Source organism: Pan paniscus, chromosome 7 (genome assembly GCF_029289425.2).
Source record: "Pan paniscus chromosome 7, NHGRI_mPanPan1-v2.0_pri, whole genome shotgun sequence".
Classification (NCBI taxonomy): domain Eukaryota; kingdom Metazoa; phylum Chordata; class Mammalia; order Primates; family Hominidae; genus Pan; species Pan paniscus.
In genome coordinates this window covers 142,866,166-143,010,344 of record NC_073256.2, presented here as the reverse complement: position 1 = coordinate 143,010,344, position 144,179 = coordinate 142,866,166, and the positions used below count along the sequence as shown (strand labels likewise).

The following is a 144,179-nucleotide window of genomic DNA, read 5'->3' as shown; positions in this document are numbered from 1 at the left end:
TGCTGCCCCTTCCTTCCCAAACACTGAGAGTGGCCTATTCCCAGGAAAGGGAGGGCGCCTGCCTCACCTGGGGGAAAGATCTGTAGAACCACTCCAGAAAAAATCTAAATCAACCCAAATGCTTTGGGACACCCATCTTGCCCCAAGTCAACTGTAGTGGGGTGGTAGTAGAGTCAGACAGACGTGGATTCAAATCCTGGCACCACCAAATTGCCGTGTGACTTTGGGGGCCTTCACCTCTCTGGGCCTCAGTTTTCTCCCCTGTAAAACGATTTGGTTATTATGAATGTTGACACAATAATATCTCTTAGGATTGCATGTAAACTGAAGAAAACAGTATGTGAGAAAATGCCTTGTACTGTGTAATCCCCACTCTCCATTCACCGCTACCACTTTCAATTCTGTGATCCTACAGTCTCCTACAAGCCCCACGTCCAGGCTCAGCAGCCCCAGTGGTCCATGACTCCCACCTGGTACTATGGACACAGGCCTTTCCAACCTTCCATTGTTGGCAATTTACTGCTCTCCTGCTTGGGACAAATTCCTTTCTCCACTACATCCAATCCCTTTTCAGGATCATAAGCCTCAGAGAAAGAATTTCAGCTGATGTGTCAAAGTCAGCAAGGCTTGGGGAGGCTCTCTGGCCCGTACAGAGTCACACAGCAAGCGAGCAGCAAGTCCAACCTGGACCCAGGCCTCACAACATGGGCTCCTTCTGCATTGCTGACCCCTAGACCTATACAGAGTCTGCCTTTCAACAACTGGAGATTTCTAGGTCCCTGATTCAGAAAGAAGGCCTGGCTGGCACCCCAGTCTGCACAGAGGTCCCTTAGGGGTCTATCAGATGCCAGCTGGAACTGTAAACAGTTATGAACTTTCATTTCCATCTCTAATTCTTTGTAAACTTGAGAAATTCTAGCAAAGACAAGCAACACCTCACTACCCCCTTGACTGATGGTCATGGAGTCCACAGAGCTCTTCTTCCTCCTGCCTCTGGTCTGCAAACGTAAAATGTGGAGAATGCCTGCGGAACAAAGTGGCCAGATGAAGTGCAGAGAAGGTGGCCAGCTTACTTGTGTCACGGGGGTAGTGTGAAGGAGGCCAGGGTGAACTTCCTCTCCGTTCCATCTGCTTCGATGGGCAAGGCTGGACATGCAGAGATGAGATAAGAAGAGAAAATGCTTTGAGCTCTTGGACCCTCCAAGCATCCTCCCTAGAAGAGATCACTTTACCAAGCAGCCTTTTCTGTCCCTTCACTGAACCCTAGAAACCAGAGAAATCAAGGACTTACGTTCTACCTTACATTCAATCATATGTTTGATTTCACAAACACTGAGACCCTCCAACATCAGAATAACCAGAGGACCCTTTTTAACAGGCAGATCCTGGCCCCAGCCCAGATCCACAGGCTCAGAATTTCCCAGGGGTGGAGTTCCAAGTATGTCTATTCCTGAGAAGGGCGGTTCTAATGCCGAGCCAGGGCTGGAAACCACCAAATCTAAAATTAATCATAGGAAATGAATACCAAACACATTCTAGGTGCCAAGCAATGCCACCATGGTTAGCCTTGCCACACCCAGCAAAGTGGGTTTTCTCAGCTCCATTTTATCATGAGGAAGGGGGAAAGGAGCATATGCTCAAGGAGGCTAAGGGGTTTCCTGAGCCACAGTGGAACCCTGTGTGGTCAGAGGCAGAACCCGCGTATGAATCTGGGTCTTTCTGACTTCAAAGCCCAGCCTTTCCTGTACCTCTCTCTGCCCACCTTTACTACGTGAGACATCCTGTGCTAACAGACCCTAAAGATATGAGACAAGTTAGACTCATGCCTGGTCCAGGAACTGACATCCAAATGGGGGCATCTGACACATAGACAGTTAACTCTGCCACAAAGCTGCCTGAGAGGCTCCACGGGTTATGAGTCCAGTAGTGGTATGTTAGTAGTCCACTGGAACGGCCAGGGAAAGCTTCTCAAAGAGGTGATCTTTGAACTGGGTCTTGAAAGATACCATGGCATGTCCACCTGTCACCTGACCAACCTTGTATCTGACCTATGTACCTATGCCATGTCATGCACTGGGCTTCGTCCTAAGGATAGGAAGGCAAACAGGACATGGCCCTGCCCTCAGCATGCTCAGAGTCTAGTGTTCTGAGTCCTCCAGACCTTTCATCCCTCCCCCTCCCTCAGGTCCTTCCTCCTCCACCTCCTCCTCTCTTCACCACCCCCACCCAGCCCCTCTGCTTCCCGTGGTGTGGCTAGCTCCCATAGACCCGTATGTCAGAGCACCCTTTATAGTGAGCCAGGCCTTCTTGGTCACCCATGAAATGGGGGTGCTCCAGGCGCAGTGCTCAAGGAGGAGAGAGTCACATGGGCCCCACCCAGGCTGGACAAAGGGATGAGCTCCAGAGGCGCCGTGTGAGTCACAGCACATAGGCACCTGAGAAATGGGGATAATCAGACTGACTTCCCTGGGAAGTCAGAAAGAGAGATGAGATAAGAATAGAAAGTGCTTTGAGCTCCTCAGAAGAAAGACGCTATCAACAGATCCAGGGTATTATTACCACCGCCATTACCTGCCTCCATTAAAGGGACACACATCTGACTACATGAGAAATCATTAACTTGTCCTGCAACCCACACATTGTTGTATTTTTCATATAATTTCCTTTTTACTATTAACAGATAAGCCTGTGAAACACTCCTCGAGCCATTCGAGCATGTTAATACCCCTCTTCAGGCTGGGTGGGGTCTCCGCCTTCCCATACACTTAGGAAAGAGTGCAGCTCAGGGAAAAGAGGCTGGGCCTCCCATGACTCCCCCAGCTCCCTGGTCCAGCTTCCCCCTCAGAGCTCTGGAACCACATCTCGACCCCTGATTTCATTGTCCAAATTCTCCCTCTCCTGGGTCCTTCGTACCTTTCCTTGCTTCACCTACTTGCATACATCTGCCTTATCTATCCTTCGATTACGTGCATGAATAATTTAGTGAACGCCTACTGGGTGCCAGACATTGGGGAAACAAAGATTAAGTTGGACACAGTCCTCGCCTTCAAGCAGACAAGTACACAGGCTATTCATTCATTCACCCAACAAGCTCTGAGAATTTTACGACGTGTGAGACTCCATGCTGAGAATGCAGACCAGTGAGATAAACACACGTTCCTGCCCCCAGGAAACTCACACCTATGTGTGGAGACTGACCCCAAAAACAACCACAGAAACACACACTGAGGTGTACTATAATAAAGGAACACCCCTGAGTCCTGGGGAAACGTGACAGAAGAGGAATAATTCCTTAGCCTTAGAGTGGGGATGGCAGGTCATCATGACTGGCTAGAGGAGGTCTCACAGAGAAAATAGGACATAAGCCAGGTCTTAAGGTGCTAGGGAAGAAAGGGCATTGCAGGCAGAGGGAAGAGCATGAGCAAATGTGGAGGAAAGAAAAAATAGGTATGCTCAGGTCGTGGGGAGGAGTCCAATATGGCTGGGGAGTTCAGGGAATTGGGAAGAGGCACAGACATAAGGCTGAGTACAGAGTGAGCAGCAGATTGTGTAGAGCCTCGTATTCCATGGCTATAATTACAGGCCGCATCTATGGAACTAACCACAAGCAGCCAGGTGTAAGATGTTTTCTTTGTAGTAACATGTAAATCTCACCACAGCCCTAGGAGGCAGCACAGTTATGATCCTCTTTATATATGGAGATGCTGAGATATAGAGCCTTCAGATGCCCAGCTAGTAAGAGGAGCAGCAGGCTCAGAGGAGTCTTGGCTCTCAATGCCAAAATCAGGGGTTTGTTTGCAAACGGAAGTAGAGGGTTTTAGGCAGAGGAGGATGTAGAGCAGGTTTCTCCAGGTAAATAGAGGGATTGGAGGTGGGGACGTGATGAGGGTAGGGGGCACTTCAAGTGGGAGTAAGAAGGTGCAATTCCTGAGCGGAGGCTAGAAAAGCAGGAAGGCTCCCAGAGGAGGCCTCAACCTCCTCCACAAACATCAGGGGTCAGCACAGAGTGCAGCTGCAAAGGAAAGAGCTGGAAACAACCTTACAGAAAGTCCTCTGGTGGGTACCACATCTCTTACTTAGACATTCATCCCTTCATCTGATAAAAGCACGGTGGTTCTCCATTGAAGAGCACCATCCCCTTCTACCCCATTCTAATCCAGAGTTTGAAAGGGCTGACCCTGCCGGCTCTCCCACCCTTCATAACCCCTGGCCACTATGGGCACATGACCAAAGCCTGGCCAATCAAAACCTTCCACCCACCTGTGGGCACACAACCAAGGCCTGACCAATCAGAACCTTCCACCCACCTGTGGGCACATGACCAAGGCCTGGCCAATTAGAAACTTCCACCTATCTGAAGCCTGCCAGACTCAATTCTGGGACTTTAGCTAGGAGAGGGAAGACACTTGAAATCCCTGGATCCAACGAGAACTGAAGCTGTCTTATCCCGGAACTTCACAGTTAACAAGAACCAATAACGCCCCTTTCCTGAAGAAGCTTATTTGTGTTTCTGACACTAGCAACCAATATAATCCTCTTTGTTTCCCACGTGGGCTGACTGGAACCCATGAATGATTGGAACATGAATGGTTTGCTCAGACCACACAGCGGGTCCTCTTGATACAGTGCTTTCTCCACTAATGCAATGAGTCATCTAGGGCGACTGAGAGTGAAAGACAGTCCCCACTTCAATCTGGGACCTTGGATCTTTCCTGCTTTATCTGCAAACATGGTCTCCCACAAACTCCAATATTCTGGAGGGCCCTGTATTTTATTTGCCTTATCCAGCTACCACCCGTACCATCGTTTGCTAATGTCTTTAAATCAACCCAGTTTTTTAATGTAAATGGACTTTTTCAAATTAAATTTTGTATCACTATCAAATAGAAATGTAGTATCATTTGCCATGAAAATGCAGAGGCAATCAAAACACCCACAGTGTTAATTGAGTTAAGGCTAGATAGATTCCATTGTCTCAGACTTATCCTGTCTTTGTTAGAGAGAGAGATTTGTGAGTGTTTAAAGATGTGCTAGCATCAAAGTGTTGGGGCCTCACCCAAGATCTCTTTGCGGTCCCAGCCAACACAGCCACCCCCAAGCTGCTGTGAGCAATGCACCCTTCTCCAGAGTATTACCTCTGTGGATAGTCAGGAATCGTCTCACAGGGAAATGTCTAGGAGTCACAAACCCCCAACTAACTGGAAGTAGAATACCCAGCCCCTTAGCCACAAGGAGGGACCAGCTCTGTAGTGTCATTCATGCTTCAGACTGCCCATGGGATCAGACTGAGGCTGTTCTCCAGCTGAAACCATATCTCTGCTGAACCCCTTCCATTGCCCTCTCCAGCCTCCCACACTTCCATACAGGGTTCTCCTACATCCCTTACGTAATAAATCAATTACACAAGAAACTCCACTCAGATGGTATTTCTAGGGTGAAAGCAGACCCCAAAAAATAGCCCAGATCCAGGCCCATAATGACAGGGGCTTCAACCAGAGTGGTAGCAGTGCAGGGGGTGAGAAGTGGTGAGTAAGTCATGCTTCATAAGCACTACTCATTCAATCCTCAATATAGGCAGACATTGGAAATACTGTTATTAGTTCCAGAGGTACTATTATTCACTTTAGAAATAGAGAAACTAAACCTTAGGGAAGTTGATAACTTGCCCAAGGTCACAAATATCAGAGCCAGAATTTGAACCCAGAACTGTCTGACTCTAGAGCTAGAGTTCTTTCCTGTCAAACTCTCCTGCCCTGTCTATGTCATGTCACTTATGGAAAGATGTGTGCCAATAGGAGGCCTCATACAATGCGGACAGACACGTTAGTCTGGGACTCAGAACTGGGTTCCAACTCTGCCTCTGCTTCTAAACACTATGTCAACTCAGGGAAGTTTCTTCATTTCTCTGGGCCTCAGTTTCTGCTTAGGAAAAACATGAGGAAATGAGTTCAAATACCTTTTGACTCTTCTCCCAGGGTACTTTGTCTATGCTTCCAGAAAGTGTAAAATTTTATCTTGTATGACTGCCTCCCTAGTGGTCATGTTAACGCCATGAGCCTATGCAGGGTACAGGGCAGGCACACAGAAAATACTGGTTGAAGCTGGGCGTGGTGGCTCACGCCTGTAATCCCAACACTCTGGGAGGCCAAGGTGGGTGGATCATGAAGTCAAGAGATCGAGATCATCCTGGCCAACATGGTGAAACCCCGTCTCTACTTGAAATACAAAAATTAGCCTGGCATGGTGGCAGGTGCCTGTAGTCGCAGCTACTCAGGAGGCTGAGGCAGAAGAATCACTTGAACCCGGGAGGCAGAGGTTGCAGTGAGCTGAGATTGTGCCACGGCACTCCAGCCTGGAGACAGAGCAAGACTCCACCTCAAAAAAGAAAAAAGAAAGTACTGGTTGAGTTGAACAAAATGAATGGGATGAAATGGAATGGAATAATTTCTGTCATTCCAACAGTGAATGAACCTTCCAATGAACCTTCATACATTGGGAGTTGTGCTTACCTAGTGATATAGTTTGGATCTGTGTCCCCTTCAAATGTCATGTTGAAATGTGATCCCCAATGTTGGAGGTAGGGCCTAGTGGGAAGTGTTGGGGTCATAGTAGGGTGGATCTTTCATGAATGGCTTAGTGCCCTCCCTACAGTAATGGGTGAGTTCTGGAGCTGTTAATTTACAAGAGAGCTGGTTGTTTAAAGGAGCCTGGAACCTCTTCCTGTGTGTCTCTCTCTTGATCCATCTTTCACCATGACATGCTGGCTCCCCCTTCACCTTCTACCATGAGTAAAAGCTTCCTGAGGCCTCACTAGAAGTCAAGATGCTTGTGCCATGCTTGCACAGCCTGCAGAACCATGAGCCAAATAAACCTTCTTTCTTTATAAATTACACAGTCTCAGGTATTTCTTTATAGCAAAGAAAAATGGACAAATACACCTTGGAATAGACACTTGGCAGCTGCCCTCTCCTCTCACAGCCAACCAGGGCTAGTGACAATAAAAGATCGTTCATGGAACATATTCAAGAGACCAAGGCCCAGGAAAGGGAAAAGCAGAAAGAAAAAGAGGATATCTTCTCAGGGGTTCCAAATGAGATCTTCAATATCCATGCAGGAATCTCATAAACCCTCCAACCCACATTTGCAAAACTGTGTCATCCCCTAATACCTGTCCCCCACAAACCTGTCCCCTTCCTGTGCTCCTTACCTCAGTAAACAGAAGTCCCACCTGACCAGTTACTTAAGCAAGGAGCCCTAGACTCATCCTTGATGCTTCTCTCTCCCTTCACTCCCCACCCTAGAGATTCCTGCCTGGAATATTTCATGGGGCTGTTGCATCTTTACACTACTTGCACCCACTTTCAAGTCAATAGCGTTACTTGCTTGGCTTACCTTAGAAGAAGTCTAAAATCCTTATCATGGCCCAGAAGGTTCTGTGTGACCTCTGCCTGACCTTATCCACCCCCTACTCCTCACCTTCCCACCCCAACTTGTTCACTCACTCCTCCCTCCACCCCACTGCCCTTCCCTAGACTTCCTACACTCTGGCCACGCAGGACTTCAAGTGACTTTTGAGAGTCTAGCTCATTCCTGTCCCTGGAACTTCATGCTTGGAACACTTCTTGCTATTCCTCAACGCCTCGTGTCACATTTCCAGGCTGCCCCCCTTATCCTTCAGCCCTTGTTAGCCCTCCTTCTGCCCCTGCCTATTCAATGTCCTTAAGACACCCAGTGCTTTTCTAGCTAATGCTTTGCTCACTTGTAATATTTGTTTGTTATCTTTATAAACTTTAGGGACTAGAGGTGCCCACAGCTCTGTCCCTAAAGCTGGAACAGTGCCTGGCACACAGCAGGGCTCATTAAGTATTTTTGGATGGATGAATGAGTAAACAAGAGGAACAAAGAGCAAACGAATGTGTGCGCCTGGCACTGTCCCTTTCCTCGCGCCATTCCTTTGGCCTGAACCAGTCTCTTCTCTTCCTTCTCACAAGGCCACCCCTTAATCTCACTTGCTCCAAGGATGCCTCCCTCGTAGCTCCTCTTAATGGAGGAGATAAATACTCCTTTTACTGGCTGTCACAGGACCAACGTGTTGTCTAAACTTACAACGCTTCAGTGAATCCACTGTAGCCTGTGATCACACGCTGCTCTGTATGTGTAAATCTTGCCTCCCTGCTAGAAGACAGTTCACCGAAGCCTGACACTGTTCCCCATGGTAATGGGTGCTGGACAAAGGAGCAGAGGAGGTCACATGCCTGAAAGTGAGCTCAGCAACCAGAAGGGGCTAACTCACGGTAAAAGGTTTGAACATGACAGCATGTGATATAAATGTAGCCTAAGCTCCTTTCCTTTCAGGCATTTAGTGAACACTGTCTATGCATAAGGCTCTGAGTTAGAGTGGAACAGAAGAGGGAAAATAAGTAGGAGCCCTGATCCCTACCTGCTGAGAGTTTATGGTCTAGTTACAACATACGACTTGATTGTAAGTAATCACCATATAAGGCTATAGGCTCAGTGCCCAGGAGAACCCCACCTCCGGAAGTCCATTTCTTTATCTCTAAACAATCCCAAAGTCTGGCCTGATGCCCATGAGGCACCTGGTGTTGGGCTCCCCTTCTCTTACTGGGCGCCGTTCTCCTCCACGACATCATCTTCACTAGAGCTCCTATTTCCATCTTCCTGTTTTATCTTCTCCAGTGGGATATGTGTGTGCATGTATATATGTGTCTGTGTGGGTGCACGTAGTACAGGCAGCTTGCCCCAGATGAAGTGCATGTTGCTAAAACCATTCCTAAGCTGTCTGCAGAATTGGCTGTCCCCGCTCCCTGGGAATTGTTTACAAGCACTTGAACTTAACGACCTGCCTCTAGCAAATGCACCCAGTTCGGCAATGTGGCCAGTTGGGTAAATGCTAGACCCTGGAGTCCAACGGTCCCAATGAGAACTTGGAGTCTCTAAGCACGCTTTCGATATCCTTTCGTGGTAAAAGCAAAGGTGATTTAGATTTATTGAATGAGAGAAGTCCCTGATACCAAAGAAAATAGATGAGTTGGGAAAGGTGACTCTGTTGGCACTCTTCAGAGACTGAGACACGGGAGTTGCCAAAGTTTCTCAAATACCACCACCCGCACCTTGAGCCACTGGGATGATGAAATACTCTGAAGAGTTTGATTGCCTGTACTGATGAGCTTGACTGAAGCCCAGCAACCCGGCCTACCTCCTGGTGGCCACTAAGGACTCCAGGTTGGACTTGCCATGCCCCTGCAAACACTTTATGGACCAGAGCACAGCTCCCCATAAAGCACAGTTTCCATGTTGCCAGTAGCAAGATGAGTTACTTCACCTATTAGCTGGCAAATGAAATGCCAGGTGGAAGCAAAGTGTTGAAACACAGAAATAGATGCATCCCCACCCTGAGGGGTGATGAAAGACTTGGAAGAGGCCTTCACAGGCACTTGGCACATGCACGGGAGAGCTGGTAGGTGGGTGCTGGGGCTGGGGACGCCTGGCTGCAAGAGCTTGACTTGAACCTGAGCATGCCATGCCTGATGGTGGGGAGGGGACTCTGGGGATTATACAGTTGCATGCAGGAAAGAACCTAGGCAGAATTTGGCAAACAGATTCAGCTTTTGGTAGCCCTGGAGGGAGTCTTTACTTTCTGGTTGAAAATTCCAACATGAGTCTGATAGTCCTGATAATTCCCTAAGATTTCATGGCTAGGCCAGGCACGGTTGCTCATGCCTGTAATCCCAGCACTTTGGGAGGCCAAGGCGGGTGAATTCCTTTGAGCTCAGGAGTTCAAGACCAGCCTGAGCAACATGGTAAAACTCTGTCTCTACAAAAAAAATACAAAAAGGTAGCCGGGCATGGTGGTTCATACCTGTTTTCCCAGCTACTCAGGAGGCTGAGGCTGGAGGATCACCTGAGCACGGGAAGCAGAGGTTGCAGTGAGCCAAGATCACACCACTGTACTCCAACCTGGGCGAGAGAGTGAGACTCTGTCTTAAAAGAAAAACAAATGAAAAATTCTTGACTAGAAAAAGGAAGAGAAGTCTGGTTTCAAAATGGGGAGAGAAAGAAGAAAAAGGAGGAGGAAGGGAAGAGATGGGAGGGAGAAAGGAAGGAAGGAAAGGAAGGGGGAAGGAAGAGAGGGAAGAAGAGACAAAGGGAGGGAGGGAGCTACAGAGAATGAAATCTTTGAGATTGTGTCTGATAATATTGCTTATCTGAAATATGCCAAAAGTTTGAAAACAGTTTTCCCCAATAAATGGTATAGTGTGTATGAAAATGTGTGCAAGTGCACATGTGTTTGTGAATATGTGTTAGAATAGTGTATGTGGTATGCATCTGTGGGCATATTTGTGCATGTGTATGTGTGTGTGAGCATTAGTGTGTGTGTGAAAATGTGTGTGTTTGCACGATGTGTGTGTGCAGGTGACTGTGTGTGCTTATGCATGTGCATATGCAGGTGTGTGCATGAGTGTGGATGTGTTTGGGTGTACGTACTAGGTGTGCATATATGTGTGTCTATGTCTGTCCAGCACCTGGAATGAAAACAACCTTGGAATCAACCCCAGGAGAGGTGGGATTGTATGCAGATTGGCCACACAGCAGCTGTGTGACTTTGACCGAGTCCTATCACCACCTTGGACCTCAGTTTCTCATATGTTCTATTTCCTAGAACAATAGCTAGCACACAGTAATCACTCAACAAATATTTACTGAATGAGTAACTGTTATTTAGGGGTAATACTGGCTACTTCTTAGGATGGAGGAGATGACAAAATGAGAAAACATATGCAAAACTATTCTCTGTGTGCTTGGCACATAATCAAAGCCCCAAAACAGTCAGCCCCTCCCCTCTGCAACTTCAGTTTTTTTCCCTTTGGTAGGAGGTCAATGAAGGAAGTGACACACAAGGCCAAATATCCCTTGCAACCCCCTTCCTTAGGCAGAGTACCACGGGACCAATCTTCAGCCAATTTCCAGGGGCTTCTGAGTTCCCATTATGTTATATATTAGCCAGGCTTCTTCCTGCTCTCAGTCAAAGGTTGACAGCAATTCATTTGCAAAAATTAAATGCAAGATTGAATTTTAACAACTCGGAAATTTGCTTTTTAGTGACCTATGGGGCAGGAAGGCTGGTGAGTGAGCTGATTCTTGACCTGCCATCTGTATAGCATACTTGTGGGTCACAATCCTGCAAAGTAAGAATTAGTATCCTCATTACGCAGTTGAAGGAATTAAAGCTCAGAGAAATTGTGACTGGTCCAAGGTCACACTGCTTACTCCAGGCCACCAGAGCCGCCTCCAAGTCCGATAAGTGTTATTCAGAAGCTTTGAGGAGGTAAAATCTCCTCACCCAAGCAGACATTAATGAGGTTTCTATGTTTGAACCCACAAACATCTCAAAATCTCTGACCAGTCAGCCCCGGTTGAGTATTGGCAGATAGAGCCAGGGCCATGTGGCAATCAGAAAACTAGTCAGGTGGCACTGGAACAGTGCCTCTGAGGTATTTCACAAACATGGGGAACAAACACATTTGGTGTTGCAATCCTGGTCACCCGGAGCTGCCGCGTTGGCTGTTTTTTGAGAACGAACTGCGGATAAGGAGTTTGAGGCCTGATAGCGCTGGGATGCCCAGACGGGTGGCCATTTTGGAGACTGCGTCAGCACTCAGGAGACGGAGAGTTCTTTCAGCCCTGAAACCCCTTATGGTTACAGCCAGAGAGACCCACTCCTCCCAAGTGGCCAAAAGCTGTACCCTAAACCCCTTAGTGAGGCATTCAAGGTTTTCCATGGCCCAGAAGTCACCTACAGTTTCATCTCTTCCCACAACTCCCCTTGACAGTAACCTCTGACTGGATCCCGGACGTACCTCGTTCTTCACCACATCCCTGCCCAGGAAACAGACTATCTCCTCCCCTCAGAAGAACCATTCATCCTGTAATCCTCAAGACACAAGTTAATTAAGACCGGGATTTCACAATGCCCTCTGGGATGATTAGTATAACCAGTATGAACTGCTCCATAAACTCAGAGCACAAATACCATCACATTACACTTATTTTTCTGAAACATCTCTTAAGCAGTCACCTACATTAAAAGCAGGAAGTCCAGAATTTTCCTCTGAAAGTTTCCTCTGCTCCCAACAAATTGTCCCAAAACCCTGGGGAGGCCAAGTGAAAACAAAAATGAGTCCTCTTCAGACATCAGGCACAGAGGAACCGGTGTCTGTTCAATTTGCAAATGCCACGGACCTCTCACAGGTTCTCACTGCCATATAGTGTCACTGTGGAGGCTTACACCTACATAATTTCTTGGATACATGCAAATGGCAAGACCAAATCCCTGACCTGCAGCCAGGGGCCCCATGTCGAGCTCTAAAAGTATAATTCTAATTCCTTTTCTCATACTCAGCTATTTATCAGGATACAAGAGAACATCAAGAACACTAAATCAGAACTTGGTCTACTTTCCACCACTCACAAATCCCTTTTTACCCGCCCTATGACTACTGCAAGAAACACCTTCTCTTTTTGAAATCTCCAGTAAGGGAAATTTTTTTTTTTTTTTTTTTTTTTTTGCGACAGAGTCTCGCTCTGTCACCCAGGCTGGAATGCAGTGGCGCAATCTCAACTCACTGCAACCTCTGCCTCCCAGGTACAAACGATTCTCCTGCCTCAGTCTCCCAAGTAGCTGAGACTACAGACATGCACCACCACACCCGGCTAATTTTTGTGTTTTTAGTAGAGACAGGGTTTCGTCATGTTGGCCAGACAGGTCTCAAACTCCTGACCTCAAGTGATCCGCCCGCCTCGGCCTCCCAAAATACTGGGATTACAGGTGTGAGCCACTGCGCCAGGTCGGGAAACATCTTTTAATACCTTTCCCTCAAGAGAATGACTGCTGCCTGCACTGCACCTGCCCTTCTCATGGAAACTGGCCTTAGTGCCTTTCTTTTCCTGCCTGTACCTTGCTGTAACTGGCAACTTCCTCACTAAAGAAAATAACAAAAGCTCAAGTTAAATCTCCAACAGGGCACCTCCTATGAGGGCACCTGCAACAATTGCAATACATTTTAGGACCACAAAATTGCTCCCAGGCATAGCCAGAGGTGAGTGATTATATTTGGAAAAGGCCTACTGTCTACAGGCATTTTGACACAAATTATTCTGTTGAATCCCAACAATGACAGCAAAGTGGTGTGACCTGCATTTTACTAAGGAACATGAGGCTTAAGGTAGCAAGGGGCTGAAAGCTACACAACTGTGAGATGCTTGACCAAAGTCTGTCTCCTGCCCTGGAGAGAGTAACAGCTTGCTCCTCCCACCCCAGTAATTCACTGCTAGTGAGATCAAAGTAAAAGAAACATCCCAAGCAGCCTTAAAGAGATAAAGGCATCACAAAAGGGCAGCCTGAAGACTTAGCACATAGTAAGTGCTCTATTAACAGTTGTAAATGGCACAGTAGATACTTTTCTGTTTTGTGCCCAGACATGGGACAGATCAATGAGGCATAAGGGCTGATTCTAGCACAAAACCTCACCTCTGAGCTTACCATGAAGGAGAAGATTCACTTCTCAACTATTCTAAATCAACACTGGAAGGAAATACGCTATCAAAAAAACTAGAGAAAGGGTGAGAAGAAAGCCCGGGAGAAGAAAACGCTAACTTCCTTTTTTTTCTTTTTTTTTTTTTTTTTTTGGTAAAGAGACAGGGTCTCACTATGTTGCCCAAGCTGACCTCAAACACCTGGCCTCAAGCAGTTCTCCTGCCTCTGGAACCACCACACCCAGCTCCAAACTTCCAAACTTCCACCTGGAGGAGCTTGGGAGAATTCCCAGAGAAAGGGAGCATTTTAGCTGGGCCTTTGCATGTACATAACAATAACAACAACCATAATCTACTAACTATAGTTAACCACTTGCTCTGTGCCAGGCACAATATAAGCCCTTCCCATAAATATTGCCTCATTTGACTCTTCCAAGAAATCTCTAAGGTAGATGCTATTGCTATTCCCATCATACAGATGAGGACACCAAGATACAGTAACAACAAACCAGAAATTATTAAAGAAGGGATTCAATCTCGTGTGTATCTGGAATTCATCTGTCTAGTCAGAGGTGAGCCTGTGACAGGCAGAAAAAGGCATTTCCTCTTTTAATGGCACATTCCCCTTTGGTGGACTCCCCCAGGAAGGCAGGAAGAAGGCACAAGCCAGGTAAGGGGGATGGTGAAGTCTGCCCCTGCCTGAGGGTGACTCTCCCTGCCCACTAATAAACAGCAGCACAGTAAATCACATACTCTATCTAGCCAATTAGGTAAGATGCTCATTGCTTGCAGAAGAACAATTAAAGAGAGACTTTGGGGTTCTTTGCTCCAAAGTTCCCCAAGGGCAAGCATGGAAAGAGAGTAAATGGACAAAGGACCCATTTTCCTAACAAAAAGAGCCATCACTTACCATGGGCAAGACATGTACTAGGCTTTTGCAAGCATTATCTCATTTTAATTTTCATCAACACACTCTAATAAGTGTAGATAACGTCCACTGATTGTGAATCCTGTGCTAGGCATTGTTCTAGATGTTTCTACAAACCCATTGGATCCTCACAACTCTGTACACTATGATTATTGTGATATTATATGTTTATTAAATATTATATATTATATGTACATTATATAATACAATAATACAATATTATTGTTGTAATATTATTATATAATATTATTAGGTTGGTGCAAAAGTAATTGGGGTTTTTGTCATTACTTTCAATTTAGGTTGCACCAATCTAAATTACATTATTAGTATTATTATCTCCACTTTACAGAATCAGAAACTGATGCATAGGGTAATTAAGTATTTTTTCCAAGGTAATGCAGGTGATTGGTGGGAAAGCTAGGTTTTGAACTCAGGCAGTCTGGTTCTGGATCTCATACTATTCACCACGATCTATTTTGCCCTATAAAGAAGGTATGAGTATCCACATTAAATAAAGAAGGAGGTGGAATTCCATAAGATACTATGAATTGCCTAGTCTTTTTGGTGACAAAATCAACATTTGACCCCAACAGCCATGCTCTTAACCACTTGGCAATAGCAGCCCTGGTCCTGCACAGCCTCGCAGTGTGCTGTGCACATCACTTCTCTCCATGCCTTTTCCAGGTGTCATAACCTGGAAAAGAAGAATATGAAAGTTGATAGTTCCAAGTGGCCTGGTCAGCTCAGACTCCCCAGGACACACTGGAGGAGTTTAACACTCCACGTATCTATTACCTGAGTAGGACACCAGTTACTTTCTGGCAGGCAAACCACAGCCTAATCCTTAACAGCTCCTTGTTTGCCTGAGGATAATTTTGGGTTTCTGCCACCACTCCTCTTCTACCTTTGTGACAGAGAGTCTCCAATATTGCCACCAACACTTTCTCCCATCTTTCTACATATATCTGCTCCTCACAACAAGAGGTGAAGTCTGTCTTTCCCTCCCCTTGAATCTGGTAGGGCCTTGCGATTTACTTTGCCCACATGAATATGGTAGAAATAATGTCCTAGAGTTTCTAAGCCTGGCTTCAAGAGTTTGGGAAGCTTTCTCTTCTTGCCTCTTGGAATCTAGCTGTCGGACTGTAAAGAACCTTCAACTACACTACGAAGATGAGAGACCACATGAGGAAGAGAGGGCCCGAGGATGGGAAGCCATCTTGGATGTCCCAGCCCCAGGCGGCTCCCAGCTTAGTGCAGCTACTTGGCTAACATTGGCTACGCAACATAAGAGCAGAAAACTGCTCAACTGTTGGGAGAAAGAATAAATCTTTGTTGTTTTAAGACATTAGAGAGTGGTTTGTCACACAGTAATTGAAAGAACTCCATTTCCTCCACCTTATCTTTTTTTTTTTTTTTTTTTTTTTTTACCACAAAAGATTACTCCCTAGCTTACTGGTGTCAATGTCCATTGGATTACAGCATTTAAGTGTGCTCATGCCTTCCTGACTAACGACGACTTCTGACCTAAGACAAAGGGCAACGGTGTGGATTTATTCATTCAGTGTGAGCATCTTTCTGTGCCAGGAATATGCTGGAGCCCAGAGACCCAGAGATAAATAAGACACAGCCCACGCCTTCAGAAAGCGATGTTTGGGGAAGAGCTAGGTCAGTCTCATCACAACACGGAGTGATGGGATCAATCTGTTCATTCATTCAATAGCATCTATTGAGTGCCTACTATGTGTCAGGCAGTCCGCTAGTCATTTGGGCTATCATCAATGAACAGGCAAAGATCCACGTCTTCATCTGGCTTACATTTTTTAGGGTGCTTTCATTCCAATAGTGGCAGAAGTATAAGTGAAGCTCTGTCCAAGAAGCTCTGTACAATGTAAAAACGAGCTGACCTCCATTGATACAAGTGGAGTGGGAAAACGGAGGAACTAAATGCTGATGTGGCCAAGATAACAAGTTCTATCCTTATCTTACAGATAAGGATTCTGAGATCCAGAGAGACCTCAGACTTAATCCACAATTTATTAGCTGTGTTACCCTGGGCAAGTTACTTAACATTTCCGCCCTTCATTTTCCTCATCTATAAAATAGCTTTAATAATAATACCTATATCAGTGATTATTATAAAGGTTAAATGAGTTATTATTTGTAACGCACATGAAATAGTTCAAGACACTTATTTTAAAAGTATATTAATCTTTAGCTGGGCGCAGCGGCTCACGTCTGTAATCCCAGCACTTTGGGAGGCTGAAGCCGGAAGATCACCTGAGGTCAGGAGTTTAAGACCAGCCTGGCCAACATGGCAAAACCCCGTCTCTTCTAAAAACACACACACACACACACACACACACACACACACACAAAAATTAGCCGGGGGGGGGGAGTGGCACACATCTATAAATCCCAGCTACTCGCGAGGCTGAGGCACGAGAATCACTTGAACCCAGGAGGCAGAGGCTGCGGTGAGCCGAGATTGCGCCACTGCACTCCAGACTGGGTGACAGAGCGAGACTCTGTCTCAAAATGTATATTAATCTTTGCTAAATGAATTTTAGAAATAAAACACCAAATAAAATGACATGATTAGCTCAAGTTCACAGAACTGGGTGAGTATCAAAGTTGGAATTGACTCCTGATCCAGTGTTCTTTCCACACCTTTCTATTCTGCTTCTCAACTAAATTTGCACTTCCATTTTCAGTGAGAGATGTAAATCATCTGCGTGTTCCCTTTAGGCCATATATATCTCAGGGATACCCCTGCATGCCTCCTAGCCAAAAGATCCAGCAGGGAAGGACTCCCAAGGCCCAAATCCCAGGCTCCCTCTAAGATCACGTGCAGGGCGGAGTCTGTTGAGATGACTCAGGTTGAGGCTAATTTACAGATGTGCAAAAAGTCATGCTCACGCCCCAGGTGTGTTAAGTAGGACTTGAAGGGTTAAAATGCACCATCCTGCAAGTAGGGACTACCTAGGACTGGGACTTCACAGATATTTCCACCTTCTATTGTCTGGTCATCCTGGGGTTCACCTCCGTGACTCTCATCTGATGAAACTCAGTCCATTCAAGGCAGATAGTGCCCAGGCTCTCTGCAGCTGACATTGTCCTTCCCTTGGAGTAGAAAGCAAGGGCGATGGGAAGACTAGTCTCATTTGCAGCCTGGCTTCCATCCATGTACCAACAATGACACAACTCCCTCCTCCGATGAGCACTTTCCAATCTCCACTGAGATCTGTTGGATGAGAAGCCAGTTTCCATCACAGCCACGCACAGGCAGCTATGGGTGGGGGTGTGGATATAGCTCTCTTCACCCCAAGATCTGGGAAGAGAGAGCTCATCTGTTCACCAGCCAGAAACCCAGCCAAGCATAACAGGGCTGCTGTGAGGGTCTTTGAGGAACCAGAGGGGAAATGATCCAATGGCCAGGACTGTGAAAGCTACGGTCATAAGAGAAGCATGCTCCTCTAGCCCTGCTGATGGAATTGTCCCAAAGGGAAAGATTTAACTTGTTTTAGGAACTAGTCAGAGCCTGGCTTGGGCATGCCGCCAGTGTATTACGAGAACAATCTCTGGGAAATGAGGAATGAATGTATTGCCAAGCAGATTGTAGCCCTGGAGCCTAACAATCAGTGGCCCCTGACATTCAGCCAGCCCCCAATTCCTTGGGACCTCCCTGACCACTACCAGTGCCAGACAAGCTGATCCCTGATTCTCATTCACTCAACATATGCTGAGTCCCTGTTATGGTCAGGCACCGTGCTAGGAGCTGGGGAAAGAGGTGTGATGACACAGCCTCTGCCTCGAGGACTTCGTCTGGAGCCCACGGATAATTACAATACAATATGATTGGATGCCCCAGTGTGTACTGCTTCCGGAAGCCCAGAGGGAGGAGTGACTAGTCCCGTCTGGGCAATTCCAGAAGGATTCAGAAGAGGTGAAACATGAGCCTGGTCTTGAAGCATGATCCCTGTTCCACTGATGTTTGTGAAGCACCCTGGGTACCAGGCAGAAGACCAAGACTGGCCAGGGAGAGTTGGGTGTAGGGGGGTTCCAACACAGCTGCTCCCCAGCCTTCCTGCCAGCTAAAGCCCTTCCTGCCTTCCTTTTACATGCTAGTGCAAAAGTACCTCCCCTGCAGAAATCATTTTCCAGTTAATTCAATATCTCTCAAATAAATCATGGACTTTGTCAGCCTCTTCATGTACCAACCCAAAGACATTGTCAGAGTCCAGAAGAGTAGCTTAGAACCCTTAGAACTCTCCAGCTTGTGCTGGCCTTCAAGAAGAGAACCATCATTCCTGTCCTCAAGCAGTGAATAGTCAACCTGTGGAGGAAAACCAAAGATCAATTGGGTGCCAAACTGAAAAATCATATTTAGAAGTCCATAGAAAATTAGGAATAAAATTGGAAATGAAGAGAGCTTTTGCTCTCCTTGAGAGCACCGGTTGAAAGGTTCTTGGACCACTTCAGGTGGGAATAGATGTTTCAACCCCAAGAAGATGCAAGCCCGTTGAGAGCAGAGGTTTCTGTTTTCTTTGTCTCAGTAGTCATCTCTCTCCTTCCCCACCCTCGTACTTAACTTCTTAGCAGAGACACCTGTAGTCCCAGTGCAGAATGTATTCAAATAAGCCATCGTGAATGGGGAAGTAGACACCCTGACAGAGCTGAATCTCACCTTGCCAGTCAAGAAGGGTCCTCCTAGCTGGGTCTGAGGAAGAATCTGAGGGATTGAGATCAGGAGGCTAGATATGCCATCCTGATAGAAAGGGAGGAAGGGAGGGAGGCAAAGGAGGGAGGGAGGGAGGGAAGGAAGGAAGTTGTTATATTTCCTTTTGCATATTTCCTTTCCACTTCCAAACTACCCTGTGAGAGAGGTTTCATTGACCCTACTTTGCAGACAAGAAACTGAGGCTAAGGGAATTTAAGTAACTCGCTGAAGGTCAAAACTCTAGTAAACAGGGATTCAGTCCAAAATCTGAGGACTCTGAAGCCTGTGCTTTTTCTAGACAGCCTGGATAAAAATAACTGTCGTGTATCAAGAATCTGCCACTTGCCAAGACCTGGGAAGGCCCTTTACAAACACAGATTGCACGACTCTCACTGAGCAGATTCTCCTAGCAGGAGGCCCCCTGCCCAGCTGCTCCTCCTGCACAGATGGGATACCAAGGTGGCCACAGCATTTAGCACTGAAACAAGTATGGTTTGAAGGTGACCAGGGGGCACTTTTAATGATTGTGGTGAGTAGCAGGTACAAATAGGACTGTCCCATGTGGTCACCCTAGTTGTAGCCCACCTTCCAACCATCCATGCATCCCTTAAGCAAATATGTCACAAAAGGCTTGAATCCAACTCTCCTTGAGTCCCTCCTCACTTTTCCCAACAAGAGGCCATCCAGCCATCCCAGGACTTTGCAGACACTGGCCACACTAGTCCAATGTGGAATGTAAAAGAAATTAAAGCCACGTATTTTATTGTTTAGCTTTTCCATAAAGCTAAAACTTTTCCATTCAAAGAATTATCCTGTGTCTTGAGAGCACTTACTTTCTTAGGGTTAAAAGTCTCATTTCTTTGGATGGCATAATGGTTATGACAGATTGTAATTTGGTTTTTAATACCTTTAATGGACAGAACTAAAAGTTGGGAAAGTTATGATGTTAGTCTGCTTAATTTTTTCTTTTTACCATTTTAACCATTTTGAAGTGTATGGTTCAGTGGCATTAAGTACATTCACAGTGTTGTACAACTATCACCACCATTCACCTCCAGAACCTTTTTACCATCTCATCTGAAACTCTGTTCCCACTAAACAACAGTTCCTCATTCCCCCTCTCTTCCCAGTCCCTGGCAACCACAATTCTACTTTCTGATATTTGAATTGAAGGTACCTCTTATCAATGGACTCATACAGCATTTGTTCTTTTGTATCTGGCTTATTTCATTTAGCATAATGCCCTCAAGGTTTACCTACGTTGTGGCATATATCGGAATGTTCTTCCTTTTAAAGTCTGAATAATATTCCATTGTATGTGTATACCAAGTTTTGCTTATCCATTCATCCATCAATGGTGCCTCATTTAATTTTACAGGTCACCATGATCCAAAAGCCTGGGAACCACTGATCCAGCCTGTGCATATACTTCAGTGATGGGCGCTCACTCCTCTCCCCATGCGGGCATTCCTTTGTATTTTATATTTAATCCTAGAGGACAACAGAGTGTGGATCTAACTGAGGAGGAGCATGGTGGGAAGGTAGAGAATGATTTTCAGGTCTCAACAGCCTCCCTACACTTCAAGATTTGTTCCCTACCTTTGTGGATCTAGAAGCCCACTGTTCAACTTTCCTAGGAATGATCAGATCCTGGAAAAAAGGACACCAACCACCTACATTTCTAGCCACCTTTGCTTGTGAGGGAATATTATCAATGCATATCATTCCCTCATTTACTGAGATGTACCCTGAACTCAGATACTCAGGCCCAAAATTTTGGAGTCATTTCAACTCCTCTCTTTTCCTCACACCTCACATCCAAACCATCAGCAAATTTTGTCATCAGTAACTTCAGAATATAACCCAAATCCAACCCTTTTGCACTGCACCACCATCTCCTATTCCAAGCTATCAAATCTTGTGTCTGGACTATGGCAATACAGTCCTAAATGGTCTCCTGTTAGGAGATCATCCCCCTTGTAAATCCCCTCTCTTCCTACCACCTAAAATGACCCTCTAAAATGTAAATATGGCCGTGCAATTTTTATAAAATATATCAGAAACCCTCCCTGTTTAGCACAATAAAAATCATGAATAAAGTCTTTTTAAAACCATATTCCTTTATGAATGGCTGAGCTAGCAAAAGAGAAAGGGAATCCCTTAAATGCCAGCAACAATAAAAAAGCTTGAATCTGTAGGGTAGACCGACAGTGGAGCCAATGGGGTATGTGTTCTACAGGGGCAAAAAGACAACGTCTTCACAGACCTTGTCCACTGGGTGGTTGTTGGGAAGAGTAGAAAACAAGGCCTGAGGCCCTTGCAAGGTTGGAGGTCAGACTGAAAATTCTCATAATAAGTTAGAACTCCCAAGAATGACACACCTTAGTAAATAAATGAGGAACAAACATTCACTCCACAGATTGAAATGTGCCGGTCTGGGCTTTGGCTCTTGGTGGAGCAGAAACAAAGAAAAAAAATTTTTTTCCTTTAAGAATTTCTGACTACAAGCCCAAATTCACAGTGTGTTTGAGGCCACTATTCACATGTCCTGTGTGGCCCGAAGAATCTAAATAGACCTGGGTATTTAGCAGAAGCGAGCCATATATATTCCCTGAAGGTGTATACTTTAAAACTAAGCTTCAATGAATTACCACAGATATTGTTCATAGGAGCATAAGTCACAATCATAAAACACAAACACACAAATAAACAGATCCTTATAAGGGAGAGTCAGCAGAATCAACCAACGATAGTGCCCCCTCCACAAGGACTGCAGATGCTGGAATTAATAGATACAATCCATAAAGTAGTCAAACTTGATGTATTTAATGAAATCAAAGAGGGAATGAGCCAGGCATGGTGGCTAACGCCTGTAATCCCAGCACTTTGGGAGGCCGAGGCGTGTGGATCACTTGAGGCCAGGAGTTCAAGACCAGCCTGGCCAACATGGAGAAACCCCATCTCTACTAAAAATATAAAAATTAGCCAGGTGTGGTGGTGCAGGCTTGTAATCTCAGCTACTCGGGAGGCTGAGGCACAAGAATCGCTTGAGCCTGGGAGGCGGAGGTTGCAGTGAGCTGAGATCACACCACTGCACTCCAGCCTGGGCAACAGAGCGAAACCCTGTCTCAAAAATAAATAAATAAATAAATAAATAAGAAGAGGGAATGAGTGCATGATGAAGGAATAAGAAGTCAATCAGGCATGTTTGAAAAAGAACCAAAAATCTTTGGAAAATGAGATGGTATAATAATGAAAATTAGAAACCCAGTGTATTGCTTAAACAAAATATTAACACATCTGAAGGGAAAATTAGTGGAAACAAATTTAAAGAAATTATCCACACTGCACTACAGAGACAGAGAGAGAAAAAAACAGCAAATAGAATGACAGCATCTAACATATGTCTGAGTGATCAGAAAAAGAAAACAGAAGAGGGAGGCAGCTGAATTTCAACACAGCACCCCCCTGCTCAGTCTCTCATACCTTCCCCCTCATTCATAGTGCTCTAGGATGTATCCATAGGAGAATTATTGGGGGGAAATTTTAAAGTCTCTATAATCAAACATGATCTGGCTCCTGACTACTTCTCTTTGCTGGCCTTCTGTTTCTAGAATGTGCCAAGCCCACCTCCATAGCAGGGCCTCTGCCAGGAGCACTCTCCCGCTTTGAACCCGGCATACCTCACTCTCTTACTTCATTCCAGTTCTTGCTTCAACAGCATCTCCTCTGAAAGGCCACTCTTGACCACTCACTCTAACGTTGTCCCCCAAACCCTTTCCCTGCTTTATTTGGTGTCATAGCTTTTATTATTACCTAATATTATATTATACTTTTGTTTATTTTGCATTGTTTCTCTCCCTGATGTGAAGACATGTAACTTGCTCCAAGCAGATGCTCAGTAAATATTTTTTGAAAGAATGAATGAATGAATAATTGAAACATATATGTACCTACTATGTGGTCGGTGCTGCCAGGGATATAGAGATGAGTGAGGCAGAGACTGAGTTGCCTGCCATTGCCCACTCTCCCTTCCTCCCTTAATAACACAATCTTGATTTTGTAGAGGAAGCAATGAGACCAACTGAAAACACGTATTTCTCCAGGCACCCTTTTACAGAGATGTGACCATTTGGCTATGTTCTGGCCAACATGGTGTAGGCATTCTTTGTTGGGTGGAACTTCCAAAAAAGGAGAGGAATAGACTCAGCTTGGGGCCTTATAACTCTTTCTCCCACCTCCTTCTTGCTACCTGGAATGTGGACATAGGAGTTGGGACTGCCATTTTATACCCATAAGTCAACCTTGAGGATGGAAGCCATGAGCTAAGGATGGTAAAGAAAACAGGTCAAAGGAGTCTGTGACATCAAAGATGTCACACAGCTGTCACTCCAGGCCTGTCTTCTTACCCTAGACATCCTTTAGCAGAGAAAGAATAAATTCCTATCTTTTTTCAGCCACAGCCTGCTGAAGGTACTTCTCAACTGATACCATGAATAAGACTCAGTCTCTGACTTCAGAAACTTGCAACCAACAGTGGGGTTCAGAGGTACCCAGTGACACCCAGGGTGATGTGCTGGCCAGGAACTCAGCAAGGTCAAGTGTCTTGCCCAGCATGGGACTTGGTGGGCAGAAGGAGAGGGCTGATATCTCCCCAAGGAAGGATTGGGTCATTAGCTTGGCCTTTCACACTCCCAAATTGTTGGGTTAGGCAAGGACTGGCAGTGTGAGGGGTCAGACCACAGCAATTTCTCCTCCTTCTGAAGTGAACCAGTGGGGGAAATGTCATGTATGCTCATGAGGTGTCACTGGTCAATAGGCAAGCATTGACTCAGCACTGTCTCCGTGCCTAGCATTGTGCTAGGTGCTATGAGAAAGGCACAAGGAGGAGACATGGCTCCTGTCCTCCAGGAGCTTATACTCACAGGGACTCAGTAACTCTTATGTCTGAAAGGAACCTTGGGTGGGAACCTTGGTTTCCTGGCCTCCTGTTTCCATGAGGAGGGAACTTATCCAGGGTAACACTTCCTGTCTCTTCTATTTCCATGCAGAGGGACCTTATCCAGGGTAACACTTCCTGTCTTGCTTCCTCACTAGGCTCCCTCCTCATGAGAGGTGGATTCACTTATCTGATCAATGAGTTCAGGAGAAAAAAACAAATAAGTCTGCTCTTTTTAGGAGCTGCTTTAAGATATATCTATAAAAGCATGACCATAAGAAGGAACTCTGGGAATGTACAGAGTTGCCAATGATGGGATGGACAAGTCTGTCTAACTCCAGGGAGCAGTATTATGAAGGCCATTGTTGTGGCCACACCTCTGCACATTCTCCAACCCAAATTTTATCCGTAAAAACATCATTTATTTCTATCTTCATTTCTCAACCCAGGAGGAGAAGGAACGAGTGTTATTTTTGGCCCCTCAGGATGATTATTGCTGACAGCTGTTACAAACAACCCCAAAATCTTAGAGTCTTAACACTAGAAAAGTTGTATTTCTCATCTCATGCCTCTTGTTTCTGGTCAAGAGGATCTGCTATAAAAGGGTGACTCAGAGACCTACTTTGCTTGGTATTGTGTCTCCCATTATGTGACTTCAAAGTCAACCTGGAATCATCTAGCCATGAGAAATGGGGAAAGCCTGGAAGATTGTGCCAAGGGAACAAGAATCAGGGATATTTTATGGTGTACACAGCCAGGCCTGGAAATGTGGGAAATCACATTTACCCACACTCCACTGGGCAAAGGAAAACTATAGAAGGCATTGAACCCAGGTGAGGCATCTACTCTGCATCAGAGAGTAGTGAGTTCCCTGTCACTAGAAGAGGCAAACAGGGGCTGATCATTTGGTGGAGATATTAAGAATCAAGTCTTCCATCGGACAGCTGGACCACAGCAATGATTCCCACACTTTTTATTCTCCAGGGCCCTTTCATAATTTTTCCCTTTGGACCTCATGTTTTGAAAGATCATGTCTAACAAACAAATTGCACTTGTTGAGTAATAACAAATATATTTCCCCACTTCTTATTCACCAAGTCTGTGTGTGTGTGTGTATGTGTGTGTGTGTGTGTGTGTGTGTGTATGCGGTGTCTATAACTGGACATGCTCATTTTGGGCACCATTGCTGCCATGGTTTTGATTTGCTAATCATATTCCAGGAATGCCTAGGATGTCATCAACAGCCAGTCTAAGTTTCTGACCAGCATTTGATGATTTAATTCCAGCCAAAGCAAAGAAGCTAAGAGTTTAGTTAAAATAAGTTGTCCAGCTGGGCGCAGTGGCTCACATCTGCAATCCCAACATTTTGGGAGGCCGAGGCAGGAGAATCACTTGAGGTCAGGATTCTCAAGTTGAGGTTTGAGACCAGCCTGCCCAACAAGTTGAAACCCTATCTCTACTAAAAATACAAAATTAGCCAGGCGTAATCCCAGCTACTTGGGAGGCTGAGGCAGGAAAATCACTTGAACCCGGGGAGTGGAGGTTGCAGTGAGCCAAGATCGCGCCATTGCACTCCAGCCTGGGCAACAATCTGTCTCAAAAATAATAATAATAATAATAATAATTTGTCCCTTCATGGGGTAAATTAAAGCCCTTTTATCTTTGTAGCAGGACCTTGCTCATAGCAATCATCACACAACCCTCCAAATTTGGAATGGGGTTCAGATGCTGGCAGCTAAAATCCATGCGTCTTCTGCAGGGCAAATGAAAAATTCAGGAACGGAACTCAGGTATTGGCACTCAGTGCAATTCCTTTTCTGTATCCTTTTCCTCCTATTAATTTTGGAGCAGGGTCATTTTTTTTTTAACTCTTCCATTTCTAGGAATTTCTCCTAGAGATACTCAAATATGAAAGCAAAATGAAATACAGCAATGTTCACGGTAGCAGATGTTGTTAACAGTAAAAAGCAACAAAGAGGCCGGGCGTGGAGGCTCACACCAGCAATCCCAGCACTTTGGGAGGCCGAGGTAGGCAGATTGGATTGCTTGAATCCAGGAGTTTGAGATTAGCCTGGGCAACATGGTGAAAACCCATTTCTACAAAAAATTAGCTGGGCGTGGTGACGCCTGTCTGTAGTCCCAGCCACACAGAAGGCTGAGATGAGAGAAGCACCTGAGCCTTGAAGGTCGAGGCTGCAGTGAGCCATGATCGCACCACTGAACTCCAGCCTGGGCAACAGAGTGAGACCTTGTCTTAAAAAAAAAAAAAAAAAAAAAAAAAAAACCAACAAAGGAAGTTTAGAAACAAATGAAAAGCACATTCATGAGAGTCAACTAATCTAAAAATGGCACCGTTCCTACAATTGAGTACCATGTGACTACTTTTAAAAAGTACACCAGTTTTATTGATGTAGAAAGACATCCAAGACAGGTAAATGTAAAAGTTAGGGTGCAGAACAGTGTTACAGTATGCCGCCATTTGTGATAGTGTATGGATTATATACACGGGAAATTAGGCAAATGATACATAAAAAAACTATTGAAGGTAATTACCTGTGGGAAGTAGAATTGGGGTGTGAAATGGAAAAACATTACTCTTCATTGGCATGTCCTTTGCTTTTGAAGTTTTACCATGTGCATGTGTTCTTTCCATAATAAAAAATTAGGCTGGGCATGGTAGCTCAAACCTGTAATTCCAGCTCTTTGGGAGGCTGAGGCAGGAGAATCACTCAATGTCAGGAGCTCAAGACCAGCCTAGGTAACATAGCAATACCCCATCTCTACAAAAAAATTAAAAATAAAAAAATCAGCCCAGCATGGTGGGGCACAGGTATAGTCCTAGCAGCTTGGGAGGCTGAGGTAAGAGGATACCCTGAGCCCAGGAGTTTGAGGCTACATTGAGCTGTAATTGTACCACCGAACTCCAGCCTGGGCAACAGTGCAAGAACTTGCCTATTAAAAAATTAATTTACAGGTTTAGTCACCAATAAATTAGCTCTATCAATTAATTTTAATAAAATTTGTGTCATAAATGCTAAGTCCACTTATTAATAATTCAACTAACAATGAATAATGGTTTCTCATGCCCCAAGCAAGTGCCAGGTGTTGGGATTATGTATGTCCACAAAAGAAAATAAGACTGAGACTTACCTTCCAATAGCCCATCACCAAGTGGAAGAGTCAGCCAAATAAATGCTCAGAACAGCAAAAATTAGTGCCATGCAAGAGAATCACTTGAACCCAGGAGGTGGAGGTTGTAGTGAACCAAGATTGCACCACTGCACTCCAGCCTGGGTGACAGAGCAAGACTCCATCTCAGGGAAAAAAAAAATTAGTGCCATGATTGAGGAAAGCCCTGAAAACTGTGGAACCATGAAGGAGGGTACTTAATATAGATCATAGATTGAAGGAGGCTTTCGGACGGAAGTGTTATTTGCAGTGGGTTTTGAGGGATGAATAGAAGTTAATCACAAACAAGGAAGGAAGAGAGATTAGGTGGCATAAAGAACAAAACACATCAAGCACTTGGGACAATATGGAAAGGTAGGTAGTAGTTTAAGTATAAGGAAACACATACCTTGAATACTTATTATTTAATATGCTTTCCTAATGAAATACTACACAACCACTATAAAGGAAAAAGTGAATCTATCTGAACCAAGAGTCAGTTTGCCAAAGTGGTTAGGATTGTGAGTTTTGGAGCCAGATGTTGGATCTGGTTCAGATCCTGTCTTCACCACTAACTAGCTGCCTCATGTTCCTTAACTTTTCTATGCCTAATATCCTCCCCATAAAATGAGAATAATGAAAGTACATTCTTCATAGGGTTCTAGTGAGTATTGGAATGAAATGATGAATGCAAAGTCCGTATCCCAGTGTCTGCTACAAACGAAACATTCAGTGGTGATAGTTATACTTACATGGACTGATATCAAGGTATATTAAGAAAAGGAGGGGAAACTGCTTTTTATATTTATCATAGGATCTCATTCCAGCAAGCAGGGGCTTTGCTGTCTTGTTCTCCAATATGTACCCCTTAGTACATAGTTGGCATCCAATAAATAACTATTGAATAAAAGAATTCCTGTAAAAGAAAATTGCATATGTCATTTGCTAATTAGGATATACATAGGTAAAGAAACTGAAATGATATATACCAAGCTGTTAACAGGTAGTATCTCTGGAATGGCAAGATTATAAAGAATTCATCCTTCCTAAAGCATACTTTTCTCTAACAAACTTTTTACAGGAAGGCTGATTTTCTTAAAACCGGGAGAAAACAATAAAATTTGAATGTGAAACAAGAAAAAAGTAAACATTTTAATTGATTATTGTGACCATGATAGTCAATTCATGGATATTTTAAAGAATTTGTCTCCAGTCAACTGGTTGAGAAAATGTAGTCATTAACTACATAACTTGGTATTTTCTTAATTGAAAATCATGTCGTAGAATAACTTCAGTCATTGCCCTAATCTGTTCACCTCTCTTTGGTGGTACCTTCCCAGTACTCTCTGGGCTTGGCCCTGTGACTTGTTTTGGCCAATGGAAAAGCCACAAACAAGACCAAATTACAGGCTTGGAAAGCAATGACCACTGAGGGTCTCGGAACCCTGCCATCATGTGAACAGCCCAGGCTAGCCTGCTGGGTGATAAGAAACATGTGGTCTACTCCCACCAAGAGCCAACAGCCAGCCAATCCCCAGACATGTGAGTGAGGCCATCTGAGATCAGACACCCCTGAGCCAGCTGCAGACATATGAGCAGCCCCAGCCAAGATCATCCAAACCCAACATAGTCCAGAGAGCTGCCCGGCAAAATCAAGGAATAAAGAGGTAGCTGTTATTTCAGGCCACTAAGTTTTAGGTAGTTTATGGTTCATTACACAACAATAGTTAACAAATACAAATTTCATTAGTCACATGGCTCCTAAACAATGTGCTCAACTGTGATATGATTTTTCAAATGGAAAAATAAAAAGGTAAAAGTCCTGCAGAAAAATCACAACCAACGATTTGCAAAGGACCATTTTTTAAAATGAAAAGCAGATCAAAATTGAGGGCTGATTTTTGAGAAGGACAGCAGACACTAATAAGAACATTATAAGGGCTTTAGCTTTCTGACCACAGGAACGGCCAAAGCTCACCCCGGCACAATACATATTGGACTTCCTTATGAGATGATACAACATGTAGTAATAAGTGATTGATTAAATTTCTTGAAGCATTCATATATCTTGACAATGAAGCCACTCCTTAAAAATCACCCTGAACTTTTCTTTTTGGACATTCCTGAGGCATGAAGAGGCAGCATCAATGCACTACCAGAAACACTCCTCTCCCAGGTGGGCCCCCACATTCACCCACATCACCTCATTTGTCCTCACAGAAGTCCTGAAGGTAGTTGTGGTTATTCCAACTTAAAACAGAGGCAATGAAGCACAGAGAAGTTAAGGGACTTGCCTAAAGTCACACAGCTCATAAGTGGCAGAGCTGGACTATAAGCCCAGGTCTTCTGTATCCTTACCTCTCACTTGTATCTCTTCACTGCACAATCTCTGATAGACTTTTAAATTGGTGAAGTTAGATGGTTTTACAGTGAGTATTTACTCTCTCCTGCTCAGTCCTCTGATTTTAAGACCAAATAATCATAGCTAACATTCACATAGCATCTGCTGAACACCAGGTACTGTTCTAAGCAGTTTGTATATAGAAATTCACTTAATTCTTAACACAAGCCTATGAAGTAGATACTTTTATTATCCCCATTTGACTAATGAAGGAACTAAGGCATACAGAGATAAGTGAGGTGACCAAGATCGCAGACCAAGTGAGTGACAGAGCCACATGATTCAAACCTGGGAGAGGGAACTCCCAAATCAAGTCTCCTAAATAAATTAAGCTACACTGCATCAAGACCTATAACCTGATTGGCCCAGGATACAGGACTTTCAGTGCTAAAGCCAGGACAGTCCCAGACAAACTGAAACAGTTGGTCACCCTGGCTGGACAGACATTACAAACCAGCAAGTCTTGGGCCACATCCAGCTTTCTGTTTAGACCACACTGTATTTTGAAATACAATTGAGCCAACATTTTAAAATCAGAAGGCATCATGCTAACAGCTGTATTTTTGGCATTTCTTGAAAAGTTGGATGATCTGGGCCCTGGGTGTGCGTGCGTTCAGGCATGGGGGCAGTCAGTGGCAGCTCAGTAGCCACTGGTCTCTGTCGTCCTGGCAATAGTCCTCCATCCTCCCATCATACCACGTGTTCACATGCACTGACCCCAGCCTGTTTGGCTCATCTCTGCACCTGACCGGACACTGTGTGCATTTGAGTGTGGAACCCAGAACATCAGCATCATCCTGACTCACTAGGGCAAGCCCTCCCCACCTTTCCTGCACCTTTGAATCACCTAGGGAGCTTTGAATGTGCCCGGGACACACCTCAGCCCAGTGAAATCAGAATCTCTGGGAGTGGGTCTCAGACATCACAATGTTTTAAAACTCCCCAGATTACAATGTGCAGCCAAGTTTGCAGGGCTTCTCCAACTTCAGTGTGCACAGGAATCATCAGCAGATCTTGTTAGAATGCAGATTCTGATTCAGTGGGTCAGGGTGCAGCCCGAGATTCTGCATTTCTAACAAGCTCCAAGCTGATGCCTGTGCTGCCCTTCCCAGGACCACACATCGAGAGGCAAGGGGCCAAAAGACAGCTCCTCATCAGCATGCGCTCTTCCCAGCCTCACTGGCTGGCCTGGACAGCTCCTGTGTCCTTGGAAACTCGTCAACGCTTCTAGCAGCAGAGGCCCAGAGAGCAGCATAAGCAGCCCAAGGTCACACAGGCCAGGAAAGGCACCCACATCTCTATTTCTTTCCATTGCACAGCACTGCCTCGCCTCCCCTAATGAGCAATTTCACCCACCCATCCAAACCCCAGCACATCCTGGCTCTGATTGTGAGGAGAGGCCAGGATGAATTTCTCCGTGAAAAAGTCAGCCCTTGCAGAATCGGTGTCTGGACGTGGGTGGATGGTAGTGCTCTGTGGAAAGGGGTCCAGGGGAAGGTGGGGGAGGCAGCAAAGCACCCAGACCGTGAAGTGCAGAGGCTGAGGAGGAGGGGGAAGCCAAAGGAGGGGCACCGGGACAGCCCCCTCCCCTTCCCCCCCAAGGAGGACGCCCCACGGTGCCTGAGTCAGAGGCCTGTGAGCTCAGCCCCAGGGTGCTGGGTTGGGAGGTGAGTCAGAGGGTGTGTGATGGAGTGAATTTCTCCCCAGCCAAATATGGGGCTCTGCTCTGCTCGGTCTTGCCATGCGCACTGCCAGAGACTGAAAGTTATGTCTGCTCCACATGACAGCAAGGTCCCTGATGAAAAGGGGAAACTATTCCACCATCCGCTCGCCCCTCTCCCGCTCCCTGGCCAGTGGGTGGCACTTTGTGTTGCACTGAGTACCTTGTAAACTCCTCCACGTCCCATCTGTTCACTCCAAGTCATTCAACAGAGCACAAAATAGAGAAGTAATAAGAACGTATTTTGAAATGGAAGTTTGATCCTAACAGGGTCCTGCTGGGCTGCCCTGCACCCACAGCCCTGGGAAGGAAAGAGACAACATCCCACGCTTCTCTGGATCCCCCAGTGCCACACGCAAAGTGTGGGACATGGTAGACATGATTAGCTAATAACTGGGCTGGATGCAGTGGCTCATGCCTGTAATCCCAGCACTTTGAGAGGTTGAGGAGGGCAGATCACTTGAGGTCAGGAGTTCGAGCCCAGCCTGGCCAACACGGTGAAATCCAGTCTCTCTTTTATTTTTATTTTTATTTTTATTTTTTTCATGAAACCCTATCTCTACTAAAAATACAACAGAGCAAGACTGCGTCTTAAAAAAAAAAAAGTCTTTAAAAGATAGTAATAATAATAACTGTGTCATTGGGTGTGTGTTATGTCTTTGTCTGACAGTAGACTTAATTCCTTGAAGAAATAACAACTTACATAGCACATCCTATATGCCAGGCACTATTCTAAAAATCTTCTCATATTAGCTCTTTTACTATGAGTATTAACTTATTCATACTCACAACAGAACAGCCCTAAGAGGACAGTGCTATTATTATTCCCATTTTACAGATGAGGAAACTGAGTCACAGAGAGGTTAAGTCATTTGCCCAGGGTCATATAGGCAGTAAATGGTAGAATCAGGATTCTACCCCCAACAGCTCGGCCTCAAATCCTGTGCTCTTAACAGTATTTGATTCATGTCTGTGTCTCTGATCCCCAGCACACTGCCTGGCCTGCTAGGTAGTGATAACTATTTGTTGACTAAATGAGTAGAATTATTAACATGCTAGTTATTGTATGTGTTTATATGTGTTTGTCTCTCCCACTAGACCTTGAACTTCTTGAAGAAAGTATTGATCTTGCCAGTGCCTCCCAATGCACTTAATAAATGCTTTAAGAGTGAATATGTTAAAGAATGGATGTTTCCAAACCCCAGTTGTTTGCTGTGTGAACCAGACTACCTACACCGTTGAATGGGGTGTTTGGAGTTTATTCAGATGTCCAGAAAGAGATGGTGTGGCCAAGTGTAGGGCCAGCTTCTTGGCTTTGTGACCTGGTCAGTTGCACAGAGTCCCTGCTTAGAAAGGCCCCACACTTGGTTTAATGTTCTGCTATAATCATCTTGAATTTCTTAATAATTTTTTAACAAGAGGCCTCACGTTTTCATTTTGCACTGGGCCTCACAAAGGATGAAGCCTGTCCTGCCAAGGGTGAAGACAGCTCCTAAGGAAGGGATACCAGGAGCCCCATGTCTGTGGCCCCCGGGAGTGAAGCCTTGGCTGTGGGTAACATTCAGTGTGGCCCAGGCTCAGTGACCCCAGCCCAGATGTGGCTCCTGAGAGGTCATTTGGATCTCATCACTCCTGACCCAAGAGCTGTCCCTGAGGCACTGCTGGGCTTCCCAGACTCCAGTGGCTTCAGACTCTCGGCCAGCCCAGGCTCTACACAGATGACGCCTTCTGTGGTAGGGCTTGGACCATAGCTGAGCGCTTGGCTGAGCACTTTATTTTACTTGATGCTCGTAACGGCTACCCTCTGAGATAGGTTTTATTGGCCCGGTTTTAGGCACCTGGGGTTCCAAAAGGCCCAAGGTCACAAATGAATAAGAGGCAAGATGAAGTGCAAATAAATGATTCCAAGACCCTTGTTCCTCACCACGGGCCCCTACTGCCCCCTCACTGTTTTAGGCAGGCCCTCTTTCTCTCTGCTTAGAAAGTGCTTCACCCTCTTCTCAAATCCTGTCTTCCCCACTTACCTCTTTTCCAGCCATACAGCCGGGAGTGGGAAAATCAGGGTTCCAAGTCAGCCTTGGGTTATCTGCTCTTAACCATATTTATTTGCTATACTTGTTTGAGCATGGCTTGGATATCTCAACTCACAGAAAGATGGACCACAAAAGAACTTTAGCCTCCACTTCTTCATCTGTAAAATGGGATCAATAAAAAGAATCACAGCACAGACTTACCTGGATTAAATGTAGTAACAGATGTCGAAGTGCTTTTTAACCCTCCAGAGGTCTAAACACATTGGCCCGTCACGGATCAGCAGAGAATTGAACCAAGATGCATCCCTATGAATCACGGGGATTTCTCCTGCATTGTCTTCAGATCCTGAGTCTCTCACTTCTTAGCTGTGTGACTTTGGGCAAATCACTTACCTTTCTGAGCCTTAGATTTCTCGTCTGCAAATTGGGAAGTGGGGTTGATGACAATAGACGTTCGGCAGTGTGGTTATGGGGTACTTGGCAGAGTGGTCATGAACTGGTGAATGGTATTAGTCACAGAAAAACTCTAGTGCACACCAGATTTCCTTTAAAGCAGCAAGCCCCTAGTCAGCATCTTGCCCTTGAAGCACCTTTCCTGGATGTTTTCTCCCCAGTCAAGATGCACCACATTTCCAGAATATGACCGAGTACTGTACTAGTAAGTCCTAAGTTAGCCAATTCTCTAAATCAGCTTTGAAAATCTCTCAGCTTGAAATGCAAATTAAAACCACAATGTGATATCATCTTATACCATAAGAATAGCTGTTATTTAAAAGTGTAAAAATATCAGATGTTGGCAAGGATGCAGAAAAAAGGGGAATGCTTGTACACTATTGGTGAGAATGTAAATTAGTATAACCTTTATGGAAAACAGTATGAGATTTCTCAAAGAACTAAAAATAGAACTACCATTCCACCCAACAATCCCACTACTATCTACCCAAAGGGAAAGAAAGCAATATATCAAAAAGACACCTGCACCTGCATGTTTATCACAGCACTATTCACAATAGCAAAGATATGGAATCACCCTAAGTGTGCATCAGTGGAGAACTGGATAAAGAAAATGTGGTGTATATACACCATGGAATACTATTCAGCCACAAAAAAGAATGAGGTCAGCATGGATGGGAGACCATTATCCTACGTGAAATAACTCAGAAACAGAAAGTCAAATACCACATTGTTCTCACTTATGAGTGGGAGCTAAGCAATGGGTACACACGTGGACTTAGAGTAGAATAATAGACATTGGAGACTCCAAAAGGTAGGAGGGTAGAAGGGGGGCAAGGATTGAAAAAATGTCTATTGGGTACAATGTTCACTTTTCAGGTGATGGGTACAGTAAAAGCCCAGACTTCACCATTACTCAATATATGCATGTAAGAAACCTGCACTTGTACCTCCCAAATACATAAAAATAAAAACTAAAATAAAATCTCTCAGCTTGCCCGAACCCTGAAGTGCAGCTGTGCGATCTCATCTCACTGCAACCTCCACCTCCCGGGTTCAAGCAATTCTCCTGACTCAGCCTCCCAAGTAGCTGAGATTACAGGCGCGCGCCACCATGCCCGGCTAATTTTTTGTATTTTTAGTAGAGACGAGGTTCTATCATTTTGGCAAGGTTGGTCTCGAACTCCTGACCTCCAGTGATCCATCCGCCTCGGCCTCCCAAAGTGCTGGAATTACAGGTGTGAGCCACCATGCCCAGCCTCCAATGTCTTCTTCTCCCTTTGTCTTCCCTTCCCATCAGGCTGGCTGGCCTGTCATGGTTGTAACTCACTGGTGGTGGCCTTCTAACTCCACTTCTGCCCCCACTTCTTCTTTACCCCCATAACCAATCTGGAACTTTTTCTTCTCACTTTTTTAATCTTTGCAAAAGAAGGAGCAGATTGAGGGCCTAACAGAATGCAGTAGAGAGTCCATTTAGAGTTGCAAATTCCCCGTTCCCTGCTCAACTCTCTCCCTCAACCATTTTTCAAAGGAAGGAAAAGGTGAACCCATCCAAAACACACATACCAGCTCCACATGTGCTAACCCTGTGACCTTGGGCAAGATACAGAAGGTCTCTAAAGTACAGATGACTGGGAACAATCAAAGTGCCTATCTGGTAGGGCTAGAGTGAGGATTAAACGTGATAATCCAGGCCGGAGTCTAGTCCAGTTCCTGACACATAGTAAATAACAAATGTAACCATCTTGTTATATGAAATCAGTTCCAAATTGAGAAATGTACATCACTGTTTTATTTGATCCATGATGTTGTTAATCTACTTTTTCATCACTGTAACAAATAAAAACTATGAGCACATTGACATAAGTCAACTGATGATGACATTTCAACAGGCCTGGCTGCTGCCCACTAATTGTTCCACCGTATGTTTGGTTGTGGGGTTTTTCTGTTTTTTTTTTTTTTTCTTTGCTTTTTTTTATCTCTAGACGGAGTCTTGCTCTGTCACCCAGTCTGGAGTGCAGTGAGCGACCCAATCTCGGCTCACTGCAACCTCCACCTCCCAGGTTCAAGCAATTCTCCTGTCTCAGCCTCCCAAATAGCTGGGATTGCAGGTGCCTGCCACCATACCCGGCTAATTTTTGCATTTTTAGTAGAGACGAGGTTTTACCATGTTGGCCAGGCTGGTCTCGAACTCCTGACCTCATGATCCACCCGGCCTCCCAAAATGCTGGGATTAGAGGTGTGAGCGACCGTGCCTGGCCATACTTTTTTTTTTTTTTAATTCCTATCAGCACTTTGCCTCTTTCACTAAAATTTTTAAAAATTAAAAAACTCTCTATAGACTTTTGATGTCTTAAGTGTGTTAAACTCTGGTTTCTTTCATAACTTTAATTATTTAAAAGCCTGTGTAATCATTCTTCACAAAACATGCTGAGAGCTCACACATCAAGCCAAATGGTAGGACAGATAATGTTGGTATTAAATGACAGGAAACTTCATCACCACAGACAATACATGAGGGGACATCTGGGATCAATATGGAGACAGGATACAAGGCTATCTCAGCTTAAGACCCTGAACATGATTTGAAATTCAGAACATAAGAAATAGCTACACTGTATCAAACAAAATACACCTTCAAAGTACAGAAAGTTCAGGGCCAATTTACAAAGTGTAAAGATTCTGGATAACAGACTTTTGAAGGCTGGAGTTCAATAGCATTCTGTTTTCAGATTCATTGTGCTGCCAGGAAAACTGAGCAGTGGGAAAGAGGAATTTCTAATTCTATTAGGAAAAAAACCTGAAATTTTTCAGAAAATATGAGAGAAATAATATTGCAATTACAGATTTAGAAGTGATTTATAGTAAACTACCAGGGGGAAGTATCACCTACACAGCCAAATAAAATGAAGGAAATAGAAAATATTTTTTTAAAAAAAAGAGTAGTTTAAAACAGGGGCCAGGCTGGGCACAGTGGCTCTTACCTGTAATCCCAGCACTTTGGGAGGCCAAGGCAGAAGGATTGCTTGAGCCCAGGAGTTCAGGACTAGCCTGGGCAATATAGCAAGACCTAGACTCTACAAAATTATTTTTTAAAAAATAAACTAGTCAGTGGCACACACCTGTGCTGCCACTTACTCAGGAGGACAAGGTGGGAGGATCACTTGAACCCAGGAGGTGAGGCATCAGTGAGCCATGATTGTACCTGTGCACTCCAGCCTGGGCAACAGAACAAGATCCTGTCCCAGAAAATAATAAAAAATTAAAATAAAACAAGAGACAAATTTTGACCCACAGGCCACATTGGCCAACTACTTGTTTTTGTAAATAAAGTTTTATTGTCACACAACCATGCTCACTCATTTATATATTGTCTCTGACTGCTTTTGCATTACTTTTGATGGTAGAGGTGTACTTATGACAGAGACTTTGTGGCCCACAAAAGCTAAAATATTTACTATCTGGTACTTTACAGAAAACTGTTGTGAGCCCTTGGTTTAATACATGAATCTGTTTTCTGGAAACCAAAACAATATTTAGAAGTATGTTTAAAATTAGAGTGGACAACGAAAGAAGAGAAAAACTTCATTTGTTCATTCCACAAATAGTTAATGAGAACCTACTGTGTGCCAGGGACTGTATAGCTGTGCAAAAGTAAACAGACAAAAGTATGGGCCCTCACAGAACCTACCCAGACTGAGGAGTTTACTAGTTGATCACTATAAAAGAACACATATTTTAAAAGTGAAATCTGGCTGGGCGCGGTGGCTCATGCCTATAATCCCAGCACTTTGGGAGGCCAAGGCAGGTGGATCACCTGAGGTCAAGAGTTTGAGACCTGCCTGGCCAACACGGCGAAACCCCGTCTTTACTGAAAATACAAAAATTAGCTGGGTGTGGTGGTGGGCGCCTGTAATCCCAGCTACTCAGGAGACTGAGGCAGGAGAATCACTTGAACCCAGGAGGTGGAGGTTGCAGTGAGCCGGGATCGCTCCATTGCACTCCAGCCTGGGCAACAGAGTGAGACTCTGTCTAAAAAAAAAAAAAAAAAAAAAAAAAAAAATGAAAGCTTTAAATGAACAATGAAGAATGAAATGTTTCAAGGCATAAAGAATGAGATCAGTGTTTCCTCAGCTTAGTCAATAATATGTGATGAGCCAACCGACAATGAAAGAACACTTGTCGACTTGCGCAAAAGAGATCCAAGAAGACCTCAAAGCAAGGCATAAACAAAGAAAGGCTGAAAGGTCTCTCATCAAGGTTGAAGGAAAAATCAGGACCAGTTGGCACAGGGTTGCAGCATGGAATTGATTTGAATCAAATTATTGGCCAGGTCTATCATAATGTTGCTACCCAGAGTAGAAAGCTTACCGGATTCGCAGTGAAGCTGATGAAAACAGAGCTAACCATTTCACACATACATGGTTACACCTGGGTTTAGGAGTCAGTAGTAATAAGCTTTGGTTTGTGAGTGAGGAAATAAAAGCATTTCCACGAGCTCTCAATATTATCAATCCATGCATTGAAGAAAGGGCTGATGGTGTTTTAAAACATTTCTATGCAGAGTGAAGATCAGCACACAAGAAGCTGTGTTGCTTGTTGAAAATGTCTTTGAGCTATCGATGATGTGTCCACTTGGGTTTAACTCCCTGACACGGTTAGGCTTTGTGTCCCCATGCAAATCTCATCTTGAATTGTAATCCCCATAATCCCCACATGTCCAAGGAGAGACCTGGTGGGAGGTGACTATATCATGGTGGGGCAGGTTCCCCCATGCTGTTCTCATAATAGTGAGTGAGTTCTCACAAGATTTGATGGTTTTATAAGTGTCTGGCAGTTCCTTCACACACTTGCTCTCCCTTGCCTGTCGCCATCTAAGACGGTGCCTCTTCCCCTTCTGCCATGATTGTAAATTTCCTGAGGCCTCCCCAGCCATGCAGAACCATGAGCCATGCAGAACACTTCCCTTTATAAATTACCCAGTCTTGGCAGTTCTTTGTAGCAGTGTGAGAATGAACTAATACACTCCCTTACAAAGATCAGTGAAAATAGAAAATGGTATGAAATAATGTTTAAAAGACCAAGTGTCTATCTGTTGAGCAGAGCACTGAGTCTAATTTCCAAATTTGAATTTATCCTGTGTTTAAAATGTGTCACATATTAAGAATTTCAGGAATTCTTTCAAATGAGCTTCAGAATGAATTATCTATATTCACTACCTTTTTTTTTCTTCATTATTTATCATCTCAGTAAAATGATAAACACTTCAAAACTATTTAGGACAGAGTAGAAGACTCATGCCAAAAAATAATCACTGAAGGTTTCATAGTTAAGAAATCATACTTGCAAATGAATACCTAAAAATCATGGAAAAAAACAAATCTTAGGGGCTTAGATGGCCTTTCTTTTTCTTTCAGAAAACAATATAACAAATAATGTTAATTACTAAGGATTGGATTCTTAGTTACTGAAATTCAATCATATTTTAAGAGCATGAGCACAAAAATATACAAATTCTGAGATTTTTGTATGTGTATATACATAGATATGTACATAATATGAAACACACCAGTAAGTGAAACAACAAGCAAATATTTTCAAGAATATTGGCTGGGCACGGTGACCCAGGCCTCTAATCCCAGCACTTTGGGAGGCCAAGGCGAGCAGATCACTTGAGGTCAGGAGTTTGAGACCAGGCTGGCCAACATGGTGAAACTTCGTCTCTACTAAGAATACAAAAATTAGCCAGTTGTGGTGGCAGGTGCCTATAATCCCAGCTACTTGGAAGGCTGAGGCAGGGGAATTGCTTGAACCCAGGAGACGGAGGTTGCAGTGAGCCAAGATTGTGCCACTGCACTCCAGTCTCCACAGAGCAAGACTCCATCTCAAAAAAAAAAAAAAAAAAAAAGAGTATAGATGAACATATGGTGTAATATGGCCCCATAACTTCATAAGGATTATGCAAAATTTAGTTCCCTTACAACCACATCAATGTAACCAATATGGGATTATTCCACATGGTCTTCACAAAAGTGTTGCTGATATCTTGAGCCACTGCATTTTGCTTCAATCCTGCCAATTGCTAGAGCTAGCAGGAATGTTTGTTCCTATTCTGTAGCATCTAAAAACACACTGTGCAGTGCACTTGCCCGTGATGGCTGTTAAGAATGACCTGATCATCAAACGGATAGACCTTGAAGGAAGGCACCAGTCGCATTTGAAGAAGTTGACCATGCAAGATGAGAGACAGGTGGTGTTTTATGGATCCAGCCTCACCTATAAGAATGACCTACACCTGTTGATAGATTGTCATGGATGATATTCCAATCCGAACTCTAAGTTCTAAGGCATGCTACCCTGATAACAATTGGACACTGTTTCTGGGAGAGGATGGTGGCATAATGGAAATTATCATGTTGTTTTTATAAACATATTCCGCACATTCTGAGATTTTTTTCCAACCCCCATTTGAAAGCTGTTGCTCTAAACCTCCTTACTTGTTTAGTCAAGGTCCCCTCATACAGAAATCTGCCAATAACAAGATGAAGGAATCTGGGTCCCCGACAAACATCCTATCAGGCTCCACCTTTGCTGTGCATAAAGGGTTATTACAAAATCCCATTTTGTAGATGACAAAACTGAGGTTCAGAAAGGCTGAGTCACTGCACCTCTGGTTTCCCAAGTCACCCTCAGGGAATGGCCTCTTTGCCACTCAAAGTGCAGAGATTTATGCAAGGTGTTGTTTATTTACTTAAAGGCCATCGGCCTTCTAAGCAGGCCCACGTGTGACTGGCATGTTTACAGGCCCTGGAGTTCTTGGGAACCTGAGGTATTACCAGGCTGTATCTTCACAGAGTGGCTAGAGGGTGCCACCTCCCAAACCATGACAACTGCCTGTCTCCTCCTCCACTCTGGACTGCCACACACCCCTTCCAGCCAACATGAGTTCCTCACAGTTCCTGAAACCATCTGTGCTCTCTCTTACCATCAGCTCCTTCTGATTCCATTCCATTGCCCAGACCTCTCCTCCCAAACTCTCCTCGGCCTGGGGGTGCCACTTCTCACCTTTCAGGCTTCAGCATAGTCTCATTTCTTCCAGGAAGTCCTCCTTGCACCCATTCCTCAACACCTGGATTGGGAACCCACTCTTTTTGCTCATGTAGCATCCTGTGTTTCCTCCAGTAGAACTGCACTGAATTATAATTGATTTGGTTGGATGACAAGGTGGTATAGCACAGTGGTTAAAGGCTTGGGCTGTGCAGCCAGTTTGCCTGGGTTTAAGTCTTGGCTCTGTCTCTTACTAGCTCTGTGACCTAGAGCAAGTTGCTTAACCTCTCTGTGTCCCTGTCTCTCCCTCTATAAAATAATAATACAACCAACCTTTATTGTGAGGATGAAAGGCACTTAAAGCAATGCCTGACGCATAGCAAGTGTCTGATTTTTATTATTACGGTCATCAGCTGTTCTCTTGTCCCTTCCTTCACTAGACTAAGTTTGTGATTGCGGAGATCCTGTCTTAATTATCTCTTAGCACAGCATCTGGCAGACAGTAAGTGCACAGTAAATATTTGTGGAATGCATGAATGAGCAATAGAAGCCACAGTCTCTGCTAAACCCCCTGCCTACAGCTGGCTTTCTCTAGCAGCCACCTAGATTTCCATAGACTGGGGGCCCTGCAGCTGAGCTGATTTGCTCAGAGAAGATACTCATGAGGCAGAAAAGCCTTGCCTGTGCTGTTCCCAGTGCTGAGCTCTCCCTCCAAACACAACTGTTCATGCCATCAGAGTTGTGCAACTCCAGGCGATGCAGCTTTGCAGGGACTACTCCTTGTCTGGCTGGGATATTGACCTGTTTTCATGGAACTGCACTTCCCCCACCGAAAGGTCCAGGAGTGGAGGCTTAGCTGATGGCTCACTGGCTGCTCTATGATCCGTGAAACCTCCCCTTATCGTGGTCTGGCTGTGCCCCACAGCCCGGTGCTGCCTGCCCCTGCTCTCCACCTGCTATGGCCAGCTCTGCCTTCATCTCAATCTCAAAGGCCACCCCTCCAGAGCTTATACAGAGTACTCTTAAGTGGAAATCATTTCTCTCCACTCTGAACTTGCCCAGCCCTTTATCCACCCTTGTCTCTTCACCTCTTGGAGTCTTAATCTCCTTATCTGTGAAACAGATACCAGTGCCTCCTTCAAAGGGAGGTTGTGAAAACCAAGTGACTCAAGCAATGCTTCATATCATAAGTATTTGCTCATTTACTGGTTTGGAAGTTCTTAAAGCCAGAGATTCTCTGTTTCATCACTATATGCCCCTCGTTCTCAGCACGGCCCCTGACTCATCACAAGCATTCAATAAATACTTGCTCAATAGAGCAGTCAATCAAAAAACCAGTCAACAAACCAATAAATGATGGCAACATAGCAATATCCTACAGTTGTAATACAGAAAGTAACTGTCTTTGAGGATGTTCATTCTTTGTTTCGTTTTCTTTTTTCTTTTTGATTGTTTTTAAACTAGTAATGGCCAAACCAAGTCAATTATCTCTTTCCTGGGAGGTGAATTCAAAATTTCATTTATTTTGAATTGAAATAAATGGCCAGAGAACTTGGACTTTGGTAAAGAAACTCTGAAAATCATCCTGGCAGTGATTTTCGGAAATAAGTGGGGGCTAATCATTCTCCCCAACTTGTAATATGGGCCTTGGCTACCATCAGCCACCTCCTTCAACCTGTGACCTCATCCTGGGCCCTTCCTGCCCTAACATCCACATGTCACCACCTGTACCCAAGGTCACCAAACTAAGTGATCGTCACTTACTCTTCTTAACAAATGAAACCTTGTTTTCCCACAGAATCCTCTAGAAACCCAAGGGGCAAGCCTAGAGAATTCCATGCTTGGGAGGTGGGGCAAGGATCACTACCTGATTTCTTATAAGCCCTTGGCACAGGGAAACAGGAGGATGTGCCTGCTTTGGGGTGTCAGTGGTATTCAGGGAGGCCTGGTACTTTCACTGGATTCAAGTCCCCACCCTTCTTTCTCTTGCCCATTCCCTGAGCCCTGGGGAAGAAGCCCAAACTCCCTACAAGGTGGTGCTGGCAAGAAATTGCCCCATCCTTCTTATCAGACCTACTTGGCTGCCCGATCCAGACCCGTCCCTTGTACAGTCACAGGTGAGGCTCCGCCCAGGCAGTTGCAACTTGCTCAGGTGAAGCAAACTGACTCACCTGAAAGGTGAGGGTGAGCCAAAACCAGGACACCCAGGAAAGCCCAGAGCAGGTCAGTTTGGAAGCAGAATGCTGAGGAGGGACCATGGGAGGCCTGGGCTGCCCAGTCAATGACCCACTCTGCAGGATGGCCCTGCAGCCAGCTCCAGGCAGGGACTTCAGCCTCTCTTTCTCGTCCTCCCACCTCTGACTCTCCTCCCACGGCACTTGCCACAGTGGGCTGGCTGCTCAGACAACGCCTGATGACAGATGGATATGCACAGCACCATAATTCATCCGTCTAAGATGCTGGTGATTGTAAGATGCAGCATTATTTTACATACCTCTAAGAAAGAAAAACATGTTACCTACCCAATTATGACACATGGATTTTGATTACACAGAATGTGTATTTCACACTTACTGAAAGCTTTTTTAGTTTTATTTAGAACGGGTTTTTACTCTATATCAGCTTCATGCATGCATGAAAAGGAAAATAGAAATGAGGTAAGTTGTTTAAGGTATTCCTAAAACTTAGTCACATTCAGAATCCAGCTCCTCTGAGTCACTTTTTGACTCAGAGCTGTCTATGTGCAACGTTTTCCCCACAACGCCACCCTCTGAGCCATCTGGACCCAGGGATGATCACAGGAAGGATGCAGTACTTCTTCACAGAGTGTTTTGCTCTTGCTCTTGTCTTGGGGTTTTCTTCCAAGCTACTGACATCATTCTGCCAGATTAATTGTACAGACAATGAAAACTACATCATGAATGCCTCCTTCCCAAAAGTGACTATTAGATGTATCCCATTTTCAGAGATGATAGAAAATGAATGTGCATTTAACTTGATAATATGTGGCATAATAGTGACAGCTAACAAGTATTGAACAGCTAAAACATCCCAAGGACTGTGCTAAGTACACACCCTATATATGTTATCTTATTCCATCTGCTGTCTGAGGTAGATAATAACATGAGCTAACCTTATGTCATGCTTACTTTTTGCCAGACACTGTTTAAGTACCTTGTATATATTAACTCATTTAATCTTCCCAGTGGCCCTATAAAGTAAATAATATTCCTATTTTGCAGATGAAGATGACGACAATAAGCTACTTGCACAAGATTAACACAGTCAGTGGAAAACTGGGATTTGAATTCAGAAGTTCAGTACTAGAGTCTACACTTAACCACGACACCATTTGTGCTGGTAATGTGCCCATTATACAGATAAGGGAACTGAGGCTTACAAGAAATAAATCCTTGCCCAAGGATACACAGCACAAGGGCCAACAACCAAATCAACATCTGATTTGAAAGCCCGTGTTGTCTCCCATTTTGCTATGCCATGTAGAGGAGACAAAAGGGCAAATATCAAATTCAGATATTTAGATTGAATTCTGTAATTCAGAATCCAATGTGGCATCATACTGAAAAAAATTAACTCACTTTTTTCTTGCAACGATGCAGGTAGTACAATTTTCTTATAGGGATCTGAAGGATGTCTCATTCATCTGTTCATTTATTCACTGAATAACTATTTTTGAAATGCCTATTATGAGCGAGGCCCTGATCTAGGTGCTTCAAGGAGCTTACAATGTAGCTGAAATAATAGACTTCGGACAAGTGATTAAAGTGTGACCAAGGGGGAAATACTATTTACGACTGCAAATGACTGGAACCCCACTGCCACTGAGGAAGATGGTTTAGGAAGGAAGCAGAGATGCAGAAAGTGGAGGGAAGATGGCAGCCAAGCTACTTGTTGGGCAGTTGGAGAATCTTGAAAACAATGACATTTAACCAACTCAAAATTAATGTATTTGCATTCTCATCATGTAACTCCCTCCATATCCATAAACCTTTCATAAAATTTACTACACATACAACGACCTTGAGTAAAGGCTTTTAATGGAAATCGAGAAAAGAAGTTGAGGTCCTCATCTGTGTGAATATGGGGGTGGGAAAGAGCATATATGAGAAGGACCGAGCATAATTTGGGGGATCAGAGAAGCCTGCTGCATTGGCATAAACATTCTGACTTTGCTGACCTGCTAACCCTCACTTGTCCACAGTTCTGAAATCCTCATCTGTCTTGGTCCTTGTTGAAAACCCAGAGCCTTGAATGATGTCAGACACATAACAGGTGCTCAGTAAATATTTTTTGATTGCCTGACTACATGAATGATCTCAGCAGCCCTTCAAAATCTCTCCCACTTGTGTTTCTCTAACACTCCCCGATGTACCCTCAGAGCCTGGCACATAGTAAGTGCTTAATAAAGAGCCCTTGACTGACAAAAACCTTTCTCCACAGTTTAGATAATCTCCTTGAACTGGCTTCCAGTGAAATTACTAGATCAAAGAGAACGGAGACAGGTAAGGCCTTGGATGTGATACCAAACTCCTCATCAAAAGGAGTGCAGAGTGCATCCTGGTCATAGCATTGTAGGAGAGCACCTAGGACAATTTCTAATGTTCTTGCCAATACCTTCTTCACTTGCCCTCCACAAGGAGCTAAGGCAGCTAAGACCCACTCACCTTGAGCTCACCCTTGACCACAGTCCCTTGCTTTAGACATCACACCTGGACCACTGCCAGAGTCTCCACACTGAACTCCTTGTACCTGCTCTGATCTCTCTTAGTAACCAGCATGTTCTTTGCAAAGAGCAAAATTTGAACACATACCCTTCTGTAGCTATTTCTTTCTCCCAAACCTCTCCTATCAGTGGGCTGGGTTCTCCTGAATTTTCATCAACTCTTCCCATCCATTTCCTCTTCTTCCTCTCTATTCCACTCCCAACCCCAAATGCAGCTCTAAATAAGGCCCAGGTCTATCTGACTCCAAAACTTACTGTTAACTAACATTAATGAACCTTTTGTGCCCCTTATAAATTAAATCATGTTAATGATTCATTGGGTATATTTTTATTGGACTACCATGGTGTACAGGATTTCCAGAATCCAGATGACATAGGTATTTCTTAAGCATGTACTATGTGCTAGGCATTGACTGGACTGGTCACATTCACATATTGTCTCATTTAATTCTCATCGCAGCCCTACAAGGCTGACAAGGACACAGAGGCTCAGAGAGTGAAATAAAGAGGAGAGATGTCCCCAGTGGGAATGAAGGACAAATAAGAGCTTTTGGCCCAACTCTCCAGACTCCCAGTCTTGTGTGTTCAGTACTTATTGAACACCTAAACTTAAGTATTATACCATGGATCAAGATAAAAGGCAACTGTACTATCTCCTTTTGGCCTTACAGCGTTGTATGTTAAAAAGTTCTTTCAGGTGTCTAATCTAAATTCCTTTTGCTGCAACTCAAACCCATTCCCACCCTTCCATCCCCACCCCCATCCTTAGATAAGTACAAAAACAACAATTGCAGATGAGATTACCAAACTTCTCCTTTCATGGCTTCTGTCTTCAGTTGCCTCACAGTCCTGAGATAAGCCCCACAGAACAGGCTTCCTATCTCCCTGGGTGTTGCCTCCACCCAGCGTCACTCCTCAGCCCCTGGCCAGAGCCAGAGAAGACCAGTCGCTTCAGGGGAGTCTTTTCTGAGGGGGAAGGGAAGAAAGATACAGAAAGCTGAAAGCTTCTCCCAGCTGACCACTTCTTGGGAGGTGGCCACAGGTGACATCTTGTGGGAAAACGTGTTTCCTCACCTGAGAGGCTCCCTAGATTAGGAAACAGTAATGACAGGCCAATGAACTTGCCCTTGCCCCCCGTAGTTCCCTAGAAGGCCCCACTAGATAGATACACAGCATTCTTCTTCAGTGGTTTATCAGACGAGACAAGGTCAGCCACAGCCCTCCTATGGAACTTGAAGATGACTGCATCTAGGTCCCCTAGAATACAGAATAGGCTTAGTAAATGTTTGATGACTAAATGATTTTTAAGAGTGAGAGAAAGCGTAAATGAATTAGCATGTGATTAAATGGATCTATTTAGTGAGTGAATAAATAGAAAAGTATGAATCAGCGTTAGTAAACAAATGAGTTTGTAAAAGAATAAACTTCTAAGTGACTAAATGAATGAATAAATGAGAGGAGGAAAGAGTAACAAAATTATTAAATGGGTACATGATTGAGCACGTGAAAAAAATAATGCATGAATATGTGAGTCAATTAAATGAGTGTGTGGACAATGGATGGATGGATGGATGATGAACACATTCACGACTTCTTAGAGAAAGACTAGAGCGCTAAGTTGTGGACTCTAGTGAGGCCAATAACTAGGTCTGTTTTAGTCCTTGCATTATGCCCATCCCCAAGTACAGTGCTCTATGCATGCTAAGAATTCTGATAGGTATTTGCTAATGAATAAACAGAAGGATAAATAGACATCCTCCTGGCTGCGATACACAATACATGGTACTAAAATCTTCACTGGAGTGCAGTGGCACAATCACAGCTCACTGCAGCCTTGACCTCCTGGGTTCAAAGTATCCTCAAACCTCACCCTCTGAGTAGCTGGGACTACAGGCACATGCCACCATGTCTGGCTAATTTTTACATTTTTTATAGAGACAGTGTTTGCCATGTTAACCAGGCTGGTCTTGAACTCCCAGGCTCAAGTGATCTGCCTGCCTCAGCCTCCCAAAGTGCTGGGATTATCAGGATGCTCACAGTAACCAGGTGCCTTTGTGCAATATTCAAACTGCACCACCAGACACAGAGTCCCAAGAGACAGATGGGGTGATAATAGAGATAGACAAGGAGGAAATGTTCACTTCACATTTCAGACTCAGCCTGGATGCCATTCCACACCTTTGTCTTATGGAGTCAAACAGATGTGGATTCAAATTCAAGCTTCATTGTCTACCCCATGATTCCTGTCTTTCTCTTTCTCACGACTCTTTCCAGAGGAAACAGACTTCCACACCACAATCCTGATCAAAGCATCTCCTGCCATCTTGACAGAATCATAGCTGTCGTCAAAGATGTTCCTGTGTCCCAGGAAGGGGAACATCACACACCGTGGCGTGTCGTGGGGTGGGGGGAAGGGGGTAGGGATAGCATTAGGAGATATACCTAATGTAAATGATGAGTTAATGGGTGCAGCACACCAACATGGCACATGCATACATATGTAACAAACCTGCACATTGGGCACATGTACCCTAGAACTTAAAGTATAATTTAAAAAAAAAAAAAAAAAAAAAGATGTTCCCATGTCCTTCTGTTGGCCAGGCTTGGGCTGTTTCCAAGCCAAGCAAGCTTTCAGGCCTAAGCCTCTGCCATCAAGGAGCTGGGTGCTGAGAAGTGATTCCCTGGAGGCACTGTTTACAGCAAACAGCCCACACTTCCTTTGGAGACAAGTCAGAGGGTTCACCTGCTCTGCCCATTTGTTATGTGGCCTTGGGGAAGTCACTTAACCCTGCTGGTCCTCCAGGCTGTAAAAGTATTAGGACCAACCAGATGGTCTTTCTGGTCTAATGGGGAGAGCACAGGACTGAGAGTCAGCACATCCATACAGACTCCTTGTTAGTTTTGTGATCTTGGGTCCAGTCCTGATTCCCTGAGCCTCAGTTTTCTTACCTGTAAAATGAGAATAATAATTTCCCCTCCTCTGGGTTATAGAGAAGCAAAGGGGTGTAGAGGAACTTTAAGGGACCTCTAAGGTATACAGAGGCCAGGCTGGATTGTTGTGGTCTGAGATGCCTGTCATCAATGAAACCTTCAGCTTGGCTTTGGTCTCTAGAACTTAAAACCCACATACTGCATCAAGACGGTTACTTGGTCTTGGGTTGCTTTTGCTTTGAGGGCTTTTTTTCTTGTTTGAATAAACTTTTTGTTTAAGTTAGAACCATTTTTTCATTTAATTGTCCTTCAACTGAAGAACATTTATTGAACACCTAGCACACGCCAGGTCCTGCTCAGGGCATGAGAAAACCAGATTGTCATAACAAGTAGCATTACCTGAAGGCATTTGCCATACAGCAGGTAAGACTATGAATATTTTATATGCAGGAGGTCACATCATCCTCATAACACCCAATAAGGGAGCTATTCTTATTATACCCATTTGTCAGATGATAAAACTGAGGTAAGAAAGATATCATGGTTTTTTGGCCAATGATGTTATCAGTCTGTCATATATCAGTAATGAAGTTCCATGGATGTTAAGAACAAGTAGTGGGGATAACAAGAGGATTTTTTTTTCATCACTACCTATTAACACATACATCTTCCCCTCTAGATGGTAATCTCCTGGAGTAACATATTAACCCTGATATGCCATGTCTTAAGTTGTTTAATTCTTATAATAACTCATTGAAATTGGATCATTTTCCCTCTTTTTACAACTGAGGAAACTGAGGCTTAATAAGATTAGGTGGCTTGCACAAGGCCACGTGGCTGTATGAAGAGGCATGTTTGGGGCCAGATTTGCTTGACCTCAGAGTTTATGCCTGTGGCACCACATCTCACCCTTTCCTGCATCCACATGTCTAATAACCAACAGAGTGGGGTGGCAGAGATTGACACGGCCCAATGTCCATTCTCTCCTTCCTTAATAAAACTGGAAATTATGGCTGGTCACATGCTCATTTGAAATAAAGACTACATTCCCCAGACTTCCCTTATAGGTGGGTATGGCTTGAAACTAAATTCTGGCCAGAAAGATACTAGCAGTGGTGCACATAGCAACCTTCAAGAACCTTCTCTAAGACAGGGGTCCCCAACCCCAGGCCACAGACCAATACCAATCTGTGGCTTGTTAGGAACCAGGCTGCACAGCAGGAGGTGAGTGGCAGAGAAAAGGAGAGAATCTTCATCTGTATTTATAGCCACTCCCCATCACTCACATTATTGCCTGAGCTCCGCCTCCTGTCAGATCATCGGTGGCATTAGATTCTCGTAGGAGCACGAACTCTACTGTGAACTGCACATGTGAGGGATCTAGATTGCATGCTCCTTGTGAGAATCTAGGCCAGGCGCGGTGGCTCACGCCTGTAATCCCAGCACTTTGGGAGGCCGAGACGGGCGAATCATGAGGTCAAGAGATCAAGACCATCCTGGCCAACACAGTGAAACCTCATCTCTACTAAAAACAGAAAAATTAGCTGGGCATGGTGGCATGCGCCTGTAATCCCAGCTACTCAGGAGGCTGAGGCAGGAGAATCGTTTGAACCCGGAAGGCAGAGGTTGCAGTGAGCCAAGATCATGCTACTGTACTCCAGCCTGGGCAACAGAGCAAGACTCTGTCCAAAACAAAAAAAAAAAGAGAGAGAGAGAGAGAGAGAATCTAATGCCTGATGATCTGTCATGGTCTCCCATCACCCCCAGATAGGGCCATCTAGTTGCAAGAAGACAAGCTCGGGGCTCCCACTGATTCTACAGTTTGGTGAGTTGTATAATTATTTCAATATGTATTACAATGTAACTGATATGATTTGGCTGTATCCCCACCCAAATCTCATCTTGAATTATAGCTCCCACAATTCCCAGGTGTTATGGAAGGGATCCAGTGGGAAGTAATTGAGTCATGGGGGTGGGTCTTTCTCATGCTGTTCTTGTGATAGTGAATACGTCTCATGAGATCTGATGGTTTTATAAGGGGGAGTTTCCCTGCACAAGCTCTCACTTTGCCCGCTGCCATCCATCTAAGACATGACTTGCTCCTCTATCCCTTCTGCCATGATTGTGAGGCCTCCCCAGCCATGTGGAACTTTAAGTCCATTAAACCTCTTTCTTGTATAAATTACCCAGTCTCAGGTATGTCTTTATTAGCAGCATGAAAACAGACTAATATAGTAACAATAATAGAAATAAAGTGGACAGTAAACATAATGTGCTTGAATCATTCAAAACCATCCCCTTCCCCAATCCATGGAAAAATTGTCTTCCACAAAACCAGTGCCTGGTGCCAAAAATGTTGGGGACTGCTGCTCTAAGAGGCAGCTGACTCGAGTCCCTACTCCTTCTTCCATCTGCTGTGTGATGCGTGGAGGTGCTGGCTGGAACACCACTTTGCCCCATGAGGGGACCAGGCATGCCAGGCAGAGCAACAAGATAGAAAGAACCTGGGTACCTAGGGATTTCACAGATCAGAGATGCCCTGCCTGACCTGAACTACCTATATCCAGACTAACATGAGAGAGAAATTCCCATATTGTGTAAGTCACTGTTCCTGGAGTTTTACCTTTATTCACAGATGAATTAATCCCAACTGAGAGTGAGTGTGAAGAGTTGGCTTTGGTTTTCTATGCTCCCTGTTATAGAATTCTACAGACTCTTGCCCTGGGGCTTGCAATACCTCCCACTACAGTCGGTGGAATGTATCTCCCTGGCCTATTGATGATGGGCCTGGTGGTGTGAAGAGCTTTGGGAAATGAAATAATAGCCGATTTGATTGGACCAGGGCCTTTAATGTCTCTGCATGATTTTGCTTTACCTTTACTTCTTGCACTTCTTTAGTCTACCATAAGATGATAATGTCCCGGGCAGCCCCTGCTCCTTCAGCTTAAGCTCAGAATAAAGACATAGAAAGAGAAAGAAATTCAACTAGAGGCCTGAGTCGAGCCTGCCTGGCCAAGGCAAAGCTAGATCAGCTGAAGTACAGCCAATCCACAGACCCACAAGTGGGAAAAATAAACATATGCTATTGTAATGCCACTGAAATTTTGAAGGATTGCTTTTTTCTACAGCATCGTTTTATAGTTAATATAGCAGTTAATCAATACCTTATTCATTGAGTTCCTATGATATACAAGCACGGTGCAAGGCGTTATGGATACAGTGGTGAATATGGATGTCCCTGCCCTTATGCAAGACACTGTGGAGTCATGATCAAAACAACATGGGCAGAACTGGCTTCAAATCCCAACTCCACCACTTCCTAGCCAGTGACCTCCAGCGACTGATTTAACCTCAGTCTCTGGCCTCCCAGGGTTGTCATGAGGATTAAATGAGATCAAATGTGTAAAGCTCCAGTACAGAGCATGTTACACAATAAGTACTCAGTAAGGGGTAATATTAGTAATAACCAATAGCTTTGCTCAAATAGAATAGGCACTTATACATGCAGGGAAATCAGACCTACTTTAACACATTCCTCTTTTCCATCAACACAATGATAGCCATGCCTACCAGGTTTTCCAAGGTAGTCCCAGTCATACTACCCTTTTCCATCATTCTCAAGAGTCTGGCTGAACTCTCCATGACTGTGCCGCTTATGGAGCTGCCATCCTTAATGGGCTTGCCCTGGGCCACACAAGCACCAGTCACTTTTTCTTCCTCATTAGTCCCCTGGCCTGTGGGTCTGCACTCTGCTGCCTGAACTTCCAGGTAGCAAATAGGCCCAGGGAGAAACAGCTTATTCACCCAAAGTCACCTCACAAGGCAGCCTCAGAACAAGGGTTATAAAACTATCAAGAGAGGAAAGGAGGGAAGGTGAGGAAGCTATGAGAGATGGTGCCTGAATCAACTGGCATTTGGTCAATTGCTCTGTAGCAAGTGATTTCTGCAGAATTAGATTAGTCATGCAGACACCTGTCTCCTTCAGAAACAACTGCAAATATGAAATCACTTTTTTAAGTCAACACATGTGAAATGTATAATTAGGTGCACATGCGTATCTATGGACCCAGAGAAAGACAGCAGAGATAAGACAAAGGGAAAAAAACAAGAAGATAACAAGGTTTCAATCTGGTGGATTGCATCAGAAAATATAAATAATACCCCCTTCCCCCAAAAATGATTTATGAAAGTAGCAGCCCAGTTATTTGAAAATTGGGGTCATGCTCTTTTCTGATAAATCCAATGACCTTCTTTTTATTTCACTTTTGTGCAAATAATTTTTTTCCTTTCTGAAAATTTTCTATTGCTATTTTGCTTATATAGCAAAGATTTTAGACAGTCACTATATTTTTTATTTTACTTTTTCTCTTTCATCTTTATTCTCTCTCGCTCTTTTGATTAATGTATTTGGTTTTTATTGTATATCTTTAAGGTGCAATGATCACCTCTCAGTGGCCAAATTTTTCAGCCCCTCCTCAGGCCTTTCCCTCCTTGGCCTCTGCTATGCCAGGCCCTGCTGGGCACCATCTCTCCTGCGACAACCACAGTCCTTACTTCCCTTGGCTTCATGATGTCTCTCTCTCCGGGGTCATCTGCCACCTCTCTGACCACGCTCTCTCACTCTGTCTTTTTGATGATCCTTTTCCACCCTCACCTGAAATGTTGCTGTTTCTCTTGGTTCCTCTCCTGACCTTGCTTCCATCTTTCCCACAACTCTGTGCTTGTGCTGCTGCCTCCCACTCTCTCCCCACTGGAATGTCAAATCTGTTCAGGGCTTGACTTGGCTTACACTCTCACCACTCTAGAAATGGTTCCCAAGTTTTTATCCAACACCAAGTGACTCTTCTGAGCCATGCACACAGCTCCCACTGTTTCATCTCCTAACTCAGGGGTCAGCACATTTTTTTCTGTACAGAAACAAATCGTACATTTCTAGGTTTTGCGAACCATCAGTGCCAATCACAATTGTTCTGCTCTGCCATTGGGGCACAAAAGCAGCCACAGACATTAGTAACTGAATGAGCATGCCTGCATCCCCATAAAACATCAGTTACAAAAACAAACGGTGGCTCTAATTCTGCCTCCAAAGAAGAATTGATGGCTGTGATCAGTGAGTATTCCTCCAGCTGAATAAAGATGATCCCACTGGTCCTCTTACTTGTTGGCTGCACATTGGAGCCACCTGAGGAAATTGTAAAACTCCCAGTGCCCAAGCTGTATCCTAAACCAATGAACTCAGAACCTCTGAAGCTTCACAGGTGATTCTGACGTGCAGTGAAGGTTGAGACCCACATACTATCCCACCATTGCCAGCTTGATGAATCCCAGCCCCGTCAGCATGCACGGATTTAACAGGTGGCCTCTATTTATTTAAACTTACATCATCACCTAGGAAAAGTGTCAAGAAGTACCCTAAAGACCCTTTCCTCATAAGAAATTATGTGTCTATTTTGTTTCTTTTTAATACCCTACCTAAAGACAACATGATAAAGTGGAAAGAGTACTGGACAAAGCGTACATTTTTAGGTTTTGCAGATACAAAAAAGTAATGGGAACACTTGCCTTCTGTTTACAATTCTGGCACTCACTCTCCGAATGATTCTGAGTGCACCATTTCACCATTTGCAAAATGAGGAGGTTGTAGTAGGTGGTTTCTGAAGTCTAGGTAGCTCTGATGGGCTATAATTTGTCTTCTCTGCCAATAGTTGTATTTATTACTAAAAAGTTAAACAGCATCATTAATATTGTAGGTAATAGATGATTCATAATACAAAAATAACTGATGTTTACCTAGTGCTTTGGAATATTCAAAGCTGCTGTTTTCATATATATTGTCATGTTTTATCCCCACAACAACCCTTTAAGGTAGCTATTATTATGCCCTGTGGGAGGCAGTCTCTAAAGCGGTCTCCAGTGATCCTGGCATCCTGGTATTCATGCCCTTGTGTAATTCCCTCCTGTTGACTGTTGGCCTGGTGACTTGTTTCTAACAAACAGAACAGGGCAAAAGTTATGAGATGTCATTTCTGAAATCAAGTCTGTATTAGTCTGTTTTCATGCTGCTGATAGAGACGTACCCAAGACTGTGACATTTACAAAAAGAAAAGAGAGAGAGAGAGATTTAATTGTACTCACAGTTCCATGTGGCTGGGGAGGCCTCACAATCATGGTGGAAGACAAGGAGGAGCAAGTCACATCTTACGTGGATGGCAGCAGGCAAAAAAAGAGCTTGTGCAGGGAAACTCCTGTTTTTAAAAACCATCAGATCTCATGACACCCATTCACTATCACAAGAACAGCATGGGGAAGACCTGCCCCCATGATTCAGGCATCTCCCACTGGATCCCTCTCACAAAACGTGGGAATTATGGGAGCTACAAGGTAAGATTTGGGTGGGGACACACAGCCAAACCATATCAAAGTCATGAAGGATTATGCTTTCCATCTTGTTCACACTCCCTCACTTGCCTTTAACTCATGCAGTCTGCCATACTGTGAGCTGCCCTCCATGGATATGAAGATGCCCACTGCACAAGGAAAGGAGGAGAACTCCGCCCAACAGCCAGCCTGGAACTGAAGTCCTCGCCTCCATATTATAATCCAAAAGGAATTGGATCTTTCCAACAGCCACATTAGTGAGCTTGGAAGTGAATCCTTCTCTAGCGAATAACCAGCCAACATCTTAGCTGCAGCTATCATGAAAGCCCTGGAACCAGAGGACCCAGCTAAGCTCCACCCAGATTCCTGACCCACAGAAACTGTGAGACAAGAATTTTTGTTCATTTGTTTTGGGACAGTAGGCATTGGGGTAATTTGTTATGCAGCAAAAGATAACTAATACGTCCCTGTTTGACACATGGGGAAGGGGAGCAGGAACTCAGTATGCCCATAGATTATGACCTTGATGGATAATGGTTTTACTAAGAAACACTATTCAGATAACATCCCAACTCCATTTTGCTAAACCTTGTGTTTGACAGAGTAGGGCCCTTCTTACTGTCTGTGCTATAGAGATGTATTTGGTCTTTGTCCCCAGTTCCTAGCACAGAGCTCCTAAAACCCTTGGAATTTCCTGAGTGATAAAGGTAATGGGAGCCCCTTTTGTTCTAATGAAGCGACTCTTGGTGGGCCCCTAGATGGGTTCCAGATGGGAAATAGTTGCCAGAAAGACTAAGCCTTGATTAGAAGCTTGAAATTTTTAGCCTCTTCAACCTCCAGGGAGGAGAGAAGGAATACAGAGTGAGTTCATCACCAAAGGTGAATGATTTAGTCAATTGTGTTCATGTAATGAAGTCTCCATTAAAAACCTCTAAACAACAGGATTGGGAGAGCTGAAATGGCAGCTCATCCCAGCTCTGCAGGGACAGAAGCTCCTGTGCTCAGGATGCTTGCAGACCTTGCCCTAGGTCCCTCTTCATCTGGCTGTTCATTTGCTTCCTTTATAATAAAGCAAAAATGGTACGTGAAGTGTTTTCTGGAGTTTTGTGAGCCATTCTAACAAATCATCAAACCTGAAATGCGCAGTTGGTTGTGTGAACCTTCCAGGCTTTGTAGCGAAGTTGGACAGCAGTGTGATCACCTGAGGAACTGGTGCTGTGACTGGCATCTGAAGCGAGGGCAGTCTCGTGGGACTGAGTCCCTAAGCCTGCGGCGTTAGTGTCCAAATTGAATTGAAATGTAGGACGCCCAGTAGGTATCCAGAGAGTTGGAGAGTTAGTTGGTGAGAGAAGAAAACCCACACATTTGGTGTCAGAAGTGTTGTGAGTAAAAACAGCTCCCACCCCCAACAAATCCATGAGCATAGGGCCTAGTGGGAGATAAGAAGAATGTTGCCTCGAATTGGCAAACTCCCAAGCCTATGGGGAAGATGAGGAGAGAGGGAGGCTGACAACCAGCTCTGACCTTCGGGAAAACTTCCCATGAGTCATCTCCAGAACCTGTGGGCTTTGGAGCCCTCCGCAGCCGTAGGCGTCAGAGGTCACCACCCCATCTCCACCAGAGCATCTTCCTGAAGTGAGGAGAAAGCCGTGGGCTAGCCACTGAGTTAGCATCTATCTTCTCTTTCATTTGAACTCCACCTTGCGCTTTCTCGTGCAGTGTCCTGAAAGAGCTGGCATCCTTACCCACTTGACAGGTGAGAGAGTCCTTGGCACCACTTAGCCTTCTGAGGCTTATAGAGGTCATGCTGGCTACTCAAGGTCATGCAATCAGAGGCAGTAGCAGAACTGGAAAGCAGGTTTCCTGTCCCACGGTGGCCCAATGTATTTCTCCTAACACCAGCTGTGTGTTCGCTCCCAAGAGCTAAGCAGCAGAGGGGGTGGGATACTTTGAAAGAAACAACCCCAGGGAAGGGGCAATAAATGAAGACTGTGCAACTTGAGGCACTGATGCATTTTGGGGCAGAGATATTTTGAGGCTATAAGGTTGTACTGTGCTACTCAAGCCAGGGAACCTCATGCACGCCCTCCTTATCCTGTGCTTAAGCATGTCCTAGACTCTGGAAATCAGTGGGATTGTAGGTCCATTTCTCTCCCCTAGAACTGGGAGGGGAAGGAGGATGACATAAACTCTTAAATATCATGGAGCCTTTGCTATAAAAACACATCACAACCAGGGGCTGGGGGGAGAGAGGAATGGATGATACTGTTTTATGGTACAGAGTTTCCATTTGGGATAATGAAAATGTTCTCAGATGGATCATGGTGATGGTTACATAATAATGTGAATGTACTTAATGCCACTGAACTGGATGCTTGAAAATAGTTAAAATGGTAAGTTTTATATTATGTATATCTTACTCCAGTAAAAAGAGCAAGAGAGAGAGAACCAAAAATAAAACGAAATTACAAGTTCCCTCTCGAGCCAGTGGGAGGGCTCCGAAAAAGATGCTATGTCCTCTGTGGAGTGAGGATTCTCGGAGACCTTCTCAAACCCAGAGGCCACAGAGGAAGCTATGCCTTTACCCCAGCAAGACTGGCCTGAACTGCTACCATTTGGGCCCTCCCAGCTCCACAGTGTAAGAGAGACAAGCAAATAAACAGCTGCACAAAGCAGGAATGAGGTCAGAATTTCCAAGATGGCGACTCAGGGAATACCAGGGATGGGAAGACTCTTAAAGTCATCTGGTCCAACCCCCTCATTTTATAAGTGGAAGAATTGAGTCCCAGAGAAGGGAAGCGCTGGCCCACACAGGCTGTCAGTCCACAGAGGAGCCAGAAGCCATGCAAATGCACCTGGGTTCAAATCCAGCTCTGGTGTGCTGTGGGACTGCTGCACTGACCTCACCTCTCCAATCCTCAGCTTATCCATCTCTAAAAAAAAAAAAAAAAAAAGAAGAAGCACACTGTGTCACTCATCAAGGTTTTGCAGAAGAGGTCAATGAGATTGGGCATCTCAAGAGCTATGGAAAGGGCCTGGTCTGTGGTGGGCACCCTCTCCCCACCTGGTTCCTCTAAAAGCTTTTGTCTGGACTCTCAGCCATTGCTGCCCCTGCTCTTGTAGCCAACAGAGAAGGAAGTGGGGAGACAGCCTGACCCAGGCATCACCACCCCATGGGGACAGAGTCATCTACTGAGCAGGCCCTGAGAGGAAGGGACGCCCAGAGCTGGCAATGCCTGGGGGTCTCAAAGCTGGTTCCATTCCCTTGGAGCCATTCCAAGGATACATCATTGCCCACCAGAGTCTCCTTCTTCCCCAGGGGGCTGGGACTTCTGCACCCACAAAGAAGGAAGATGGGTCTGGGGCACACAGAGCCAGGTGGTCTTCCAAGGGTTTTGCCACCATCGTCCATTCAAACCTCACCCCAACCGAATGAATGAGGGCAACGACACTTTCATTTTGTAACCGAGGAGGCTGAGATGGGGAGGCTGGGAAGCCTGACCAGCCTCCTAAAGCCAGGAAACAGTTGAGCACAACTTCAATCCAGAGTCCCCAGGAAGAGGAGACAAAACTGGATTTGTGTTTGGTTCCCAGCTCTATACCAGGGCCAAATGATCACGGGCGGGTCATTTCAATTCCTAGACTCGATTTCCTCCCCTGTAAAGGGACATGGATAACATGGGCCCCGCCTGGCAGGTGAGAGGATTCTCGTGGGATTCTCACTCGAAAGCACCTGGCAGACAGGCTCAGGAAATGACCGTGGCTCTTTCCTTCCTCGAGGGGTCACCCCAACACTTCCGCATGCCCCCACCCAGGAGCCCCGCTCGAGCCCGGGTTTGTTGACACCACATCCGGGCCTGCGTGGTGTTGTCACCCGCATTGCACCACCACACCTCACCAGTGACATAACCTCTCCAGTCTCTCCCCCAACCCAGGCTGGTGCAACCCAGGCTCTGCTGACACATCCTTGTTGAAATTCGAAACCAGATACTGTTTGCTTGCTGGTTTGTTGGAGAGCAAAGCCAAGTCTAGCCTCCTTTTCTCTTCTCTCTTTCTCTTTCTTTGCCTTGGAAGCCTGGGAAGACTGCTGGGAGCCAGGAGCTAGAAGTGGACACACATGTAGCAGAGCCAGGCCCAGCCCATCTGGCACATCCCATGGGTTCCTGAGGCGAGATGGCATGAGGCACGAGGTGCATACAGTAAGGTGGTGGTGTGGGTAAACAGGCCTGCCAGTTGAAACCCATTTCTCAGCCATGAGAGCCCAAGAAGGCTTGACAAATAGAGACGGAGCCAGCCTGCATTCCTAAGAGCAAGTCTCTATTCACTGACACATGCCAACCTATTTTTTGAGCACTATGTGCTAGGGTCATTTGCTGGGGACACTGTCATGATTAAGGCCAGATCAGAAGTTTCAGCCTCACGGCCGCACATTCTAAAAAATCGCACAGACAATAGCCAGCTAAACTTACAATTAAACGAGAGTGCTTCTGATTGTGAAAGGTGTTTTGCAGGAAACAAAAGTGCTGATACGATTGTAACTGAGGCAGGGGAATGCTGAGTGGGGTGCTGAGGAGGTGACAATGAGCTGAACCCCAGAAGATGAGAAGAAGCCAGCAGTGCAAAGAGCTGGGGGTAGAATTTTCCAGAAAAGGTTCACCAATGCAAAGTCCACAAGGTAGTGAGAAAGGCTAGCTGGCTTGCTCAAAGATTAAGAAGGGGCTAGACTGGCTGGCGTATGCAGGGTGAGGAAAAGGGGTGAGGCCTGAGATGCCTCCAGGTGCCAGGTCATGCTGGACATGGCAGGAGTTAGGACTTGATTTGGAGGGAGATTTTAAACACATTGTAGGATCCTTCCCTCCCTGGAGCCTTGGGTCCCAAATGCCTGGGGGACTCTTGCTCACAGGCACAGGAAGGAACCGCAGAGTCTGTCCAGATCAATGCCCTTCCACTTTGTAGATGGGTAACAGCCCAGAGATGGGAAGGGACGTGCACAAGATGGGAATGGGCGTGCCCATGGTTGCACCGTGTGGTGTGGCAGAGCAGGAACTGGAACACAGGCGGCTGGAAGTGAAAGTAGAGCTCACGCTTTTTAGCAGTTACTATGTGTGATTTCCTTTTCATCATCACATCAACCCCATTTTTTTTTTCAGATGAGAAAGGGAAAGTGACCTCCTAAGATTCCACAGCGAGAGGTGCTAGGGGAGCCAGGCTCCAAATCAAGGTCAGCACCCAAACTCTTTCCACTGGGCTGCCTTGGATTTACATAGATATCCCTACAGTCCCAAGCTGCTAAGTCCAGACCTAGCACTTACTGAAAGCTGCTGGCAGTTTCTCTGGGAAATACCATGAGTTACAAGCAGATGAAACAAATGAGCCAGTTGCCCTCACGCATCAGTCCATTAAGAAATAAATGGAAATACATTTTTTAAAAAGTAATAAAAAGGCAGGGTGCGGTGGCTCATGTCTGTAATCCCAGCACTTTGGGAGGCTGAGACAGGAGGATCACTTGAGCCCAGGGGTACAAGACCAACCTGGACAACATAGTGAGACCCTGTCTCAATAAAAAAATTTTAAAAATTATTTAAAAAAAGAAATAAATGAACGCTTTTTAAAAAAATGGATCAAGGAAACCATTTATAAATATATACTACTATATGTATACTTTCCATAATCAAACATAGCTCTGAGAATATATATTGAAATGGGCCTAGGGCAGAATTTTTCTGTGTGAGTCATCTGCTAGATCTTGCTCCCTGTAGTGCTGTGGACCTCAAACTTTAGCCGCATCAAATTGGGAAGGTTTGTTAAATCACAGATTGCTGGATCTTATACTCAGAGTTTCTAATTCAGTAGGTCAGGGGTGGAGCCTGAGGCTTTGCATTTCTAGCGAGTTCCCAGGTGATGGTGATGCTGCTGGTTTGAGTGCCACACTTTGAGAACCACTGCTATAGTGGATGCTGTGGTGCCCTACCCAGATGAATCTCCCTCAGGGACAAAGGCTGGCTCAGCTCCCAGGAGTGTTGGCTGCTAACGGCTCAGAGCCCAGTCCCTCCCCAGGAAGCGCCCTTCACTGAAGGGCACTGCCTCACCCAAAGTCATGTCCCCTCACTGGCAACCCACGACTAGCAATGTAGAAGTTCAGAGGCCTCAGTCTGAGAGAATTCTGCAGGATCATCTCAGCTTCAGGGTCCCCCATGCAATCGACTAAGGCCTCTTCTGTGACTGCATCAGAGAGTTGAACTCTGCATCAGAGTTCAACTTCTCCCACTGGCCAATCTGAGATTCTTCACCCGCTTGCAGGTGTTGTTTCCAAAGCACTCCCCAGTAAGTACCCAGGATCTAGATTTCTGTCTCAAAGTTTATTTCTTGGGATACAAGATTTAAGACAGTTGGTATCAGAAGTGGGGTGGTCTAAGGAGCAGACTAAATGAGACTTTATAACTGGATCATCCACTCACTGGCTGGCGGACATCACTGAGGTGACAGGATGGTGGTAGGTGGAGTATGAACAGCCCTTGGGGTGATAGAGTGACATAAATGTGAAGCCTTTCACTGGTGGTAAATTGGGATGGACTACTTGGGGAAGGGAATGAACCAACGGGTGCAATATCTCAGGCTTTTGAGAGGTTTGGATGAAGTACTAACTATAATGACAACAAAATTGGGTGGCTTGCTGAGTGCTACTAACGTGCTACAGAAAGACAGTGGAAATTGCCAGCATAAGGCAAAGCATCAAAGTCAGAGGGCCTCTTTGGTAGCATGTACAGAGTTCCCCTCTCCTGCATCCAAAGGACAGAAAAGGCCCAGAAGCAGGCCCAGGTCTTAATTATGAGGGTAACAGAGCACCAGAAAATTCTCAACCTGGGTAATTCTGTCATGCCAAGGTTAGGGCTTCGATTAGAAAGAAGTGGGGCCCTAAGCTGTTGGATAGGGACAGTAGGGTTCATGCCCTCAAGAATCCTTAAACTCCCAGATACTCAGGACTCTCTGAGCCTGCAGAAGTGTCCCAGGACTCCTAGTAAATACTAGCACTCCCTCCTAGCTTAAAAATGATACAGAAGCTTCTATGTTACATGAAAATAAACACCCCCTTCACCTCTCAGTTTAGACCCCACTTTACCTCCTGACTGCCAAATCCATAACTAGAGCCAAGTTATAGCATTATCCAGCCAGAAAATACTGGGCCTGGTAGACTTCTGTGATAGCAAGGGGGATGATAGGATCCCAAAATAATAGATGCCAGATGGCACTTAACCATCAGAGGGAAGATGATTGCAAATATTGTAATGAGCAGCCAAGTCACCAAAGCAGCTGGGGGCCTGACCCACAGACAGCTATGGAGATGATTAATAGAGCACGACATTCCTGAAGCCTAGCTAGACAGGCAGCTAACAAGGGAATTGCTCAATCTATGCAGTCAAAATAAACCAAGACTCAGGATCCCATGCCAAGCTTCTAGACCTGAACCTATTTTCAGACATGAAACCCATTGACTGAAGAAAAGACCAAACCTCCAGGTAGAAAGACTCTGCACAACCATGTCAAAGTATCTCCCAGCTTTTATTCTGTTCATAGTCAGAAATGTTAAGGACTGTGGATACATGGTCTGAGTTGATACATGGAGATCCAAAATATTATTTTGGCCCTTGTTCGAATGGGAGTGTATGGAGGCCAGGTAACAAATGGAGTCCAGACTCCAGTCCAGGTCACAGCCAGGTCCATGGACTCACCCAGTAGTCTTTCCTCAGTTCCTGGTATACAACTGAAATAAACATACTCGGTAATTGGCAAAACCCCCATGGCTTATGAGACAAGCGCTATCAAGGTGGGGAGAGTGGGTTCCGAAGGTGAAACTTGGGAAACTGCCTCAACCCACCCGCCACTAACAAAGATAGTATTAGATTGGTGCAAAAGTAATTGTAGTTTTTGCATTGAAAGTAATAGCAAAAACCACAATAACTTTTGCACCAACCTAATAAATCAAAATCAGTATTGCATCATGAGGGAATGGTAAACATCAGTGCCACCCTGGAATGACCACCTGGACATTCCACAAAACATTGCATTGGTCAGCTTTATTAACATGACCCTATTAATCAGCAAGCAATGAGCAAGAAGTGGCAAGTACCTTGGAAGTAATGAGTAAGTAATGAATAAGAAGTGACAAGTACCCTGGAGGATTTATTTATTTATGTATTTATTTATGTATTTTGAGACGGAGTTTCACTCTTGTTGCCCAAGCTGGAGTGCAATGGTGTAATCTCAGCTCACCACAACCTCCGCCTCCCAGGTTCAAGCGATTCTCCTGCCTCAGCCTCCCGAGTAGCTGGGATTACAGGCATGCACCACCATGCCCGGTTAATTTTGTATTTTTAGTAGAGACCATGTTAGTCAGGCTGGTCTCAAACTCCCGACCTCAGGTGATCTGCCCGCCTCAGCCTCCCAAAGTGCTGGGATTACAGGCGTGAGCCACCGCGCCCGGCTTTCCCTAGAGGTCTTGACAAGACATAAGCACTCCAGAGGATGAGAGTGAAGATTCAGGGTCCTGCCATATCAGCTTTAATGGATTCTTGGAAAGGCCAGGATATCCCCTCCAAAGTAAAGGGCAAATTATTATATCTTGCACCTCCTACCACAAAGGAAAAAGCACAATACCTGGTAAGCCTCTTTGGGTTCTGGATTTAGCATATTTCACACATTGTAGTAATGCTCCATGCCAATTACCAAGTGACACAGAAGACTGCCAGCTTTGAATGAAGCCCAGTGCAGAAAAAGGTATGCAGTAGATCCTGATTATGGTATAAGTACCCCCAGTACTGGAGCCATAAGCCCAGTTAAAACCCATGGTCTTACAGGTAAGTCTGAAGGGGGAAAGATGCTGTGAGGAGTTTATGGCAAGCCTCAGTAGGAGAATCACAATGTGCACTCATGGGTTTTTGTCATAAAGCCACGATATCTGCAGCTCCTGGTGTGCCACTGGACCCTAATAGAAATAGAGCACTTGACTAAAGAATATCACATGACTATGTAGCTGGAAGTGCCCATCATGAGCTGGGACCTTAGACATGATTTAATCCATCCCACTGGTTTGATAGATCAGGTATCTGAGATTCCACAAGAGGAAGCAATTTACTTTTAGGAAGGCTTTTGGGTGCAAGTAACAGAACTCAATCAACAAAGACTTAAATGAGAGTATGTTTTTTTCATATAAGAAGTCCAGAGGTAGGTGGTTGCTGCAGTGACCCAGCTGCTTATAGATGCTGTCAGAACCCTGGATCATTCTATCTTTCTGCTCTGCCAAGCTTAATATGGATGGGACCATCATGCCTGCTGCCTCATGGTCATAAGATGGTCATTGCATCTGGTGGATAACAGGGGTGCCAGCTTCCTCTATCTCTTCTATCAAAAATCAAAGCCCCCTGTATGAGTTGTCTATTGCTACATAACAAATTGCCCCAAACTTAGTGATCTGAAACACCTTTTTTTTTTTTTTTTTTTGAGACAAGGTTTCACTCCCATCTCCCAGGCTGGAGCACAGTGGCAGAATCTCATCTCACTGCAACCTCCACCTCCTGGGCTCAAGCAATTCTCCTGCCTCAGCCTCCCTAGTAGCTGGGACTAGAGGGACATGCCACCACACCTAGCTAATTTTTGAATTTTTTGTAGAGATGGGGTTTTGCCATGTTGCCCAGGCTGGTCTCAAACTCCTGAGCTCAAGTGATCCACCTGCCTCAGCCTTCAAAGTGCTGGAATTACAGGCATGAGCCATGGTGCCTCTGGCAGGTCTGAAAAACTTTCTATCTCAGTTTCTGTGGGTAAGGATCTAGTATGGCTTACCTGAGTCCTCTGGGTCAAAGTCTCTTACAAAGCTACAATCAAGATGTCGGCTGAGACCACAGCCATCTGAAGGTTCAACTAGGGCAGGATCCACTTCCAAACTTTCTCAGTGTTGTTGGCAGGATTCAGCTCCTCACTGGCTGTTGGCCAGAGGCTTTCCTCAGTTCCTTGCCAGTTGGGCCTCTCCATGAGACAGTTTACAACATGGAGGCCTGCTTCATCAAAGCGATCCAGGGAAGGAGTGTGAGCGTGCTGGCTAGATGGAGGTCCTCTGTAACACAATCATGGCAGTGACATTTCTCCAAGGGAAGCTGGGAAATCACACACCTAGCAAAGGGAGCAGAAAAGCCATGCTGGGCTTAGACCAGTCATTCTCCTCAGCTGGGTTCTGTCGGCAACTCAACTTATATCAGATTACCAACTAGAGATGACCATCACACAAGGTTTTCTTCCAGAGCACCAGGATTGACCAAGACAGATTCTTCTCGCTCAGCCTTGCCCCCAGCCCTGTATCTCCAGAGGAGACAAGTTTCAGGGCAAGGCAACTAAGCTACAGTTTGGAATTTCCACACACCATAGCTCCATGCAAGAAGGGAGGACACTGAGTTTTCCAAACTAAGACAACTTAGGCTTCTGCAGACAAAACAAAGGACAGAGTTATGGAAGAGATCCACGATTCCTATTCTGACTGGAAACACTTTGGCAAGGGCCCTGCTGGCACCCTCATTCAGCCCATTCTGAGCCAGAACTTCAGGGATGAAAGCAGTGGGGATCCTTTTCCTGGACAGCCCTTGGCAAGGCACATGAACAAGTCACAAGCAGAATTGGACCTAAAATAAATAAGACCATATAGACTTGGGTTCGAGCCAAAACCAGGGTGAGAAGGATCCATGGAATGCCTGAGCTAGAGGGAGACCTGAGAGAAGCTTACTCAGTGGTTCCCAAAATGTGTTTCGTGGCACCTTAGGGGTTCCTATCCCTCTTCAACCAGCGAAAATCAGCCTTCTCATGTTTAATCTATAAGATTGCTATAAAATGTGTCATCTGAATAAAATACATTCTGGAAGAGGAAGGGAGGGAAGAAGGAAGGAAGGAAGGAAGGAAGGAAGGAAGGAAGGAAGGAAGGTAGGGAAGGAGCAAGGGAGGGAGGAAGGAAGGAAGCAAGCGAGGGAGAAAGTTATAATCTTGGTAGAGATGGGGTTTTGCCATGTTGCCCAGGCTGGGAAGGAAGGCAGGAAGGAAGGCTGGAAGGAAAAAAGGAAGGAAGGAAGAGAGGGAGGGAGGGAGGGAAGGAGGGAGGGAGGGAGGAAGGAAGGAAGGAAGCAAGCGAGGGAGAAAGTTATAATCTTGGTAGAGATGGGGTTTTGCCATGTTGCCCAGGCTGGGAAGGAAGGCAGGAAGGAAGGCTGGAAGGAAAAAAGGAAGGAAGGAAGAGAGGGAGGGAGGGAGGGAGGGAGGGAAGGAGGGAGGGAAGGAGGAAGGAAGGAAGGAAGCAAGCAAGGGAGAAAGTTATAATCTTGGTAGAGATGGGGTTTTGCCATGTTGCCCAGGCTGGGAAGGAAGGCAGGAAGGAAGGCTGGAAGGAAAAAAGGAAGGAAGGAAGGAAGGAAGGAAGGAAGGAAGGAAGGAAGGAAGGAAGGGAGGGATTAGGAAGTTAGGAAGGGGAAGGATGGGAGGAAGGAGGGATTAGGAAGGCGAAGGAAGGGAGGAAGGAAGGAAGGGAGGGAGGAAAGGAGGAACATGCAGTTATAATCTTTAATCAAAAAGATCTCATACTCAGAGTTCACAAGGAGATATTATGAGTAAATCTTCCTGATATGGGCTAAATCATATGCCCCCAGAAGATATTGGAGGTCTATCCCCAGTACCTGTGACTGTGAAATAGGGAAATTTGGGTCTTTGTTGATAATTAAGTTGAGATGAGGTCATTGGCATGGGCCCTAGTATCCTTTTAAAAGGGGGCCAAGCGAACACAGAGAAGACACGAAGAGAGCACCATGTGAAGATGAGGGCAGAGAGGATGATGCGTCCACAAGCCAGGGATGCGAAAGATTTCCAGCAAACCACCAGGAACTAGGAGAAAGGCACTCTCAGACTTCTCGCCTCCAGAACCGTGAGAGAATGCATGGCTGTTTAAACCACCCAGCCTGTGATCCTCTGCAGCCCTAGGAGACTAACCACCTCCCTACCGCAAGGCCTGGCACTAAGACATCGTGTGACAAGCACAGACTCCCTCCTCCTTCCCTCTTCAGGCAAAGCTGGCAATAGAGAATCTGATGGGGGTGATCGTTGGAAATCTACAATGGCAGGTGGCATCACGGAGGTTGTGATCAGATGCCAAGACCTCATGTCGGTTCAGGGATGTGGATTTAAGGATGAGATGCAGGCTGATATTCAACCAATACGCACCTGTAAAGGTGTTAAAATAATGACATACTCTCATACCTAAGTGGCTAGTTGCCACTGTCCCAAGCCTGGCAAAGGCACCGTCCATCCCAGCCACTCTGTCCCCTCCCCAGCACCCCCAGACCACCCACCTTTAGCATTCAAAGGGCCAGTGCGTACTGCAGAAGGGGAACTCTAGGATTTGGCCAGTGTTCATTCTAATTGGTCACTACCTGTGCCAAATGGCTTGTTTAATATTTGAATAGGACTCTGGCCCCAAACGGAAGTGGAAGAACAAGGCAAGACCGAGGTGCTCAGAGGAGCACAGGACAACAGGATCCCAGTGCCAGAGCTCAGGATAGCCAGGGCCAGACTAGCAACAAGGATGACAGGGCCAAGTCCCTGAAGACAGCCCTGAGGGCTTCAATCCCTAGGATGTGGCCCAGCTCAGCCTGCAGATTTGGGGAGAAGGGAGATGAAGGCCACGTGCCAGGCTGGGGTTGTCCAGGAAAGTCCTTCCCCTCTCTGGGCCTCAGTTACCCCAACTATAAAATCAGTAGACTCTTGACTGCTCTGTGGCCCTCAACTTGAAAATGCAGAGAAAGAGCAAAGGCACCATCTCTTCTCCCCTCCTCTCCTCTCCCCTTCCCTCCCCTCCCTCCCTCCCTCTCTTCTCCTCTCCTCTCCTCCTTCCTCCTGTGGCTCCTCTTACAAGCACCTGCCCTGCAGTTGAAGAAACACGTCCATGTGTTTGTACTTCAAGAATAGGTATACATAGGCTGGGCACGGTGGCTCACCCCTGTAATCCCAGCACTTTGGGAGGCTGAGGTGGGCATATCACCTGAGGTCGGGAGTTTGAGACCAGCCTGACCAACATGGAGAAACCCAGTCTCTACTAAAAATACAAAAATTAGCTGGGCATGGTGGTGCATACCTGTAGTCCCAGCTACTCTGGAGGCTGAGGCAGAAGAATCGCTTGAACCCGGGAGGCGGAGGTTGTGGTGAGCCGAGATCACACCACTGCACTCCAGCCTGGGCGACAAGAGTGAAACTCCGTCTCAAAAAAAAGAAAGAAAGAATAGATATACATGAATAAAGACATCCTAAAATAATGAGAGTCACTGCTCACTGCTGCCTGGCAGTGTGGGGCAGGTGTGGGGATGCTGGCCCAGAATTCCCAGAGGCCTGACAAGGTGTCCCCATCATACCTCATCCTACCACACTGCTCAGTGAGGGCTGTCCAGACAGGACATTCTGGGGAAAGCACTGCAAATCCAGTCCACTGGTTTCTACTGCAGCCTCCCTGGGAAGCAGATGAGGCAGCTAGGGGGTGGGAATGGAGGGTAGCCAGGAAGGGTGAGGGCGTGGCCATTTGTCAAAGTGACTTTGCTTCCGCAGAAGAAACTATTCTGCTTCAAGAGGATTCCCAGCACATCCTAGCACTTAATAAAATGTTATTTATTGTTGGTGAGTTTGGAGCAGTACAGCCTAGAAGAGTGGTTTTCAAACCACTTTTGGCCATGAAATGTATTTTACATGGTGACACAGAACACCTTTATATATGTGCATGTATATATGCATGTGTGTGCAAATATATGAATCCAGGGTGTGTGTGTGTGTGTATGTGTGTGTGTCTGTGTGTGTGCAAATATATGAATCCAGGATGTGTGTGTGTGTGTGTGTGTGTATACATGAACCAAATTTTTCAGAAACCAATCTTTACAGTTTGCCACAAGTAATGCACTCTTATCTTTTCTAGTCTATTCTTTTTTTTTTTTTTTTTTTTTTTTGAGATGGAGTCTCGCTCTGCTGGCCAGGCTGGAGTGCAATGACACAATCTCAGCTCACTGCAACCTCCGCCTCCCAGGTTCAAACAATTCTTGTGCCTCAGCCTTCCCAGTAGCTGGGATTACAGGCGCATGCCACCAAGCCCGGCTAATTTTTGTATTTTTAGTAGAAATGGGGTTTCAACATGTTGGCCAGCTGGTCTCAAACTCCTGACCTCAGGCTATCCACCCGCCTCGGCCTCTCAAAGTGCTGGGATTACAGGCATGAGCCACTGCACCCGGCCTCTATTCACTTTAAAATGATCATGATCTACTAATTGCTTTCATAATCCAATAGTTAACAATCTCCATTTTGAAAAATAGGGGCATAGAAATCTACTTGGGTTTGAATTCAGATTCTGCTACTTCCAAGCTGAGTGCCTTTAAGCAGGGCCCTCAGCCTCTGATTCTCAGTCTGTAACCTAGAGGTTTTAATCCCACCTGCTGGAGAAGGTGGATGTGAGGATTAAACATATATAAAGCCCAAAGCATCACAGCTGGGCATAGCGAGCAGTCAGTAAAAGGCAGAGGTTGATATGATGTCACATGAGAAACTGAGACTCTCAGCAGAAGGAATGAGGATCCCTTGTCTAAGCCTCTAAAACCCTCATCTTCTCCACCCCTAACCCATCACACATGTATCCTTCCCTGCCAATGGCTGACAGCAACACGGAGCTCACTACCTTACAAAGGAGCCAGAGCAGCTGGGTCAGGTGCTGAGCCACACGCTTTAGAAGAGATATCCATGAATTGGGCACTAATCCTGCCCTGGAGGAGCTTAGACTCCAGAAATGAGTCATAAATCCAATTAGTATATAAACGGGTGGTGTCCTACACAGAGCAAAGACAACAGAACTAGAGTCCAAAGATGAAAGCTGTTCCTTCTAACTGTGGAGATCAAGGTAGTGCCCGACGGCAGGATGCAAGTCTACCTTGCTCAGCAAAGGAACCCCAGGGCTCACTACAGCCCTGGGCATGTAAGAAGTGCCTTATAGATACATATGGATTAAATCATTTAATACATCAAAAAGAAGATGGCCTGGGGAGAATCCAGACATACAGGAAGGGACAGAAGGAGGACATTCTAGGCAAGGAATTGCAAAAAGAGTAATTTCCAGGGAGATCCAGAATGACATTTAACTTTATGAATCCAAACCCATCCCAGGGAAATCCAAATTAATTGCCCTACCACCCCCTTATTCCCATAGTCCTGTATTGGCCAAGAAAAACTGAAGATGGGAAATAGGAGTCCAGATGTTGGAACTTGGATCCCAGTCCTGGGTCTTTCCCCAACAATCCCGGTGACCTTGGGCAAGTTATTCCCCTCAGCCCTCAAAAGAAGGATTTGGACAAGATAATCTCTAAAATCATTTTCAAGTCTATAGGCCCTTTTTTCCATGAGACCCTTTTTCTTGCCCTCTCTCTCTTCCAGCTATCCAGGGACAGTCCATTCTGAATTGCTATAATCATTTGTTTGGCCCATAAATATGAGCTACCAAGAGCTGGCTGGATCCAAGGTATTCTGGTTACTATTGATATGAAATAAATTATTCCAACATTTAATGGTGTAAAACAACCAACTACCATTCTATCTTGCTCATGAATTTACAGGTCAATAATTCAGAAAGGGCATGATGGGCAGCCCTTGCTTGGGAGCCTCTCACAAAGTTGGATCAATGCCAGTCGGAGCTGGTACACTCATCTGAAGCCTCAGTTGGGCTGGACATCTAGATTTGCTCAGTCACATGAAATCTCAGTCCAAGATGGCTGGCAGCTGAGGCTGGCTCTTGGCTAGGTGTTTAGATGTGCCTCTCCAGCATGGTAGTCTTGGGGTTACTGAACTCCATGCAAGTTGGCTGGCTTCCTCCAGAGTGAGTGACCCAAGAGAATCAAGCAGAGGCTCCACGGGCTTTTACGACCCAGACTAGGGATCATGGGGCAAAACCTCTGCTGATTCTACTGCTCACGAGAGACTCACTAAGGCCAGCTCAGATTCAAGGGGAGGAGACATAGATCTCTCCTGTCAATGGGAGAAGTGTCAATGAATTTGCAGGCTTGTCTCAAGACTGCCACACCAGGCCTCAGTAGAATATGACAGAGCCATCTGTGGCCTTGGCCTTCCCTGCCAGCCCCATCTCCATGACCTCAGTGCCCTCATGCCATCCTGAGACACAATGGTCCCAGATCTTATCCTATTAGTTCCCTCTTCTCTTCAATCAAACTTTGCCTGCCCCACGTCCTATTCCTTCAAGATCTCAGTCTGTGCAAGATCCTCAGGGATCCTAATAGATAACAGAACACCTGAACCTTGTTTAATAGGCTCATCTCTGGAAGACCTCTCACTGAGTGACCCAAATAAGGCAATTACAGACACTGTGGCAGGTAAGGAGATGCGACACATATTTTGAATTCTGCTGGGTTTCTGATGTCCACTGACCTTGAATTTGGAGTATATAATGAAACAAAAGATCCATGAGATCAACAGAGCTACACATGGGGAAATATATCTGAGACTAGTTCCTAATTTCTCTCTAAACCTGCACATGGTTTTAACACATGGTTGTCAGGCAGAACGCCCATCCAGATTTGAGCTGAGCCAAACTGAGACAGCACTATTTCCATCAGCAATACTCTGAATTAGCATTTATTGTATCTCTACCTCTTACCCAATATTAGGCCAGTAACGCAGTTGGCTAAGCCAAGTCCAAAGAAACTAGTTAGGACTGGAATTGGGTGGATGATATTTATAGGATACACTGTAATGGGTAACATGGAGTAGAATGGCGTGCACTGGAAGGGAATGTGCTCCACATTCACTCCTCAGGGTCTTGATAATTGCTTCCCTTTCTGGAATGTTCTACCTCACATATCTATATGGTAGGTCTTTCACTTCATTCAAGTCTCTGGTCAAATATCACCATCCCTGATGACCCATCACTCTCACATCCCCTTCCCTGATTTATTTTTCTGATCTCTACCATGAATATTCATATATATTTGGCTTATTCTCTGTCTTCCCCACATAAGAACATAAGTTTCAGCCAAGCGCGACAGCTCACTCCTGTAATCCCAGCACTTTAGGAGGCTGAGGTGGGTGGATCACTTGAGGTCAGGAGTTTGAACCCAGCCTGGCCAACATGGTGAAACACTGTCTCTGCTAAAAACATAAAAATTAGCCAGGCATGGTAGTGCGCGCCTGTAGTCCCAGCTACTTAGGAGGCCGAGGCAGGAGAATTGTTTGAACCCAGGAGGCAGAAGTTGTGGTGATCTGAGATCATGCCACTGCACTCCAGCCTGGGTGACAGAGCAAGACTCTATCTCAAAAAAAAAAAACAGAACATAAGTTTCATGAAAGCAGGGCCTTTGTCTTTTCCTGTTTACTGCTGTATCTGCCCTTCCTAGACCAGTTTCTGGTATACAGTAGGCCTTCAATAAATACTTTTTGAATGACTGAATCATTCAACAAAAGGAAAAGATAGAATGGAATCAGCTAGGTTGGCATGGGATGGGGAGGGGCAGATAGTTCAAGATAAAAGGAAGCAAAAAAAAAAAAAAAAAAAAAAACCAGAACATAAGTTTCATGAAAGCAGGGCCTTTGTCTTTTCCTGTTTACTACTGTATCTGCCCTTTCTAGACCAGTTTCTGGTATACAGTAGGCCTTCGATAAATACTTTTTGTATGACTGAATCATTCAACAAAAGGAAAAGATAGAATGGAATCAGCTAGATTGGGGTGAGATGGGGAGGGGCAGGTAGTTCAAGATAAAAGGAAGCAAAAAAAAAAAAACTCAGTTCAGAGAAGAAGACTGGAAACATCTGGGGAGCTTTTATGCCACATAATGCTCAGGTCTACCCATAGATATTCAGATTCAATTGGCCTGGGGTGGGGCCCAAGCACCATTATTTTTAAAAGCTTTCTATGTGATTCATATTTGCAGCCAGGAGTGAGAAGGACGGTATTACCATATCCTGGTTATAGAAATAGGTTAACTTTAAGCTCAGCTGTAAGGCTTATGCATAGAAGAGATACCAGCCAGAACCTAGAATCCCAACAGCCTGTCTGTAAGGGAGCAGGTTCACCAACAGCAGCAGCCACAGAAAATCTCTTGAATTTTTAACCATTACCCAACAGAGCATGTTATTCTGAGCAGGGTGTGTATGGAAACTCTCATCTCTCAGCTTCAATACCTGATGCTGCCATGGGTCCAGGCTCTCTGCTGGTGCATCCTCCGTGTCCTCTCTGCACACTATGAATTGGGCAATCCTAAAGGTCATTCCATCTTTGCAGAGAGATAAATAGGACACCCTGGAACTTCAGTCTTCTCCAAGACAGACTGTCCCCTTTGTCTTTCTTCTGCTGTCCAGCTAATCGCAAAATCTCCCTCTGCTTTGGGCCAAACTAAGCAACATTATGAAGGAGACCCAAAGTCTGACATCAACAGTGACTTCAGGTTTTCCTCTCTCCAGTGCCCTTTGAGGCTCCCCAGCTTTTATCCAAATCTACTTCAGTTCTCTAGAAAAAATAATGACAATGATTGATGATGATTGATGATGATGATGATGATGATGATGATGATGATGATGATGGCAACTACTTTTTCCTGAGCTCTGACTGTAATAAATCTACCATACCTTGCTATGATGCTCACTTCACATAACAATAGCTAGCACTTACCAAGCATGCATTATGCACCAGGCACTCTTCCTTTAATTTTGCATCTATTAGCTTATTAATCAACTCTATGAGAAGGCACTATTATCCTCATTTAAAGAGGAGAAAACTGGGGTACAGAACAGTTCAGTGACCTGCCCAAGAACACACAGCTGATCATTAACAGACCGGGGTCTAGGCCCCCGGCTGCAGAGTGGGGGTTCTTTACATTATATCCGGCTGCCTTGGGTAATCCTCGTGTGTTTAGATATTATTACCTGATTTGACAAATCAGAAAACTGAGGCTCAGCTATGTCCTAGGACTTTTTCCAAGCTGTGGTTTTGGTTTGGGGCCTCAAATCCAATACTGTCCGATTCTAAAGCCTGACGACTCCCAACCACCCTTCCACTCTCCCCCTTAGTTCTCATGCCGCTGAGCTTGGGGGAGCAAGGGGGGCCTCCCCTACCCCTAGCAGGTGTAATTTGAGCCTTCTCCTCGTGGTCAGGAATTTCTCATATGGGCAACCCAGAGAAGGGGTGGCCTCTGGATTTCTGGATTCAGACCCTGTGTGCCACCACTTGAAAGCAGTTACACTAGGCTGCGCCCACCCTAACTTTCTCCCTGGACCCCAGGAAGTGCAAGTGATTGCTCCAGACTGATGGAGGGTCAGGAGGTTCCAAATGGCAGGCTCAGGTGGGTGAGAGAGGATCTTTGAGTCACTGAGAAAACCAAAGACTTGGGTCCCTGCAGCCCCCGCTCCCAGGTCCAGGCGACCGCACCCCAATACTTTGGAAATGTGTAATTCACACCCTCATCCTCCTCCCACAGACCTGGGGTTCAGGCTCTGCTGATTCATTTTGAGAAGCTCCACTTTCCACAGCAACATGAGGAAGGGCTGTCCCCCGCCGGAGCCATGTGTGTTTGCTATGATTCATCAGATCGTCTGCAATCTCCTCAAAAATAGCCCTTACGCAATCCAGGAGCTGCTGGGAGCCTCGCAGCGCAGGGGCTTCCCCTCTGAGTCACCCTGTGGGCCTCGGTCCATTTCCACGCGGCCACGGGAACACGGAGGGACAGGAACATGCCCGAAAGAGGAACTTGGGGAATTAGCAAATGGGGTGAAGGCAGCCCCTCAGTGTTGGCAACTGCGATGAGGCAAGATCACAGCTGTGAGGATCCTGTAGAAGTGAAATATGCACCATAAACAAAATCTCCCAGGGCCTAGGGTCACCCCTGCCTCTTGCCCTCTGGCTGTGGGGGTCTGTAAAAAGGAAGAAGGGGACAGGGCTGATTTGCTCTTTCTGCAGATTCAGGTGTTTGGTGCGGGACAGGCTACAGGCTGACGCTGCTAGAAGCCTAGGCAAGAGGCAGAGATGGACGGAGAGGATAGAGAGGTTGGTTCCACCCCTGCTGCCCTTCAGACCTTCCCACTCCTCCAGTGTTTCACTTCCCGCTGCTCACAGAGTCAACCGGGGGAGCTTGGAACACACACGATGCTCAGGCCCCAGCTCCAGAGTTTCTGATTCAAATCACTGGAGTGGGGCCTGGGCATGGGTGTTTTTTAAAGCAGATGTTGTAGGGGTAAGAACTACTAGTCCAGTCTCTCACTTGCCTATGAAGAAACTACACCCACAGAGGGGAAGGGATGTACCCAAGGTCACACAGCAGCTAATGACAAAGATTAGACTTGAACTTTACACTGGCCTGCAAAGCTATGCATGATCTGACCTCCCCAACACCTCTCTGGACTCTTTGACTTGATATTCTCTCTCTCTTTCTCTCTCTACCTCCCTCTCTCCTTCTCTTCCTCTCTCTTCCTCTTCTGTCTCTGTCTTTCTCTCTCTCCCTCTTCTATCTCCCTTTCTCTCCTTCACTCCCTGTCTCTCCTTCTCTCTCTCTCCCTCCCTCTGTCTCCCTCTCTCTCTCACTCTCCTCTCTCTCTTCTCTCTCTCCCCTCCCTCTGTCTCTCTCCTTCTCTGTCTCTCTCCCTCTCTGTCCCTCTCTCTCCCTCTCCCTCACCTTCCTCTACCACTCTAGCCACCTTGCTCAAACACTGAGCACCCTCCCCGCTCAGGGCATTTGTACTGACTATCACCTCTACCTTTACCCCTAACGGTGATTCACCTCTCCCATCATCCCAGGCTCTGTCCCAATATCAGCTCCTCACACCACCTTCCTTGGCCACTCTTCCAAGTCAGTGGCCCTTCCATCACTCTCCATTCCCCCACCTGGCTTTATTTTCTTTCATGGCACAGCCTGACCTTATATCTTTATTTGTTTATTGCCTTGTTCCCCATGGGATGTGAGCCCCAGCAGTGTCAGGCTCTGTCTTCTGCTGCATCCCAGCACTGGCTCAGTGCCTGGCACGTGGTACCTGCTCAGTACGCATTTGTGAGATGCATGGATGACACCCTGCGGTGTTCACAGGAATCCCAACGTCCCTGCCCCACACCCCACCAGCCCAGTGTGCCAGCTCTTGAACAAGCCCAGTGTGCCAGCTCTTGGACCAGCCCAGTGTGCCAGCTCTTGGTTCATCCCCAGGGTCACATGCTTCTCTTCAGGGACCAGCTCATGAATGCCATGAAACAAGACCAGAACCCCAATCCTTTCTTAGCACAAACAGTATCTCTAAGACACACCCATGAAGGACCAAGGACTGCTTTGTAAGCAGCATATGGGGGTAATCACAGTCAGAAAACTGTTGTCCCAGCCCAGGAGCCTTTTGGGGAGGCCCTTCTAATGATGCTACCACTGACCAAAATGTGTTCAGACTCCCACAGGGCCTGGCCTTCACAATCAACTGGCCCCCACCTCTTTAATTTGCAGCCACCATTTTGTTTTCAACCAGTCACAGCTCATGCATGTATAGCTGTTTATCCATCACAAAACAATTTCACAAATATGCTCGGTTCCCACAGTAAACCAGGGCGCTAGGTGTTACTGCCCTTCATTCTACAGACAAAGCCCCTGGGGCCTAGAAAAGTCACCTCACCAGCCCCAGACCACACAGCTAAGGATGTGGCCAACATCACACCTGAAGCCAAGTCTTGGCCAAATCTAGCCCTTCACTCTGGCCTCCAGTCCAGCTGTCGCTGCACGTGGAACGTGATTTACCACCCAAGCTTAATACCAAGCTTTGTTCTGCATTGCGTCTGGCTATTGGCAGGAATCAATCTCCTCCTCCAGGAAGATGGAAGGTTTGCTGTGTTTGAAGAGCTACAAAAGATCAGGCCTCAGCTTCTGAAAGACAGTCCAGAAGAGTAACTGCTGATGCTCCAAGCAATCTCACCTATTTCAGCTTTTGTTCCCCAAAAGCAGAGCCTGAGACAAGGACTAGGGTTCAAGCCATTTATTTAGGAGATGACCCAAAGAAGCAGGAGTGAGAGTTGGGGGTGGTGAGTTGGGGAAGAGGAAAGTCAATGCAACTGTGCACCTTTTTTTTTTTATTTGAGAGAGAGTCTTGCTCAGTTGCCCAGGCTGGAGTGCAGTGCTGCAATCTCGGCTCACTGCAGCCTCTGTCTCCCAAGTTCAAGCGATTCTCCTGCTTCAGCCTCCCGAGTAGCTGGGATTTACAGGCACACACCACCACACCCAGCTAGTTTTTGTATTTTTAGTAAAGACAGGGTTTCATCGTGTTGGCCAGGCTGATCTCAAACTCCTGACCTCAAGTGATCCTCCTGCCTCGGCCTCCTAAAGTGCTGGGATTACAGGTGTGAGCCACCGCACCTGGTCCTAAGTGTGCACTTTTGAAGTCACCCTTTTAGGCACGGAGCTAGATTCTCTGGGAACCTCTGAGTTCCCAGCTGTGCTTGCACTAGGCTGAGTGAGCTCCCGAAGCCCAGCCTGAGGCAGAAAATCAGAGAGTCACGCATCTCCAGCACCTTAGGTGGGAGGCTGTGAGCAGACGTCTGAACTCATAAGGAACCATCCCCCCACCTCAGATGCAGCTAAAAACCAGAGACAGGCCGAGAGGATGTGCTGCAGAGCTTCAAACGCATCTCCTACAGCAACAGCATTGGAACAAAGACTGTCCACAGTCTCCCCTGGTGACAGCTTTAAAAGTAGTCCAAGTGTGTTTGCTTAAAAGGAAAAGCTGATCACACTTCCCATCCAGTTATGACCATCAAAGAGTCACGATTATATATGTCAACAATTTCTCAGCAACTTCCTGTGACTAATAGCTGGAGCAAGGGGCCTTCCACCAGCCTACAGCAGCCCAGAGGGCTCCTGGGTCCCCTTTCTGCGGTCTCCAGCCCCTCACTCTAAAGCTCTATCAGGTACCCGTTCTTCCCTGATGAACCCAGGCTCTGTCTCCATCAGGCCTTTCTTTCCATAAGAGGTCTTCCCCAAGCCTTGTTGCTCAGGCTCTGTGATTGGGAAAGCTGGAAAGGCCTGTGCCTTTCACCCAGACTCCTGCGGAAGTGTTGGGCCAAGGCCTTCCACAGATAGAGGCATCCGGTCCTGTAGGCTTCTGTGTGTAGACCTAGGACTAGCCACATAATTTGTAGGTAGGGCCTCGTGAAAAAAAAAAAAATACTGCAAGGCCCCTTGTTCAAAAATCATTAGGAATTTCAAGATGATGACAGCAGAACCAATTAAACCAAGTGGGTGGTCCTTCTGAGTGTGGGACCCTGTGCGATCACACGGGTCACATGCCCATGAAGCTGACCTTTGTAGACCCCAGCTCTCTCAAAGAAATTCCAAAGAGGCAGGGTGGGCTACTTCAAAAGCGACAGCTTTCAAGCCAAATGATCCTGGTTAACATCCTGACTTTTTTTTCTTTCACATGCTCTGAAACTCTGATCGGAATTTCTTCACCCCTCTGGGCTTCAGTTTCCTCCTCTGTAGAGTGGGGATGAGATGGCAAACTGCATGTAATGTAGGTGGCACACGAAAAGCACTCAGCAAATGTGAGCCCATTGCTGTCCCTCCCCTCCTCCCTCCTCCATATCAATTTCTTCCCTTTCAGGCTCAAACCAGAACACACACACCACCACCATCACCACCATCTTGGCCAAGGTCTTAGCCGCAAAGTAACAGCTGGAGACATTTGCGGGGGACAGTGTCCCAGCAATGCCACCTAGGGTTGGTGTCCAGTGTGTAAGGGGCCTTGGACCCCATGTACTCATTTGTCTCTACCCCTACCCAAGGCCAGGCTTTGTCAGGCTGGAACCATCAAGTCTGGCTGCAGCTCTCCCTCTCCAAGGAAGGGCCAGAGGTTCCCAAGGTGGCAGCTCTTTTTTACCCTCCATTTCTCAGGCAGGAAGGAGAACAAAGGCACAGTAAGCTTGCATTGGGCCTCCACTGACTCATCATGGCACCGTGGGCAGGTCACAAATGGTGACGCTGGGCCTCAGCTTTCCTATCTCTAAAATGGGGCTAATGATGCCTGCCAGTGACCTCGGCGACAGGATGTTAGGAGAGCACTCATTAGAGTTGCTGTTGCTGCTGTCGTGTGCTTTAGCTAATAATATGCTGCCCTGGTGAGGCCCCAGAGGGCCCTGGGAGCTTTGGGAAAACATCCTCCTCCATCTTCAAAGTATCCCTAGAAGCAAGTGGGAGGCAAGTTGTAGGTTTTGGGGAGGGAGAAAAGGTAGCTCAAGAGGCAAGCACCTGTGTGGCAAAGAGACGGCTGGGGATGCATGCCCGGGGACTGCAGAGGGGAAGGTAGTGGAAGGTATTTAACCTTAGGTGGTGGACACAACTGAGTTCAAATCTCTCCTCTGCTGGGAATAAGTCAGCAACTTCCTGTGACTCTTTGATGGTCATAACCGGATGTGAGGTGTGATCAGCTTTTCCTTTTAAGTAAACACACTTGACTACTTTTAAAGTTGTCACCTCGCCAAGCTTCATCCTGAAGTGAGAAGAGAGATGCCCACTTCTCAGAGTCATGGTGATGACAAAATGAAAGCACATGAGTGCAAATACCAGCACCTAGTAGGTGCTCAGTAAATGTGTGCCCTGGACTGTCCTGCTTCCTCCCTAAGGAGTAAGGAGTACCACGTGCAGGACTGCCTCAACTCAATGTCCACACTGGATACTTTCTGTAAAAGTGGTTTATTGAATCATCTCATCTTCATAATTGCATTTGATATCTTTGTTAGGCCACACGACATACAACTTTGGATTCAGAAAGTATGGTGATTATGGGTGACTAGGTTTTCGTGGTCCTCCTGGGAACACATGGTTCTGACCTCCCTGCCCAGAAGAAATGCCAAGAGGTGGTAGGGAGGAGAGGGAGACCCACACTCCTGTCACAAGCAAAGCCTGGTGGAGACACAGATGTTTATTAAGTGTCTGTTCAGTTCCCTCAGCCCTGTGCAAAGGCCTCGCATACCCATCTGATTGACTCCTCTCACGTGAGAAAATGGTGGCCCAGAGAAGTTGAGTGACTTGCCCGAGGTCACACAGTTATTAAGAAGCAGAGCCAGGATCTCTTGGTGTCCCATAAGCCCATGACAATGTGACGCCTGAGGCCAGAAACCTGGCTTGAGTTGGCAGCAGGTTGAAAGACTGTCTTTCCCAATCTTTCAGCTTAAGGCTGAAGAAGCAGGTGCTCAGAGCAGACAGGGAAACAGTCTGGGGTGACTAAAATCAAGCCAGGGCCTGTGCGAGGGCCTTTTCTTCCGCCTTGGTTGGGGTGGGCTGGGGAGGTGAGTGGGTGGGGCCTCTGGGACACTAACCACAGACACACACTGGCTTCTGGTTCAGGGACCCGGAGCAGCGGGATCCCTGTGCGTGGGAATGGGAGTGCCTCCTTCAACCCTCGCAAATGTTCTTTAGTCAGTCATCAGCCCGCTAAGCGCCGACTGTCTGCCAGGCCTTGGGGATGCCAACGAGAAAAACACAAGGCTCTGTCCTCCAGGTGGGTGGAGCTGGGGAGACAGAAGCTCGGGAGTTGACTGGTCCAAGGCCACACTGTGCTTGGTGGCAGAGCCGGGACAAGAATCCAGAGCAAACCTTGTGTTTTTGCCTCTACACTGGGTGTCACTGGGCCAACAGAAGAACTCCAGCAATTAACAGAAGAATGGCAACTAAGTCATCTGTTGTCCAGACCGGTACACTTTCGAGAATGAAAAGCAGTGTTATTAATAATTACACTGAGACAACGAGCACAAACCAGGCTGTCCCTGGCCTACTGGGACTCACGGTCACATGAACCATGAGGCTGTGATGTGCCCCACGCAGTGACAAGGGCTTTCTCCTCACTGAATGGTCATACCACGCCTGAAAAGGAGATGTTAGTATTCTATCTCCATCTGACAGATTCAGAGCCATGATAAAACCTGCTCAAGGGCTGGGCACGGTGGCTCACGCCTGTAATTGCAGCACTTTGGGAGGCCGAGGCAGGTGGGTCACCTGAGGTCAGGAGTTCGAGACCAGCCTGATCAATATGGTGAAACCACATCTCTACTAAAAATACAAAAATTAGCCAGCCATGGTGGTGGGCACCTGTACTTCCAGCTACTCAGGAGGCTGAGACAAGAGAATTGCCTGGGAGGCAGAGGTTGCAGTGAGCTGAGATTGCACCACTGCACTCCAACCTGGTCAACAGAGCAAGACTCTGTAAAAAAAAAAAAAAAAAAAAAAAAAAACCTGCTCTAACAGGCAACTGCAAGAGACAGGTGAGTGGACAGGCTCCATGTCCTGAGGGAAGAACGGCAAAAGCAGAGTGAACCATCAACTGGTCCAGTTCACCTTGGAAAGGAGATTATGGCTGCTGTCTGTTCATTGTGCCAGAGCAGTGCCCATGGCAAACTGGTTACTAGATATTTTAAGAATTACCCTCTCTAGAAAGGGAGCCCAGGGGCAGCCCAGGAGAGCAGAGGGCTCCATGGGATCGGGGCAGAAAGGGTCTTGCATAGCCAGGAAGGCCTCTCATTCCTGGAGCTACAAGAGAGCTAGAAGGAGCCACTCTGTGTGGCTTGGCCCCCTTGGGCGATGGCCTCTCTGAGAAGGAAGTCCTCGGCTTCCTTCCTTTTTTTTTTTTTCTAAACTGGCTCGAAAGCAGCCACCGTGGGGTCTAAGGACCAGCAGGGCACTGAGAGAGGCAGCAACCCCAGCCGCGTGGACAGAAGGCAGTGCCCAGAGTCAGGACCAGGAGAAGCACAGGAAAGAGGTCTGCAGGCCAACCTTCACAGGTCCAGCCAGACCCAGCCATGGGAGGTCATGCCAGCCCTCCACCTATGGGAATGGAGAGGGGATCTGGGGTCTGCCGAGGCCTCACCACAGTCCCTTGCAGTTTAGGGTCCAGGGTGCACAGCCGCCCCCACCCCCACCTCCCAGCCGTTTGCTTTCTAACAGGAAGTTCCTTCCTCTTTCTATGTTTCCCCCCTTGGCTGTACCCAGCTATCCTCAGCCCAGAGCTTGGGGTGACTTTCAGGAACCTGTCATTGTGAAAAACTCAAACCACTCCCAACTGGCTATCTCTAACCACCTGGGGTGAGAAAGGTCCCGTGAATCCGGACAGCAGAGCCACCAAGCTGTCAGGATGGCCCCTGACTTCCAAGGAATAAGAGCCATGGTCCTTGCAGCAGTCTCCCCCGCCCCTCTGAAACCCCCCACACACATTACACACAACCAGTGGAGGGAGCCCTGGGGCAGAGCCTGGCAGGAGACACAGGGGGCATCAACTAGGGTGTCAGCTGTAGAAATGAAGAGGGTGGACAATGGTGCCAACAGGACATGGGGATGGATTGTGTGCAGATGCAGGATAGGCTTCTGGGTGGCCTTGGACTGACCAACTTTTCCTCACTTTCTTGCTTGTAGTTCTCAAGAATTACTAGAGAAGCTAGGTGGGAGGAAGAAGGTCTAGGGTTCTGTAACCCTGTAAGGTGAATATGGTTAACAATAATTTACTGTACATTTCTAAAAAGCTAGAAGAAAGGATTTTTAATGTTCTCAAGACTGAAAAAATGATCAATGTTTCAGGTGATAGACATGCTAAGTACCCTGATTTGATCATTATACTTGTATTCCATAAATACCACTCTGTATCCCATAAATATATACAATTATTACATGTCAACAAAAAATAAAAGGGGAGGCCAGTGGCTCACACCTGTAATCCTAGCACTTTAGGAGGCCAAGGTGGGTAGATCACGAGGTCAGGAGCTCGAGACCAGCCTGACCAACATGGTGAAACCCCATCTCTACTAGAAATACAAAAATTAGCTGGGCATGGTGGTGCATGCCTGTAATCCCAGCTACTCAGGAGGCTGAGGCAGGAGAATCACTCGAACCCAGGAGGCGGAGGTTGCAGTGAGCCAAGATCATGCCACTATACTCCAGCCTGGGTGACGGAGAGAGACTCCATCTCAAAATAAAATAAAAGAGGAAAAAAATAACTGATAGCCGTAGAATGTGCTGGGAATGCAATATATCTTCCATACACATGCCTCCCTAGCCCACTCCCTTTGACAATAAGCAGAAGACGAAATTCTCGCTCTGGAAACATACAGAGAAGAAAGGGGTGGGAACTTCCAGGGAAGCTTTCTTTGCTGATAAATAGACATTCCTGTGAAGAGACAATCCCTCGTCCTCTGCTGGCCACTGTCATGCCTGCATGTGACACCTGAATTAGCAGTAGCCTTTCTGTGGCCATGAGGCGACATGGCCAAGGCCAAGTCTGTGGGCTGAGGGTGGCAGTACAGAGGGAAGAAATTGAGTCTCTGGTTGGGCGAGGTGGCTCACACTTGGAATCCCAGCACTTTGAGAGTCCAAGGCCGGTAAATCACTTGAGGTCAGGAGTTCAAGACTAGCCTGGCCAACATGGTGAAACCCCATCTCTACTGAAAAAAATACAAAAATTAGCCGGGCATGGGGCGGGTGTCTACAATCCCACCTACTCGGGAGGCGAAGGTTGCAGTGAGCCGAGATCACGCCATGGCATCCCAGCCTGGGCAACAGGGCAAGATCATGTCTCAAAAAAAGAAAGAAAGAAAGAAACTGAGTGCCTGGCAAGAGCATTGAGCACCGTATTGGCCAACCTCAAAACACTCAACTTCAGGATTTCTTCCTGTCTGAAGTGAGTTGAGGCTTTCTGTAACCAACAGACATCCTTATCCAACCCCTGGGTCCAAATTCAGACCACCCCTGGGTTCTGGGCTCATACTGTACTTTCCCGCTTCTGTGCTCTTTTTGGCATGGTTCCTTCTGCCCATCTGGGAACCTTGTCCTTCCCTCAAATACCAACTCAAATCCCTATATGAGTCCTCCCTTGAACCCATGGACCAGAGGCAGCAAGTCCTTCCTCAGCACTTCATTTGCAGCTTCCTCCTAGTGCTTTCCACTCTACCCCATTCCTTGGGGTCATTCACACGACATCTTAGTGCCACTGCTAGACTGTAAGCTCCAGGAGAGGAGAGCCCATGCATTATTTATACCCAGAGACCTCATAGCGCTCTTAGAGGTATCTACTTGCCGCTTTACCAGCTTCTGATAGTCCCTACTCCCAACTGCATTCTTTTTCTATCATTGCTGTAACAAATTACTACAAACTTAGAAGCTTAAAAGAACACAAACTTATTTTATGACAAATCTGGAGGTCAGAAGTCCAAAATGAATTTCACTGGGCTAAAATCACAGTGTCAGCAGGACTGTGTTCCTTCCCAGAGGCTCTAGGGGAGAATCTGTCCTTTTGCTTTTTCCAGCTTCTAGAGGCCACCTGCCATTCTTGGCTCACGGCTCCTTCCTCCGTCTTCAAAGCCAACAATCACATCAGTCCATCCTCTGCTTCCATCACCACATCTCCTCCTCTGACTGACTCTCCTGTCTCGCTCTTATAAGGACCCTTGTGATGACATTGGAGCCACTCAGAAAACCCAGGATCATCTCCCCATCTCCAGATCTTCAACTTAATCACATCTGCAAAATCCTTTGTGCCATGTGAGGTAGCATATTCACAGATTCCAGCGATTAGGATATGAACATTGGGAGGCGGGGAATTATTCTGCCCACTACACCAACTAAAACCCTCAGTTCAACAATCAGAAATTCGTTAGAAGAACAGGCCAGGTGCCATGGCTCACACTTGTAATCCCAGCACTTTGAGAGGCCGAGGCAGGCGGATCACTTGAGACCAGGAGTTCGAGACCAGCCTGGCCAACATGGTGAAACCCCATCTCTACTAAAAATACAAAAAATTAGCCGGGCGTGGTGGCAGGCAGCTGTAATTCCAGCTACGGGGGAGGCTGAGGCATGAGAATCCCTTGAACCCGGTAGGCGGAGGTTGCAGTGAGCCGAGATCACGCCACGACACTCCAGCCTGGGCGACAGACAGACTCTTGCCTCCAAAATAATAATAATAATAATAATGAAAGAAAGAGAGAGAGAGAGGAAGGAAGGGAGGGAGGGAGGGAGGAGAGAAAGAAAAAGAAAGAAAGAAAGAGAGAGAGAAAGGAAGGAAGGAAGGAAGGAAGGAAGGAAGGAAGGAAGGTGAATAAAAGAAGGAAAGAAAGAAAGAAAGAAAGAAAGAAAGAAAGAAAGAAAGAAAGAAAGAAAGAAGAAAAGAAAAAATAAAATGAAACAGCATCATCAAGATTAGGACAGTCTCAGGGTCAACTCAAGCTCCTGAATATTACAACACAAATTTCCAGCTTGGCATTTCTCAGAATGTAGCCAAGTGGAGTTCATTTAGCTTGGGTCATAAAAGAATTGGACCCAGAGTTGGGACAAATAAAACAAATGCCAAGTTATGGGAGCTGAGTGATAGGGAGAACTGATGCTAAGTTCCTGATGCTGAGACTTAAAGATCTTAGACCTGTCATCTCCAGGATTGGTCCTAATACTAGGGCTGGGTTAAAGCGGCCCCCAGGAGAAGGAAGAGCAAACACATGGAGGCTGGAAACTCAGTAGGACCTGTGGCAGTCAACACTTATCCGTCCTGCGTTACATGGCCCCAAGCCTTGCTTTTTGCTATCAAATAAGTAAGTCCACCATGAGTGTCAGTAGCTAGTGACAAATTGTTCTATTATTCATACCTTGGTAGAAGTTTTCCAGTAAATAAGAGCCTTAGCCCAAAGGAAAAAAACCTCATGTGGTAAAAATAGAGGTGGCATGTCAAGCTGATGGAAGAGCTATCTGGCTGCCCGAGGACAGTATACACAGCATCGAAGCTCCCCCCTCAACTGTACTGGTCAGACTAATGCTGGTCCCCTTGAGCAGTCAGAGCCACATCCAGGCCTTGGGACTCCCAAGGCTGTGTGCTCCACAGACATGACCACCATCTCCCCTGAATGGGCCCCAGCCCAGCAGGGGACAGCTCCTCTGCACCCTGAGAAGGAGTGCATTAAAAAGCGAGGGAGGGAGAGAAAGAGACAGTAAACAGAGTTTTACAAAACTTAAAAGTGGTTACGATCCAATAATCAAAGGCAAAACACGTTGCCTCCAATTCCCCTTTGAAGCTATTTCACAAACTAAATTCCTTTCCTTTGACCAACTTTCCCAATCCTCACATATTTACCTTGCGGGGGAGGCTGGTAACATACTCAGAGCCCCACCCCCTGTGGCAGGGCTCCACTAAACGCACACCCCTGGGGGGCCACCTCCAGCTCTCCCCCAGAGCCAGCCACCCTTCAGCGGGACAGGGGTTCCAACCAAGGATCTGAAATTCTCACAGTCACCCTCTCAGCAGGGCATGAGACTCCCATTTTACAGGTGAGAAAACTGAGGTTCTGAAAAATTTAAAAACTTACCCAAGTTTCACAACCAGCTAGTGATGAACAGGGCTGGAATTGGGACTCTGGGCTAGTCATCCTCCACACTCAGGCTTCTATCTACCGTGTGAGCAGCTTTCCAGCTTTTGGTCTTTACACTCTTAATTATGGCGGCCTGCAACAAGCTTTATTTTTATGGATTATATCTATCGATATTTGCTGTATTCAAAATTTAAAATAAGAAATTTTTAATCTTTATTAATTCACTTAAAATAACAATGACAAACCTATTACACATAAATAAAAACAATATCTTTTCATTAAAAAAAAATAAAGGCTGGGAGCAGTGGCTCACGGCCTGTAATCCCAGCATTTTGGGAGGCCAAGGCAGGCGGATCACCTGAGGTTAGGAGTTCGAGACCAGCCTGGCCAGCATGGTGAAACCCCATCTTTACTAAAAATACAAAAATTAGCCAGGCACAGTGGCACATGCCTGTAGTCCCAGCTACTCGGGAGGCTGAGGCAGGAGACTAGCTTGAACCCAGGAGGTAGAGGTTGCAGTGAGCCAAGATCACACCACTGCCCTCCAGCCTGGGCAATAGAGTGAGACTTCGTCTCAAAAAAAATAAAAATAAAAATAAATAAAATTTTTTTAAAAATTTCCAAAACAAAACAAAACTAAGTGAGAAGGATGGCATTGTTTTACCCTTTGCAAACCTCCTGAATCTTGGGCTTAAAAGAAAACACCTGGATTTTCATATCTGCTTCTGTATTCAATATATTGCCATACTCTGTTTGCATTAAAGTATATGAAGAAAATCCTAGGAGCTCACCTTATGAAAGGGTCCCTAAACCAGACTTTGAGAATCACTGCACTACATCATATTACTTCATTTCTGATGCCTGAAACCTACGTTCCTAAAACTCTGCTTACACAAAGTAGATGCTTAACATGTTTGCTGAATGAATAAATGAGCAAGGCTCACCAAAGCTGGGTGAGGGGAGAAAAAGGTCAAGTCTTTAGGTCTAAAAGCAAGTTTGAGCTTTATCTGTGGACTTCAATTATCCAGAAGTGTCCTTGCCATGAGATGGAAGGGGAATAGGAAAGTCAGTAAAACTTTCTAGATCAGGGCTGCTGTGAATGGTTGTGCGGGTTGCAGACTCTGCAAAAACATCCCAGATGGTGTCAACCCATGTTCTGCTCACCATGCCTGCGCCCTGGAGCAGGGCTGAAGAAGGGAGCACTTTTCCGATTTGCACAATGCTGCTGGGTGTGCCAGCAGCTGCCACGGCCCTACCCCATAGATGTGAGTCTCCCAAACACATCTGGGTGTGGTGAGGGACAGGCAAGTCCCAAATTCTTGGAGAGGGTGCCGGGAGATGCTGCAGAACCCCCTGGGCTGAGCCAGCAGATAGAGCTTCACAGCCTGGAAATGAATCCACATTTCAGATCCTCTGGGGTTTTTTTGTTTGCTTTTGTTTTGTTTTTTTAAGACAGGGTCTTGCTCTGTGGCCCAGGCTGGAGTACAGTGGCGCATTCTCGGCTCAATTCAACCACCACCTCCAGGGTTCAAGCGTTTCTCCTGCCTCAGCCTCCCAAGTAGCTGGGTCTACAGACACGTGCCACCATGCCCAGCTAACTTTTGTATTTTAATAGAAATACAACATGGGGTTTCACCATGTTGGCCAGGCTGGTCTCGAACTCTTGACCTCAAGCGATCCACCTGCCTCGGCCTCCCAAAGTGCTGGGATTACAGACATAAGCCACCATACTCGACCAAGATCCTCTTACATAGCCTGGGCTACCTCTGGATCAACTACAGACCTAGCAAGTGAGGGCAGGCAACCACATGAATTGGCACCCACTGTATGCACAGCCAGTGTATGCCCTGGAAAAGGACACCCAAGAAACAAGCAGCATGGCCTGCTTTTCATGGCTGTATTGCAGTGGTTCTTAACATGGAGGTATTTTGTCCTCTGGGAACATTTGCTAATGTACAGAGACATGTTTGGTTGTCACAACCTTGGATGTGGGCAGCGGGGAAGCTACTGGCATCCAGGGGATAAGAAGCCAGGGATGCCGCTGACATCCTGCAAGGAACAGGACAGCCCCTCCCCAACCACGGCAAAAAATTATCCAGCCCAAAATGTGAATATTGCTGAGGCTGAGAAACCCTAGTGCAATGAAAAGAATATGGGTTCTAATCTCAGAGGGACTGGGTTCAACTCCCAGCTGTGCCGCTTTCTAATTCTGTGCCTATAGGCAGGTCACTTACTTTGCTTCCCTTTTCTGTGAAATGGAGAGAATAATACCTACACTGCAAGACTGTTGTAGAGATCAAATGACAAGGGCTATGCCTACACTTGCCAAATGAAGACAGCGGCCCCGCCGACTCAACAAGCTGGTAGCAGTAGCAATAATCACAATAACCCATGCCCAGTGTCTGCCATCGGCTGGCACTCTGCTAGCTGCCAGGGGAATGACATCTGTCTCTATTTCCTTTCCGGAAGTTCACAGCCCAGCAGCCAAGCAAAAGTTCCACGATCACAGCTATTTAAGTCGACATGCATGTAAACAGAGGATGGAATGTTCAAAAATAAGAGGGCTTATGGGTGGAAAAGTGTTTTTTTCTCTCTCTCTTCTTTCCAAAAAAAGAAATCTTTCATGTTATTTTTATGTTGTTTTTCCCATCAAAAGAAGAAAAGAGGGAGGAAAAGTGAACGCAACTTGTTTTCCAAAAAGCATGTAAATGATTGAATATGAACATAAATGCTCCTCATCTTAGGCCCTAATAGTGATCTTGGTGTAAATCTGATTTTCACGTATCAAATCATTTTCTAATGCATGATTGATATTTGGCAAAGGCAAGTACTGGACCTTTGGGTAAAGTGAAGAACAGCCCCTTCATTCATCTGCTATGAGCTTCTGCACTTTGCTATTTTGTAAAGCTGGGCCCACCTGCAGAACCCAAGTTCCCTCTAAATGCCAATCGGTAAAAGGTCTGTGCAGTGAGTGGAAGCAATCAAAGAGGGCTTCCAGGTGGAAGCAAGGTTTGTGACACATTTTTGAAAGCAGAGATTCATGAGAGGGAGGGAAGGCCACCTCAAGGGCTGAAATGACACAAAAGCTCAGAGACAGCAGCTACAGGGAGGCCAGCCCTGGGGAGGTCTTTGAAGTCACCTTCTGAGCAAGGGTTCCCAGCAATGCTCAGGCCCCAGAACTCGCAGAGGGAAAAGCTGGTAGGTCAGGTAGAAATGAGTCACAGAGGGCTGGGCACAGTGGCTCATGCCTGTAATCCCAGCACTTTGGGAGGCTGAGGCAGGTGAGTCACCTGAGGTCAGGAGGTCCAGACCAGCCTGGCCAATATGGCAAAATCCTATCTCTACCAAAAATACAAAAATTAGCCAGGCGTGGTAGCACACACCTGTAATCCCAGCTATTCAGGAGGCTGAGGCAGGAGAATTGCTTGAACCTGGGAGGCGGAGGTTGCAGTCAGCAAAGATCATGCCACTGCACTTCAGCCTAGACAATAGAGTGAGACCCTGCCACAAAAAAAAAAAAAAAAGAAAAGAAAAGAAAAAGAAAGAAACGAGCCACAGAGTCTTAATCTCTGCAGTGTCCTTCAGAGGACACGAAGGCAGGGCCACTGCTGTCACCTCAGTCTCCTCAAGGCCCCTGCTGAAAAGCTGGGAGCCTCCTGTCTCACCCTCCTGGTCTCCATGCCTGGCCCACACTGGAGGCCCCCCACCTTGCTGACTCTCCATCCCCGGCAAGCTCTGGGCTCTCCTCTGTGCTCCCAGATCCCACACTCAGAAAGCTGGGGCGTCCTGGGCAACTCACTCCCCCTCTCTGAGCCTTGGCTTCCTGGTTTTTCGGGTGAGGTTGACGACAGATTTACCTTCTAGGTCTGTTGGAGGAACCCTGAGATCCTGAGGAAAGTGCCCCTGCCTGGTACCCACCGGTTCTTAAGGAAAGGTGCATGTGGCTCACCAGCTCCCCACTCCCATGCCCCCACCCCTTCCGGCTGCCTCTCCCACACTCAGGCCAAATACCACCACCTCCTTCACAACAAGCACTTTGGGGAGACCCTGCCTTAAACACAAAGACAGAGGGACCCAGAGCTTTACAGCTTGTACAGATCAAGTTTTAATCAAGATAGATGAGGGAAGAGCACGGTGGCTCACATCTGTAATCCTAGCACTTTGAGAGGCCAAGGTGGGTGGATCGCTTGAGGACAGGAGTTCAAGACCAGCATGGACAACATGGCAAAACCCTATCTCTGTTTTAAAAAATATAAAAATTAGCCGGGCATGGTGGTGCTTGCCTGTAATCCCAGCTACTCAGGAGGATGAGGCAGGAGAATTGTTTGAACACAGGAGGCAGAGATTGCAGTGAGCCGAGACCACGCCCCAGACAGAGCGAGACTGTGTCTCAAAAAAAAAAAAAAAAAGACAGATGGAGGGAGCCTGACTTTGAATACCCCTCCCTCCTTGCTAAACCCACCCACAATCCCCCACATACATTCACACAAAGAATAACAATAATACCCATTGCCGTGTGCCTACCAAGTGGTGGGCTAAGCATTGCACACACCAGCACATCTGCCCTGCAAGGAAGACACAGACATGCATGGAGATCAAAGCTTAGAAAAGGTGAGTAACTTGCCGAGGACTGGTGGCTGGCAGAGTCACAGGCATGATATCTGTTTCTTCTGCTAGACCACCTTCCTAATCTTCTCACCTGCGTGCAACCCTCCCCCCACGTGCATTTCAATCTCCCCTTCAGGGCAGCACTGGAGTTTGGCCCATCCATGCCCTGCCCACCCCCAATCTCCTTCTCCCATGTCCTCCTCTATTAGAAAGGCTAGAAAATTAAATATTCATCTTTCCTCTCTCCCTTGCAGTGAAGGGTCACCGTGCGGCCCAGTCGTGACCAGTGAAATATAAGCAGAAGTCTGCTGGGAAGAGGCATCTGGGAAAGTTTATGACTTTCCCAATAAAAGTAAACAGCCCCAGCTGGTGTGATGTACTGCTCCTTCCTCCTGCCTCGCCTATGGCCATGATGCCTAGAGGTACAGCAGCCCCTTCCTGGAAAGATGAAAGTCAATACTCTACAATGGGGCAGAGAAGATGAAAAGAGCCTGGGTCTCAATGCCATGGTTGAGTTTCTGCCCCAGCTCTTCCCTGTCTACCTCCAAATTTCTTGTTTTGTGAGAAAAACAATCCCCTAATTATTTAAGCTTCTGGGGGCTGGGTTTTCTATTGCTTGCTGCTGAATGCACTTTTTTTTTTTTCTTGAGACAGGGTCTCACTCTGTTACCCAGGCTGGAGTGCAGTGACATGATCACATCTCACCACAGCCTCTACCTCCCCAGGCTCAAGCAATCCTCCCACCTTAGCTGGAACCACAGGTGCATGCCACCACGCACAGCTATTTTTTTTTTTTTTTTTTGTAGACATGGGGTTTTGCCACGTTGCTTAGGCTGGTCTCAAACTTCTGGACTCAAGCAATCTGCCTGCCTTGGCCTCCCAAAGTGCTGGAATTACAGGCTATGCCACCACACCTGGCCTGAATGCACTCTTAATACCCTATTCACATCCTAATCCTACACCCCAAACAAAACACACATACACCCCAAGTCCCACCTGAACACCACTGTGTAATACCATTGCCCCATATAACACTCTCCCACTCCCTACACCCCCAAGAACAACCCACCCTAACGCCAGCATCCACTGTGTGCACCCACCCCTAATCCTAATGCTGGTTGAAGCATTTATTCTATTATCCGCTGCCCTTTTACAAGTCCTCACCATTCAGGACCCAGTAGCCTCTTCCCTCGCCCTCTCCACTTCATAAACTGAGCTTCAGAAACCACTTTCACCATCATGCAATTACTTTGGGAAGAGAACTGACATCTCCTGAAGGCCGGTGAGAGTCTAGTCACACTTCTCCTTTCTGAGTTAGGACAGATTTATCTACCTGAGATCACACAACTCTCTCATGAGGCAAAGAAATTCTGCTCTATGGAGAAAACAAAGAAAACAAAACAACCACCCACCACCCCCCCCCCAAAAAATTGCCTTTGCCTTCTCTTTAAAAACTTCATTTCAAAACACTGGACCATGTGGATCATTTGGCAAACATGGTGTTAGGCAATGCCTCCAGGGGCCAAGAAGAGACACTCAGGGAACATCCTCCATCCAGGGTGAGCTAATCAGGGTGACCAATGACTCTGAAGTGGCTGAGCCAGGCTCCCTCACTTAGATGGGTGCAAGGGAACTGGAGAAAGTGTCCAGACACTCAGACCCAGCACCCTTCTTTCTAAGGCCACAGTCCCTCATAATTAATTAACAGCCTGCCCTGAAGATAGCATGAGTTGCCGCTGCCCTTGGGGTGGAATGGGCGAAAGGCTGGGACCAGCCCCTCCCACCACTCTACAGCACAGTGTCTCACCACCAGTCACTCTGCCCTTTGCATCCAGATCCTGGCCTTCTATCTGTCCACATTACCTGTTACCCAGGGAGGAACCTACTCCACACACAGCTCTGCCCTGCTGATGGAGAACTGGCCGCCGGGCACAGACCCAGACCAGGAAGACTTGAAGAGAGGGGAGGAAGACCAGAGCAGACCAGGGCAGAGTTGCATGACCTTTGGCAAGGTACTCTGAAGTGATTATAAATCCCTTGATAGCTACTCAGGAGGCAAGATGAGACTGGGAGGGGATCTGGAGGGTCTACAGTAATCAGGGAGGAGCTGTGCAGTGGGAGGGAAAGGAAAAAGCCCAGAAAATCTTCAGGAGCATCTCCTAAAGTTTGAAGTTCCTGGGGATTTGTGACATACAGAGACCAAAGAAAGATCTGTGAGGTTGCACGTGGAAGGAAAAAAAAAAAAAATCCTGGGAGAGCTTTGTAGTGTCAACAGCAAAGAAATGAAGGGTTTGGGCCAGGTGTGGTGGCTCATGCCTGTAAGCCTAGCACTTCGGGAGGCTGAGGTGGGCGGATCACCTGAGATCAGCCTGGCCAACATGGTGAAACCCAGTCTCTACTAAAAACAAAAAATTAGCCAGGCATAGTGGCAGGCGCGTGTAATCCCAGCTACTGGGGAGGCTGAGGCAGGAGAGTCGCTTGAACCCAGGAGGCAGAGGCCGCAGTGAGCCAAGATTGTGCCACTGCACTCCTGCCTGGGTGACATGGCGAGACTCCATCTCAAAAAAAAAAAAAAGAGAGAGAGAGAAATGCAGGATTTGCGAGATTGGCTGTGAGGAACAAAAACATCATTTGACAGTTGGAGAAATGGAGGCAGTATCAAAGTGGCTGAGGAGACAGTCACAGAGGTGGCTGGCCAGAGGCCATGAGGATTCTCTTGAGCTGGGACAGTCAAACTTTGCTTAACAACAGCCCATGGTCAGAAACACTTCTTTTTTTTTTTTTTTTTTTTTCTTTGAGACGGAGTCTCACTCTGTCGCCCGAGCTGGAGTGCAATGGTGCGATCTCAGTTCACTGCAAGCTCTGCCTCCCAGGTCCACGCCATTCTTCTGCCTCAGCCTCTCGAGTAGCTGGGACCACAGGCGCCCACCACCGTGCCCGGCTAATTTTTTGTATTTTTAGTAGAGACGGGGTTTCACCATGTTAGCCAGGATGGTCTCGATCTCCTGACCTCGTGACCTGCCCACCTTGGCCTCTCAAAGTACTGGGATTGCAGGCATGAGCCACCGCGCACAGACCAGAAACACTTTTTCTGCAGTGACCCAATATCCACACATAGAGGGTGACCTGTGTGCACACACACACGTGCATATCTACATATAAAAGAAACAAATGGAGGAGATGGATTGGAGTTGGGGTTTGGGGTGTCTGTGGCAACTTCATCTGGCCCTTAAGGGGCAGGACAACTCCCCACAACATCAGGGTTACACATGCAAGAACACAAAGAACATGCTCAGAACACCCCCCTGGGTGCTGTGTCTGTGTCTTTGTTCCTGTGGGTCATGCGACTGTATCTGGGAGCCTGGGAGTCCTCCTGTCCGTGTCTGTGTATCTGTCTCTGTTTGCCCCTGTAGACCATAGGAAAAGAAACACAAACTTCTAGTGTGAAGACGTTTTCACAGTTCTTTCTCCATATGTCTGGGACCCTCTGTGTCATGGGGCTAAGCGGAGCCTGGGCAGAATTCTGGCTTTGCTCTGGAATCAGAAAACCTTAGAACTGAAAAAGACCTTGGAAACACCTTGGCCCAAACACCCCGTTTTAGAAATGGAGAAAATATGATGCATATTATGGAAGAGCAAAGAAGCTTTGAGGAAGGACAAAAATATCTAGAATTGTGTAGGAACGCTTTTACACTGTTGGTGGGAGTGTAAACTAGTTCAGCCATTGTGGAAGACAGTGTGGTGATTCCTCAAGGATCTAGAACTAGAAATACCATTTGACCCAGCCATCTCATTACTGGGTATATACCCAAAGGATTATAAATCATGCTACTATAAAGACACATGCACATGTATGTTTATTGTGGCACTATTCACAACAGCAAAGACTTGGAACCAACCCAAATGTCCATCAATGATAGACTGGATTAAGAAAATGTGGCACATATACACCATGGAATACTATGCAGCCATAAAAAAGGATGAGTTCATGTCCTTTGTAGGGACATGGATGAAGCTGGAAACCATCATTCTGAGCAAACTATCACAAGGACAGAAAACCAAACACCACATGTTCTCACTCATAGGTGGGAACTGAACAATGAGAACACTTGGACACAGAGTGGGGAACATTACACACCGGGGCATGTCGTGGGGTGGGGGGAGGGGGGAGAGATAGCATTAGGAGATATACCTAATGTAAATGATGAGTTAATGGGTGCAGCACACCAACATGGCACATGTATACATAAGTAACAAACCTGCACGTTGTGCACATGTACCCTAGAACTTAAAGTATAATTAAAAAAAAAAAATCTAGAATTGTGTCTTCCAACACAGCAGCCACTAGCCACCTATGGCTGCTGAGCACTTAAAATTGACTAGTCCAGATTGAGATGTACTATAAGTACAAAATATACCCCAGACTTCAAAGACTTTATATGAAAAAGTATGTAAGATTGTTCAATAATTTTTACATTGATTGCATGTTGAAATGATAAAAATTTTGATTAGGTTAAAATATATTATTGAAATTAATTTTACTTTTTAATTATGACTACCAGAAAATGTCAAATTATGTATGCAGCTCTCATTTCTGGCCCACTTTATATTTCTATGGGACACACTGATCAAGAGTCTTGCATCAGACATTTAACGTCTCTGAGTCTCGATTTCACCAGGTATAAAATGGGTGTCGTGATGCTTATCTCTTGGAGTTGTTGTGAGGATTAATTGAGAAACCATGTGAAAGAGCTTTTAAATCTTAAGAAGCTGTTCAGATAAAGAGGTGGATATGGTGGTGGTGATGATGGTGATGGTGGTGGTGGTGGTGGTGACGACGGTGGTTGTAACTCAGAACTTGGCCAAGAGGGAAGGGGTGAAAGGATAAAGGATTTAATAGTTTGACCTTCAGGAAAATACCCATAGGGGTCAGCCATATGCATGTGATCACCCACCCACCATAATTTTGGTGCTGGAGAAACAATGACCACTCCCAAACTCACAGAACCATTACCAAGACCAAGCCTTTCAAAACCCCAAGTCACCATGTTCTTGCTCAGCAACCATACCACACCATCCTCCGCCTCTGCAGGTCCCTAGCCACCCCTCCAGCCTCCTCTGACACAGGAGGCTGTCTCCTCTCAGGGTAGCACGAAGCCCTTCTCCCCAGGGCACCCTTCCTTACGAGGACAACTCCACATCTGAGTGGGATTTCCCAACAATGCTTTTTCTCTGCTCTTTGCCAGAGGCCCAGGGTCCCAGAGGGCTCCAGAAAGAGGGAGATAGCCCCAAATCTGGCCTGAGGGGACCAGCCCCTTCCTGGGACCATCACCCAGGGCAATCCCTGTTGCAACGGTGGTCTCGTAACAATCGCTTACAAACCCGGTTAGGCAAGCTGCTTTTGCGTGATGGGGCTATCTTGAGTAAACAGCATCCTCTGTCCCCTGCCGGTCACTTGCTCAAGACATTGCTGGACATTGCATTACAGCCACTGACACACGGAGTTTTGAAAATGAAAACAGGCCCTCTGGCTTATGATCAGATAGCATTTAACTCATTTATGATTGCGCCATGTTTTCCCAAGACCCAAGGGCCACAGAACGGATATTGTCACAAATGCAAACAGAAGATGCTGAGGACAGTTGGAGCCTCGGGTCACCTACAAAATGAGGCTTCCAAAGGCCAACAGGCAGGTGAGGTCTGCATCACCTTGGCCTCAGTTATCCACACATGGGCATCTGGGGCTATGTAGCTTCTTAGGCTAAGCTGGGACACAGGTTCAACCCCCAGGGGGTTGAGAGAGTTAGTGTTGTTCCATTTCATCCATTTTACCCCTTATTCTGGCTACCTTTCCTGCTGATACAGATCAGGAATTGAAAGGGGTGGATAAGGTCTATTTCTGGTATCTATTACTGTGTAACAAACCCAAACATACTCACTTAAAATGACTATTTCTTATTTCTCACAATTCTGCTGGTTGGCCAGACAGTTTTTCTGCTGATTTTGGCTGGTCTCACTCACATGGCTGTACTTTGCTGGGTGGTCAGTGCAAGTGACTTTGGTCAGAAAGTGAAAGATGGCCTCACTCATGACTCCACTGCTAGCTATTGGCTGGTCACCTTGGCTCTCCTCCACGTGGTCTCTCATCCTCCAGTCTGCTAAATGCTTCGCTTACATAGTGGTCTCAGGAGAGCCTTCCAAAAAGTTGAAAGCCACAGAACCTGCTGGTCAGAGCAACTCACGAGACCAGCACAGGGTCAAGAAGAAGGAAACAGGCTCTGCCTCTTGATAGAAATTGCCAAAAAATACAGTTTTCAAGCTACCGCAAGGCAAAAGAGTATAAATGCCTCCATGGAAAACTTCCCAGCATAGAAAATAATCTGGTAAAGTTATATTTTCTGAATCAACAATCCACAGTCCCAGACTAACAAAGGTCTTCCCTCCAATTCATGAATGTGTGGACAAAGGTGAACCAACAGGCTCATACCAAGTTATATATTGAATGCCGTGTTTCTCAGCCCTGGCTGAACATTAAAGTTACTTGAGGAGCGTGTCCAAATCCTACGTCCCTGCTGAATAAGAATTTTGATTGGGATGGGGAAGTGGGAGGGGATTGGGCTGGTAATCTACATTTTCAAAGGTTCTCCCAGTGATTCTGATCCACAACCAAGATTAATAACTGCAGGATTAGCAAACAAACTTTATGGGAAATAAGGTCAGGCAGGATATCTAGAAATATGGGTCATGAGCCTATCTATCTTTTACAGATAGGTTCCTGTTAAATCCAATCTTAAATCCAGATCCTTGTTGGAGCTATCAGACTCTAACATTGGGGTCTGGACATGAACTAGACACACACCCTCTCTCAAATTATAGCTGCTACTCACCATGGACCAAGCCTTGTTCTGTGGACTTTCTGTGCGTGAACCCATTCAATCTCCACAGCTCCATGAGGTGGATACTGTCATAAGCCCCATTTTACATATAGGGAAACTGAGGCTCAGAAAGGTTACATGATTTTTCCTAAGTTACACAGCTAATAAGATGATAGGGTTGGAACTGAAACCCACCTGGCTTCAGAGTCCATTATCTTAGCCATTAAACATGTGCCTCACTCAGAGCACACTGTCCAGGGTAAGGAAGTTGACAACCCACATCAGACTATGAGCATTCTGAGGAGGAAAAGGAAGGGGCCAGGAGGAGGGCTGTCTGTTTTCTTGGCTCATTGGCTGTTCTCAAAGCAGTGGTTTGCCACTTTGCACATTAGAATCACCTGGGGAGCTTTTTCAAACTAGGGCTGAACCATCCGCAAAGATTGTATTAACTTGCTTTGGGTGGGGTCGAGTCATGGAAGGTTTTTAAAAGCTTCCTAGGAAATTCTAGTGCACAGCCAGAGTTGAGATCATAGGCTCCACGGTTGGGCAGGAATTTATCATTCTCAGCAGGGAGGAGGATGGTGGCCCCAGTGTTGGAAGCATCTGTGAACTCTATACCCCAAGAACTTCCTAGAAATCAAACAAGCTCAAGCCAAAAGGAACCTCCTGTATCACCTGGACCAGATATCCCCAATCCTGGTTATACACTGGCAACACCTGGGTAGCTTATAAAATGCCCCACCCCAGATATTCTGATTAAGTGGTTCTGGGATGGAGCGGGGGCATCAGCATCTCTTATATCCATCCTCTCAGGTTGATTTTTTTTTTTTTCAGACAGGGTCTCACTCTGTTGCCCAAGCTAGAGTACAGTGGTGCATCATGGCTCACTGCAGGCTTGGCCTCCTGGGCTCAAGCCATCTTCCCACCTCAGCCTCCCAATTAGCTGGGGCTACAGGCGAGTACCACCATGCCTGGCTAATTTTTGTATTTTTTGCAGAGACAAGGTTTCGCCATGTTACCCAGGCTGATCTCAAACTCCTACACTCAAGTGATCCACCCACCTCAGCCTCCCAAAGTGCTGGGATTACAGGTGTGAGCCACCGCACCTGGCCCAGGTTGATCCTAACGTGTATCCAGTTTGGGAACTACTGATGTAGTCCCAGACTCTCAGTTTACAGATGAAGAAAATGAGGCTCAGAGAGGAGCAGTGACTTGCCCAAAGTCACACAGCATGCTTGCTCCAGAGGCAGGGCTAGAGCCCAAACTCCTGGCCAGGGCTATTTCCATGCTGTAACCCCTATGGTTTGCAAAATTATTTCACATATATTACCTCGTTGGCCTATACCTTGCCAGACTGCATTGCTTCCTGCCACCATCCTCTCATTTCGCAGAAGATGAGATGGGGCTCAAAGAAGTGACCTGCCCAAAGCCACACAGTGGCAGGAGCCAGAAAAGAACTCAGGTCTCCTGACTGCAGATCATGGGTATGGCCTCACCCAACAATGCCCATGGCCAGTCATCTGCCTGCCAAGTTCCAGCATGTGAGGTTTTCCTGAGCCTCAACACCAGCAGCTGAAGGTTTGGACACCTCCAGAGGCCAGGCTGTGCAGAAATCTCACAGCAGACAGTTGCCTGGTGCCCTGGAAGTTCTACTCACCGATAACCCCTTACCCACCGTTCTGAGCATACTGAGATTTCCTGTTTAAAACAGGTTTGCATCTGTTATCTCCAATGGTGTGTTAATGACAATCCCCATTTTACCAAAGGGCAGATGGAAGCTCAGAGAGCTTTGAGGACATTGTCTCAGGACCAAAGCTAGCCTAGAACCAGAATCAGGTCTTTGGACTCTAAGGCCAGCCCCTGGGGCCTGGGGGGCCTGGGACCTGCCTGCTTTGTGAAAGTTTTCCCACGCTGCCTGAACAGATGGCCAGAAGAGCTTAAACCAGAGATTGGGGCAGGGTGGTGTGTGTGTGTGCCCCAGTTTGACCAGCTCTGGTTTCTGGTTACCTGCTGCCAAAAAACAAATATTTCCCAAAGTGGTAGGTGCAGGAAACAGACCTCACTTCTTTAAAGCTCAAAGTAGGCAAGCCATTTCTACCTTCCTCCCTTTTTCTCATCTAACCATTTGAGGATAACAGTGATTAAATGCCTGCTTTCTGGCCAGGCACAGTGGCTCACGCCTGTAATCCCAAGTTTGGGAGGTCGAGGCAGAAGGATCATTTGAGGATAGGAGTTTGAGACCAGCCTGGGCAATACAGTGAGATCCCCATCTCTACAAAAATAAAAATAAAAAATAAGTCCGGGTGCCATAGCTCGTGCCTATAATCCTAGCACTTTGGGAGGCCGAGGCGGGCAGATCACTTGAGGTCAGGAGTTCAAGACCAGCCCAGCCAGTATGATGAAACCCCGTCTCTACTAAAAATACAAAAAAAATTAGCCAGGTGTGGTGGCGCATGCCTGTAATCCCAGCTACTCAGGAGGCTGAGGCAGGAGAATCGCTTGAATCCGGGAGGCAGCAGTTGTAGTGAGCCAAAATCACACCACTGCACTCCAGCCTGGGCAACAGAGTGAGACTCTGTCTCAAAATAAAATAAATAATAAAAGCCTACTTTCTCCTTGTCTACACCCCCTGATAGTCGCTAGACATAGGGAGCTGGGCCTTGAGGAAGGGCCCAGGATGACCTGTCATTTATTTTACTTACGAAGCACTGATACAACTCGCTGCTCCAAGTGCTCTGAAACATTCATTAACTCATTTCAATTTTCACAACAGCCCTATGGGAGAGGGGAGGGCACTGCTCCTCTCCCCACTCTAGAGATTAGGAAATAAAATACAGACAGGTTAACTGACTTGCTCAATGTTACACAACTAGAAAGAGGCAAAGCCGGGATTTGAACCTAGGCAGTCTGGCTCCAGAATCCACGTTCTTGACCACTGTGGTTTACTGGGCAGCATTTGCCTGAGTGTCTGGTGCTACACCAGTCTCACCAGGGAGACTCCTAAACACAGTGCAAAGTGACACCTCATGCTCAACTGGCTCTTAAATCCAGATGAAAGAGTGTAAAACACTAACCATTTTCTGGGGTTGTCACGGTGCGTGCAAGTCCACATGGACGCCCATTTCAGGACCTCGCCACCACCTTCCACCTTCCTTCTTGCATTCACTGCTGTGATTAGAGTCTGCACGCCACCTGCATCCACTCTGGCAGTTGGTATTGTAATCCCCCATTGTACAGGTGAAAACACTGGGGCTTGGGGAGGGCGTAAGTGACCACAAAGCTAATAAGGGGCAGAGCTTGGAAGTCAATCCCCTGCTACTGCTCATTACATCATTTGCATCTTTCCAAGACCCCTCAGGAGGGATTCTGCAGGAATTGTGGCTGCTATTCTGGGAAACGGAAGGTGCGAGTCACGTGATCAGTGTGAGAGTCCAGGCCTCTTAACTTCTGAGCGGGTTCTCTTCCGCCTCTTGCTTCCAGCATTTGTCCATGTCCATTGCTACCATTCCAACACCTCGGTTCCTAGAATGGAGGGACACATTTGACTGCTGAAACCTGCTCAGTGTAGACTCTAGCATCTCCAAAAAGCCGGGTAAACTCTCAACCCAAAGGAGAGAAGCCAAGTCTTGCTCAGCAGCTATTTTAGGGCCTGAGAGCTCCCCATGCCCCTCTCGGGATGTGGGGATGTCGGGATGTCGGGATGTCCGCAGAGCCAGTTTTACCCTCCCGTGGGTGCGTGGTGGGACCAGTCACCGAGGGAGGCAGCGCCCGGGTGCAGGTGGGCCGTGTTCTGATGGAGCTGGTGGATGGCAATGCCAGCCACAGAGAACTCGGTAATGACGGGAGCCAGCATGGGCGAGCACTCACTAGATGCCAGGCGTCGTTCTATGTGCCTCAAGCCCCGCAACCACCTGGGCTGTGGGCTCTAAGGGGCCCTCAGAGCTTCGCTGCCCTCGGAAGTGATGGGATCTGAGGAACACCTATCACCTAGATTGGCAGGGCACTGGGCCATGGCCTTAGGGTCTGCTGGGGTCCAACCATAGCCCTGAGATCCTGGGTCCTGCCCTCTGTACCCTTTCCCAATCTCCATTTTGCAATCCATCAGCCTGACCCAGTAAACATCTCTAGCCCGAAGAGAACCCATCTTCCTGACCCTTTTCTATGTGTTTCGAAAAAGAGCCCAGGGGTGTGGGGGAGGGAGGGGGCCTCAGGCATCTGATGGGAGGCTGGGAGAAAGCCACTGAGCTCTGGTAGGCTGCCTGAGTGCCAGCCACTTTACCCAAGCTTCCTTACCAGTACCAAAGGAAGGAAACAGAATCCCTGGAGGGGAAACTAGAAAGCGGTCTTCTCCATGGCTTATCTGTTGGGGGATAGAAGGGCGCAGGAGGGAAGGGAAACTATAGGTCAAAGTTCAGAGAAATATTTTCCAGCTGCCTCAGGCTGGCTGTGCAAAATTAGACAGCTCACTAAACATCTCTGAGGGAGTTTTCTCTTTTGTAAAATGGTAGAACATCCTGGCCCCCTCCCTGTTTCATAGGGTTAATGCCACTCTCATGTTGTTTCAACAAGAGCTCCATGAAGTATAGAGGGCATATTATATCTTCTTCACTGTCCGGTTGAGGAAACTAAGGCACAGAGAGGTTTATTCCTTCCACCAAATATTTTAGAAGGATCCACCAGGTACACAGGGTTTGGGAACACTTTGTGTGAGCCCAGAAAAAAAAAAAACAAAAAAAGAAAAATGAATAACTTGCTGGAGGCACCAGGTAGAGAAGCCAGTGGGAGGAGACCCAGCCTCTAAAGCGACTGCCTTCCAGCAGTGGCGGGTCCCAGGGCCTGCCGGCACTGATACAGCTCCTGCCGCTCTGAGCGCTCTGAAACATTCAGGAACTCATTTCAGTTTTCACAATAGCTCCATGAGAGGGGCACTTCTACCCTCCCCACTTTAGAGATAAGGAAATTAAATACAGAGAGACGGGCAGATCGCCTGAGCTCAGGAGTTCGAGACCAGCCTGGGCAACATGGCAAAACCCCATCTCTACAAAAAAATACAAAATTTAGCCCGGCATGGTGGCACAGGCTTGTGGTCCCAGCTACTTCGGGTACTCAGGTGAGAGGATCACTCGAACCTAGCAGGTCGAGGCTGCAGTGAGCCAAGATAGTGCCACTGCACTCCACGAGTGACACAGCGAGACCCTGTCTCTAAAAATATAAAATAAAATACAGAAGGGCCCGCTAACACTTTCCCCATACATGGATGTACACTTTCCCCATCCATCCATCCGTGTACCTGCACCGCTGTGGCACACTCACTGGTTCAAACATCTGTTTTCCTCTTCTGAGTTCCAAGCTCTTTAAAGGAAGACCCATGACTCACGATGATTCTCATGCCTGGGGCCTGATAGCTAATATCTGGTCCTTTGTGAGTGTTTCATAAATGCTTGTTACATGAATGAATAAATGAATGAATGAATTGCAACAAGGGGAAGTGCGGGAAGGGCATTCTAGTAAAGGAAACTGAGTCAACGTAAGTGTGGAGATGGGAAAGCCACAGCCCGCCTGAGCAGGGCTCTCCCCTCCCCCATCCCTGGGACACCATGTGCTGCAGCCTTAAAAAGGCAGGCTAGAGGATATGGAGAAACAGGAACACCTTTACACTGTTGGTGGGACTGTAAACTAGTTCAACCACTGTGGAAGTCAGTGTGGCGATTCCTCAGGGACCTAGAACTAGAAATACCATTTGACCCAGCCATCCCATTACTGTGTATATACCCAAAGGACTATAAATCATGCTGCTATAAAGACACATGCACACGTATGTTTATTGAGGCACTATTCACTATAGCAAAGACTTGGAACCAACCCAAATGTCCAACAATGATAGACTGGATTAAGAAAATGTGGCACATATACGCTATGGAATACTATGCAGCCATAAAAAATGATGAGTTCATGTCCTTTGTAGGGACATGGATGAAATTGGAAATCATTATTCTCAGTAAACTATCGCAAGGACAAAAAACCGAACACCACATGTTCTCACTCATAGGTGGGAATTGAACAATGAGAACACATGGACACAGGAAGGGGAACATCACACACTGGGGACTGTTGTGGGGTGGGGGAGGGGGGGGATAGCATTAGGAGATATACCTAATGCTAAATGACGAGTTAATGGGTGCAGCACACCAGCATGGCACATGTATACATATGTAACTAACCTGCACATTGTGCACATGTACCCTAAAACTTAAAGTATAATAATAATAATAAAAAAATAAAAAAGGCAGGCGACCCCACCTAAGAAAAGGCAGGGAGCTGGTGCAGGACCTGTGCAGGGGAGAGGAAGTGGCACTGCTCGGCTCGTCACCCTCCCCTTTCCCATGCCAAACCCCTTCTTGGGATGAGAAGATGAAAGATATGTCTAGAATTTCTTGATATTGGCCTAAGATCTTCTATGAGCCTGGTATTAGGGGCTTTTCATATCTATTTCATTACCTCTCTTCCTAACACTTCATTGAGGTTGGTGGGACATTTTAAAATCGTCATCATTATTATTACAAAAGTAATACACATGTGTTATTTTTTAAAATTCTTTTTTTTTTTTTTTTTTTTTTGAGACAGAGTCTTGCTCTGTCACCCAGGCTGGAGTGCAGTGGGACTATTTTGGCTCACTGCAACCTCTGCCTCCGGATTCAAGCCATTCTCCTGCCTCAGCCTCCCAAGTAGCTGGGATTACAGGCATCACACCAGGCTAATTTTTGTATTTTTTTAGTAGAAACAGGGTTTTGCTGCGTTGGCCAGGTTGGTCTTGAACTCCTGAACTCAGGTAAATCTGCCGGCCTCATCCTCCCAAAGTGCTGGGATTACAGGCATGAGCCACTGCGCCTAGCTGCTTAAAATTCTAATAAAGGCCAGGCTCGGTGGCTCAAACCAGTAATCCCAGCATTTGGGGAGGCCAAGACGGAAGGATTGCTTGAGCCCAGGAGTTTGCAACCAGCCTGGGCAACATAGTGAGACCCTGTCTCTACAAAATAATAATAATAATAATTAATTCTAATAGTGGAATAGAGGGAAAGCACCATGCCAAAGCCAACACAACCTCAGCCTGGTGACGAAGGCAGCAGGAAGAAATGTGGGTCCCAGAGGGGCCTGCTTCTCTTCACACCTGCCTCCCTGACGTGGGTCCCCATCTCCCCAGCACCAGCCCCCATCCTCCCAGCCCAAGGAAGTCCAGAGTGGAGCAGAATGGGCCATACATTCTTCACAGATGTCACATCCCTCCCACAGCAGCATCTCACAACTGATGGTATGTTATATTTGACCAAATAGGGTAGCCCACTGCAGTGGCAATTTGCCTAAACAGGGACCAAGATTCCTGAGTTCTAGCCCCACAGCTCTGCCAAAACCTTACTGAGTGACCTCAGGCCAGCCTCCAAATCTTTCAAGCTCTACGGCATCCTTACCAACAGAATGTTCATTCTAATACGTCTTCCCAAACTAACTTCAGATGAAGTTAGTGTGATTTTAATTGTGGGCTACAACCAAGCTGTAAGCAGTTATTAATTTGAGAAAGTAATCCCAGGATCACACCATTGCACTCCAGCCTGGGCAACAAGAGCAAAACTCCATCTCAAAAAAGAAAGTAATCCCAGGACAATATTGAGCAAATAGCCTGCAGTGCATCCTGTGAAATAGTGATGCAGGAGGGCATTTCTGTATTCCAGGACTTCTTGGGATTTCAGAATGAGTTTATAGGATTTTTTTTGGTAGTTTTATTTATTCTATCAGCCATTTAAACAAATATTTATTGCTGCATTTTTTTCTAGTGTATCATTGTTTTACTGCCCTTGTAGTACTGAAATTTAGTTGGAAGAATAAAACATTTATTTCTTAAAAAAAAAAAACCCGAAGTTTGATTCTGAATATGTTATGTTTGAGGACTCTCTAAGATATCCAAGTGAAGCTGTCAAGACAGATTGCTAGAGTTTGAATGCCTGCCAAGGCAAATTAACTCTCTGTGCCTCGATTTACTTAACTAAAACACAGGTTTACATACCATTACTACCTACTACATAGGGTTAAGAATGAATTCACTTGGCCGGGTGTGGTAGCTCATGCCTGTAATCCCAGCACTTTGGGGGTCCGAGGTGGGTGGATCACTTGAGGTCAGGAGTTTGAGACCGGCCTGGACAACATGGTGAAACACCGTCTCTACTAAAAACACAAAAATTAGCCAGGCATGGTGGCGCATGCCTGTAATCCCAGCTACTCGGGAGGCTGAGGCAGGAGAATCACTTGAACCCCGGGAGGCAGAGGTTGCAGTGAGCCGAGATCATGCCACTGCACTCCAGCCTGGGCAACAAGAGCCAGATACCATCTCAAAAAAAAAAAGAAAAAAAGAATTGATTGACTTAATACAATGATTCTCAGCATTGACTGCACATTCGAATCACCTGGAGAGCTTTTAAATAATTCCAATGTTCAAGCTTTGACCCCACAAATTTTGACTTTACCAATATCAAGTGGAGCCTGGACATTCATATTTTTTACCTACATGATTCAAATATGCAACCAGGGCTGAGAACCACTGAACCAATTCTGTAAAGCACACGGCACAGTAAGCCCCCACAGTAAACACACAATGAAGGTTAGCTGTTGATCTGGGCATCATACTAGGTCAGCCGGAACCCTGGCTGTCAAAGAAAAATGTTAGACTCCCCAGGTTATAGATGAGAAAACCAGGGCTCAGAGAGGCTGGCAGACTCGCCTGCAATCACACTGCAAAGAAGCACCAGGTTCTGGCTCCAGAGCCATTGCATGGTAGTGCTTCTCCGATCTGCAGAACACGCGGCCTGCTCTCAGCAATCTGCAGAGCCTGGCAGCTCTGACAAGGCCAGACAACGTTTTCCACTGGATCTCCACACATCAGCAAATCATGAAATCATTTTGGTCATTTATGAGTAGCCATTTCTTACATGAAAGAGAAGAGAAAGAAAATATCAGGCTGCATCATGGATCACAGCAATCACTTTACCAAAGGAGGAAAACTCAGGCCCAGAGAAAAAAAGAGACACTCCCAGGTCACATGACAAATTAGAATCTGAGTCAGGATTGCTTGTTCATCCTTTCAACAACCATTTATTGGCTGGGCGCGGTGGCTCACATGTGTAATTGCAGAAGTTTGGGAGGCTGAGGTGACGAATTGCCTGAGCTCAGGAGTTTGAGACCAGCCTGGCCAACATGGTAAACCCCATCTCTACTAAAAATACAAAAATCAGCCAGGTGTGGTGGTGCATGCCTATAGTCCCAGCTACTTGGGAAGCTGAGGCAGGAGAATCACTGGAACCTGAGAGGCAGAGGTTGCAGTGAGTTGAGATAGTGCCTCTGCATTCTAGACTGGGCAGCATAGCAAGACTCTGTCTAAAAAAAAAAAAAACTTTGATTGCACACCTGCTATTGTGCCAGGCTTCATGCCAGGCATCCGGGAATCTTTGGTTTACATAATCCGATATTCATCAATAAAAATTAGCACAAAATAACTAAGTTTGCCTTAAAAATATATAAAGTATAAAACATTGTAAACATTTATGAAATAATACTTTTGTCCTCTCCATAGAGCAGTCCACCAATCTTTCCAGGCAGGACTTGGAATCAGGAGTGACATGATCTGATTTCTGTCTTTAAAGATTGCTTTGCCTACTGTGTGGCTTCTAGGGGGTGAGGATGGGAGTTGGAATCCCCATTAGAAGGCACTGTAGCAGTCTAGATGGAAGTTAAAGACATCTGGGGCTAGGCTGGCACTGTAAAATCCCATCTGCAGCTTTGTGAGTGGCGCTGAGCTTTAGTTTTATATATATATATATATACACACACACATATACATAAAGAGAGACAGAGACAGAGAGAGAGAGAGAGGTGGGGGACTATATTCTGAAAGTGAAATCGATAGAATTTGCTGGTGGTTCAAATGATGGATGTGAGAGAGGTAAGTCCAGGACAGCTCTTTGGTTTGGAGCTTGAGCCCCTGGGTGCCGTTAACTGAAAAAGGGAACACAGAGAAGGAAGCAGGTTAGTAGAGGAAGACCCAAAGTTCCGATTATGTTATGCTTGAGGAGTGTCTAAGATGTCCAAGTGAAGCTGTCAAGACAAAAGTGTTGGGAGTCATCCCGTGTATAGATGATATTTAAAACCAAGAAACGGGATTGAATCATCGGAGGACATTATGCAAACACAGAAGAAAAAGGCTCAGGAGTGAGCCCTGGGGCACTTCCACAAGAAGGCAGAAAGGAGAGGAGGATCCAGCAAAGGTGATGGAGAAAAAACACATCAGTAACAAGGTAAGAGAAAAAGAGAATTGTGTCCTAGAAGCCACGGGAGAAAAACGTCCCCAGACAACAGACAAACCAAGTGCTACCAAGACCTTGACCTGTGCCTCTTTTTCTGAACAACATTGCTTCTGAGTCCACTTGAAAATGCTACTGAGTCCCTTCGATTCTAAGATATGTGATTTGTTTCTGAACTCTAACATTGCTGAAATCAGGGTACCACGTACAATCAATATTTGTCCCCACCAAACACACCAACCTTGCCAAAAATAAATAACAGCTGTTAATAAATCAATACGGCATCTTACAGTCGATCAGTGGGAAGATATGCTGTTGTGATGATGAGGAGAGATCAGGCAACAAAAGAGAGACAAGAAGGAAGGTAGCGTTTATTTAGCATCTCCTGGAGACTGAGAATCATCAGGCTTAAAGCTTCACGTTTTGCCTCATCTAACAGCTGGAGAGAGGAAGAAACTTACAAAGGAAGGAGAAACACTTTCCAGTCTAGCATGATAAAGGAGCTTGTAGTGTCTTATCTTCAAAAAGCAATAGGCTCTCCAGCTCTAAAAGGAGAAAGCCAAGTTCATTTTGGTTTGCACATCCCTCACCCTCATCCCCCTGAAACACCACCAAAGAAATGACAATTTCAGCCAACACAGTGCTTTCTCAAAACTTGTAAAAAAATTTTTAACAGGTGTAAACACAGCAAGTGTTTTCTGAAGTCAAAGATGCTTACAAAAAGCCAGGGAACAAATTAAAAAGCAGTCAGCAGATACAGTACTTGGTTTTGTGAGAGTGGGCTTGGAGGTGCTTTCCAAAGTTTGGCCTCGTTTCTGCTTAACTGACTAGGCATGATGACTTGCTTTTGAGCCGAGTTTACTCAAATCTCAAATCCACCATCTTTGAATGGAAGACGCAACGAGCTTTGTGTCATGAGGGGAGAGATACCAAAAAATAAACCAGATTTGTTCTGCTAATTTGTAGTTGCTGATCCACTGTAAAATTCCATCAGCAGCTTTGTAAATGGCACTGATATTTGGTTTTCTTCTTTTTTTTTTAAGTCCCAACATGAGATAGTATGTTGATAGATGAAAGTTAGGTAGATAGGTAGGTGCATGATAGATAGATTGCTCAATTGATCAAAAGAAAGAAAATAGAAATATAGATGACAGCAGGGCGCAGTGGCTCATGTCTGTAATCCCAGCACTTTGGGAGGCCAAGGCAGGCCTGAGGTCAGGAGTTCAAGACCAGCCTGGCCAACATGGTGAAACCCCATCTCTACTAAAAAAATACAAAAATTAGCTGGGTGTGGTGGTGGGTGCCTGTAATCCCAGCTACTTGGGAGGCCAAGGCAGGAGAATCACTTGAACCTGGGAGGTGAAGGTTGCAGTGAGCTGAGATTGCACCACAGCACTCCGGCCTAGGCAACAGAGCAAGACTCCGTCTAAAAAAAAAAAATATATATATATATATATGTATATATATGTAGATAGATATATATATGTATATATATGTAGATAGATATATATATGTATATATATGTAGATAGATATATATATGTATATATATGTAGATAGATATATATGTATATATGTAGATAGATATATATATAGAAAGTATCTATATCTATATAGATATAGAATCTATCTATATACATATATATACATATATATCTATGTAGATAGATAGATAGATGATACATGAAAATAGGCCAGGCACAGTGGCTCATTCCTGTAATTCCAGCACTTTGGGAGGCTAAGGCGGGCGGCTCATGAGGTCAGGAGTTTGAGACCAGCCTGGCCAACATGGCAAAACCCTGTCTCTACTAAAAATACAAAAAAAAAAAAAAATTAGCCAGGTGTGGTGGCAGGTGCCTGTAATCCCAGCTACTCGGGAGTCTGAGACAGGAGAATCACTTGAACCCAGGAGACGGAGGTTGCAGTGAGCCAAGATCATGCCACTCCAGCCTGAGCAACAAGAGCCAGACTCCATCTCAAAGAAAATAGATTATTGATAGATAGATAGATAGATAGATAGATAGATAGATAGATAGATAGATAGATAGTCTCTAATCCTGATAGGACTTTATAGGTGTGTTCAATTCCAACCATAGGGAACAGGAAATAGAACCCAAACCTTTATTTCCTGCAGAGCCAGAAGAGAAGGTAAAGCCAGACTCCCCCTCTCTGGATCAAATATAGTACCTGACAAAGACACATCCTCAGCAGTTTTCTTTTCTCTATTTCCAGGGGGCGGCATTTTCCTCCTTGCCTGGGAGGTGCACCTTTTGATCATTATCAAGCCATCTGTCAGCACCACTCTACCTGGCCCTGGCTTTCTTCTCCCGGAGGCCCCATCTCTCCCTCTGTAGCCACACCAAGATCATCCTAGAGATGCAGACTGTCACTTGGAGCAGCTGGGAGGGACCAGCCACTTCAGGAACTGGCCAGGGCACCTCAGCTTTCCCAGACAGAGCAGCAATGAGCACACCAAGGGCTGGGTCCCACAGGGCCTTCCCACTGGGACTCCTGGGGAGTTCTATCTCCCATCTCCTGGTGAAGCAATCCACATAATTAGCCACATTAATATCCAGCCCGTCTGAGGCTGCCTGTCTCAACCCCAGCCTGTCGCAACGAGCACCTAAATGACTATTCAGCTCCCTTCCAACCAGCTGAGCAGAGAAAAATGGGGTCTCCCTCCGGGACAGCTGCCTAGCACCCTACTCCCCTGGGCTGGGCTCTGTCTCCAGGACAGGTTTTCCCAGAAACCCGACCCCTACGGCCACAAGGACATCATTTTGACATGGCAGCCCCAGGGACTGTAGACCTTGCTTTGGGTTCTGAACATTTTTTGGAAGGCTGTTTTGTTAACCAACATCTTTTCAGCCCTTTTTTCAATAGGCAAGGCCCCACAAAGGGTTACTGAAATATGCTAAAGAAGACTCTCTGACCTTCAATTTCCTATGATTTCATTGTAGAAAAAAGACACATACATCTGAAGAGATACATGGGGTGGGTGGGGAGCAGGGCTAATGTCGCTGTTGACTGAGTGCCCTGTTCCACACCCTTTAGTAAGCATCATCTCATCTATTTCACACAAGTATCACTAGCCCCATTTTAAAGGCTCAGATTGGTCAAGCAGCACCCGAACAAGAATGTTCTAATAATAACAATCTGTGTGGCCTGGGAGATTTGTTTTACCTCTTTGAGCCTCTGATCCTGGTGAAATCTAGAGCTCGCTAGGTCCCTGTCTTAGTTACTCTGCCAGATTCAATCCAGGTTGGTCTGTCCGCAGAGCCCAGATGTAACCCAGGCTCTGCTGGCCCTGCAAGAGTAGTGCAGGACTATTCGCAATAGCAAAGACACGGAACCAACTGGTGCCCATCAACGGTGGATTGAATAAAGAAAATATGGTACAGAAACACCAGGAAATACTACACAGCCATAAAAAGGAACAAAATCATATCCTGTGCAGCAACATAGATGCAGCTGGAGGCCATTATCCTAAGCAAATTAATACAGGAACAGAAAACAAAATATCAAATGTTTTCACTTATAAAATAGAAGTCAAATATTGGGTACCCATGGACATAAAGATGGCAACAATAGAGACTAGGGATTACTAGTAGGGGGAGGATGGAAGGAGGGCGAGGGTTGCAAAACTACCTATTGGGTACTATGCTCACTAGGTGAGTGATGGGATCATTCATACCCCAAACTTCAGCATCACACAATATATCCAAGTAACAAACCTGCACATGTACCTCCTGAATCCAAAATTAGAGTTGAAATTTTTTTTAATCACATAAGTGAAAAACAAAACAAAAAAGAGTGATGCTGGAAATCGTGTCCACAGCCAGTTCTGCACTGGTTGGGAGGGACAGGGCTGTCACAGACAGTGAGGGAACCTGATGGGCAAACAGGGATCGGAGGAGGACTGCAGGGAAGGGGCTGCATTTTACAGGCCTAGGCAACAGCAAAGGCTCAGAGTGGAGGAACCGGCAGGGCAGATTCAGGGGTGAGCGAGGAAATGGAAGCGACTCTCAGACCTGTGGCTGTGCCTCTCCAAGCTCCTAGAACCTTCCTTTTCAGAATTTTCCATTTCCTAAGAGTTGAGGCTGCATTGCTCAACCATTGCGCTCTGTTTCTCATGGGTGTTCCAGGCCCGTTCCCAGAGATGATATCAGACCCAGGTCGTGGATTGCCACATGGATTCAAGTCAGTAAGGGTTGCCAGTCAGTAAGGGTGTGCAGGGTACCTTCTCCTTAGTTGCCTCTCCTGGCTGCACCCAGCTCCCCCTGGCCTTTTCCCCCTCCAAGGCCATTCCAAATGCTGACTTCTGGCCTTACTCCACCCTGCAAAGCAGCACGGCATCATGACTCTGTTCAAATCCAGACATTACTACTTAAGAATTCTGTGCCCTTGTGCATGCTATTAGCCTCAGTTTCCCAATCTGTAAAATGGGGGGAACCCTAATACCTATTACAAGGGTTTGCTGTGAGAATTAAATAAATGTAATACCTGTGTGGTTTCTAGGATTGCACCTAGGACAAGTCAATACTCCATAAACTCGTGCTGGCAATGACTAATCAGCATGTATGTAGGCTTCCTTGATTTCTTCCTCTGGGAATCACTGTGTCTCTGTATTAGCATAATGCCTATACCAGAAGGTGCCAAGGAAAGTTGTGCCAAGTAATTGACGTGACTTGAATTGGAAAGATGAAAGACAGCACTGCCCAGAGGTTAATGCATGGGCTTTAGTGTCCTGTGGCCTGTGTTTGCATTCCAGGCCTGCTACTTACTAAGGGTAACCTTGGTAATTACTTAATCTCAGTTTCCTTATCCATAAAATGGAGATTAACATAGTTCCCACCTATAAGGATTTCTATGCACATAAACACAATGATACCACGAAGAGTTCAGCCCAGCTCAGGGGCTGGAGCGTAGTGAGCTAGTATTGCTCTTGTTAGTACATGAAGTTGTTCTCTGAGAGTTCACCATCTCTTTAGAGAGCCAAGTCTCAGACACCAGCTATAGAGAACCAAATAAAGACAGGGGTTTGGCCGGGCGCGGTGGTGCATGCCTGTAATTCCAGCACTTTGGGAGGCTGAGGCAGGTGGATCACCTGAGGTCAAGATCAGTCTGGCCAACATGGTGAAACCCCATCTCTACTGAAAATACAAAAATTAGCCAGGCATGGTGGCAGGTGCCTGTAATCCCAGCTACTCAGGAGGCTGAGGCAGGAGAATCTCTTGAACCTGGGAGGCAGAGGTTGCAGTGACCTGAGATTGTGCCACTGCACTCCAGCCTGGGCAACAGAGCGAGACTGTCACACACACAAAAAAAAAAAAAAATAGAAAAAGAAAAAGATAGGGGTTCACTCTTGGTACCTTCTTTCTCCCACCTCAAAATTTAGAAGTCCCCTTCCCTTAGTCCATCAAGTAGCTGTGCAGGAGGTAGCCTAGGTATGAAGAGGACGAAAGTCCTTGTTCTGCCTAATACCATCTGTGTGGTACTGGGCAGGTCACTGCACATCTTCAAACCACAGTTGCTAGTGAAACACAACGCCAATTAAGTTATTCACATAATTGGTCTACCTAACCCTTCCTTTTCGTTTGCTGAGGGGAGAGAAAAAAAAAAAAACATAGGTAGAGATGTGCCTAAGCTTTGGTTCCTGCACCTTTATTGAACGTCACTGTGTCTCAGCACTGGGCTAGGTGCTGGAGATACAGTGCTGCATGGCATCTTTGGCAAGAGGCAGAGGCTTCAACAGAGAATTACTTAAAGAGTGCTAACTGGCTAACATGCATTGAGTGCTTACTCTGAGCAAGGCCCCATGCAAAGGGCTCTGCGAGGATGGTCTCTTTCCACTTTGCTGCACTGCTGCGTTATAAGTACGATTATTATCATAGCCATTTTACTGATGGAGGAATTTAAGCAGGTTATATAATAGAGTTACACTGTTAATCAACTGCTCTGAGGGAGGGAAGTGCAGATTGGGGAGCGTGGAAATGAGTGGGAGCAGAGGATTCATCAGGAGAGAAGACTTCCTGGAGGAGGTGATGTCTGCATCTTGAAGCATGAGGATGAGTCAGCAAAGGGGTGACAGAGGGAGTGTTTAAGAAGAGGGGACAGCAAGGGCAACAGCCAAGAGAAAAAGAGACCGTAGCCTATACAAGGGGGATGTGACACAAATGAAACAGATGATGGTGGGTCAGGTGACTAAGGACTTGATGGCTAGCTACTGAGGGTTGGACGTTTTACCTGGAAGGCAATGAGGGCCTCTTGAAAGGTTGTAAACAAAAGATCAGATTTACCATTCTGGAAGCTCTGTTGACCGCCCTCACAAACATCCAGGCTTCTTCAGGATCCCATCTCCAAATGGGAGTCTGCCCCAAGCTGTGAGCACCTCTCAGTCAGTGCCAGGCCCATTGCTTTCAATTCCATGCTGTGTACTGGCAGAGCTACTTTATCTCTCTGACCAAAATTTCTTCATCTGCAATGTAAAAATAACAGTCCTGGCTGGGAGTGGTGGCTCATGCCTGTAATCCCAGCACTTTGGGAGGCCAAGGTCGGTGAATCACTTGAACCCAGGAGTTTGAGACCAGTCTGGGCAACAGAGCGAAACCCCGTCTTCACAAAAAAATACAAAAATTAGCCGGGCTTGGTAGTGTGTGCCTGTAGTCTTAGTGACTCAGGAGGCTCAGGTGGGAGGATCACCTGAGCCAGTGGAAGTAGAGGCTGCAGTGAGCCATGACAGCACCGCGGCACTCCAGCCTGGGTGACGGAGTGAGATCCTGTCTAAAAAAATAAATAAATAAATGTAATAAAATAAAGATAACCATTCTGCAGTAGGACTCTCTTGATAATCAACATGGGATAACGCATGCAAACGCCCAACCCCGCACCTCCTACATGGACGTGCTCAGCAGAGGTGGTTCCTTCCTTCCCTCCTCCTTTTCCTAAGCTGCATTTTCCTTGTTTTTACGCTGAAAATAAACACTTTATGTGCATGTTATATGACTGATCCATGACTGATTGATGGGACCTTTGGTATTTTCCACAAATCAGCAGTTTTGACTATTCACAAGCAACCCTGAAGGCCCCTGACACACAGCCATTTTGAGTTTAGCTGAAGCTCAGATTAGAATTGCAGGAGCAATAAGGCCTGTGTGAGAGGCAAGATGTTTACCAGTTGAGTCTGACCACATTAGTGAGGTTAAGACTCAGCTGCTGTGACGAAGAGGTCCTAAAATGCAATAGCTTAAACAATATTGAGGTTTCGCTGATAAAACATTCCCAAGATGAGCTGTCCAAGTCAGCAGTAAGGCTCTGCTCCACCTCCAACTTAGAACTACCTTAGACTGTTATGTGACCCAGTAACACCTGTCTTTAACCATGACACATTTCGGGTCTATTTGTTACAGTAGTTAGCCTACCCCAACGAATACACTCCATTTTATAAATGTAGACATGGACACACAGAGGTCCCTAGGAGGAATAAGCTTAGCCGTTATTACCATGAAGTTGGCCATGAAGCTCAATGGCAAGGACATACTGGTCACATTAGTGTTCATCATGGACATCAAGGCCAACAAGCACCAGATCAAAGAGGCTACGAAGAAGCCCTATGACCTTGACTGGCCAAAGCCCATACTCTGATCAGGCCTAATGGCATAAAGAAGGCATGCATTTGCTCCCCGGCTACAAAGCTTTGGACATTGCCAACAAATTGGGATTATCTCAACTAAGTCCAGTTGCCTAAACATTTTTAGCATCTTTTTAAAAAGTAGCTTTCCATTTTGTATTCTCACCAACAGTGTGTGAAAGTTCCATTTGCACCAAATCCTCATCATCAGTTAGCACTGTCAGTCTTTTTATTTTATTTTATTAATTGAGACAGGGTCTTGCTCTGTCACCCAGGCTGGAGTGCAGTGGCATGATCATGGCTCACTGCAACCTTGAACTCCTGGGCTCAAGCTGGGGCTACAGGCATGTGGCACTGCACTTGGCTCATTTTTTTTTTAATGTTTTGTAAAGACGAGGGTCTTTCTCTGTTGCCGAGGCTGGTCTCAAATTCCTGACCTCAAGCAATCCTCCCACCTCAGCCTCCAAAAGCACTGTAATTACAATCATGAACCACCATGCCTGGCCCAGTCTCTTTCATTTTAGACATTTTAGTAGGTATGTATTGGTATTTCATTGTGGTTTTAATTTACATTTCTGTAATGACTAATGATGTTGGGCCTCTTTCCACATACTCATTGGCCCTTCATATATATTCTTTGGTAAAGTATTTATTAAAAATCTTTTGACCATTTTTAATTGGATTGTTTGTCTGGCAAATATTTTCTCCCAGTCTGTAGCTTATCAACTCATTTTCTTAATAGCATTTTTCAAAGAGTATAAGTTTTCATTTCAACGAAGTAGAGTGCACTATTTTTTTATTTTGTGGTCTGTGCTATCACTTGTTTTTTATGATTTAAAATAGTTTTATACCTCATCCAGAAAATTCTTTGCAAGATGAAACTGGATGATCTTAGAAGGTTAAATTTAACATCAGAATTTATTTTGGGGGCAAGGGGCTAGGTTTTCATTAGGTGTGTTGTGGCTTTTAAAAAATCTTTGTTTATGACAGTGGTTACCATATGAGACAGAAAAAATTAGGGTGATTTGAAAAAGCAGTTCAGAAGTTTTGTGAACACAAGACTCAGCAGAAGAGTGACTCAGGAGAAGGCCAGGAGGCATGCTTGTAAATTGAGAGAACTAAGATTTGAGGACAAATTCCTTTTGAATGTCAAGTGTCCAGTATGGTGTCTTTCTTAAGCAAAGCTACAGTGCTAACAGAGGAAAAAGTGTCACCAAGTTAGCAGGAGAATGTGGCAGACAAGACCCATGGTCCTGGCACCGGCCACATCTTAAATCCGCGGGTGGTCCTCCAACCCCACCCCCCAACCTGTGCTTGACCAAGAGAAAACTATTTCTGCTGCTTCACCAGGCTCCTGGAAGGGCCAATTTATTCCCTCCCACGTTGAGCAGACTTTAATAACTAAAGCATATGGCTTCCTGCAAACAGGCCCAGCCAGGAATTAACTCCTTCCTTCCTTCCCCTGCAGTTATAACCAATTAGATCTTTCCGGACTAATGCACGCCCCAGCTCACCAGGAAGGAACAACAGTCGATGGCAGATTTTCCATGGCTTTCTCAGTGTCCTGCTGGCCCTGGATCTCCCTGGAGTCAGCCCAAGGTATTTCAGGGTTGACATTGCATGACATTATATGGCTGCTTACAACCAAGCCTGCAACTGCTGACCCAGTCTAATTTGAGACAGCGTTCATGCTGGCTGCTGTTATGGGCCCATGCTGCAGGTATTCCCATCAGGGCCCTGTCCCAAAAGATGGCATAAAAGGTCACCAGGTTTGGACTAATTGAATTTAAAAGGCTATTTGTCTGAATCTGGATTTTTAAAGAGAAAGATACACAGTATAATGAAAAAGAAAGTGATTGGGCCGGGCACAGTGGCTCATGCCTGTAATCCCAGCACTTTGGAGGGCCAAGGCAGGTGGATCACTTAAGGTCAGGAGTTCAAGACCAGCCTGGCCAACATGATGAAACCCCATTTCTACTAAAAATACAAAAATCAGCCAGGTGTGGTGGTGCACTCCTATAATCCCAGCTACTCGGGAGACTGAGGCAGGAGAATCGCTTGAACCCAGGAATTTGAGATCAGCCTGAGCAACATAGGGAAATCCCATCTCTACAAAAAATAAAAAATTAGCCAGGTGTGTTGATGTGTGCTTGGGGTCCCAGCTACTCAGGAGGCTGAAGTAGGAGAATCGCTTGAGCCCGGGAAGTCAAGGCTGCAGTGAGCCATGATCGTGCCACTGCACTCCAGCCTGGGTGACAGAGCCCAGCATTGAAGATGAGGTGACAGCTAAAGAAGATGAAAAGAAATGGCTGGAGGAAGAGAAGGGAGGGGAGGTGACTTGGGGGCCCCAAGGAGTCTCAGGGAAAATATGGAAGCCATGAGGAGCATCAGGAAGAGAAGACCTAGCCATGCTGGGGTGCTTGGCCTTTGGTAGGTCAGTTATTGCTGAGAAGTGGTGGAGAACAAAGCCACGTTGATGCAGGTAGATGAATGCATTACAAATGAAGGGAAAAAAAAGGAAGTACAATAAAAAGCCAAAGCCAGTGGAGTCAAGTGATAGCATCAAGACAGGGAACATCTTGGTATATTAAACAGTCACAGGAAGGAGTGGGAGAAAATAAGGCCAGAGAGGAACAGAAAGAAGTGAGAAGCCAGGAGCTGCACTGGATCAGTGGATGGAAGCCAGCGCCCAGGCCACAGTGGTGTTTGGTGAAACCCTTCACAGGGGGCCACCAATACGGAATGAGCTCGGAGAACTTTGACTCATGAATGATAGACAGCAAGGGCAGAGAAGTGAACAGCCCTACTGACACTGCGACACAGTGCTAGGAGGTGGCCAAGGGAGACCGGTGTGATAAATGGGATTTCACCCAAAGTTCCAGGGTCTAGAAATGTGCTAAGGGCAGGGCGGGGTACAGGGGAGTTGGGGAATCACTGCATTTGGCCATGGGAGGCTCAGAAGGAGGTGAGGATGAAGTCCAAGTAGGAGCTTGGACATGATCTCAATTCTTCCCTAAAATGTGGGAGTCCTCATCAGCCATTGAGGGCAGCGGTAAGGAAGAGCAGAGAATTCAAGATCTGAAGAGAAATTCTAGTCTTTTGAAATTCCATGGTCACAGTAGTTTTGCCTAATATTTGTCTTAATCCTTTGCAAAGTGCTTTCATTGACAGTTGTGTTCATTTGGGAAGAATTAGTCCCCTTCTACAGAATTGGGGGAAACTGAGGTTTAGAAAAGTTCAGTGGCTTATTCAAGATCATACAGCTGGAAATGGCACAGCTGGGACTGATATTCGTGTTTCTGTGATTCAAGGTCCAACCCTGTCTCCCCGACCCAGGGAGCTGTTAAAATCAACCCGACTATCCATTTCTTAGGCATCCCTGTGTGCTAGACACCATGCTAAGGCATTGCCGGTGAATTTCACACTAGCAGACATGTTTGTTGTTTGCCCAACACCTGCTACACTCTCCTGATTTTACTTACACAAAACAGCCCAGAACTGGAAATCATTCACATGTCCATCAGCAGGTGAATGGAGAAGCAAATTGTGATGTCTCCATACAGTGGAATATTACTCAGAAATAAAAAGGAACCATTTGCTGGTATACACAAACACATGGATGCATCTCAGAAGATGCGAATATACACAAAAACGTGAGTGCATCTCAAAAGATGCTAATATACACAAAAACATGGGTGCATCTCAAAAATATCACTTGGCATAATGCATCCATGTCTTTGGATGCATCTCCAAAGATCACATACGTAGGCTTCCATTTCTATGAAACTGTAGAAGCAGGTAAATCTAATATGTAGTAGCCGAAAACAGATTAGTGGCACCTGAGATCAGGGTAGGGTGGTGAATTGACTGAGAAAGGATACAAGGGAAATTTGAAGTGATAGAAATGTATCCTATGGCATTATGGTGGTGGTTACATGGGTACGCACATCAAACTGTATATGTGAAATTGATGCATTTTATTTTTGAAAATTATACTTCATTAAAGAAGACGATGCAAGGGCCAGGTGCAGTGGCTCACGCCTGTAATCCCAACACTTTGGGAGGCCGAGGATGGTGGATCATGAGGTCAGGAGATGGAGATCATCCTGGCCAACATGGTGAAACCCCGTCTCTACTAAAAAATACAAAAAATTAGCTGGGCGTGGTGGCACATGCCTGTAGTCCCAGCTACTCGGAAGGCTGAGGCAGGGGAATCACTTGAACCCAGGAGGCGGAGGTTGCAGTGAGCCGAGATCGCGCCACTGCAATCCAGCCTGGGCGACAGAGCAAGACTCCGTCTCAAATAAATAAATAAATAAGACAATGCATAAAATAATTTTAGCATTTGAGATGAATCACAGAGATGAATATAATACAAATATATATAAATAAAGAAATGGAGGAAAGAAAGGCTGAACTTAACATGAAGCCAGAGACAAAGTGAATTCACAAAGCCTACATCGATTGCTTAATTGAGGGAAACTACAAATTGGGCTCTGAGCTTCCCAGAGGCCAAAGCAAAAAAAAGGAAAAGAAATATTCACAATCTTTCATACGTATGAAAAAGAAAATAACAGTGTTCATAAAATTGGATCATAGAGATATGGCTTGTAAGTATTATGAGAACACACAGAAGGAAGTGACTAACTCTGTTTAGGAAAGTGAGGAAATGCTACAGAGATAAGGGTTTAAAAAAAAAAAAAAAGGCCAAACAAACAAAAAAACAGTGAATGCTGACTTCAGGGAGGTTGAATGTGAAAGGGGTGGGATTGAGCCACTGAATGGGAAACAATCAGCTGAGCTCATGTCCTAGATGTCCTTCAGCTCTAAAGAGGTGAGATCAGAGGCCATGGTCTCAGAAGCAAGAAGGAGGCTGGGGCCCAAGGAGGGAACTGTCGTCCCACAGCCAGGAGAGGCATTTAACATATTTACTCACCAGTTTGCCATGGATCTATCCAAATCAGCATCAGACCCCAGCTGGACCATGTCTGGAAGGCCCTTGTCATGTGGGTATTATATCTTTCACTGTTGGATCATGGGGAGGTGAAGGTCCCAGTGGGTAGGAGCCGTTGGGGAGGTGAAGGGAGTTACTAACCCATAAAGAGCATGTTAGTATTTCAGTAACAATCCAGGCAGATCGAGCCCAGCTATCAGCTGTGGGTCGCCCCTGCCCATACCTATGACCTCTCCGCCCAGCTGCCTTCCACAGTCCAAGTCATGCCTGATTATCACCAGCTAATGAGAATTCCTGGCCTTGGTCTACTGCCCACACTCAGGAATTCGCTATTCATGAGAAACGTCAGCTTTACGAAAGTGGGCCCTGTGTGTCAGCTCTTTTTCCCACATTCAGGGTTTACAGCTGACAGTAGTTTGTTTCACATGATTTGCTGATGGGGGAAGAGGCCGTAATCCAGGAAACTGCTCTGGCAAATCACCCCTGGGCCAACAGAGTATTCTGGAACATTCTTTTTATGTTTCCCCTTAGAAATCATTTGGAAAGGGAAGTGTTGAGATTTAAACAAGGCTAGAGAGGAAGATTTCATGCCTGAGGGAATAATGGAGCCAAACACTGAAGCTGCCACACCTCAGCTTCAGCGATTCTCCTGCCTCAGTCTCCCAAGTAGCTGGGATTACAGGCACCTGCCACCACACTCCACTAATTTTTGTATTTTTAGTAGAGATGGGGTTTCACCATGTTGGCCAGGTTGGTCTTGAACTCCTGACCTCAGGTGATCTGCCCACCTTGGCCTCCCAAAGTGCTGGGATTACAGGCATGAGCCACCGCACCTGGCCTTACATGACTTTCTTCTTTTCCTCCTAATCAGACCTCTGGACCAACAGTTGACAAATTTCATAAATGATGACAAAGGCAGCCTATGGAACGATGATACTCTAGGGTACCAGCCTGGGAAGAAATATCTTAGAATGCAAACTTCCTCAAACACAGGGACCCTGGATTTTAGGTGTTTGACTTGGTGATCTCTGAATGGGGCTGAGCACAGGAAATAATAAAGAGCTACAAATACTCAGAGAGAACAGGAAGGGCTGAGCTCCCGTTGGCCACTTGACATAGTGCCAGCTTTCTTCAGGGTCCTACTCCACCCCTGCCAAGTTTCCAGTGAACCACAACATCATAGAATCAATTACATTCTCGTGACTGTTAATATGGCACCGTGAGGTTCACACAGGCTCTCAACCAAGCCTTTCACCACCCCAGCAAGGAAAATTCAGAAGGCTTTACTGAGACTGGGAAACTGAGGCCCAGAAAGAGGCCCCAAGACACACAGTTAGTCAAGGGGAAAACAGGCTAGCAGTCAACAGTTTGGTCTTGCAGTCAGAAGAATCTGCATTGAAATCCTTACTGGCTCCCCTCAGTTTGTTACCTTACTGTCTGAGTTTGTTTCCTCCTCTGCAATACGGTACATGCTTCCGGAATAAGGCTCCAGGGCCACCCTGCCAGGGATCCTAGGTCAACCACTTAGCAGCTGAGTGATCATGGGCTGGTTACTTAACCACTCTGTGCCCTGGTTTACTCATCTATAAAATGAGGATAATATTTGTACCCACCACACGCACAACATGCGTTACTCTCACAGACATACGTTAAAAACAAAGAAGTCGGACCCAAAAAGGCACATCCTGCATGATTCATTTATCTGATGTTCGAAAACAAGCCAACTGTTTAGTGGGAATGGGGCTTCCTTTTGGGGTGATGAAAATGTTTTGGAGACACAGAGAGGTGATGGTTGCCCAATATCGTGAATGTGTTCAATGTCACTGGATTATTTTCTTTAAAATGGCTAATTTTGTAAATAATGTGAATTTCACCTTAATTTTTAAAAATAATTAAGTTATTAATTTTGAAAGTGAGCCAAACTCATTGACAATGCTGGAAATCAAAATAGTGGTTACCTTCTTGAGGAGAGGGTGGTGGTAATGACCGAGAACGGCCATGAGGAAGGCTTGGAGAAAACTTCTATAGCTTAACCCAGGTGGTGGGGGCATGGGGACACATAGGTAAAAACTGATTAAGCTCTGTGCTTAAGATTTTTGCACTTACAGGGCTATTGTGAAATTAAGTGAGGTAATCCATGTCTAGCTCTTTAAACAACCCTGACACATAACAAATGCTCAATAATTAGTAACTCTGGCTGGGCACGGTGGCTCACACCTGTAATCCCAGCACTTTGGGAGGCTGAGGTGGGTGGATCACCTGAGGTCAGGAGTTCAAGACCAGCCTGGCCAACATGTCGAAACCCATTTCTACTAAAAATACAAAAATTAGCCGGGCGTGGTGGCACATGCCCATGGTTCCAGCTACTCGGGAGGCTGAGGCAGGAGAATCACTTGAACCTGGGAGGCAGAGGTTGCAGTGAGCCAAGAACGCACCACTGCACTCCAACCTGGGTGACAGAGCAAGACTCTGTCTCAAAAAAATAATAATAATAAAGAAAGAAAATTAGTAACTCTTATTAGTGCCATCATTATCGTATGCAGTCTGGAAGGTTGGATGAGATGATACACATAAGTCACTTAGGCAGGAGTTTTGTATATGCCCCAATAGAGGCAATTTTCACTAATATTAAATCAAACCCAAACCTCTGGCTCAAGATTCAGAGTGCTTTGCAAAGTGCTGTCCTGCCCACTCCTAGGGATTGGTTTGACATGTGCTATGTGGAAGAGAGCCAAGGATTTAAGGATTAGGGCTTGGTACACCGCAGCACAGCCTCCGGATAAGCTGGCTTCCCTCCCTCAGGCGAGTCTGGGTACAAAGTAAACCAGTTGCCATCACAAAGGCAGACTTTGGAAGAGAACAGTCACCTCACATTCACCCAAAGGTCGATGGTATCTGAGAAAGAATGGGCCAAGTTAAATCTAGCTTTTATTGTCCCCTGACTGGTGGGGGACTACCCTGCTCATTAATCTGCTCATTTGATTGGCATCCTTTCCTGCCCAATTCCCTTTGACTGGCATGCTTCATGCAGACCCAGAAGGGTAATCTTCCCTTCATTGGGCCACACAATCCCAGGTACATATCCGCCTCTCCAACACCTATGATGTGGGGCCGTGCTCATACATCGGGTATCTCTCCTTCCAAATCCCAGATAAGAGCCCTGTTTCAGTCAACTTTTCAGCTCAAGGGTGGCTCCTGGAACACAGCAGGGACTAAATGTGTAAAGGAGAAAGGGACAGAGGGAGAGGCTCCCTAGTTGGGTAGATCCTTTCTTTTTTCTTTTTCTTTTTTTTTTTTTTTTTTGAGACGGAGACTTGCTCTATCACCCAGGCTGGAGTGCAGTGGCGCGATCTCTGCTCACTGCAAGCTCCGCCTCCTGGGTTCATGCCATTCTCCTGACTCAGCCTCCTGAGTAGCTGGGACTACAGGTGCCCGTCACCACGCCTGGCTAATTTTTTTGTATTTTTAGTAGAGATGGGATTTCACTATGTTAGCCAGGATGGTCTCGATCTCCTGACCTCGTGATCCGCCCGCCTCGGCCTCCCAAAGTGCTGGGATTACAGGCGTGAGCCACCGCTCCCGGCCGGGTAGATCCTTGAGAACAGAATCAGTTCCCTCCCTTCTGATTCTAAAAAGATTTGTTTGGAAAGAAAGCACAGAAACAGATAGGGGTTAATCCGGAGCGGGCTGAATATGCAACTGCTTCCTGGTTCCTTCTGAGTCAGTTCAATTCCCTTTAGAAAGAGCTACCAATATCCAGAAATGGCAGTATTGTTGCTTTGTGGGGGGAAAGTGAAGTCGAGGGTGGAAAGCATTTGGGAGGTGGGGTAAGTGGGGGATTTGTGTAATTTTGTTTCATTTTGTTTTCTGTTTGGGGATTAAGTCCGCCTATCCCTTATCAGCATGGCAATTTCGCAAGCATATAACGTCAACCACAACACATTTTCATCTAAACTAATAAGCTGCATTTAGATCTGAAAAACAGGTGCAGCTCTTGACCTCTGGGGACATCCCCCCAAAAAACCTATGCCCTCCAGTCTAATCGTGAGAAAGACATCAGACAAATCCCAGTTGAGAGACACTGTACAGAATATTTCAGCAAAGCATTCCTCCAAATTGTCAAGGTCATTAAAGACAAGAAAGTCTGAGAAACTGTCACAGCCCAGGGGACCCTAAGGGGCACGGTGACTAAATGTAATGTGGGATTCTAGATGGAATCCTGGAACAGAAAGAGGACCTCAGATAAAAACTAAGAAAATCTAAATAAACTATGCACTTTACTTAATAATAACGCATCAGTAATGGTTCATCAATTGTGACAAATGTGCCATCCTAACGTAAGATGTTAATAATGGGAGAAACTAGAGTATATGGGAACCCTCTGTGCTGTCTTTGAAATTTTTGTAAATTAAAATCTGTTCGAAAAAAATCAGATTTTTGTGTTTTTTTTTTTCTAAATGAAGTACTGCAGAGCATTCAATGTTAGTAACAGGCTGGGTGCAGTGGCTCGGGCCTGTAATCCCAGCACTTTGGGAGGCTGAGGCAGGAGGAGCTCTTGAGACCAGCCGGGGCAAGATAGTGAGACCCCATCTCAAACAAAAAAAAAAGAAAAAGAAAAAATTCATTAGCAGGGCATGGTGGCATATGCCTGTAGTCCCAGCTACTAGGGAGGCTGAGACGGGAGGATCGCTAGGGCCCAGGTCGTTGAGGCTGCAGTGAGCTGTGATCATGCCACTGCACTCCAGCCTAGGCAACAGAGCCAGACCCTGTCTCAAAAAACAAACGAAATATTGAAAAACCCTTCCCCCTTGCCCCCTCAAAAATGTACCCAGTCATCAAGAGTTTAACACATCAAAGATTTCACCTCTCTTGTGTTTCTTCCCCCACAAAGTGTCAGACCCCATTTGAAGTCCCAAACTATTGGAGTTCAGATGGGAAAATGATCTATGCCTGAGCTGCCCTACATTTCAGCATTTCAAGAATAAAAACAGACCAGGCACCGTGGCTCACACCTGTAATCCCAGCAATTTGGGAGGCCTAGGCGGGCGGATCACCTGAAGTCAGGGGTTTGAGACAAGCCTGGCCAACATGGCAAAACCCTGTCTCCACTAAAAAATACAAAAATTACCCAGGTGTGGTGGCATGCTCCTATAATCCCAGCTACTCAGAAGGCTGAGACAGGAGAATCACTTGAATCCAGGAGGTGGAGGTTGTAATGGGCCAAGATGACACCACTGCACTCCAGCCTAAGCAACAGAGCAAGACTCTGTCTCAAACAAAAGAAACAAACAAAAAAAGAATAGAAACACCGGGTGGCAGGCACCTGCAGTCCCAGCTACTCAAGAGGCTCTGTCAAGAGGATCACTTGAGTCCAGGAGTTTGAGTCCAGCCTGGGCAGCACAGAGAGACTCATCTCTAAAAAGGAAATAAAAAATAAACAGAAATGTTTAAAAATAAATAAAAATGACTCCAATATTTTCAGCTACAAACAACATGTTTATTCCAGATGTCCAAACTTCACAATCTATTTGTTTTAAAATATATATATATATATCGTAATTTTATTGCATGCCAAGCACTGTGCTAGGCACTAGAGAAACACTGACAAGAAAGACAAACACAGCCCCTTCCCTCCTGGGGCTTAGTGTTCCTTTCTAGGATGCATGATACACAGCTGAACCAGTAAAGGGCTATGGGGGTAACAGTGACCAGGAGAACCTCTGCTCAGAGTCCTTGCCAGGAACAGCGACCGGTGGTCGGGAGCCCTCTGAATCCTCTGTCTGCGTCTCTCTTCAGACCAGATTGCTGATGAACTGCGGTTGGATACAGCCTATGGCATTCGGGTCAGAAGTATTCCAGCCCAAGTATTTAGGGGCTTGAAATTTGTCTTAAAGGCAAGGAAAGACTTTTTACAGTGGCCACATGACTTTGGCAAGTCACTAATAACTCTTAGCCCATCACTCCCTGAGCATCCAGGGAGTACAGCCACTGTGCTACGGTGGAAGAGATGGCAATTACAGAGGGAAAAGAGGCTGGAGAAGCTTGAGGTCTAGTGCCAGACACAAACCAGAAAACAGACTGTGGAAATACAGTGTGGTGAGTGTGGTGGCCTGCAAGGCACCCCAGGACTAGAACCCAAAAACAGAGGCTTTTTCAAGAGATCAACTTTATTGGGCTGGGCGCAGTGGCTCACACCTGTAATCCCAGCACTTTGGGAGGCCGAGGTGGGCGCATCACCTGAAGTCAAGAGTTCAAGACCACCCTGGCCAACATGAAGAAACCCCCGTCCCTACCAAAAATACAAAAAATTAGCCAGGCATCATGGCAGGCTCTTGTAATCGCTGCTACTCAGGAGGCTGAGGCAGGAGAATCGCTTGAACCCAGGAGATGGAGGTTGCAGTGAGCCGAGAACGCGCCACTGCACCCCAACCTGGGCAACAGAGAAAGACTCCACCTCACACACACACACACACACACACACATATAAAACAGCTTTATTGAAGTGTCATTTACATAAATAGAATGCCTCTGTTTTAAGTGTACATTTTAAATTTTATGAGTTTGACAAATGTGTACACCTGTTCACCACCACCACAATCACGTATAGAATATTTCCATCACCCCCAAAATGTCCTTTGTGCATCTTTGCACTCAATTCCTGCCACCCACCCCCCAACCCCTGGAAACCACTGATCTGTTCTCTTTCATTATGGTTTTGCCTTTCCTAGAACTTTCTGGAATCATACAGTAGATACTCTTTTTTTTTCTAGTTTCTTTCATTTAGTCCAATGCTCTTGAGACTCATCCATGCTGTTGCATGTATCAGTGTGTTCCTTTTCATTGCTGAGTAATATTCCATTGTATGGATGTACCACAGTTGGTTTATACAATCACCAGTTGATGGACATTTGGGTGGTTTCCAGTTGAGGCTGGAGAAATAGACAGCAACAGCAAGGGTACTGTGCTAAGGGAAGATGACGGGAAGACACAGGAAGATTTGCAGCAAGAGGATCCCTTGTAGTTTGTGCATTGCAGTCTGACAGTGACCTACTGAGGACTGACACTTGTTTGTAATGGCCACCAGATACCCAGGTACAGAGTTTAATAGGAAGTAGAAGAAGATCCATGCTGAATATGTGGAAACTGATATGTAATGGTTGAAGCCATGGTGTTGGTGAGATCACCCAAGCAAAGCACACAGAGGGTGGAGTTATCTGAGTGCTCACCTTTCTCCCCCGTGAGCCTGGGAGAACCAGCTAAGTGCAGTGGTTAAGAGTATGTACTCCAGAGCCAGACTTCTGGGCTTCAAATGCCAGTTGTGTGATGTGGGAGCTGGCATTTGGTCTCAATTTCCTCATCTGTAAAATGGAGGATAAAAATATACCTACCTCATTGGCTTGATATAAGGGTTATATGTGTTCATTCATGCGTAGCTCTTAGCACACTATCAGGCACTTGCACACAGGAAGTGCTACATAAGTGTTAGCTATTTTTAATATCATTTTTCTTTTAAAAATCTGGGGTGTAGGTATCACCAAGACTTAAATTTGAATACCAACCCCATGCATGAGAAGCTGAAGGACCCTGTGAAATTTAACAGCTCTGAGCTGAAAGTTCCTTACCTGACAAATGAGAATAATAATTCCTCTCTCATTTGTTGGAGGAGTAATTGAGTACAGGATGAAAAGTAGAAACTGACTGGGCACAGTGGCTCACACCTATAATCCCAGCACTTTGGGAGGACGAAGCGGGGGATCACCTGAGGTCAAGAGTTCGAGACCAGCCTGGTGAAATAGACCACCATGCCAACATGGTGAAATGCTGTCTCTACTAAAAACACAAAAATTAGCCGGGTGTGTTGGCAGGCGCCTGTAATCCCAGCTACATGGGAGGCTGTGGCAGGAGAATTGCTTAAACCCAGGAGGCGGAGGTTGCAGTGAGCCAAGATCGTGCCACTGCACTCCATCCTTGGTGACAGAGCAAGACTCCATCTCAAAAAAAAAAGAAAAAAGAAAAGTAGAAACCATCAGAGACCTCTCCTGTGGGGTTAATCTCTGTTTTTCTCCTCCCCTCCTCTGTGTTCCCACAGAACACATACATTCCTATTCCAGCTCTTTCCTCACTGCTATGGTGCACTGCTTACTGGTGTATTAGTCAGGATGGGCTAGGTTATGCTGCAGTAACAAACAGCCCCCAATTCCCAGTGGCTTACAATGACAAAGGTTTCTTTCTCACTCACCCTACATGTCCACCACAGGTTGACTGCTGTTCTGTTCACCCATCATTTTCACTCTGGAGCCCAATTGAACAGTGCAGCCTGTTTCTGAGGGCATTGCTGGCTGTTATGAGAGACAGAAAAGAAATGTGTTAAACCTGGTGCTGGCCTTAAGGCTTCTGTCCAGAAGTAACACATGTTTATCCTCCTCACGTTTCATTGTTCAAAGCAAGTTAAATGACTATACCTTGTTGAACATGGCCATAATCTGCCATCCATTTAAAGGGAGGAACAGTGAACTTTGGTGGATAGTAATATTATATCACAACTGGGCTACATCTGCCACTAAACAGAGCCTCTGGAAGGCAAGGTCTGGGCACTAGTCACAGCCACACCCCATGCCTGGCACAGTGCCCCCAAGGTTTGGTGAATTAAGCAAGGCTGAGGGCTCTTTAACTTGGCCTGGAGCATCTAGATTTACTCTGCCCCAAGATGGAAAGCTCTCCTCTGGTCACCTCTCCCATAGAAAGGGGAGTGAACCCATCATCACCAGGAGGCAAGCAGTCTCCATGCCAGGTCACCAGAAGAAAGTGTGTCTGCTGGCAGGAGGAAACTGCCAAAGGTGCCAGCTGCTGCCCAGGGGACCAAGCCTCATTTGCATGTTGGCACAATAACAGTAATTCATCAAGTGCTTTACAAGTGTTGTTTCATTTGACCTTCAAAACATTCCTGTGGACCTCAGGAGGCACATAGCTCACAACATCCCCAGCAGGAAGATAAGGCCATCAAGACAGTGAAGTACGAGCCTGAGCAACATGATGAAACCCCATCTCTACAAAAAAAAAGTACAAAAATTAGCCAGGTGTGGTGGTGTGCACCTGTAGTCCCTGCTCTTCAGGAGACTAAGGTGGGAGAATCCCTTGAGTCCAGGACGTCAAGGCTGCAGTGAGCCATGATCATGCCACTGCACTCCAGCCTTGGCAATAGAGTGAGACCCTGTCTCAAAAAAAAAAAAAGACAGTGAAGTAGAAATTGGAACCCTGTGCACTGCTGGTGGGAATTTAAATGGTGCAGCCACTGTGGAAATCAGTAACGTCAGTTTCTCAGAAAAGTGAACATAAAATGACTATATGATCCAGCAATTCCACTTCTGGGGGTATATGTAAAAGAACTGAAAGCAGAGACTCGAACAGATATTTGTACATCCATGTTCATAGCAGCATTGTTCACAATAGCCAAAATGTGGAAGCGACTCAAGTGCCCAGGGATGGGTAACCAAAATATGGCAGTATATTCATACCATGGAATATTATTCAGGCTTAAAAAGGAAGGAGATTCTGACACATGCTACAACACGCATGAACCTTGAGAACATGATGCTAAGTGAAAAAGCCAATCACAAAAAGACAGATACTGTATGATTCAGTTATATGCGGTTTCTGGAGCAGTCAAATTCATGGAGACAGAAAGTAAAATGGTAGTTGTCCAAGGAAAGAGGGAGGGGAAATGGGAAGTTTATGTTTAACAGGTATAGAGTTTCCATTTGGGAAGATGAGAAAAGTTCTGGAGATGGATGGTGGTGATGATTGCACAATAATGGGAATGTATCTAACACCACTAAATTGTACATTTTAAAATGGTTAAGATGGGGCTGGGCATGGTGGCTCATGCCTGTAATCCCAGCATTTTGGGAGGCTAAGATGGGCATATCACCTGAGGTCAGGAGTTCGAGGCCACCCTGGCCAACATGGTGAAACCCCATCTCTACTAAAAATACAAAAATTAGCCTGTCACAGTGGCCATCACCTGCAATGCCAGCTACTCAGGGGAGTGAGGCAGGAGACTTGCTTGAACCCTGGAAGCAGAGGTTGCAGTGAGCTGAGATCGTGCCACTTCACTCCAGCCTGGGCAACAGAGTGAGACTCCGTCTCAAAAAAAAAAAAAAAAGGTTAAGATGGTAAATTTTATGTCGTGCATATTTTGTACCACAATTCTTTTAAAAGGACCAAGGAAAGTGACTTGCCCAAGGGCATGCAGCTGGGAAGAGAAACAGCCATAACCTGAGAATCTGAGTGCAGTGCTCTTTCTCTAATACCGCATGGCTTCTCACCATGACTGCCTTTATCTCTGTATTAACCTCACCCACAGTCACCTCCCCACCTGAGTGTGGAGTGTCTCCCTTCCCCAGCCCTCATCCTGCTTAGTGGGTAGAATATAGTGTTCTTTGTCACTGAATCACTCATTCATTCATTCAACACACATGATTGGAACACCTATTATGTGTCAGACACCCCCTCTACTCTAGGTGTCAGGCACAGAGGCCAGTCCCTGCTCTCCAAGGACTCTCGGGCTAGCAGCAATTTCAGTGTGCAAAGCACTGGGAAATAAAGATGAGCAGGAATCTTCAGGCACACAGTGGACGAGGGCCTTAACTCTGCCTGGAGATATCAGGGAAGGCTTCAAGGTGGAGAGGACATTTGATCAGAACCTTGGAACATGAGTAAGAGTTTTCCAGGAGGAAAAGGAGAATATATTCCATGTAGAGGGAACAGGGTGTACAAAGGCATGGAGAGAAGAACAAACAGATGGTCAAAGAATCCCAAGTTATCAGAGTTAGGCCCAGTATTCGGGAAGTTGGGAAGTTTGCAGAGACTACATCATGAGGAACACAGTATGCCAAGCTAAAGAGTCTAACTTTCTTCTTATGGGCAACAGGGTATCATTATCAGATTTAGCAAGGGAGTGGCACAATCAGATTTACATTTTAGAAGGGTAGAGAATAGCTCATAGGGAGAAGTTCAACGACAAGAATATTGACAAAACCCAGGCAAGACGTTAGGAAAGCCTGAGCCAGGGAAAGGCAAGGGGGATGCAGATGAAAAGTAGAAACCATTCAGAGACCTCTCCTATAGGGTTAACGTCTGTTCTCTCCTCCCCTCCTTTGTGTTCCCACAGAACACTATACATTCCTTTTCCAGCTCTTTCCTCACTGCTGTGGTGCACTGCTTACTGGTGTATTCGTCAGAATGGACCAGGTTATGCTGCAGTAACAAACAGCCTCCAGTTCCCAGTGGCTTGCAATGACAAAGGTTTCATTGAACAGATCAGTGGTTTCCAACATGCCACTGGAATATCAGCACCTTAGGACAGGAGTTTTTGCCAGTTTTATTCACTGCTATATGCTCATTACCTGGCACATAGTGCGGTCTCATAAATATTTGTTGAGGGACCAATAAATACTTGTTGAATGGTCAACATCAGAGGTAACTAGCAGAAACAGGGCTTAATGAACATTGCGTGTGAGAAATAATGGAAAAAGAAGAGTTTAAAATTACTCCCAGGTTTTTGTGTTGACCAACTAACTGGGCCAATGGCTATGTCTCATCAAGCTAAGACAGCTGGTAACCCGAGAAGCTTTCAGTTTGATGATGATACTTTCAGCTCTAGGCTCTTTGAGTCTGAGCTGAGACAGTTGTCATCCAGTTGGAGCTGATACTCACCCAGGTAGTATCGGATTTACAGGCCTGGAGTTGGAGAATAAGATCTGGGCTGGAGACAGACATTTGAGAGTCCGGAGTGGTGTTTGAAGCTATCGAAAGCAGGCAGTGCTCCAGGGAGGTAAGTCTCCTCCTCTGGAAACAGCGGGCCTCAACTTTTTGGCCAAATTTCCTTTTCTCTTTTTTTTTTTTTTTTGAGACAGAGTCTCGCTCTGTCACCCCAGCTGGAGTGCAGTGGCGCCATCTCAGCTCACTGTAACTTCCGCCTCCTGGGTTCAAGCGATTCTCCTGCCTCAGTCTCCTGAGCAGCTGGGACCACAGACGCCCACCACCACGCCCGGCTAATTTTCTGTGTGTGTGTGTTTTTTTTTTTTTTGGTAGAGACAGGGTTTCACTGTGTTAGCCGGGATGGTCTCCATCTCCTGACCTCGTGATCCACCCGCCTCAGCCTCCCAAAGTGCTGGGATTACAGGCGTGAGCCAACGCGCCCAGCCCCAAATTTCCTTTTCAATCTAGCATCCATAGCATCCCTGCTATCATCCTTTCCCAGAAAAATCCTAGAGAAGACCCCACACACATGGCGTCCTTGCAGATTCAGCCTCCCAGCCTCTGGCCATGCTCTTCCCCCTTCTACACAGGCTTCTTGGTCGGCTTCCTCCTTCCATCTGCCCTGACCCCCAGGCAGGGCCCAGCTCTGTCCTCTGCCCTGGAGCTGCCTTCAGCTAGGCCCAGACCAAAGAGTTCTGAATCTTCAGGATTCCAGAACTATTTGACACCCCACACCACAGCTTTTAACACAGTACTGGCCTTCTTTGTGATTTGAGCATGTGTCACGGCTCATGTAGCACTGACAGTACCCACTGCAGGCAAGGCCAGAGCCTGGGGCTAGCGAGTCTTCTCTCCCACTGCCCAGCCCTGGTGCAGGCTGCCACCACCAGTGCCCTCTGGGATCGGGACAGTGGCCTTCCAGCCCTTCTCTCAGCTACAACCTTGCCTCCCCTCCTGGATCCCCAACCCTCCTACCAGAGTCATCTGCCTAAACACAGGTCTGCTAACATCACTCCCCTACTCCAAACCTCCCGGTGCTCACAAAGGCCACAGGACAAGGGCCAGACCCCTCAGCGTGGCATGTAAACTCTCTTTCAGCCCTCCCCAACCTACCCTTCCAGTCTGACACTCCACTATGCTGCCCCCAAAAACACAACGCCCCTGGCTGACTCTGCCTCCCCCTCTAGAGCCTGAGTTTAACACCTGGCTCTATCACTTACCAGCTGTGTGACCGTGGGCAAGTTATTTAACCTCTCTGGGCCTCCATTTCTAGGCCTCAATAGAATAAAGATCATAAAAGTATCTACGTCTGGCCGGGCACAGTGGTCCACGCCTATAATCCCAGCACTTTGGGAGGCTGAGCCGGGCAGATCACCTGAGGTCAGAAGTTCAAAACCAGCCTGGCCAACACGGTGAAATCCCATCTCTACTAAAAATACAAAAAAAAAAAATAGCCGGGCGTGGTGGCACACACCTGTAGTCCCAGCTACTTGGGAGGGTGAGGCAGAAGAATCACCTGAACCCGGGAGATGGAGGTTGCAGTGAGCCAAGATCGTGCCACTGCATTCCAGCCTGGGCAACAGAGCAAGACTCCATCTCAACAACTACAACACCAACAGAAAAGTATGTCCTAAGGCTGTCGAAAGGATTAAATGAGTTAACGTGTGCAAAACACAACAAGGCTAGGTAAACGCCAATAGCTGGGCTTACTGTTATTATTATTATTCCCACCACTGAGCTTCTGCTCAGGTTGTTCCCATGATCTCAGTATCATGGTTGTTTCTGTTTGCCCTTCATCAGACAGCAAAGGCCTGCAGTTAGACACTGTCCCTCATTCCCCTCTGTCACAGCCCCCAGCACAGCCTCCCACAGCCTCCAGAAGAGCTCTTGACACATAGTATGGCAATGTGGTTAGTAAAATTTCACAGGCTCTGGAGCCTGACAGTCTTGAGTTCACATAGTGGCTGCAACACTTACTAGCTGTGCAACTATGGGTAAGTTACTTAACCTCTCTGAGTTCCAATTTCCACATAAGGAATGAGGATGCCCATCCCACTCTTGCAGAGTTGCTGTGAGAATAAATCCGACAATATCTGAAGACTGCGGACAGTGTCTGAGGCAGCAGAGGCCCTCGGTGAAGGTTAGCTTCTTTCCACATTCAATACATGTTGAAGTCACATCTTCCACTGTTTGAGTGTAGGCACGTTGAGGGCAGGGATTAAGCCCAAGTCCTGTGAATGAGAAAATTTGTGATCTTTTAAGTAGATGCTTGGCTGGGCGCGGTGGCTCATACCTGTAATTCCAGCACTTTGGGAGGCCAAGGCAGGTGGATCACTTGAGGCCAGGAGTTTGAGACCAGCCTGGTCTCGTGGTAAGCAAAAACAACATGGCAAAACCCCATCTCCACTAAAAATACAAAAAAGTTAGCCAGGCATGATGGCGCGCAACTGTAGTCCCAACTACTCAGGAGGCTGAGGCATGAGAATCGCTTGCACCAGGGCAGCGGAGGTTGCAGTGTGCAGAGATCATGCCACTGCACTCCAGTGTGGGTGACAGAATGAGACTGTGTCTCAAAAAAAATAAATAAATAAAATAAAATAAGTAGATGCTGGACAAATATCTGAGCCATGGCAGTGCTATGTGAAAGGAGCGGTCTCCTTGGTCCCTGGTTTGGGGTGGTGAAGATCAACTCTAAGTGGTCCTTAGTGGGGGTTGGGCCATGTTGGAACTGGAGGAGGCAGGAGGTTAGCAATGAATTTCTATTTGTTGCTAACTTTCCCCTGGGCAAAGGCTCTGTAGTCTGACTCCTTAAAGTGGAATGAATGACGCGCCTCCCAAGGACTCCTGGCTTCCCTCCCCACTTCTACCTCCGGAGGCTGTGCGACACCAAGGAGGCTCCAGAGACCCTGTTTTCCTGGTGCCAGAGACCAGCGGAATATCACTGTGGCTGCAGCAGGGAGAGAGGAAGCCATCTCTCTCCTGGATCAAGCTATATTTGACTTGCTAGGCAAGGCCATCCCCGCAGGCCACATTCCGTGGCCCCAAGCCAGGCTGGTGTGTAATATGCTCCGGCCACCCTGTCGTTACCTAATGCTTTCCTAATCTGCAGCTTACGCAAGAGGAGTACAAATCTCTGAGAACACCAAGAGAAACACCCCACCAGGCACCTCCCTGGCCGACCTGCGTGCTGTTTTCGGGTTGGTGGTTTCATCACGGAGGTGCTCGCTGTTGGCTACCATGAGGGCCACCTTGGTAGGCCATTTAGAGCCCCATTTCTCACATGAGGACTCCCCCAGTCTGCACCTTCACCCCTTCTCTGACAACACTGACACTGCACTAGATATTCTATTTGACACAGAGCGGGGGACGAAGTCTTGCACCTTTCTGTCTTGCTATCTGTGAAGCAGATCTTTCAACAAATGCTGCTGGAACAATTACACAATTAATATTAAAAAAATATTGACTCTACTTCACACCATATGTACAAATTAACTCAAATGAATCATTGACCTAAATGTAAAACCTAAAACTACAAAACCTTTGGAAGAAAATAAATAGGGGGTATAATTTTGTAACCTTGGGTTAGGTAAAATTTCCAAGAATAGAAAATACACAAATACGTGAACCATAAAAGAAAAACATGGATAAATTGGACTTAGTAAAAATATAAAACTTTACTTCTTCAAAAGACACTCTTTAAGACCATAAGCCGGGCGCGGTGGTTCACGCCTGTAATCCCAGCACTTTGGGAGGCTAAGATGGGCGGATCACGAGGTCAGGAGATCGAGATCGTCCTGGCTAACACGGTGAAACCCCGTCTCTACTAAAAATACAAAAAAAATTAGCCGGGCATGGTGGCGGGTGCCTGTAGTCCCAGCTACTCGGGAGGCTGAGGCAGGAGAATGGCGTGAACCCGGGAGGCGGAGCCTGCAGTGAGCCGAGATCGCGCCATTGCACTCCAGCCTGGGCGACTGAGCAAGACTCCATCTCGAGAAAAAAAAAAAAAAAGACCATACAAAGACCAGCTATAGACTGAAAGGAACTATTTGCAAAACATATATTGGAAAAAGAATTCGCATCTGGGATATAAAAGGAATTCCTACAACTCAATAAGAAAACCAACATCCTGGCCGGGCGTGGTGGCTCACGCTTGTAATCCCAGCACTTTGGGAGGCCAAAGGCAGGCGGATCACTTGAGGTCAGGAATTCAAGACCAGCCTGGCCAACATGGTGAAACCCCGTCTTTACTAAAAATACAAAAATTAGCCAGTCGTGGTGGTACATGCCTGTAGTCCAAGCTACTCAAGAGGCTGAGGCAGGAGAATCACTTGAACCCGGGAGGTAGAGGTTGCAGTGAACTGAGACTGCGCCACTGCGCTCCAGGACAGGGCAAGACTCCGTTTCAAAAAACAAAAAGAAGACAGGAGAATAAGCATTTGAAAAGATGCTAAACCTTAATTATTCATTAAGGAAATGAAAATTAGACCACAATGAGATACCATACACATCTACTAGGATGGCTAAACTATAAATAAATAACTAAATAAACCTGACATACTGAGTGTTGGTGAGGATGTGGAGCAATTAGAGTTCTCGTATATTGCTCATGGGGATGCAAAATGGTGCAGCCACTGTGGAAAACAATTCAGTGATTTCTTATCAAGTTAAACATATGGCTGGGTGCGATGGCTCACACCTGTAATCCCAGCACTTTGGGAGGCCAAAAGTTCAAAGACCAGCCTGGGCAACATGGTAAGACCTCGTCTCAAAATAAACAAAATTAGCTGGACGTGGTAGCACACACCTGTAGTCCCAGCTACTTGGGAATTTGAGGCAATAGGATCACTGGAGCCCAGGAGGTCAAGGCTGCAGTGAGATATGATCATGCCACTGCACCCCAGCCTAGACAAGAGAGAAAGACCTTGTCTCAAAAAAAAGTGACCCAGCAGGCTTATTTCTAGGTATTTACCCAAGAGAAATGTAAACATATGTCCACACAAAGGCATGTACACACGTTTGTGGCAGCTTTATAATAACCTCCAACTGGAGACATCCAGATGTCGTTCAACTGGTAAAGAAATAAACAATATGTGCGGCCAGGCGCTGTGGCTCACGCCTGTAATCCCAGCATTTTGGGAGGCCAAGATGGGCATATCACTTGAGGTCAGAAGTTCGAGAGCAGCCTGAGCAACATGGCAAAACCCCGTCTCTATTAAAAGTACAAAAATTAGCTGGACGTGGTGGTACACGCCTGTAATCCCAGCTACTCGGGAGGCTAAGGCAGGAGAATCGCTTGAACCCAGGAGGCAGAGGTCGCAGTGAGCCGAGATCGCACCACTGCACTCCAGCCTGGGTGACAGAACGAGACTCTGTCTCAAAAATAAATACACAAATAAATAATAAACAATATGTGGTACATTCATGCAATGGAATATTATGCAGCTGTAAAAATGGCCACATTACTGTACATACAGCAGCACAGATGAATCTCAAAAGCATCACGCCTTGTGAAAGAAAGTAGACACAAAATATTGCACACTGTATAATTCCAAAACTTGAGACGAATTATATCAGTGATTGCCAAAGGCTATTGGTAAGAGTTTGGCTATAAGCAGGCGTGAGAGATTTTTTTGTGGTGATGGAAATGGTCTATATTATAATTATGGTGGGACTTAAACAAGTGGATGCCTTTGTCAAATCTTATCCACCTGCAGGCCAGGCATGGTAGCTCACGCCTATAATCCTAGCACGTTGGAGGCCAAGGTGGGCAGATCACTTGAGCCCAGGAGTTCAAGAGCAGTGTGGGCAATATGGTGAAACCCTGTCTCTATGGTCCTATAAGCATTAAGATTTCAAGATATCTGACAAAAAGTTTATTAGATTATAAGATCTACGATGACAGGAACTGTAATCTGTTATTTACCTAACTCTCCAATGTCCATCTAAATGACAAACATTTTGTGGGGAGAAACACTTCTTTCAGGAGAGAGTGGAAGTATCACAATCACAAAAGGAGGGAACAACTCCATTTCATATTCCTATCTGTTGGAGAATAATTTCTATGATTATTTTTGGAAAGTAAAATAAATTTGATTTCACGAAAATAATGGCAAATCAATCCTTTAAAATTTAAATCACTGGCTGGGCACAGTGGCTTACGCCTGTAATCTCAGCATTTTGGGAGGCCAAGGTGGGCGGATCACTTGAGGTCAGGAGTTCAAGACCAGCCTGGGCAACATGGCAAAACCCTGCCTCTACTAAAAATACAAAAATTATCCAAGTGTGGTGGTGCACACCCGTAGTCCCAGATACTTGGGAGGTTGAAGTGGGAGGATCACCTGATCCCAGGGAACAGAGGCTGCAGTGAGTCATAATCGCACTACTGCACTCCAGCCTGGGTGACGGAGTGATCAAAAAAAAAAAAAAGTATCCACCTGTACACTAGACAAGGATTAATTTTATTATAGTGAAATTCTACATCAATAAATATGATTTTTAATGTAACATAAAATCCCAGCCTGTGAAACATGGGGAGACCTTGTCTCTACAAAAATTAGCCAGGCAAGGTGGCCCATGCCTATAGTCACAGCTACTCAGAAGCCTGAGGCCGGGGGATCGCTTGAGCCCTCCTTAAGCCCAGGAGGTCAAGGCTGCTGTGAACCAGAGATCACCCCACTGCACTCCAGCCTGGGCGACAGAGCGAGACTCTGTCTCAAAATAAAATAAAATGTGAATCTAATGGGACTTGCCCTTCTCATCATGAAGATAAAATGACACCAGTGATAGTCACAGCCAATGTGTCTCAAGCACAGTCTCAAAAAATGTACACACATTGTCTGATTTAAGCCTCGGTTTTGCTGTCCCCAACACACACAAAGCACTTTCCTGTTCCAGGGCCTTTGCACTTGCTGATCCCTTTACCTGGAAGACTCTGCCTCTCACTTTCCTCAGGTCGCTACTCAAATGTCATCTCCTCAGAAGAGGCCTTCTCGCTGCCATTCTATCTAAAATAGTGTCTCCAACCTGTTCCTCTCAGCACTAGAGATGCTGATGGCTGGACAAGGTCAGAGAAGCCAGACTGCTCTCTGCATGTAAGCAGGAGGCTAGAAGGCTGCCTGACTGCCATGTTTCGGTGGCATGTAAAGCATGTAAATAAACATACAAAGCGTATAAATCAGCGAGGCTCTGGGCAGGAGTAAAGAGCAGAATGATGCTTTTTCGTCTTTCTTTTCACTCCCTCCATCCCACCATACAGTGGGATGCAACCTAGGGTTCCTTGGAACACAGTTTGAAAACTACCACTCTGGAACCTTGCTGATTTAGTGCTCACTTTGGCAGCACATACACTAGAACCCCCTGATTTAATCATTATACAAATATTCATATTTACCACTATAAAGCATCATTCTAGGTACTGGGTATCCAACAATAAGCAAAACAGATAAACGTGATGGATTTCACTTTTATGGGATGACTTGCATGCAACGAGTGCTTATCATGTGCCAGGCGCTGTTCTGAGAGCTTTTCATGTATTAACTCATTTAATTCTTACCACAACCCCACAAGACAACTACTGCCATTGGCTTCATTTTAGAGACAAGGAAACTGAGGCCTGGGGAAATTAAATAACTTGCCAAAGGTCATACACCAGGGAGTGGCAGAGCTGGATCTGAACCCAGTTAGGAGTCCTGCCTAGTTCTAGCCTCTGGTGTATGATCTCAGCAGGTGCACGTGAGCCTGTCTTAGCAATGTAGGCCCCTCTTCCTGCCTCTCCAAGACTGGGCTCCAGGTGAAACTGGATTCCATGTGACTTTGAGTTGATGCAAGTGGCATTTTGTACCTGCGGACGCTGAAAGGCTCATCTCCGGGTATGGGAGAATGTTCTGTCTGGCCCAAGTGCTGAGTTTATTCTGGTCACTGCTACACCGTTTCATCTGCTGTTGGGAAGATGACCGCGTCCAGCAGTTCTGCTGGTGTTACTGACATGACAGGGTGAAACTGATATGTCTGCAACCAGAACGTCAGCACCAAATTAGGAAGCAGAGTGGGGACACAGCCAGATGAATGCTGAGTAAGAGCAGATAGCACAAACTCTTCCAACAGGAGGGTGGGAGGGAGCTTGGAGGTCATTTACATCCAGGCCACCCATTTTGCTAACAGGGAAGCTGTGGTCTCGAGAGAGGAGGTGGCTTGCCTAGGATCCTCTCAGCTGTGTTCTCAGGCTCCTGCCATTGCTTCCAAGGTACAGGACCGCGATGGGATTGGAGGCAGAGAGACCAAGCCCTCCCCCAGTCCCACTTGAGCAAGTCACTTAACATCTGAGTCTTGGTTCCCCATCTGTACAATGGAAATGGTAATATCCCTCAGGGAGGCTGTCAACATTCCAGGAGATAATTCATTCAACAATGCCAACACCGAGCAGCTACTCAATCATACCAGCTCCTCTCCACTCCCCTTCTCCTGGATTTACCCCGAATATACCGATTTTCAGGAATTAGCTCATCAGAACCAAGCCTTAACAGGTCACTGTTTGAAAATGGGTTTTGCTGGGCTCTGTGACTCATGCCTGTAATCCCAGCACTTTGGGAGGCTGAGGCAGTCTGATCGCTTGAGCCCAGGAGTTAGAGACCAGCCTGGCAACATGGCGAAACCCCATCTTTACAAAAAATACAAAAATTTGCTGAGTGTAGTGATGCACGCCTGTGGTCCCAGCTGCTCGGGAGGGTGAGGTGGGAAGATTGCTTGATACCAGGAGGTGGAGACTGAGATGAGCTGTGATCATGCCACTGCACTCTGGACCCTGTCTGGAAGGAAGGAAGGAAGGAAGGGAGGGAGGGAGGGAGGGAGGAAGGGAAGAAGGGAAGAAGGGAGGAAGGGAGAGAGGGAGGGAGCGGTTTCAATCCTGGGCTGTTCTACCTGTGGTCTGAACGCCAGCAGCATCGGCCTCACCCAGGAACTGGTTGGAAATGCAGTCTTGGGCCCCACTTCAGCCCTGATGAACAGAATGCTCATCTTAACAAGATCCCCCAGCCCTACTTAACGAGAAGCACAGTTTAGCACATTTGTAATGAATCGACTCGTTGATTTTGACCTTCTTTGACCCAAATTCTTGATAGCCAACATTCACTGAGCACTTTGTATGTGTCAGGAGTGTGGGAAATATTTTACAGGCGTGAACTGATTTAAACTGCGAAATGATCTCAGGAGGCAGGAATTCTTACCACCCATTTTACAGGTAAGGCAACTGAGGATGAAGCAGTTCATTTCCTCAGCAGGTAAGTACTAAAGCTACACTTCAAACTTAGGGCCTCTGTGACTCCAGCCCTCTCGCTTAACCACTTCTCCCCACAAGGGGAGTTTCTGAGCACTGGAGGTGCTGATGGCTGGAGAAGGTCAGAGAAGCCAGACTGCTCTCTGCTCCCCTGAACTAAGATCAAGGTCAGCTGACTCTCGGGCAGCAGGAGGCTAGAAGGCTGCCTGACTGCCATGGATTGGTGGCTCCTGGGCACCGCTCTGCTCCCTGCCACTGTCCTCCCCTCCAAGCCATTGTGGAACAGTCAACACTGGCCTCCGCAAACCTGCGCAGCAGCGGGGAAAGAGCAGGGGAGACAAAGGAGAGAGGGGAAAATGCATAATTATGAGAAGGACACTGATCCCTGACTGCAATCCCAGATGAGCGCCCCCTCCAAAGCAGGCCCTCAGCGTGTTTTATCACCAATCCTGCCCGCAGCCCCAGAGCCCTGCAAAACACCCATTATTAGGTTCTCATTTTATGGATGAGACAATAATGGGCCAGAGAGATGCTGCGACTTGCTGAAGGTCACAGAGCAAAGGAGCTAGTCTGGGATTCAAATCCAGGTCTGTCTGACTTCCCAGCTGGCTTCCTCCCACTTGTAAGGAATTTGTCTGAATTTCAAGCCTACTATGTGGCACCTTGGACTATGCATTACTCATGGAATCCTCGCAGCCGCAGCTGTACGGGGTAGATAGTATTCCTGGCATTTCAGTTATTACTGTGCTTGAGGCATGGAGAGGTCACGTGACTTGTCTGGGTCACATAGCTGATTAACAGCAATAGAGCTGGGATTTGATACCAGGTCTCTCTAGCCCTAAAGTTCAAGATCCTTCCTCTTTACTGACAGCTCCATGAGGTATTGGTGTTTTCCCCCAAAAGAAGTAAGGGCCTCCACCCAGATAGACTGACAAGATAGGGCTTTAACTGTGGGAATATAATATGAAAGGTGGACGTTGGCCAGGTGTGGTGGCTCACACCTGTAATCCTAGAACTCTGGGAGGCTGACGCAGGCAGATTGCTTGAGCTAAGGAGTTCAAGACCAGCCTGGGCAACATGGAAAAACCCTGTCTATACAAAAAATTAGCCTGGCCTGGTAGTGCACACCTGTGGTCACAGCAACTCGGGAGGCTGAAGGCTGAGGCAGGAGAATCACTCGAACCCATGAGGCAGAGACTGCACTGAGCCGAGATTACACCACTGCACTCCAGCCTGGGCGACAGAGCAAGACTCCGTTTCTTTTTTTTTTTGAGATGGAGTCTCGCTCTGTCATCCAGGCTGGAGTGCAGTGACACGACCTCGGCTCACTGCAACCTCCGCCTCCTGGGTTCCAGCGATTCTCCTGCCTCAGCCTCCTGAGTAGCTGAGATTACAGGCATGTGCCACCATGCCTGGCTAATTTTTGTAGTTTTAGTAGAGAAAGAGTTTCACCGTGTTGGTCAGGCTGGTCTCGAACTCCTGACATCAGATGATCTGCCCGCCTCGGCCTCCCAAAGTGCTGGGATTACAAGCATGAGCCATCATGCCTGGCCTTGAGCAAGTTACTTAAACTTTCTGGGCTTTCATGTACTTACCTGTAAAATGGGGCAAATAAGAATATCTTCCCCACAGAGTTGTTGGGAGAATTAAATGAGACATGCTTTCAAAGTACCAAAGGCAGGGTTGGACAAATAGCAAGTACTTAATTCATGGGGGTTCCTAACATCATTATTATTGTCATTATTTCTTTTCTCCACTCCTAGTAGGCACAGGCAGTCCAGCAGGGTGTCTGAGACAGACTGAGCGTTAGGGGGCTGCCTATGAAATGTCACCCACCAATTCTGTTCTGCAATGTAGAAGTGAAAAAAGACGTCAATCAGCAGGAATTTAGAACCCAACTTAAACACCAGCTACAGAGCAACAAAAGTACAAATACAAAATGAGCACTGGCCGCACATTGGCTGTTCTTTCCCCTCTCTCTAACTCAGCTCCCATCTGTAAAATGGGAGGAGTGTAAACTAACCTGCTTCCTGGCCTCATCAGCCTCATCACAGAGCAGCCCTCCTGGTGAAGCGGGGAGCTTTTTGCATGGTGTCTCCACCTCCCAGACCACACAACCTCTTGGATTGGAGCTTGGATGAGAAATTGTTTTGGAGTGTACTCAAGCCCTAACCCCTAAATCCCTTCCTCTTCAAACTGAGGCCAGGCCCTGCTGGCAGCGACATTTTTCCCAACTTGATCCCGCTGTCTCCTAGCTAATGAGGCATGGCATGAAAACGCATGAGTGCATGGCACGTCCCTCAGACTGGCTCCCTGTGCTGTGGCT

At 46.2% G+C, this 144,179-nt stretch overlaps 1 long non-coding RNA gene across 1 annotated transcript; it reads right to left on the bottom strand.

The window, feature by feature from the left end:
* Positions 1-44,487: 44,487 nt before the first annotated feature.
* On the bottom strand, positions 44,488-121,275 carry LOC134730945 (uncharacterized). The gene is made up of 4 exons (XR_010112879.1): positions 120,805-121,275; positions 114,538-114,716; positions 46,779-46,961; positions 44,488-46,670 (listed from the first exon to the last, which is right to left on the bottom strand). It is a non-coding gene; the product is annotated as an uncharacterized LOC134730945 (long non-coding RNA).
* Between the last annotated feature and the right edge of the window lie 22,904 nt (positions 121,276-144,179).